A 121,896-nucleotide genomic window follows, 5' to 3' on the forward strand; every position below is an offset into this window, starting at 1 on the left:
GTTGGTTAGGCATTTTCACACAAAGTGAAAGGTCGATGGTTTGATTCCCAGTCAGGGAACATGCCTGGGGCGTGGGTTCAGTCCCCAGTTGTGGAGCATGCAGGAGGCCCGACTGATCGACGTTTCTCTCACATCAGTGTTTCTTCCCCTCTCTTGCTTCCTCCCTTCCCCTCTCACTAAAAATAAATAAAATCTTTTAAAGAATAATAATTTTATTATTGCAAAAAATTTTAAGTAAATAACTAAGTACGTACACCAAAACTCTAGGAACAAAATTGCAAAATAAACTTAAAGAAATATAATTAATAAAAAGTGGACATATTAGTGAGAAAATAAAACAATCTACAAATCAAAAAATATTGTTTTTTTAAAGTTATTATTTTATTTTGGTCTTCAAAATGGTTGTTTATAAAGATTATAAAATAGGCATAATTTAGCCAAAGAAGCTCTTTCATAGACAAACCAGGCCACATCTACAGCCTTACATAAGGCTACATACTACTATAATTTCTCTCTCAACATTCAACAGTTTCAACTTGATATTTCTTCTTTTATGCACACATACGTTGTTTGAATAATCCACACAATGTCAATGTGCCTGTATTTTCAGACATCTTTAGGGCAGAGGGAAGTTCATAAGCATTTCAACAGCAGAATAAATTAAACACTGTCAGGAAAGAAGAGCTGTTTGAAATAAAAAAGCCTAAACATGTTTCTCACTCTACCCAGGGTTTCTGTGCTTTGGACTCTGTAAGAACTCACTGAACTTCTGGACAAGTAAATCGCCGGAGAATTCAACAAGCTCGACTATAATCACACACCAGTAAAACTGGTGCCTCAAGGAAATTGTTGGAACGAAAAGCACTTAGGACAGTGGTGAGTTGTCTCTGCATTCTTGGACACAGGGATTTATTTATATTGGAACCTGGACCCTCCCTTCTCTTTGTTCTGAGTGTGGCTACTTTGGTGAACTTATAAAATTGTTTTGTTGCAAACAAGTACCTAGCCTTGTTCTTAAGGACACACTGAACTAAGTACAAATGTTTCTAATTAAGGTATTACTTTTCTGTAGAAATCTAAATTGTATGTCTTTCTAGAATGAGGCCACTACAGTGTTAGGAGGATAAAATCTTTCTGCAAATTCTAAAAGAATTGTTTTTGAGAGATGAGAGTGCCTTTTTATTTAGTTATTTCCTCACAGGAAATCATGAGACTGGGATCATGCCAGGGGTGGGGGGTGGGGAGGAGTGGGGGCACATAGGTCTAATTTCACCCTTTCTGCATGCTGACAGACTGTGAACTGAAACTGCGCTGGAGTGTCACAGTCCACTATGTACTGAAGTTAATGACTCTCTTCTCATGCCACTTGTAACTGAATGAGCCAGAGGTTGGGAAATATACTGCTGGGTTGGGCAAAAAGTCCCTTACATTTTTTCCGTATGATGGCTCTATTATCACTTAGTTGTCTTTAGCTTCACTGGGAACAATTCTGTTGGATTATATTGTGACAGCTGTCATATCAGTGTACATTTTAAAAGATACTTATCAAAATTGGTGAATATTTGCATGCCATTTTAATAATGAAAATGGAAGATAATAAGCAATACTTTCATCTTATTATGCCATATTATTTCAAGAAAGGTAAAAATGCAACTGAAACACACAAAAAAGATTTGTGCAGTGTATAGGGAAATTGCTATGACTGATTGGACATGTCAAAAGTGGTTTACAAAGTTTCTCATACTATTGACATTTTGGCCAAATAATTCTTTGCTTGGGCCTGTCTCATGCATTGGAAGGTGCATTGGAAGTGCCCATGGCCTATACCCTGTAGAAGCCAATAGCAGGAGATAGCCACCATACTCAACATATCCAAATCAGTAGTTACTGGTTGAAAATTAAAAAACATCTTTTATTTTATTAAAAAAATGTAACGGACTTTTTGGCCAACCCAATACTTGTCACTTTGCATAGGTGAAAGAGGCCAAAGGATCTCTGAGGGCAAGGAGGGAAATTCTCTGTTGAAGACAATGGTAGTTCCACCATCAGTTTCTTGGAGAAAGAATAAAGGTGGCCTTAGATTAGAGGAAGGGACGACTTTATCCTTTCTCTCGATTGGTGGCAGTGGCACCAGACTCTGGTTAAGGAGGACATGACAGAGATACATAGCCACGGACGATAAGATGACACTGGCTACTCGAGACGTACTAAGGCTAAAGAGGGCGATGAAGCAGAGGCTCCATGGTGCAAGGCAATGGTGGCTTGACTCTCGGCCCAATATCTAAATTTCCATTTTGTTTATTTTTTGTATGTTCCATATATCCTTTAATATTTTTAAGCCTTCACTAAAATTCCGAGTGCTCCAGTCTGATGTTCTTCATGTCGTGGGGAATTAGGAATGGTCCTGTGTCTACAGCTGAAACAGTAGTGCAGGAATGTGAATTTTGCCCTGCTCTGCCCTCTCCCCTGAAGTCATCTTGGTGGTGGTTGTCAGAAAATTGAATGGGTGTCCTGGCTGAGTGGTGTGTTTGTCACATGCCAGGCAATAAGCTGAGTGCAAAGTGAACACTTGCCAGTGGGAGACAGTTTCTGGACCAATATGCAAAGGGAAGAAACTGTTTAGGGGATAGGACATATTCTGATATAATATAGATGGGACTGACTACCTAGCCAGTAGATATTTTAGTTAGAGTATGTCAGTCATCTAGAAAGTGTCATTCATACCAGCTAGGCTATCTTGGCAATTAAATTGTAGCAGCTTGTGGTACATTATGAATACCACAGAAAATTCAATTGAAAAAATAAATTATCCATAATAATAGTTAAATATAAAATAGTGAGATTATTACCATCCCCCAAATACCTAATATTGAGCAGAATATGATAACAACATAAAATTGAGTTTCTACCAAATGAAAACCAGATTTTAAATGAATGCAGCCTGCTTCCCATATGATTTTCTCCTACAAGCTCATTGACAAGATTAAAGGGACATGTTGGCCATCAAGACATGAAAAAAATATTTTATGTTAAAAACAAGTGTGATTTGGCATCTCTTTGTTTATGGAGCAAAGGTACAAATTCTTCCTGTTTTTTTGCGAAAATTCTAGAGTTTTCAAGATTGTTAATAACCCTGTGTTTTCTGTGATTTTTTGGTCATGTGTCAAAAAGAAAAAAGCGACCGCAGCCACCCCCTCGCGAGAACCGACCCCTGACCACATGTCATGATTCTTATTATGCTTAGCAGTCTTAGACACATGCTGAGGGGGTTATTTGCTCACCACAAAAGCACAATGGGACACAGGTTGATTTGCAAACTACGGTAGTTCTTCACCGGCACAGATATTTTTTAAAACTCTAATTGAAGATGGGCAGCAAGGAGGGAAGTGCATATACAATAAAATATCTTTTTGTTGTTTTCATCATCAATTTTGTTACAAATATGTTGCAGTTCGGTTATTCTGTATAGGAAAATTCTGCAAATTTCGACAATTGAAGATTCTATTTTGATTTGTAAAAATATATAGCTTGTTTAGGCACAGTTGTAAATTTTACATTTATTACAGCAAATTATATGTACACTTACATGTCACTTAATGAACAAGAAGAGGGATTAACAAAATACGACCTGAGGGCCATATTTACCCATCATTTTTTACATGTTATTTACAGGCCTGGTGCTAGTCAGACTACCAATCTGAGGGCACACTCCCTAAGACTGCTGTCACTCTGACACCACAAGCAAGTGTGGGAGATTACCAAGACCACCCTCAGGTTTAGTAACTCACTAGAATGATTCATAGAACTTGCTGAACTTTACTATACTTACAGTTATGATTTATTACGGGGAAATGATACACACCAAAATCAGCCACAGGAAGAGAAACATTGGACACAGTTTTGGAGGGCTGCTAATGCAAAGCTTTCGTTGCCCTCTCCCAATGAGTAATGACCCGTTAACTTCCCAGGGTTGATGTTTGAGAATATACATGAATTGGCATTCACAGTTTTACTGGAGCTTCATTCCGTAAGCATGATTGATTGATTGATTGATCACCCAAATGGTTGAACTCAGTCTCCAGGTCAACTGATACAACATATGACTCACAGCCCTACCCTCCATCGCATGGCTGTCCTTTCCACTGTGGCCAGCTAGAATCCTAAACAAAGACACTTGTATTAGTTATGACACAGATCATCTAGAAACATTTCTATATCTGTTGATCAAGAGTAAATTAATTACACATTTAACATATAATTAATGCCAAAATCAATGTTTAGTCCTAAGACATTCATGGGCAAATCATACCTGTAAGATAAAGGATGGTAAGTAGGACATCTCTTTGCTAAGGCTGGATTTAAACCCCTGAACCTTGTCTTGCACTGCATAGGGTCATTAAATTTTGGGAAAGATCTAGTAACAAGGGCCTTGTCATACCGTCAGTAAACTTTTATGAAGGGCCTCCTTTCAGCAAGATCACTGCCAAGAGCATAATTCTCCAGTCTTTCACACATGTGTTCCAGATCATGTGGGAGGGAAAAAATGGTGATTTATGAGCTAAGGCACAGAATTATTTAATTCAATGAAGTTTTTTCCAGATCTGTAAAGTCAATTTTTTAAATTTTAAGTCCTGTGAGGATTTGAACTTATTACACATATTATTAAAGTAAAAATTAAGCTATATTCTTTCTTCTGAACTTATTTTTAACTTGTTAAAGTAACAGATGATCATTAAATAAATAAGGAACAAGGTAGAAAAGGAAGATAATCTATTGTTTCATCTATTTTCTTTTCTAATTTTAGGCCTTAAAAATGAAATTGTACCTTTACTCTTTATATTCTATATATCTTTCCTTTTTCTATTTATTATTATACTTCTTACAAATTATTACACATTTTTAAAAATATCATTTTAATGTTTATATAATAATCCTTGCAGATTTAGAATTGTTGATTTAACCATTTGACTTTAGTTTTCTATATTTTTCATCAAATGATGTTTTTGTTTCTTTGTTTACTGGAGTAATATACCAGAATGTCATTCCAAAATTGTTTTTTAAATTTAGGCAAGCTGATGGGGTAATTCAGAACCTTTCTTCTAGTGGATATTAACTGCTTACATAATAAAACACATGCATTTACATGCATCAGTTAAATTTCATAATCAAATCAAAAGTTTCTTATTTATAATTTTCTTTACCTTGGCAAATACTAAGACATATTTAATACTATGTCTCATTTGCATGTTTAATCAATTGAGTTTTCAGAAAATTTGCACATGAGGAAGAACAAAGATCAGTGTTGTCTAGTAAATGCCAGTGAGACTTCTCTTGGTCAGTGTGGTTTGGCCTGAAATGGACAGTCACAGGGTTAGAGGATCGGAGGACGCCTTTTCTGATTGTGCCACCCAGAAGGCATGAAGTGTGGTATTAATCTCAGCTCTGCCTCCGAGCTGGCGGCCAGGATGCCTCCACCCTCTCCTCTTGATGTCACTGCTCTTCTCTTCAGGTTATTTTGTCTGACCTCCGCCTTCTTCCACCTGGAAGTGCATGGTGTTGCCCCTTGTTGCCCTTCCTGGTCCCTCTCTCTGGTCTCTGAATATTGGCAAGCTTCTCAGTTGTGAAGTGAGGTATTTTTTTTCTTCATGCAAGGCAAAGCTGTCTGTTGTCAGTTCCTTGCTGTGCCTCTTATGGTAATAGTTCTTTATTTAGCTTCCTCTCTATTATAGCTTTTTTCTCCCTAGGAATTTGGCATGAGTTTCTGAGGGATGGACCAGAAGGCAATCAAAGGATGCATCTCACACTGCATTCAGAATTGTCCCTCCTCTTGGACCTTAGCCTTTGTCCACAGAACAAGCCTGGCTCTCCTATTTCCTTTCCTGGGATTGAATTCTTCCACCACTGATCATATTGCCTGTGAGAATATAAGGGAAGAGTTTCTCTTCCCCGTTGGCTTCAGGGCCTCAGACTTAGAGGCTGGCCGTCAGCATCTCCTCTGTCCCTCCCATGATGCTCCTGGGTCCTCTTAAAGTTATTCTCTGCTGAGCCTGTCTACAGTCTACCCTGACATGGTTAGACCTGTCTGAGTTCTCAACTTCTCAACTTCTCAACTTGAGCTAATGCTCTGGAGCCCTGACTCATTGATTAAGAAATTGTTGGACTTGATTATTTTTGTGTTAACATTAATTTTTAAAATATCACATTGCTAAATCTCCACTATTTTATAAATTCACTTGTGTACCAAACCACAGTTTTATCAGGAAACTGGTCTAATACTCTCATGAAAATGTGATTAATTTATTCAGAACTTTGCCTGACAAAGTAGATATTTCCTGTTCTTATTTTATCATCACTGATCTTCCTTTGCCCTTTATGATGAAAAGTGGGTGACAAAGCAGGCAATGGAAAGGCAAATGATATTTTTAGTTTTTTTAGAACAGAAATTTTATTGTTTTTTGAAAATCTTTTTAGAAACTTTTTCTACTGCTTAATGTACTATGATAAAATATAGCATTATATGGCAAAAATTCAGAACACATGGTAAAAACCACTATTAACAAAACAAGTAACAAAATGAGGTTAGATGGGGGAATGGTAGAAGGAAAATGGAGACAATTGTACTTGAACAAGAACAACAAAAACAAAAACAAAATGTGATTATAAAAGCCATTAGGTAAGTACAAATCTGATATGAAAGAATTTCTTTGGCTTTATGTCCATCTATCTATCCATCATTCCTTCCATTTGTAAAGCCATTCATTCTCCATCCATCCATGACCTATCCATCCACACAGTCATCTAGTTTCCACCTACGCCACATGTTGTGCCGAGCATCAGAGATGTGAAAAATGATCAAGGTGTGCTGTGTGCCCCAGAGTAATATATAATATAGAGGGGTACAGAGGTGTGCCAAGAGGTATGATAGATGTCATCAATACCCCAAGGGACATTCCTTTGGCCCCTTCTGACTTGATGTGGTAGAGAGTAACCATGCATGTTGATGGCCTCTCACTACTACTAGTGTCCATTGAATATTTCAGATTTACTGAGGCAGGGAGTTCCCTAAAGCTATTCTACTGCCTCCGTGTGTGTGTATAATTAACACTGTAAGGAAAATCCCCAACAGAGGGGTATAGGAGTTGGTAGATAAATGCCTCTGGCTTTTCATCCTTCAAAGGACAATTATAGGGAATGTCCTACATAGTTCCTCAGAGATCTCCACTGGGATTTGAGCCCCAATCACCCGCAGTTGTCAACTGCTTAATAATTCCTTCTCTGTTGGTTTTCCCTATCTACCTGTCGTGTTTTTCCCTCTTCCTAACTCTGGCTTCCTGGGAAACACCACCTGAATACACTACTTGTATCCAAGTCCCTTGTCACTTTCACCCAAGGTCCTGCTTTGGCAGAACCCAATTTTCCTATTTCTAATACATAATAATAATTTCTATAGATAATAAAGTTATAAATAGAGCTCTCTTAGTCTACAAAGGATGGAGCAACTAATTTCTTGGGTAGGAGTTTCCAGGAAAGACTATAGGTCAATTCCAGGAGCCAAAGAAAGGGAGAAATTTTAAAGTTGTAGTTGAAAAACAAGGTTCTCCCATTTCTTTATTTTCTTTATTTATATTTTTACAGTCCTCACCTGAGCATATATATTAATTGATTCTAGAGACAGAGGAAGAGAGAGAGAGAGAGAGAAGTGAAAGAGGTGAGAAAAACACCAATCAGTTACCTCCCGTGTGTTCCTGAGGATGAAGCTCCAACCAACTGAGCCACACTGGCCAGGGGTCCAGTTTCTTTCACTAGACTCCCATATGGGACATGTGGTTTGGGCGTGATATAATGAAGGCTAATTTGCATATGCCCTGTTATTTGAGTGAGTTTTATATGCCCGATCCCTTATGGGCTCTTGGGAGGAGTCAATGATGAAATAATTTGGAACTAATGTGCAGTCCTTGGACTAAGCAGCTTGAAGAACAAATATGAACAGGTCTACATTTTGACCTTTGAAACCATTCCCTGGACCAGGCAGGACACTTTGAGGTAGGAGAAGGTCAAGAAACTCAGGTTTGGTCCAGGGATAATGGGTGTGGTATGGTAATCAAAGGACAGTTTGCCTGCAGTGCCGCATGGTGGCTTTCTACTGTCTCGTAACTGAGCTCCCAGGGCAATGCGTGCCAAGCCAGGTTCCATGAAAGAGGAGCTGTGACAATATAAAGACTGTGTCAAAAGGAAAAGTTGTGATTTACAAAGCATGTGAGAAATTAAAATCGTGAGAACTCCCCTACGGAAACCTATTCAACAGAACCCAGTGCTTTGGCTAGGACCTCTGGAAAGTATGAAGTTTGAGCAGGTCCATACTGGTGTTAATGGGATGAACCCTGCCCTCCCTCTGCCCCAGAGCCTAAACTTATACCAAGAGGCAGGCTGAACCATCGAAGTTCCAAACGGAGGGGAGCCAACTGTGGCAGCTGCCCCACAGACTGGTTAGGTAAAAGGAGTTATGCAGTGGAGATGGGTAAGAGGTCCGGCTCTCAGACCCAGAGACTAGGAATACAGTCACCCATGTCCCTGTCACTATTTCTCCCCAGTTATCTGATTCAGATATTGGGTTGTAATGGCAGACTTAACCAATAAGATTACAGCACCTGCCTAACAAAGTTCCAACAATCTGGAATTCTCTCCTTGGGCAATATGACCAATCTTAATGTAGAATGCAATGACAAACACTACAAAATCCCAGATATGAGGCATCTGTTGTTCATAATAATTCTTAAAATAACTTTTAGGTTCACTGTGCCTCTATGAGTTTGCCTTTTCTCATTTGTAAAATGAAGATAATAATACTTATCATCCAAGGGTGTGTCACATCTTAGAAAATGTCTGCTGAGTCCCCAGCGTCTCAGTGCCTGACACGTGCGTGACACTCAAGACATTTTAGGGGCCTCTACTCTCCCCTCCTGTGAAGGAAGGAAGAGAATAGTCATTTTAAACAAATCTGATTTTTTTAAACTTCTCAGCATTAAAGCAAACAGGGAGCATCTGAAAGTAACCTTTCTTTTTTTAAAAGACCTAATAAAATCAGGTTTGGGACATTTCTTTTGAGAGATAAGAGAATGAGTTAGATTCCTGTGATTATTTCCTCTAAGAGTCCCCTGAAGATTTATGCATAAATTGCAATTTAAGAATTGTAAATTGTCCTGGCTGTTGTAGCTTAGTGGATTGAGCAGAGGCTTGCGAACCAAAGCATTGCCAGTTTGATTCCCAGTCAGGGCACGTGCCTGGGTCGCAGGCCATATCCCCAGGATGGGGTGTGCTAGAGGCAACCACACATTGATGTTTCACTCCCTCTCATTCTCCCTCCCTTCCCCATCTCTCTAAAATAAATAAATAAAATCTTTAAAAAAAGAATTGTAAATTGTTCTCACCTTAAAGACTTTTGTGCAATTTCATATACATAGGTAATATCAAGTATAATTATATAATTTATTGTCCTTGAAACACACAAAGTCCAGTTTCTAAAATTGTATCTAGACAAAAATGACACAGTCCATTTTCTGTTTCTTTACATAAAGTATCCAAAGTACTTACAGGACTGTAATACTTATTTTATTCATTTGTATATTACTATATATGTCGCTGTATTTATATTTTACTATTACTATTTACTTTATGTACTATATTATATATTACATACATACACACAATATAGTTTGTTATATACTATGTAATTTATACATTATACTATATACTATTTTACTTTTTCTTGTGGTTAAAGTCATTTTTTAATTTATTGGTCTTCAAGAGAGAAGAAGTGGGGGAGAGAGAGGGGGAAACATCAAAGTGAGAGAGAAACATCGATCAGTTGCCTCTGTACACATCCCAACCCATGTATGGGATGGAACCCACAACCTTTTGGCATATGGGAAGATGATCCAACCAACTGAGCCACTTAGCCAGGGCCTATTTCTTATTTTTTTATAGCAGTTTAAATATGATCACTGATAAATGCCTCCTTAATATTTAGGTATACATATATGTGTATGAGTGTATAATGTACATGTATGTACAAGAATATATTTCTTTCTTGCAAAATAAGGACAATTCCACCATAATGTTCATATGCAGACTGTTCTAGGAAATAAAATGAGCTTTATAGTTCTTGCATCTCACTGGTCCATACTATTTGAAATTCTTCCATGGTCTTTCTATGAAGTCAACATTTAGAATTCAGAATTTCAGTCCAGAAGAATTTACTATAGCAGCTGCACAATTCTGTTTGTATTGACTAATAAATTGGTTGCTCTTAATTGTATATTTGGGCTTACTCTGAACAAAGATGTTATGTGGCAATCTCTTTTATAAACTAAGAAATCTTAACAGTAAACACAATTATTTCTTGAGTACCTTCTTTGAGCAGAATGCAGTGCTAAGCTCTGTGAATAAATAAAAATAAAATTTCTCCCTGTCTTCAGCAGAGAGACAGATACATTTATTCATTCACCCCAAATATTGTGAACTACCATATATGCTGAGCATGTACTAATAAATTTATAACCATAGGAAATGGTATGTTATGAATTTTATAACAAAGATTCAAATTGTTTTAGATACTATGGGAAAGGAGAGACAAATGTGGACTAGGGATAGCCAGTATGGATTTATTCAGAACATGTTATTTGAAATCGCCCACGAAGGACTGATTAAACGGTGACAAGTGGAAACTGAAAGGGAGAAGGACATTCTTGGTAGAAGGGACTCTATGTGCATTTATAGTCTTAGGTGAGCTGAGACTCAAAATATACATTTATTTTGTTTTATTTATTGTGTTCCTGTGCTACAGAATACATTTTAAAATATCCTCATCTGAGAATATGCTTATTGATTTTAGAGAGAGAGGAAGGGAGAGAAAGAGATAGAGAAGCATCAAAACATAGATATGATAGAGAAACTTTCATTCGTTGCTTTCCACACACATCTTGACTGACTGGGGATCAAACCCACAACCTAGGCATGTGCCATGACTGGGAGTCGAACCCTCAACAGGCTGAGACACCGGGCCGGGTCCTGCACTACAGAATGCTCTTATCTAATGACATAAACAAATACCACTCTGATGTAATTATCTGAAGGATACTCAAACCATTCAGCCTTAATCACGTGGGAAAGGGAAAGTAATCACATTACTTTAGATACAGCTGGTTGGGCTGGAGTCGGCTTATGTGGTGAGCTTGGAAGGCAGTGAGCTGGATAATGGGTGGTGTGTGACTATTTTACAGTCCTGGATGTTGGAAGGCCAGCTTGGGTCTCATTAGGTTAAAATATTGGTGCTAGCAGGGCCTGGTTTCTTTTGAAGGCTCTAGGGGAAAATTATGTTCTTGCTCATTTAGGTTGTTAGCAGAATTTAGTTCTTCATGTTTGTAGAACTGATGTCTCCATTTTCTTGCTGGCCATCAGCTAAGGGCTATTCCCAGCTTCTAGAAACCACTTACACACCTTGGCTCCTGAACCCCTTCCTCCATCTTAAAAGTCAATTACTCTTCTGCCTTCCACTATTAAGCACTCATCTGATTCCACTGGGCCCACCTGGATAATCCAGGCTAATCTCCCCATCTCAAAGTCCTCAACTTTAATCACATCTGCAAAACCCCTTTTGTCAGGTAAAGTAACCTGTCTGAAGGTTCCAGGATTAGAGTGTGGACATTTTGGGGAGGGACCCTAACGCGGCCTCTCACAAAGTGTGTTTATCTCCTCTGATACTTTCTGGAAGTGTAGCAAGTGGCAGAGTAGAGAGCTGTCTACGCTCCGGTTAGGGTGTCTGTAGGCATCAGGGACAGCAGCCACAACAGCAAACCTGGAGACTGAGTCTTCTGAGAGATGATAGATTTTAGTTCTAAGTCATTAGTGAACCCAGAGTCTAATGAACTTTTTGAGGTAAGAATTGTACATTTCTAAGTAGACATTTTCTCAACATCTTCTAGCTGTATGCTAGACAGTATAGAAAACATGAGATTCAGACTATAGCCTCTGCCCAGTGGATTCACAGATAGAATTTGTCAGACTGAGAGAGAACCAGCATGAAAACAGTGTGAGGCATGCCCTGAGGAAAACACAAAAACATAAACAAAAACCAAAACAGAGTTAAGCAGGGGTGAGCCACTGTCCCAGATGAAAAGAATCTTAGATCTGTCCAGAGAGCCCCAGGTGTCATGTAGTCAAGTCCTAGACTTTTTAGGAAGTTTCTTGGGAATGGACCCTACCCTTGTATCTAGTTCTGTTTTATTCCCCACATGTAAAACATTGTTTACTGCCTAGTGGGTGTTTAGTAAATGCTTGTTGACTCACTAGCTAGGTTGAAACTCAGGTCAGAAAGGCAAATTGGTATGATTAAGGTCACATGGTTTATAGTAGAGCTGGATCTAGGAACTAGTTCTGATTTTTCATTCTTTGTTCTATAAAATTTAGGAGGCAGCTCTTGGAAAATGAACTACTTCAACAAATGAAGCCTCCTGTATGCTGATTTTTTTCTACCTTGCACATAGCATATTTTCTTCCTATGTGAAACATTGCTAACAAAGTCTATCAAATTGATGTCTGAAACATGACAAGAGATGACTTCTGTTCTCAATTCCTCTATTCACTTTCTTCATGACTGAGGCAAATTACTTCAACTGTCCAAACTCGGTTCTTCATTTGTCATGAGAAAGGCTAAGATTTGTCTCAGGTCTATGTTCCGTGATTCTACATTTCATGAAAGTTAATGAATTCATAAGCTTACCCATGGACTATATGACTGAATATCTTTATATCAGTGTTCTTTTTTTAAAGTGTGGTCAGAGCATCACCTTTATCAGAATCACCTGTGGTAATTTTGCAACTGTCAATTGCTGATTTTGCAATTGTTTAAAAAATTAATTTGATTAATATTTGTTGGTTTGGAGGGATTTCTCCCTCCAACCCATGCTTTCCAACCCCTTCCACCTCTATAGCAATGGTACCCCTACAAAGTAATTATATTTAGGTGGTTTACTGGGGTAAGAAAACTTAGGCTGTCTCTGCCAATGCACATCTCACAGAAAACTCTGCCATAAGCATCACCGAAGGAGAAATACATGTTGCAGAAAAATACAGTATGACTTCAGTTTTTCAAGACAATGCCAAAACTTTGTACAAGTGCATAAACATGCCTTCATGAATATGTATAATATATTGCATATGATTATGTGTTGCATTATGTGAGTGTAGATATACAATATTATAAGAATATTGAAAGGGACATACCAGGTTGTTAATGTAGGGGGAAAGAAGTAAAGACAAAGGATAAAAACGATTTTTTTATTTAATATTCATTGTACTTTTTAAAAAAGTGAAAACACCATATATATGCATGAATCTATTTATGCATTTATCTAAAAGAATGTATTTGTATATATAAACACATTTAAAAATAGAAGAAAAAAATGCAGACCCAGGGCTGCATCTACCTTAGATCCCTTACAGCAGAATCTCAGGGATAGGAGCTTTGGAGAGGTGGGTACCTGCATCATTGACAAGTATTTCAAGTGATTCTTGTTCCAGAATCACTTGAGGTGATTCTTTTCATTGGGTGCTAATGTCACTAGCTGTAAACACAGCGTATTTGGAAATATCCATCCTGCCTGCAATGTCCTCATCTGATTCTCATTGTCTCGGAACATAGTAGATGAGTAATAAATAACTAATTATTTGGGTCATTTGAAGGACAAGCACGGGCCACAGTAGTGAAAAAAGCAGATCAGCTGGGCAAGATCAAGCTCAGAAGAGATGAGGGAAAGCACCTGAGAACAGTGGGCTGGGCCCCCTTGTCATTTTCAGACATCAAACACATACTATTTGTTAGACACTAAATACATGAGGGCATTTTTCTATGTTTCATTTCGTTTACTTCTTAAATAACCCTTTACAGACCTACAGAGGTGGAGTAGCACATGTAGTATCACAATTGGGATTTGAGCACATAATTGGGGTTTGGAAGCTAAACGATTAACCAGACACGAGTCTGCTGCTGACAATTGGATGGTGAGCACAACAGATTGTTTGCTCTTTTTCCTATCTAAATTCCTGCAGTTCTGCCATGATCACCCCCGTCTATTGTCACTTATTAGTTGACACCCCTAGCTGGCTGCGTGCAAGCAGCTTCTCATATACCCCAACTTGGATCCCGCCAAAGCCATATTTAAAAAATGTGATTTTTGTCCATCATCTCCAGCTAGTATTTTCACAGCAGGGGTAAAATAGGAATCAGCTGACTTTGCATAGAATAGTGCATGCTTCCAAAAGGCCACAGCAACTTCCAATTGTTAGGCATCTGCCAAATGAAGATAACTCTGGCTCTTTGTAGCTTCGTTCGCTGGGTATGTTTCTGTTAGTGCAGAAGGAAGACGCAAGTGAGGGAAAGAGATACGCTCAGTTCAGAGGTAGGGTAACGCATTATTTAAATAAATTCCTTACACGTACTTAATTTTCAGTAAAATTCTCATCCCTGTTTTTGGAGAGTGAATAGACAAAAACCAGAGATGTATATTTTGCGCCCAAATGTTTGAAAGTAAACAAAAACGGCTTGTCCTCCACTAATACTAACTTGATCTTTCCACTTCTGTCCCCTTTTGCCCCAAATCATTTCCGGAGAAGTGGCCATTTTGCAGATTCCAAGGATGGGAGCAGGGACTGGACCCTGGTACTAAACCTTGTTTCCCAAACCTCCGCGGAGCCAATCCGGAACGGTAGCTTCTAGGTTGGTCTCCGTGATTTGGCAGAAACCTAGAGTCAGAGGAGCCGGAAGAATGAAGGCTAAGATTCACAGGTGGGGTCCAGGGTGTGCAAAATCGTTAACTAGGTTTGGGCCCCTCGGGACCCTGTCTTTGGTGACTGCTGCAGGGGTTCTCCGTTTCCCACCCCGAAGCGTAGTTAAATAGCCACTCCCTCCCCAGGTGGGTAGCCTGAGACCCAGGCTGCCTTCCCATTTGGGGCAGAGGTAGCAGTGCGCATTCTTTTTGCCCACAAAATACTACCTCTTTCCCAAATCACGGTCGGCCATAAGGGCCGATTTTAAATTGATGACAATACAATCAGTCCACCTAAATGCGTCGCTGGTCAAGATGGGACGTACAATCTCAGTCCAGTCGGGCCCAAAGATCCAAGGACCAACAGAGCTAGTTTCTGCTCCCGCCTCCCTCCGCCCTTAGTCCCTATTCCGTCGTAGCCAAAGTCCGGAGCGCGGAATCTAGATCCAGAGGAACGGGACGGCGAAAGGGAGCCGCGCTGCCGGCCTGGAGCCCAGCGCACCGGGCATGCTCAGTGGCGCGGCCGGCTGGGTGGCCCTGCGAGCTGTACCCGGATCTGCTCAGCGGCAGCGGCTGCGACGTGAGCGCGCAGGGGGGCGGCGGCCTTCCCTCCTCTATCTCTCTGCGCCTGGGTCCGGTGGGTGACGCCGAGCGCGAGAGAAATGTCGGATTTCGACAGTAACCCGTTTGCCGACCCGGATCTCAACAACCCCTTCAAGGTGAGCGTTGTCCCCTGCATCTTCCCGCCGCCGCAACGCGCCGTTGTTTGGGAAAATAGACAAGTTCCTTCGCGCCTGCTGCTCCTGCTCCTCTGCACCTCTCAGCCGCCTAGACTTGGGGCTCGGGGCCGCCGTAACGGTTTTGGAGGTCGCGCCCGGGCCCCTTCGTGTGGGGGTCTGAGCGGAACCTCCTTAGCTCCGCGCCAGGCCGCCCTTCCCCAGGTCCCTGACTGAAAAGCCTCGCGCCCTCGTTCCTGAGTGGGCCCGTGCGCCAGGATGTTTCCTGGCCAGCCTCTCGGGAGCGGCTGAGCGAGAGCCCTGGGCAGGTGGAGTTGTCACCTGCCAGGCAAGTGTGGCTGGCCTGGCCGGACCCGGAGGCGGAGAGGGGGCTCGCTCTCCGGTTGGGTTGTCATGGAGACTCAAGGCGGCGGCGAAGAACTGCGTGGGGTGGTGGCAGAGGTGTGGGGAAGAGGTGAGGGCACCGAGTATGCTGTAGTTAATTTTTTTAAAAGGTTGTGTTTTTATTTTTTAAAACTTGTGAGGCGCCCAGATACTACCAGCGGCGCTGCCACCCCCTCCCTACATTTAGGCTGAGGTTGGGGGTCTGATATGAAAGTTAAAAATAAACGCACCTGGAAAAGAATAGTGCACGTGGACTATCATCTTCCTACCTAACTGCTCTTAGGAAGGTAAGAACGACGGGATATTTTCCAAGCTTCTGGTGCGTCACCGCTTCTCTGGGCTGTATGAGGATACCATTTCCCACTTGAGCTTCTTTCCTTCTTGGAGTCTTATCAATCGCACCTTGGGGAGGGCTTGGCCCAGACAGGAAGGCAAAGGAAGGAGACTAATAAGTTCATCATCTGTGCTTAATTTATATTCATGCAATATCTAAAGAAATATCTCTTTAAAATACTCCAGGTTACTTAATGAAGTCTGTTGCTTAGCACGTGAAAGTAGTTTCCAAATGTTGGTTGAAATTTCTTAATTTCCCCTGGATATATGCAGTAGTAATCTTATTTCGTAGTCACACAAAATGAAATAGTAACTTTAATTTGTGGTCACATAAGTGTCACTTCTGGCTTGTTGAGTTTACATCTCTTTTTATCCCTGGCTTTATCAGGAATTCTGGAAGAGGAAAAATATCCCCATTCTGATTATTGGCCTGATAACTGGATGGAGGATTATGTTAATTAGATGACCCTGGTTATAATTGACAACTTGACTCTGTATAAATGTAGAATAGACCCAGTCACTATACCTTTGCCTCTAATGTCACTTAAGAAAATTCTGTACAGCTGGCCTGGAACTTTGAGGTTTTTGCAGGTAATATGGTTGCACTTCAAGGAGATTTTTCCCCCCAGAATTTTAATATTTAAGTATTCCATCATTCCATTTTGTAGAAAATTGCATTATTGAATCATAGACATTCTAAAGAGAAATTTCATAACTTGCCAAATGGGTTTTATTTTAAAATATTTTTTAAAGACATAACGTTAAGAACCTGTTAGCTTTTCTTAATTCAGATAATTCATTGATGCTGTTTATTCAGCATCTGACAGCATGGCTGGCTGTTTTCTGTTTGGTCATTCCATTTCATAGCTCATTTACATAGCTGGTTCTCTCCTTCGTGCTTAACATTGTCTTCCTCCGAACCCAGACTGCTCTTATGTGACATCGAATGTTGCCATCTTTCTCCTCTGCCGCACATAAAGTTGCTATAGTAATTTTAAACCCCAGAGTAGTTTTAAATACTCATTCATTGTGGCATAAATTTATGAACTTTTTTTGTCCTTTGTAAGCGGACACATTCAGGATAATTTTTATTCAAGTTCATAAAATATTTCAAGGGCTGCATAATTTAGGCCTAAAGAAGACTTAGTTGTACACATGTTACTGTGCATGGTCTTTCTCTGTTTTTGCTAACAGTCACAGCACAGAGTATCTGACTCTGTACCATTCCATTTGTGCCAGCTGCTCTTCGTCTGCTCAGAGTAAAGCTCTACCTTTATAGCACATTCGTTCCTTCTACTTTTGCCTTCATTCTGTGTCCTCTCTACTTAAATGTAAAGAGTTTCTACATTCATCTTTGTTTACCTTATGATCATCTTTCTTTTCAAATATGTTCTTTCCTTCAATATTATAAAATAAAAGTTCATATTTTGAAAATATATAGTATTTCATATTTGGCAACCACCAGATTTCTTCTTGATTAAAAGCTACTTGATTTCCATTGCTTTTTCAGTTTTTAGACACTTCTTTCATTTTTACGTTAGGAAGACTTTTGTTGGCATCTTCACTTGAGCCATGTCATGAAAATAATTTCTGAGGATACTGGCTTTAGATAATGTGACTTCAGTGGTTTACTTGATTTTATTAGCTGTTGTAAAGTTATTTGCTGGATTCAGTTCATTTTTTGAGTGCCTGTTTTATTCTAGTGGTTGTGATAGGCTCAGTTAATGAGTTTATGGCAACTGAATGTTTTCATTGTGCATCAAGAAACTTGGAGTAACTGGAAATGTGTAGTAATATGAAAGAAAATAGATGATCAATTATAGGGCTGGTTTCTGATAATACAATCTTGAGCTGTAATAATGTTCTGAAGCTAGAGAGGAAAAACATTATCTGTATGGCCACTGTATTTATTGAATAATTGCTGTATGTCCCTCAATCTTTTCAGTTATTTATTCTTTCATTTATAAAAAAAGATTTTATTTATTTTTAGAGGGAAAGGGAGGGAGAAAGAGAGGGAAAGAAATATCGCTGTGTGGTTGCCTCTCGCATGCCCCCTATTAGAGACCTGGCCTGCAGCCCAGGCATGTGCTCTGATTGGGAATCGATTGGCTCCCTTTGGTTTGTAGGCCTGCACAGAGTCCTCTGAGCCACACCAGCCAGGGCAATTATTTATTCTTTCATTCAAAAGATATTGAAGAAATATCTCTGTCTTTAAGGACATTAGCCTAACATGGAGACAAGTATGCTTGGAAAAGTGAAATAAAAGAAGAGAGTTCCATAACCAGCAGAGAGATCAGCAGTACAGCCTCTTCTAAGTCCATGTAAGAGTGTATAAGTTAAGTGCTAGAAGGAGTACAACTTGTTCAAAGAAGGGAACAGTAAGTGGTCAGGAAATCTTCATGCCTCTTAATACTTCAGTATATTAATATGGTAATTGATTGTTAGAAAATTGATTTTGGTAATAACAGTGTAATTTTTTAAAATATCAAAATTTCAAAGTTGGGAAAGGGAAGTCTTAAGATGCATTTAGTCATATCTCATTCTGTGGTTGAAAAAGGCTTAGAGATATGATATTTACATTTGGCAACCATCCTGTTTTGTTCTTGATTAAAAACTATTTGACTTCCATTGCTAACCTACTTTACTCATTGTCTTATGTCCAGGTGAAGGTAGTGCAAAATTGGTATTAGAACTTAGGTCTCCTGATTTCAAGTCCACTGCTGATGATGGCACCTTATTTAATTGCATTTTGTACACCAAAATTCTTGTTTTCTATTATTGGGGTATTTGATTTTGGTTTTCTCCCTAACCCTCTGTGAGACTTTGGAAAGTTACTTAGCCTCTCTACACCTCAGTTTACTGTTCCCTAAAATAGGATAATGGTACCGTCTCCACAGGATTGTTGATAGGATTAGATGAACAAACATTTATCATGTAATAAGTGCTCAGTGAGTGATGGCCTTAATTTGGTAATAATAAGTACTATTAATAGTAATTCAAGAAATTATATTTAGTTATATATAACCATATTATTTTTAGCTTATTAATTTGGTGAAATTCATGTTCCTTTTGAATCTTCTAGAGGGCTACTAGTAGTTTTTTGGTAGGTCAGAGTCATGAGGAATTTTTTTTCATGATTTTTTTTCTTTTTTTTTTTTAATTTATTGAGTTATTTTTCAAGTACAGTTTTCTTTTGTCAATTTCTCCCATCCCAACCCTCCCCTCCACCCGTCTCCCCACCTCCCTCCCATCCTCTCCCTCCCCACAGACCTCATCCCTGTGTCTTTCATACTTGTTCTTCAAAATCCCTCCTCATTTTTCCCCTTAAATTCCCTTCCCTCTCCCCTCTGGTGGCTGCCCACTTGTTCTCTATTTTAGTGTCTTTGTTTTTATTCTATTTGCTTGTTTATTTTGTTATTTAGCTTCCTGTTAAAGGTGAGATCATATGGTATTTGTCCTTCAATGCCTGGCCTATTTCACTCAGCATAATGCTTTCCAGTTCCATCCATGTTGTTGCAAAGGGTAGTAGCTCCTTCTTTCTCTCTGCTGCATAGAATTCCATTGTGTATATGTACCACAATTTTTTGATCCATTCATTTACTGACGGGCACCTAGGTTGCTTCCAACTCTTGGCTATTGTAAATTGTGTTGCTATGAACATTGTGGTGCATAGGTTCTTTGAAATTGATGTTTTAGGATTCTTGGGATATAATCCTAGCAGTGGGATTGCTGGGTCAAAAGGCAGGTCGATTTTTATTTTTCTGAGAAAATCCCATACTGTTCTCCATAATGGTTGTACCAGTCTGCAATCCCACCAACAGTGAACTAAGGACCCCTTTTCCCCACAACCTCTCCAACATTTGTTGTTTATTGCTTTGTTTATGATAGCCATCCTGACTGGTGTAAAGTGGTATCTCATTGTGGTTTTAATTTGCATCTCTCTGATAGCTAACGATATTGAGCACCTCTTCATGTGTCTCTGGATATTCTGTATGTCCTCTTTGGAGAAGTGTCTGTTCAAGTCCTTTTCCCATTTTTTAATTGGGTTCGATGTCTTCCTAGAGTGGAGTCTTGTAAGTTCTTTGTATATTTTGGAGATTAAACCTTTGTCTGAGGTATCATTGGCAAATATGTTTTCCCATACAGTTGGTTGTCTTGCTAATTTAATACTGTTTTCTTTGGCCATGCAGAAGCTTTTTATTTTGATGAGGTCCCATTTGTTTATTCTTTCCTGTATATCCCTTGCTCTAGGGGACATATCGGTAAAAATGTTGCTGCGTGGAATATCTGAGATTTTCTTGCCAATGTTCTCCTCTAGGACTTTAATGGTGTCACGGCTTATATTTAAGTCTTTTATCCACCTTGAATTTATTTTGGTGTATGGTGTAAGTTGGTGCTCAAGTTTCATTTTTTTGCATGTAGCTGTCCAGTTCTCCCAACACCATTTGTTGAAGAGGTTATCTTTACTCCATTTGATGTTACTGCCCCCTTTGTCAAATATTAATTGACTGTAGAGAGTTGGGTTGATTTCTGGGCTCTCTGTTCTGTTCCATTGGTCTATATGCCTGTTTTTATGCCAGTACCAGGCTGTTTTGATTACCGTGGCTTTGTAATACAGTTTGATATCAGGTATTGTGATCCCTCCTACTTTCTTCTTCTTTCTCAAAAGAGCAGTTGCTATTCGGGCTCGTTTATGGCTCCATATAAATTTTTGAAGTGTTTGTTCTATGTCTGTGAAATATGCCATTGGTACTTTAATAGGTATTGCATTAAATCTGTATATTGCTTTGGGTAGTATGGACATTTTGATGATGTTAATTCTTCCAATCCATGAACAAGGTATATGTTTCCATTTGTTTGTGTCTTCCTTGATTTCTTTCTTCAGTGCTGTGTAGTTTTCTGCATACAGGTCTTTTACCTCCTTGGTTAGGTTTATTCCCAGATATTTTATTTTTCTTTTTGCTATATCAAATGGGATTTTTTCCTTGATTTCTGCTTCTGCTGATTCATTGTTCGTATATAAAAATGCCTTTGATTTCTGGATATTGACTTTGTATCCTGCTGTTTTGCCAAATTCATTAATTAGTTTGAGCAGTTTTTGGGTAGAGTCTATAGGATTTTCCATGTACACTATCATGTCATCTGCAAACAGTGACAGTTTTGTTTCCTCCTTTCCTATTTGGATGCCTTTTATTTCCTTTTCCTGCCTGATTGCTGTGGCCAAAACTTCTAATACTATATTGAATAGAAGTGGTGAAAGTAGATTTCCTTGTCTTGTTCCTGATCTTAGTGGAAAAGCTTTTAGTTTTTGCCCATTGAGTATGATATTGGCTGTAGGTCTCTCATAAATGGCCTTTATTATATCGAGGAATGCTCCCTCTATTCCCACTTTGCTGAGTGTTTTTATCGTAAATGGGTGGTGGACCTTATCAAAAGCTTTTTCCGCATCTATTGATATGATCATGTGGTTTTTGTCTTTGCTTTTGTTTATGCGATGAATTACATTTACTGATTTGCGAATGTTGAACCATCCTTGCATCCCTGGGATGAATCCCACTTGATCGTGGTGTATAATCTTTTGGATATATTGTTGGATGCGATTTGCCAATATTTTGTTGAGGATTTTAGCATCTATGTTCATCAGTGATATTGGCCTGAAGTTTTCTTTCTTTGTTGTGTCTCTATCTGGTTTTGGGATTAGGATGATGCTGGCTTCATAAAAGGAGTTTGGGAGTTTTCCATCCTTTTGGATTTTTTGGAATAGTCTGTGAAGAATGGGGGTTAGCTCTTCTTTAAATGCTTTGTAGAATTCTCCCGTGAATCCATCTGGTCCGGGGCTTTTGTGTGATGGGAGTTTTTTTATTACTGCTTCAATTTCTTTTGCTGTTATTGGTCTATTCAGGTTTTCTACTTCTTTTTCATTGAGTTTTGGGAGATTATATTTTTCTAGAAATGTGTCCATTTCCCCTAGGTTCTCAAATTTCTTGGCATATAGTTCTTCATAGTAATTTCTTACAATCCTTTCTATTTCTGTGGTATCAGTTGTAATCTCTCCTCTTTCATTTCTGATTGTGTTTATTTGTGTCCTCTCTCTTCTTTTCTTGATGAGCCTACTTAAAGGCTTGTCTATTTTGTTTATCTTCTCAAAGAACCAACTCCTGGATTCATTAATCCTTAGGATTGTGCTTTTAGTCTCTATGTCATTTAGTTCTGCTCTGATCTTGGTTATTTCCTTCCTTCTACTTGCTTTGGGCTGTTTTTGTTGTTGTTCCTCGAGTTCTTGCAGGCGTAGAGTAAGGTTGTTTGTTTGAAATGTTTCTGTCTTCTTTAGGTAGGCCTGTATTGCTATAAACTTCCTTCTCAGGACTGCCTTCGCTGTGTCCCATAAGTTTTGGGTTGTTGTGAGATCGTTTTCATTTGTTTCCAGAAACTTTTTGATTTCTTCCCTAATTTCATTCTTGACTCATTCATTGTTTAGTAGCATACCATTCAGTCTCCAGGATTTGGGGTGTTTAGGGTTTTTTCCTCTAGGGTTGGTTTCCAATTTCAGTCCCTTGTGGTCAGAGAAAATGCTTGGTATGATTTCAATTTTCTTGACTTTGTTGAGACTCATTTTGTGACCTATCATGTGGTCGATTTTTGAGAATGTTCCATGTGCATTTGAAGAGAATGTGTATTTAGCTTCTTTGGGATGAAGGGCTCTATATATGTCAGTTAAGTCCATTTCCTCTAGGGTGTTGTTTAATGACACAATATCTTTATTGATATTTTGTTTGGAAGATCTGTCCATTTTTGATAGTGGGGTGTTAAAGTCCCCTACTATAATTGTGTTGCTGTCAATATCATTCTTGAAGTCCTCTAAGATTTTCTTGATATATTTTGGTGTTCCTATGTTGGGTGCATATATATTTACGATGTTAATGTCTTCTTGGTGGATTCTTCCCTTGAGTATTATGAAGTGACCTTCTGGGTCTCTCTTTATGGTCCTCTTTTTGAAGTCTATTTTGTCTGATATGAGAATTGCTACCCCAGCTTTTTTTTCTTGTCCGTTTGCTTGGTAAATTTGTTTCCAGCCTTTCACTTTTAGTCTGTGATGGTCCTTTGTCCTGAGGACCATCCTTTCTTTCCTTCCTTTGTTCCTTCCTTTCCTTAAAGTAGTCCTTTAGTATTTCTTGTAGGACTGGTTTGGTGGAGACATATTCTTTTAGACTTCTTTTGTCTTGGAAGCTCTTTATTTGGCCTTCTATCTTGATTGATAGCCTTGCTGGGTAAAGTAGCCTTGGTTGTAGGCCTCTGGTTCTCATTACTTGGAATATTTGTTGCCATTCTCTTCTTGCTTGGAGTGTTTCCATTGAGAAGTCAGTAGCTAGCCTTATTGGGGCTCCCTTGTATGTTACTTCTTTTTTCTCCCTTGCTGCCTTTAAGATTCTCTGTTTGTCTTGGAATTTTGCCATTTTGATGATGATGTGTCTTGAAGTGGGCCTCATTGGGTTCCTCTTGATTGGGACTCTCTGTGATTCCTGGATTTGTGTGACTTTTTCTGTCATCAAATTAGGAAAATTTTCTCTCATTACTCTTTCAAATATGTTTTCTATTCCTTGTTCTTCTTCTTCTCCTTCTGGTATCCCTATTATTCGGATATTATTACGTTTCATATTGTCTTGTATTTCTCTTAATCCCTCTTCATTCTTTCTAAGTTTCTTTTCATTTTCCTGCTCTTTCTGTGAGATGCTTTCTACTTTGTCCTCCAGCTCACTCATCCTATCCTCCGCCTCATCTATCCTACTTTTGAAACTATCTACTGTGTTCTTCAATTCAGAGATTGTATTTTTCATTTCCTCCTGTCCCTTGCTGATAGTTTCTATTTCCTTTTTCATGTTGATATAGTTTGTGGTGAGGTCATTGTAGCTCCCCTGTAGTTTTTGGAAGCTCATCGTGAGCTCTTTGAATTTCGTGACTACCAGTGCTTTGAATTCACTATCTGTTAGTTGATTAGCTTCTATTTCATCTAATATTCTTTCTGAAGCCTCTGCTTTTTCTTTTATTTGGGGATTGTTTCTTTGTCTTCCCATTGTTTGTGCGACTCTTCTTGTTGGCCTCAGCTTCTAAAATTGATCTGTTCTGACTCCCTGGGTTTATGCTGTGAACTTCTGTGGTATAATACCTCTGAATTTCAGTGGTGCAGGCTCCTTCAGGTATCTTGATATTCTCCGTTTCCACCTACTCCTGCCGCTTTCTGGTGTTTCAGCGTCCAACAGAGTCTCTGTTCTTTCAATTTCACAAATGCTGGATAACTGATGGATTAGTGCGCTGCTTTTCTATAGATCTGCCAGGATTTTCACCCACGAGTGCGGGAGCTAGAATCCGCTCCCTCTTACTCCGACGCCATCTTCCCCGGTCCTCCTTCATGATTTTATTTATTTATTTTTAGAAGAGGGGGAGGGATGGAAAAAGGGAGAGAAACACTGATGATCAGTTGCCTTTCCCATACCCCCAACCAGGTCAGGCCGGTAACCCAGGCATGTGCCCGACCAGGAATCCAACCAGTGACCCTGTGGTTTGCGAGAGGACACCCAACCCACTGAGCCACAGTCAGGACATACTCTTGAGGAATTAAGGCCAAAAATAATCAAGAGGTTTGCCCTAAGTCACTGTGCTACACGCACTAGGTTCCGGTTGTCTGAATTCGAATGCTTTGTCACTACGTGTGCTTCCTCTCTAATTAAAGAACTCTAATAAAACTGAGCACAGTGTCCATTTTATTTTGGCCTCAAAAATTAATTCTCTAATTTAAACTCACTCTGTCTCTTAAAAATGTCTTACCACTCAGCATCCTTATTTGTGTTATCTTTTAAGTTATAATTTTTAATGGTATCCTAAAGCTTAGTTGAAGTTAAAAATTGAAAACTTTGTCATTAAAAAGTGACTCATAATTCAAAGATGTTAGCCATATTGTTTTCATTTACCTTAAGTTTATGTCACTCCTCCTTTATCCATTTACAATTTAAGATTGGAGATTGGTTATTACTAAGTAGGAAAGGATTTTGAGGATTTCTTCTGTGATGTCTTAACTTTGCAAATTTGTCTTTAAACATTATTTTGGACACAGTGATAGTAGTCTATGGTCTGTGGTATTTTACATTTGGGTCAACTGTGTGAGTAAGTTCCCACTCTCTTTTTTTCAGGTTATTTTTAAAAAGCATTTGTTGAGCTGCTGATTTTATTTCATCAAATTAAGATGCATCCTTATTCACCACTGTCTCAGTTAACTGTTGCTATATAACAAATAATCCCAAAATGCCGTGGCTTAAAACAGTTTGTTCACTGTGCTGTTGTTTGAGCTAGATTTAGCTGGATGGTTTATTTTTTAATGCAATTGCCTGGAGTCACACATGTGGCTTTAATCATCTAGCCTGGCAATTTACTGGTGTGCTGCAAGAATTTTCAAGAACATATATTTGCAGTCATATACCTGACTATTTAGTCAGGGGCACTGACCTCTTTTCCCTTAGATTGTCAAATTAAGAAATGGCAACAACTAACACAACAGTAGCTGTCTTGAATCATAAATATACTGGTTCTGGCACAAATAACGCCCCTTTTTTATTACAAAATCTTTTATTACAAAGTCAATCATGTAATTCTGTAACATAACAATATCTTGTTCAAGCATACCATATAACACTTTAGGTGAAATGTTCAAATTAAAACTCTAAATTACTACATCCATATTAGTACTCTACTAACCAGAGTCAAAGTAGGCCTTACTTTTGCTGTACCTTGTAGAGGTTGCATAATAGAGTTGCATCTTATTGGTCACATCACATAATAAAGTTGCATCTGACTAATTAATTCTCGATACCAGAAATTTTTACATACAAGTGTAGGCCCCTGAATTTTTAAAAAGTCACTTTGGAGCAGAAAGGGAAGGTAATTATTACTACTACTACTACTACTAGTATTATTTTTGGTAAATCAACATTATACCTGTTTTTGCCCGATTTGCAAAATTTAATTTTTGGTATGCTGTAGAATTTTAGTAACTAGTTTATTGTGCCATGAGATGAAAAAGATTGAAAATTGCTAATCTAGCGCCTTGACTGAGACTGAATGGTTTAGGGGTGTCCAACCTTTTGGTGTCTATGGGCCGCACATTGAATACATTGTGACAGGTAATCATAAAAAAATCTCAGTGTTTCAAGTAAATCTGTAATTTTTGCGTTGGGCCACATTCATAGCCATCCTGGGTAGTGAGTTGGACACCCCTCACTAAAGTTACCTGGGACTGTCAGTGGGGGCAGCAATTGGTTCTCTTTCATGTAGCCTCTGTACTAGGAATAGCATAGGCGGTTTACGTAGTGGCAGCAGTGTTCCAAGAGGGAAAGAGCTGAAGCTGCAAGGCTTCTTGAGTCATTTCACTTCTGCTCTGTTCTGTTAGTCAAAACAAGCCACAAATCCAGCCTGGCTTCAGAAAAGGAGTGGGAAGGATTAGATTGTACTTCTTGATGGGAGCAGCTGTGTCTCTGTTGATATAGATGTAGGAACTGAAAAAAGACACCCAGCATCAAATGGTGAGATAGGTACAGGATAACCTCAGTACACACTTTTATTCATATAGGGGAGGGGTGGGGGGCATGATTGCTGGTCCATAGAAGTCCGAAATCCAGCCAGCCTGCCTCATGTTGTCATGGCCTCCTACTTTGGGGACATTGGGTGTTCCTTGAATAGGTTCCAGTTTTACTGCCTGAAAATCTTTCCTTAGTCTGTTACTTTCTTCTCCTTTTGGCTCCACCCTCTGGGAGGTCATTTTCCTCTGTTAATAAATAACCCCTTTTTGTAGCTGAGTAGCACTCTCAGTTGGCTTTTTACCCATTGAAAATTGGGAACCCAGAAGTCTCTTTAATTTTGAAATGTGTGTATTCCTTTTAGTTCAGATGGGACAGCTCTTAACAATTTCTTGTTATCTTATTGGGGTTCAAACTGTACCTTAAAACATATCTATAATTCTTTTAGAGACAGTCTTTTTATGTAGAATAGAGTGTCAGGATGCTTTGGGTCAACACTCTTAAGATGTTTAGAAAACCTTCTAGATTGAGCATCTCCTATGGCTGGTGGAAGCTCTTAGGCAGGTACAAGGGGAGGCTTCTAGTGTGGGTGGGGTATACCTCTTATAAGTGCTACATTGGCAAACTAGTATGTGAACAGTTTTTTTTGTAAATTATATTTTATTGATTATCTGTTACAGTTGACCTGATTTTTCCCCCTTTGCCCAACTCCGCCCAGGGCCCTCTACTCCCTCAGGCAATCCTCCCACCATTGTTCATGTCCATGGGTCATGCATATAAGTTCTTTGGCTACTCCATTTCCTCTACTGTCCTTTATATCCCCATGGCTATTCTGTAACTACCTGTTTATACTTCTTAATCCCCTCACCTCTTCACCCATTCTTCCCCATCTGGCAACCTTCTGGTAACTTCTTTTCTCTTGCTTTTAAGAGTCTCTCTTTATCTTTAACCTTTGACCTTTTGATAATAATGTGTTGGAGGGAGCCTCTTTGCATCCATATTTGGGACTCTCTGCACTTCCTGGCCTTGCATGTCTATTTCCTTCACCAAATTATGGAGGTTTTCTTTCATTTTTTCAGATAGATTTTCAAGTTCTTGCTGTTTCTCTTACCCTTCTGGCACCCCTATGAGGCAAATGTTGGACCTGTTAAAGTTGTCCCATAGGCTGTTTATTATCCTCATTTTTTTTGGATTCTTTTTTTTGTTCTGCGTGGTTGTCTTTTTGCTTCCTCATGTTCCAAATTATTGATTTGATTCTTGGCTTCATGCACTCTTTTGTTTCCTTGTAAATTGTTCTTTATTTCAACGTGTGTATCCTTCATTTCTGACTGGGTGCTTTTAATCCTGCCGAGGTTCTCACTAAGTTCCTTGAGCATCCTTATAAACATTTAGTTTAGCTCTTTTTCTGGAGTTTTGATCTGTTCTTTCATTTGGGCTGTGTTTCTTTGTCTCCTCATTTTGGCAGCCTCTCTGTGTTTGTTTGTCTGTATTATGTAGAGCTGCTCTGCTTCCATGTCTTGTTAGTATGGCTTAATGTAGTAGGTGTCCTGTAGGGTCCAGTGGCACAGCCTCCCCTATCACCCAAACTGTGTACTTGAGGTGAGCCCTTCATGTGGGCTGAGTACACCCTCCTCTTGTAGTTGTCTTGATTGTTGTTGACAGACCAATGGGAGGGCTTCACTTAGGCCAGTCAGCTACAAGGACTGGGTGTGACTACTGACCACGAACCTCGACCCTCTGTGGATGATCAGCTCTGCAGGGGCAGGGTGGTAGTGGTCTGACATGGTCTGTAGCTGTCCACTGGCTGAGTTGCCCCTGGGGTTTCCCAGGTGGTGCAGGCCAAGGTCAACCCCCACCTGTGTTTTTTCATGGGCACCCTTCCTGAACTGTAAAGCAATCTGAGATGGCTGTTACTGGTGCTGGGCTTGGAGATTTTCAGATGAAGCCAAGTTTTGACTCTAATCTGGCTGCTGCTAGGGCTCACTGAAGCCAGCTGTTACTTGTTTGATAGGATTTAGGAGTGAAGACCAGCCATTTTTATGGAAAAGCAGCTTGGGTTGGCCTGTATATTGGCCTGTATATTGGGGCAGAGATTCTGGTGATCTCCAAGCTGGGTCACACTGTGTTACCCAGGTCGATGGAGTCTCAGATAAGGCACCAGCCTACTGGCTCTGTTGGGGGGAGGGCTCAGCAAAGGGACAGATGCCTCTGCTCGCTGAATGCCACACACTTCAGTTTTTCCCCATGTGCCACTGGTGCCTTTCAAGCTGCTGCCCTGGTGCTGGACCTCAGAGGGAGTGAGTCTCAGTAGGTGAGTCCGTGTGTGGGTTCCCCAAGAGGAACTGCTTAGGGCTCCAGCAGCCTCCTCCACTGACTCCGTCTCTGCTGGTTTTCACAGCCATAAGTTGTGGGGGCATATCTTCTTGGCACTGGAATCCTGGACTGGGGGTTCTGATGGGGGTCTGGGACTCCTCGCTCCTGAGATATCCCTCCTGAATTTATATCCATGTGTCTGTGGGGCCAGCCCTTCCTACCAGTCTGGATGGATGTAGTTCCTTCAGTTCTGTAGTTGTTGGACTTCCATTCAACTTGATTTCTGACGTGCCTGAAGGATGGTTGTTCTATATTTCAGATGTAATTTTCATGTGGTTGTGTGGAGAGACAAGCCATGTCTGCCTATGTCATCATCTTGACCAGTAGCCCTGAACACAGCTTTATTTTGGTCACATGAGTCTAACAATAATCATAATTGAGATGATGGTGATGGTGAAAAATTTTGAAAATAAACTCTTCTCTTGATGATATTACCAAAACAAAGTTTTTTGGGGAGTACAATTAATATTTAGTAGTGCTGAATATAGATTCAGGAAATTTATTGGATATTTTCTTTATATGAATCACTAGTGTGATGTTCCTGAAATACATGAATGTATGCGTATATAGGATTAATTAAACTAGTAATCATTTTCTAAAAGTGAATGTACAATATTCTGTTCTGGCCTGTCTGTTGGGTATTGTCTTCAGTTCCAAGTGCATATTTAAAGAGAGGTTTGGAAAAAGTAGGATGTGCCCAAATAAGAAGTCAGAGTGCTTGACAGATTCTTGGTTGGTTGAGTGAATAGACCCTTTCTTGCTTCAGAGAAAACAAAAGATCTAAGGCAAGATTTACGTGAAGATAGATTTTGTCCTAACATAAACAATTTAAAGCATCTAGTAGAATAACCTGACTGCTTTTTTTTGGTATGGAGTTCCCCAGCACTTGAAGGAATTAAAGCAGAATTTGGATGACCTTCAGAGATGTTGAGGTAGAGATAGATCTTTGTGTCTCAAGGTTTTTATTACTTGAAAATCTGTAATGGTTACATTTTTTAATCAGTATGCACCATTGTGTGAATGCATAAACTCTTATCTTTAAATCTCTTGGATGTTAGGATTCAGTCCATAATTTCAGCAGGCTTCCTGTTCTAGGGGCTTGCTGTGTTCCGTGCCTCAACTTTTGCTGAGAGAACAGCCCTAAGTGGTTGCTTACACAAAGGTGATCGTGCCCTCTATTGTATGACTCTTGCCACACTCCCTCAGCTGATCTTACTAAAGGTGCCTGGCCCAGAGAAGCCAGTCTCTCAGCTGATCAGGAGCAGATAAATTGCTTAGTCCAAAAATTTCACCCCAGTAAGAACAAAGATGTATATCATAGGGCTGGCCAAAAAGTATATTTAGTTTTTTTCTGTAAAATAAAAGACATATTTTTCCTTTTTACCAATAACTATTGATTTGTATATTTTGAGTATATCTGCTATCATCTCCCGCATGGTACAACGTTGATTTTCTCAATTAATGTCTTAGTTTGATTGCTGTCCACTTTAAGTAGTCTATCTGACCGTGGAGCATCGTCCAGTGAGAAATCTCCAGCACAAAACTTTGCAGACCACACTTGACGTATTTGATCAGTCAGAGCACCTTCTCCACGCACTGCACAAATCTTTTTTTTCTTTTTGCATTTCAGTTGCATTTTGATCTTTCTTGACATAATAAAACATAGTATGCAGAAAATGTGTATTTTCTTCCATCTTCAATATTAAAATGGCTACACAAAAATTCATCAATCTTGATTCATTTTTTAAAAATGCACTCTGATAGGACAACTGTCACAACACAGTCAAACAAAATTGTTTCAAATGGAGTTAAAGACAACCAATTGCTACTAGACAAACTCTTTGGCCAACCCAGTAGTTAACTGTGCTGTCTTTCTCAGAACTGAAAGCACAGAGAAGTCAGGTAGTTGTAGTGGGAATAACCATGGAAAGAGACCAGGAAAGAGCCTAATTATCTTAATCATAAAACACTGGAGTAGAAAACATCTTGGGGCTTCTGAGGGTCATTTTCTAGAATTCCTTTCCCTTATTAGAAGCTTTTGAACTACAAGAGATGTTTCCATGTCTCAAAGAATTCCAGCCCCTGTGAAACCTGGTATCTTTCTTTAAAATATCCTCCCTTTCTTCAGCATTTGTTTCATTCAACCAGAATTGCCAAAAGGTAAATGCAAGGTAACATTTTCTTGCAAAAACCACAATAGAATTAAATCTGTATTTACACTTAATTGATAGAATATTTATATGATAGAAAGTTTATATGATAGAATTAAACCTGTATTTAGTTTTCTGTGGTAGAGATGTTTTTAAACCTCACTGGGGAAATCTCCCCACTTTCAATAGGTATGGGAAGTAAAATATGTGGAGGATGATTGCATTTGACTTTGTAGCAAGTGTTACCACTTGTATTTTGTTTCTTTAGTTCCTACTGAGGCAGCCAGTACTGTCCTATACCTTCTGACTTCACATGGTAGACCAGTGTGGAGCCCCTGCTCCCCTAACCCGAGCAAGAACTGCCACAAGAAATCTCTGTAGACCTGTACACTCCTTCCTGCTATTTAATTTTGGATGCTTTTATAACAATTAGTAATGCTAATTCTTCAGTTGCTAGATGTTTGAGGTTGTTTCTGCCTTTTGACTTTTATGAATAATGCTGTCAAAAATTATGAATATATATTTGTGTAGAAGTTTTTGTTTGAACACTTGTTTTACAATCTCTTGCATATATACCTAGGAGTGGAATTGCTAGGTCATGGTAGCTATGTTGAACTGCCAGACTTTTTCAAAATGGCTGCACCATTTTACATTCTTGCCAGAGATGTATGAGGGTTCTGATTTCTCTGTATCCTTTGTCAACACTTGTTATTATCTGCTTTTATTTTAGTGGGTTTGAAGTATCCCATTGTGGTTTTGGTTTTCATTTCCTTGATGGCTGTATGATATTGAGCATATTTTAATGTGCTTATTGGCTGTTGTATGTCTTTGGAGAAATGTCTGTTCAGATCCTTTGCCTATTTTAAAATTGGGTTGTCTTTTTTAATGAGTTGTAAGAGATTTTTATGTATTCAAGGTACAGGCTTTTTATCCAGGTATTTGATTTACAGATAATTTCTTCCACTTGTTGATTGTCTTTTTACTTTCTTCTTAATGTCCTTTGAAGTGCAATAGTTTTAATTTGGATTAAATCCAAATTATCTGTATTTTGTGGCCTGTATTTTGATATTTTGTTGAATAATTCTTTGCTGAATCTGAGGTAATAAAAATTTAATCCTATGTTTTCTTCTAAGAGTTATATAGTTTTAGCTCTTACAGTTAGGTTTATGATTAATTTTGAGTAAATTTTGTTTGTGGAATGAAGTAAGGTTGATTAAACATTGAGTATCAGTGGGATCAAACTAGAAAGAAGGAATTTATAGTAGTTGTACACTGATAATTTTAACTTGATTGATTTAACTAAATAAGAAAATAAATTTGGCATTTGAATGCAAGAGACTTAATATATGTAGCTATTAAAGATTTTTGCTTCTCAAACACAGTCAGAACAGTGCATGTTGTAGACGCATTGTGCATACAACAAATACTGGCAGTTTCCGCTTCCTCTAAGAGAAATAAATGGTGGCTGAGTTTACACATGCTGTTGGCAGTCCTTTTACCTTTTTGAATCCTCTAATGGTGGTTAGACTCTTCCTATGGTGATTTGGAATATATGGTGAGAAACAAAAGTGATAGGTAATGGGAAAAGAGCATCAAGAGTATCACCAGTCATGGCCAGGGGCTGGTGTACTAGTATAATTTTACTAGCATTGAGCAAGTCTCCTAGAGCTGTTGGTGCTTGTGTTAGGTTGATTTATTCAGTCTTGTGGTTTTATGTATGGCCTAGTCCTAATTTTTGGCATCTCAGTCATACATTTTAGTGATTTTCTTGCAAGTGAGTGGCATATTATAAATATTATAATAAATATTATAAAAATTAATATATTCCCAAAACTAAAAAGTGTTTTACATGCTTATTCTATTTGGTTAAAATAACTTTTTATGAGAATATCTATTTTGAATTTTAGGGGAACTTAACCACCAGGTAGAGTTGAGTTCATGGGAAAATGTTCTATCAGGTATATATGGTAAAGACAAACATTTTGTGTGTTCTTAGACTGGTGTTAGGGGGAATAGAGGAAGGAGTCGATAATGTTTGCAGACATTTGTCTTCCACTAATAGAGGGGAATAGCTAGAAGGGTGACTCTGGAACCAGACCAACTAAGTTTGGTTCTCTGCCTCCTAGCTAGGTGACATTAGGTTTATGTATTAAGTTTGTTGTTGTTTTTGCATTTCTCATAGTTTTAGGAGTTTTTTTTCCCCTTGACCCAAAACAAAGATGGGAAGCTCTTAAAATAATAAATGAAGGAAATATGGTGCAAGATTATTTTTGGTTGCAACATGTGATTGTTTTTTCTACTCATTTATTTCATCCCTAAATGGCCTATATTTTCTAAGGCAGACTCTAATTTTTATTAACTTTTAAACTTTTGGGTATTAACAGAGATAGTAACAAAAACAAAACATACAAATTACTGGTTGTCTTACAAAGCTTAGGGCTTTTAGAAGCTATTATATGTCACAACTTGACTTAGGGTAATAATGAAAGCTCATTTTATTTTTAGGACAAATCACCTTGTGATGTAAGTTTTGTTTAAATTTTGGAAAGTTGTGTACTTGGTTGTTTTTTAGTATTGGTGATTTTTGAAGAGGACGTGTAGTGGGGTTTTTTGGTTATATTTGAGTGTAATAGTTTCTGAAGTTATGATTACTCTTCAGAGTCATGGGAAGCTAGCAGAAGATGAATTCCTGGTCTCATAACTGGAATTCTGAACATTTCCCTTCATGGAATGTGTTGCTGTAGAGAATGCTTGGATTTATTGGTGCCATGATTTTAAGTACTGGCCTGGGATGCTTTACTACCAGGTTATCAAGAGTAGATTACTTATTTATCCAGAATTCATTTAATAAGAAAGTCTTCTATGAACTATACCTTTGCCCTCAGGTGGAAAAAACTACATTGAAAAGTTAAGTGCCTATAATATGACCAAATTACTAAGACCTTTTAAAATTTGTTCATGTGTCCTTACTTGGCACAGTTGTCATTTTTCTGATATTTTAGTATTTAATGTAATAAAGGAGCAGATGACTTGATTCTGTATATAGAAAACCCTAAAGATTCCACCCAAGCACTACTAGAACAGATCAATGAACTTAGTAAAGTAGCAGGACATAAACTAAAAACCCCAAAATCAGTTGCATTTATATATACCAATAATGAACTATCAAAAAAGGCAACTAAGAAAACAATCCAATTTACAATTGCTTTAAAAAGAGATACTTAGGAATAAATTTAACCAGGGATGTAAAAGTCTTGTACTCAGAAAATTACAAGACACTGAAGAAAAAAATTGAAGAAGATACAAATAAGTGGAAACATATACCATGTTCATGGATAGGAAGAATTAACATCATCAGAATGTCCCTATTACCCAAAGCAATCTAAAGAGTCAACACAATTCCTAACGCAATACCAGTAGTGTATTTCACAGACCTAGAACAAATATTCCAAAAATGTATGTGGAACCACAAAAGGCTCCAAATAACATCAGCAATCTTGAGAAAGAAGAACAAAGTTGGAGGTATCACACTACCTGACACCAAACTACACTACAAGGCCATCATAATCAGAACAGCATGGTACTGGCATAAAAACAGACACACAACTCAATGTAACAATAGAGAGCCCAGACATAAACCCACACATCTTTATGGTCAATTAATATTTGACAAAGGAGGCAAAAACATATAGAGGGTAAAGAGAGTGTATTCACTAAATTGTGTTGGGAAAATTGAACGGATAATGTGCAAAAAGATGAAACTAAATCACTTTCTTACACCATACACAAGAATAAACTTCAACTGGATTAAAGACTTAAATGTTAGTCTTGAAACCATAAAAATCCTAGAAGAAAACATAGGCAGTAAAGTCTCAGACATTTCTTGGAGCAATACTTTTTCTGATATATCTCCTCAGGCAAGGGAAGCAAGAAAAAATAAACCAATGAGATTACATAAAACTAAAAAGTTTTTGCATAATAAAGGAAACCATCAACAAAATGAAAATTCAACCCACTGGGAGAAAATACTTGCTAATGATATATCTGATAAGGGGTTAATATCCCAAATTTATAAAGAACTTATAAAACTCAACACACACAAAAAAGTCCAATTAAAAAATGGGCAGAGGACCTGAATAGACACTTCTCCAAAGAGGATGTGTAGCTGACCAAAAAAATGGAGGGTTGGCAGCCTCCTGCCACAAAAGCCAAACTTGTGAGATGGATGCTGGTACAAAAGAGGCTTTATTCAGCTGTTGCATGATCTGGGAGAATGGCAGACACCTGTCTCAAAGTCCATAGCCTCAGTAAGACCAAGACAAAAGTCAGTGTGCAGAGTTCCTGCTCCAATTTAAAGTACAGTCCTTTAGAGCCAGCAGGCAACTGCTAAGAGGTCATAATCCCCATCCAGGTAGTTTATTTTTTTCCTGGCTGTTTATTTTAGACTCCCATGTGGAGCTGCATGTCCATGGGCCATGTGGCTGCTAGAGCTGCAAGGTCATGTGCTTCTGGGAGAGTGTGTGAATGAAATGATCAGTTGCATCACCAAGAGCGCAAGAGAGAAAGAGACTCCCTCCTGGAAGTCATGGACCATGTGGCTACTAAGGCCCCGTGGCCCATGGTGATAACAGGTGATTGCACTGCATGAGTTCAGATCACAGGCAAGCAAGGGAGTGTGAGAAAGCAACTTCTTTGTTCCCCTGGGATTATATATATTACTTTGGACCTGGGACAGACCAGGTGTTTTCTCAAAATGACCAATCAATTTCTTAAACTTTCACGGGCCTCAGGTGGGTCTACCTTCCAACCAATCCGTTCTTTCTCCAGGCTAGACTGACAAAGGGAAAGCACCTCCCCTTGTGACATTTTAATTTCTGTGTTGTACGTGCTGGCCTTCCCCTACCGCCAATCTGGTACTGGAAAGAGTGGGGAAAAGGCTTTTTCCTGTCCAGTTATCTTTGTAGCTTTTCGTGCTTGGGTCCTATCCGTTGATATTTCTAGCTTTCCTCACACTCGGTGTAGGAACCTCCCTCTGCTGCCATCTGCTGCCATCTTGGGCAATGGGAGAGACTCCATGGCTTTCCAGACAGTCTACTGGTAAAAGACATAAGGAGGGCCCATAGGCATACAAAACATGCTCAATGTCACTAATCATCAGAGAGCTGCAAATTAAAACCACAGCGAGGTATTACCTCACATCTGCTCCTGTGTTACATAAAAACAGTGGGAAGCTTCTGTACTCTTGTCATCTTTTGTAATTTTAAAAAACTTAGAGGAAATTTAGCTTTGTCTGAGTTTGTAATTTTATTTTTTGGTAACAACGGAATTTGCCCAAATGGATAAAAGTGAAATTATAGTAAAAGCCAGTCTTGGAAAAATTGTAATGCCTCGATCAGCTGAGTCCAGTGGAAATATCACAACACTAGATGGCTTTTGCACTGTTAAGTTGATAATAGAATGTTATTAGCAGGCTTAAAATTTGTTGTCTTCTTTAGCAGTCAGTTATGTAGATGGTTAGAATTTACCCATCTTTGCAATTCCTGTCCCATAAGTGATATCTCTAGTTATTCATTGTTCAGTCCCAAGGTTTTATAAAATTTAAAGGACCTAAAATGTGCTCTTTGATTGTTGAGAGCATAAACCAAGCTTAATATACATTTGTTCTCACATTAATCAAATCTGTAGGTATGACACGAGCAGGTCAATATTTTTCAAAACTCATTCTGGTTTCTAATAGATGGGGGAGTTGGTCAGAAGTAAGGCGGCTATTGGAATTTACATATGAGAAATGCTAGCAGCTTGATCTGGGGCAGGTAGTGAAGGAGATGGAAAGAAAGCTGAGGGCTGAGGCTGATAGTAGCCTGAGGATGATGTATGGTCGAAGGAATGTTTTTGTTTTTCTTGTGTGTGTTTTAAAGATGACTGAGACCTGCAGTGTGGGTGTGAGGCATGCTGCTGAGAGAATGCAGTTGCACCTAGAGAAAAGGATAACTGCTCCTGAGAAAATATGGGAAAAAGTGAAGTTTAGTTATGGAGAGAGTCTCCCACACTACCTCTCAGCTAGGTTTTACCAAGTTGGCTTAAACTTTTGGACTAAGAAACGAAAGGATAAATTAAAGACTAGAGTTATGTTTATATGGTCCGCCCTCATTTTTTGAAGGGGAAGAGAAAGGAGGTGAAATGAGTTAAATAGTGACCCAACAGCACTTTTGGGATCAGTATGCACAGTAGGGAGCAGTCATTGTTCATACTCACTAAAATCTTTCACAGCAGATTTTATTCAACTATAGTTAACAGCTGCAAGATCTTTACATAGAGTTTTAATAGAATACAAAGTGATAACGAATATTGGTTTCACCTCTTCTGGTTTTCCGGCATGAAGGTGTATGTGCTCAGGTTACCTGGTTAGGGGATGGAGGTTTATCTTGTTGGGAGGGAAGGAAGCCCAGCAGTCAGTCTCTGCAGCCCCACTGAACTGCCTCTGGGAGCTAACAAGCTGTCTCCTCAGTCCACACCTGTTTGCCCCTCAACACCCTTCTAGCAAGTAGTAGAAGCCATTTTCTTGTGAAATCACTGTAAATTGTTTTCGGACTATAAGATGCACCCCCAAATTTGGGAGGAAAGGGGAGTGCATCTTATTGTCCGAATGTAGCTTACCTGGCTCGCTGGGGGGTGGGGGGTGCGGTGGCCTATGTTATTTATGTTATTAAATATTTTACCACATTTTTTGCTTCAAAAATTTTTTTCCTATTTTCCTTTTCTAAATCAGTGTCTTACGTTCTGGTGTGTCTTACAGTCCGAAAAATTCAGTAACTTGGGCTGCACTGATTCAGTGAAGGTTAGAGGGCTGGTCTCTGTCACCCTCTTTTCTCACTTCTTCCCTGCTCACACTGCTTCCTCCTTTTTGCTCCACTCTGAGGCCCTTCTGAGGATCCAGAGGACAAGGTGAAAACTCCTGTAACACCAGTCATTCCTAACTAGAATAGCAGTAACTCTGTGTGCCCTGCTTTTGCTTTGGTGACTCATTGGCAACTCCAGTAATTGCCATTCCTCTCAGGTGCTATATCTACTGCTCTTTCTTTTGATCACTTTCTTTTGACTTAGCATCTATTTGCCTTTCTACTGTGACTAGTGTCATGTTCTGCTGCTGCTACTAAATCTTCGTCTCATATTTAAGCACTTCAAAAAAATGGGATTTAGTTGGATTGGTTAGTCACTATCCAACATAGAGTTGCTTCTTCTGTTAGGTTCTGCCAGACTGTCTTATGTCCATCTAAAAATGGCTGTCCTTGACACAGATGCCAGTTCCTCATTCTTTACCATTTGGTTAAGGTAAGAGGGTCACATGACACAAAGATTGGGCAAACAACTGCTCCTGCTTGCTTTCCTTGGAAAGTGACTGTGGGTGTTTTGTGGCCTATTCATTACATGAGATGTGCTATACTTTCTTGATACTTTAGTTAATCATAAATGGGGAGCTTTTTTGTTTTATCCTTAGCTTGGTATTTGCGGTAATGATGTAAACAGTGTCAGGTATTGCCATTTTCCATGTGCAGGGACTGTATTAAGCATTTTACATGTAGTAGCATATGAGCAATATAATACATTTTGCTGATGGAGAAACTGAGTCACATAGAAATATGAAGTGCCTTGTTCAGTTTACAGTTTTCCAATAGTGGAACAGGGATTTGAATAGGGGCAGTCAGCTTTCCAAACAATAAAGACTGACAATCTATAGCATAACATTTCAGAGCTGCAACTGACCAGGGAGATCATCTATCAAATTTCCCCTGTTTTATTAGAGGGTCTGCAGAATAGCCTTGGATTAACTGAATTAATCCCATTGAAATATTAAGGTAGAACTTTAATGTTTTTACATAGTCAGATCCAAGCAGGATATTTAAACTCTAAAGAATGTCTTTACTTGCTTCATGAATGTTAACAAAATACAGAAGCCTAGTATATTCCTCTGAGTCAGTGCAATCAGACCACCTCAGAATGTTTTCCTTGTTAGGAGTGCAAAGTCTCAGGCTCAATCTCAGACATTCAAGTATGTTGAGAGTAGGGCTCAGCATTGGGTGTTAACAGGTGTTTCCACTGCCTACTGAGTTGGAGAACCACTGCCTTAGAATCGTCCAAGTTATCAGTTAAAACAGTTTCGTTTTGATTGTGTGGAAGAGGAAGCACAAATTTTCCTGTCAGAGTTTTGGGATCACTGATAAACAATCAGCTCAACCACCGTCTTTTCTTGATAAAGTTGTGATTGTGGTAAATTCTATTTTTAGTATATCTGATGGAAACAGTATATATAGACATTGGAAAGTCATGACTTCATATTTTGTCTCGGACATAAAGCAATTGACCTTGAGGAACTTTTTTGACCTTCTTAAGGTCATAGCTTCTTTCTCAAAAAAAAAAAAAAATGAGACAATACCCTTCACCAGGAGAGCTATATCAAAGATTGGAAATAATATAAGTAAGTGCTGATTACTTAATTGGCATTAGAAGATCATTGTTACTTAAACATGCAGCTTTGTTGTTTTCTCTCAGTTTAGAGGCTATAGCTTATTCAACATTATTTATACTTAATTAAAATCCATTTGAAAGGTTAGTTACGTTTTATTAAATTTTCTCTTTTTTTTGGAGAGGGAGGGAGCAATGGAGGTGGGGGGAGGGGGAGGGAGATAGACAGGCAGGCACTGATTTGTTCTTTGTCTTATTTATGCATTCATTGGTTGATTCTTGTGTGTGTCCTGACTGGAGATCAAACCTGCAACCTCGGCATGTATCGGGGCAACTCTCTAACCAACTGAGTAACCTGGCCAGGGCAGGTTATTTATGTTTTAATTCCTAAATCATTTTTGTTGTGTCTTGTACATACTCTACTGCTTTGTCACATAATACTACATTAGGAGAAATTCTGATCAACTAGAAGTGAACTTACTTCATTTGAGGCAACGATTTTTTTTTTAACTTTTAGCCTGAATTAAACTTTTCTAGAATCTAGAAGGAAAGTGGGTTGTAGTTATTGTAGTCAAAAGTAGAAAGTTAGAAGAATGATTTCATTTGGGCTTAATCTAGAACTGAGTTCTGGAGGATTAAAAAGAGAAATAATTTCATCTGAATTTTAGGATGCTTGATAATTGGATATGTGTATTAGTAAAATGAGAGTCGGGATTCATTGGACTCAATGTACTCTTGAGGCTGGATTCATCTTTCTGACCCCACATTTTGTCTCCTCCCTTTTTTCTTTTTGAATTAATCTTCTTCTATAATTACGGAAAACATTTTCATGGTTCCAAAGTAAAAAACTATAAAACAAGTTATACTCAAACAAGTGTAGCTTCCAAATCTATGCTGTGTCCTCACTGTTTTCTTCCTCCCCCTATAGGTAATAATTTTTATTAGTTTTTGGTTTATCTTTACTTTTATTCCTTTTTTAAAATTTATTTACTTTATTTATTGAATTTTGGGGGGTAACATTGGTTAATAAAATTATAGGTTTCAGGTATACAGTTCTACAGTACTCATCTGTATATTCTATTGTGTTCACCACCCCAAGTCAAGTCTCCTTCCATCACCATTTATCCCCCCTTTACCTTGCCACCCCCCTCCTCGGCCCCCTGCCAGTTCCCCCTGGCAATCACCATACTGTTGTCTCTGTCCCTGAGTCTTTCTTTTTTTTTTTTCTGATTAATCCCTTCAGTCTTTTCACCCCTCCCCCAGTCCCTCTCTTCTGACAATTGTCAGTCTGATCTCTGTATTGAATCCATCTCCATTTTGTTGGTTTATTTTGTTCATTAGGTTCCAATGTAAGTGAAATCATATGTATTGTGTCTTTCTATGACTGATTGATTTCACTTAGCATAATACTTCCATGCCCATCTATGCTGTTGAAAAAGGTAAGACTTTCTTCCTTTTTTATAGCTGAATAGTATTCCACTGTGTAAATTTTCCACAGCTTTTTTAACCACTCATCTACTGATGGACACTTGGGCTGCTTCCAAATCGTAGCTATTGTAAATAATGCTGCAATGAACACAAAGGTGCATATATTCTTTCAAATAAGTGTTTCTGGTTTATTCAAATATATCCTCAGAAATGAAGTCACTGGATCAAAAGGGAGTTTCATTTTAAATTTTTTGAGGAGGCTCCATACTGTTTTTCACCATGACCATGCCAATCTGCATTCCCATCAAGAAGCAGTAGGGTTCCCCTTTCCACATCCTTGTTAGCACATGAGATCACAACTCATTATGGTTTTATTTTGCATTTCTTTCATGTTTAGCGATGTTGAGCATCTTTTCATATGTCTTTTGGCCCTCTGGATGTCCTCTTTGGAGAAGTGTCTATTTAGGTTCTTTACCCATTTTTTAATTGGATTGTTTGTTTTTTGGTGTTCAGTTTTATAAGTTCTATATAAATTTTGGATATTAACCCCTTATCAGATGTATTGCTGGTGAATTCGGTGGGTTGTTTTTATTCACTTAGTTGATGGTTTCCTGTTGTGTACAAAAACTTTTTAGTTTGATATAGTCCCATTTATTTTTTTCTTTTGTTTCCCTTGCCCAAAGTCATATATCAAAAAATATGTTGCTCTAAGAAATATCTGAGATTTTATTGCCTATGTTTTTTTCTAGGATTTTTATGGTTTCAAGACTAACATTTAAGTCTTTAATCCAGTTGAAGTTTATTCTTGTGTATGGTGTAAGAAAGTGATTTAGTTTCATCTTTTTGCACATTATCCGTTCAATTTTCCCAACACAATTTAGTGAATACACTCTCTTTACCCTCTATATGTTTTTGCCTCCTTTGTCAAATATTAATTGACCATAAAGATGTGTGGGTTTATGTCTGGGCTCTCTATTGTTACATTGAGTTGTGTGTCTGTTTTTATGCCAGTACCATGCTGTTTTGATTATGATGGCCTTGTAGTGTAGTTTGGTGTCAGGTAGTGTGATACCTCCAACTTTGTTCTTCTTTCTCAAGATTGCTGATGTTATTTGGAGCCTTTTGTGGTTCCACATACATTTTTGGAATATTTGTTCTAGGTCTGTGAAATACACTACTGGTATTGCGTTAGGAATTGTGTTGACTCTTTAGATTGCTTTGGGTAATAGGGACATTCTGATGATGTTAATTCTTCCTATCCATGAACATGGTATATGTTTCCACTTATTTGTATCTTCTTCAATTTTTTTCTTCAGTGTCTTGTAATTTTCTGAGTACAAGACTTTTACATCCCTGGTTAAATTTATTCCTAAGTATCTCTTTTTAAAGCAATTGTAAATTGGATTGTTTTCTTAGTTGCCTTTTTTGATAGTTCATTATTGGTATATATAAATGCAACTGATTTTGGGGTTTTTAGTTTATGTCCTGCTACTTTACTAAGTTCATTGATCTGTTCTAGTAGTGCTTGGGTGGAATCTTTAGGGTTCTCTATGTACAGTACCATGCCATCTGCAAATAATGACTGTTTTACTTCTTTGTTTCCAATTTGAATGCCATTTATTACTTCTTGTCTGATTGCTGTGGCTAAATGGACATCCCTCTCTGGTCCACAATCTTAAGAGAAATACTTGTATTTTTTTTTTGCCCATTGAGATGAGGTTAACTGTGGGTTTGTCATATACAGCCATTATTATGTTGAGGAATGTTCCCTTAATTCCCACTTTGCTGAGAGTTTTAATCATAAATGAGTGCTATATTTTACCAAATGCTTATTGTGCATCTATTAATATGATCATGTGGTTTTTATCCTTCATCTCATTTACGTGGTCTGTCACATTTGTTGATTTGCAGATATTATACCCACCTTGCACTCCCAGAATAAATCCCTCTTCATCACAGTATGTGATGTTTTTAATGTTTGGTACTATCCAGTTTGCTAATATTTTATTGAGGGTATTAGTATCTATGTCCATCAGGGATATTGGCCTATAATTTTCTTTATAGTGTGTTTCTCTGGTTTTGGAATTAGGATAATGCTGGCCTCATAAATTGAGTTGGAAATCTTTCTTCCTCTTGAATTTTCTGGTGTAGTTTAAGAAGGATAGATATTAGTTCTTCCTTGAATGTTAGGTAAAATTTACCTGTGAGTACATGCAGTCCAGGACTTTTGTTTGTTGGGAAGTTTTTGATTACTCCTTCCATATCACTAGTTGTTTCTTTGTCTCCTTGTTTTGGCAGCCTCTTTGTGTTTATTTCTATGTATTAGTTAGATCTGCTATGACTCCTAGTCTTCATGGGGTGGCCTTATATAGTAGATGTCCTGTGGGATCCAGTGGCACAGTCTCCTTCATTGCTTGTACTGGGTGCTCCAGGAATGTCTCTGTGCAGGTTATGTGGGCCCCCCTGATGTCATTGAGTCTTGATTTCTATTGGCCCATTCATGCTCATGCTGGCCGACTGAGGCTCAACCCTGACCACAATAGCATGGGAGCTGCTGTGCAGGTGCTGCCCACAGGAGGTGGAATTCACCTCAGCTGGGGTTTGGGCTGGCTGAGATCTCTCTTTGGGTATGTTGTTTGTGAAGCTTTCGAATCCTGCTCTGATGTTGTCTGAAGCTGGTCACTGAGTGTGTTGGTTCTGGGCCTCTTGGGAAGGACACTGTTGTATACTAATGCCAGACAGTGTCTGTCTGGCTCTCAGCCATCTGTTTGGAGCTACAAGCAATCCACAGTTCGTGGCTGCTTTCCTGGGCTTGGCTGCACACAGGACGAACAGTGCTGCACACCAAATCTGTATTTTACTAGCACCAGCTGGGCACTGGAGCAGGTCAGCAAATATCCACCACACCCTGACAAGATCCCCCTCTGTCTGCCCTGCCTGTTATGCTCAGTCACTGAAAGAGCTTCTGGTGGAGTCAGGATGATGGGCCTAATGGATCTTCCCTGAGGGAGAGGAGCCATTCAGGCTTCAAAGAATGTAGTGGTTGTACTCCCTGCCTCAGAGCCAGGAGACTCAGTCTGCCCTGGCTTTTGCTCTGACCTGGGAAGGTCAGAGCCACTAGGAATAAGGAGGATGGGGCCTCTGGAACCTGGTGGTTGGGTTACACTCAAAGTTAAAGTTACACTCAGAGGAGTCTAGCTTCCAAGCCTAAGCTGTGTCCTCAGTATTCTCTTCTGCACCCAGTAGAAAATTATTTTTATTAGTTTTTGGTTTAATTTTACTTTTAAAAAATAAGTAAACACAAACAAATTTATTTTTATCTTCTTTTTGGATAAAAGGTAACGTGCTATTTACAGTTATTTTCTGCACCTTTTTCATGCACCCCACGGTAGTATATGTGTCTCCTTATATTGTTTTACAACTACGTGATACTCAGCAGCATTGTATTTTATCAGGTAAAGACACCGTGGTTTATTCAACCATCTTCTCTTGCTAGACATTTAGTTTGCTTCCATTTATTGCCAGTATATATTTGGAATAAATTTCTGGAAGTGAAATTATGGGTAAATTATAAATGCAGATGCGGTTTTGCTAGCTATTGCCAACGTTCCCTTCATACAGATTGTAACAGTTCCTATTAGTAATCTATGAGAATCCTTTTTTCCTTATAGCTTTGTCAACAAAGTGTATCAGACTTATGAATTTTTGCTAATTTGGTAGTTGAAAAATGATTACATCAGTGTAGTTTTTTTGACTGGTGGTTCTCTTATGAGTGAGCTTAAACATCTTTTCACTTACATTTTTGAAGTATCACCATATCTTCTTTTTTGATATTGAGGTATTTTTGAGGTATTCTTGAGGTGTTTTTGGTTATTAATGCTTCTAATACAGGGTCTGGCACAAATAATGCTTTTTTCATTACAAAATCGTAAGTGCGTAATTCTGTACATAATGCATATCACAGTCAAGCACACCATATGCTATTTTTGGTGAAATGTTCAAATTAAAACAATAAGTTATTGCACCTCTATTATTACTCTACCAACAACACTCAAGCAGGCCTTACTTCTGCTGGACTCTGTATTTTGAAGAATTAATCTTTAGATCTCCCAGTCAACTTTAATCAGTGAAAAGACGGTATTACCAGTTACGTATGATTAAGTTAAAAGGACCTATGTACCTATTTCTTGTATTTAAATAAGTCACAGTCTAATTTGTGAAAAAAGACTTGCATGAAGATAATTATTGCTCAGTGAAATAAATGTTAATGGAGATAAATACCAAGCTCTGTGGGAGCACTGAGCCTGGGATGGAGTGACTTGGGGATCAGGAAGATACTAAGAAATCATTGACTACCATATTAGGTTGATTTTGGATTGAGTTTTTTTAACCAGAAGGTTTACTTTTTTTTTTTTTTTTAAGATTTTATTTATTTATTTTTAGAGGGGAAGAGAAGGAGAGAAATATCAATGTATGGTTGCCTCTCGTGCATCCCTTGCTGGGAATTAAACTGTGATCCTTTGGTTCCCAGGCCCGAGCTCAATCCACTGAGCTACACCAGCCAGGGCTGGATTGAGTTTTTAAGAAAGAGGAGGAAATTGCTAAGATGACTTTGCTCAGAAGAATATTTCTGCTAGAGAAAATAATGCCAGACATGGTGTCTGAGGACTCGCAGGTCATCTGGTCTTGTGGGTTGTGGAGGGTTGGGCATTGAGACTGCATCTGGATCATCCGGTCCTGCTAAGTCTCCACTCACTGACTGTAAACCCAGTTCTGAATAAGTTGTGGTAATACCAGCTCTAAGAATTTGATTGCATTGGCCAGGTTGCTCAGTTGGTTGGAGTGTTGTCCCATATATCGAAAGGTTGCAGGTTCACTTTGCAGTCAGGACACATAACCTAGTTTGCAGGTTTGATCCCCCTATTGGGCCACCTACAGGAGGCAACCAGTCAATGTTTCTCTTTTTCTCTTTGTCTAAAATCAATAAAAACATATTCTCATATGAGGATCAAAACATTTTTTATTAAAACATTTATTTGTTTTTTACATTTTTCTCCTGAGATGCACATCCCCTCTTGACAATCTTCCTGCTCCTCATTTTTAGTAAATGTGTGAGGGGAACCCTGTGAAGTAAAGTGACTTTATTCCCTCCTTCCATTATTGTAGATCAAGCCTAAAGCCTTTATTTTTGTCTGTGCTGTACTCTTAATTTATCTTACTTTTTCCTTTTTGCTAAGCTTGAGGTTTCTTTTTCAGTGGCTGGTTTCATTTGGTTAAGGCAGGAGGATATGGCAACATGAGAGTGGTTATGAGAACATTAATGAGGCCGGAAAGGAAGGCAGGTGCTGGCTTATATGTAGATCAGAGCCTTGTGTCTCATTTTGAGGAATTTGCATTTTATAGTTAGTGGAGAGCCCCTAAAATTTTTTTCTTTTTAATATTTTTTATTTTATTGATTATGCCATTACATTTGTTCTATTTCTTCCCTCCATTCCCCTCCACCCTGCACACCCCTCCCCCACCATTCCCCCCTTTAGTTCATGAACACATGTCTCAAGTTCCTTAGATTCTATATTTCCCCTACTATTCTTACCCCCCCCTATTTTCTATCTATTGTCTATGCTACTAATCTGTATTTTCTCACCCCTTCTCCCACTCCTCTGTTGCTAACCCTCCATGTGATCTTCATTTCTATGGTTCGCTCCTGATCTAGCTGTCCTCTTAATTTGCTTTTGTTTTAGGTGTGGTTCTTAATAACTGTGAGTTTGCTGTCCTTTACTGTTCATGTTTTTTATCTCCTTTTTCTTAGGTGAGTCCCTTTAGCATTTCATATAATAAGGGCTTGGTGATGATGAACTCCTTGAATTTGATCTTATCTGAGAAGCACTTTATCTGGCCTTCCATTCTAAATGAAAGCTTTGCTGGATAGAGCAATCTTGGTTGTAGGTCTTTGGTTTTCATGACTTGGAATACTTCTTTCCAGCCCCTTCTTGCCTGTAAGGTCTCTTTTGAGAAATCCGCTGATGGGAACTCCTTTGTAGGTGACTGTCTCCTTATCTCTTGCTGTGTCTAGAATTCTCTCCTTCATTTTAATCTTGGGCAATGTAATGATGATGTGCCTTGGTGTGTTTCTTCTTGGGTCCAACTTCTTTGGGACTCTCTGAGCTTCCTGGATTTCCTGGAAGTCTATTTCCTTTGCCAGATTGGAGAAGTTCTCCTTTATTATTTGTTCAAATAAGTTTTCCACTGGTGGCTGTTCCTCTTCCCCTTCTGGTACCCCTATAGTTCGGATGTTGGAACGTTTAAAGATGTCCTGGAGGTTCCTAAGCCTCTCCTCATTTTGTTGAATTCTTGTTTCTTCATCCTTTTCTGTTTGGTCATTTTTTCCTTCCTTCTGATCTGCTCCCTTGATTTGAGTACCAGTTTCCTTCTCATCACTATTGTTTCCCTGCGCATTTTGCTTCATTTCACTTAGTGAAGCCTTCACTTCTTCATCTACTTTGTGACTAAAATCAACCAGTTCTGTGAGCATCCTGATCACCATTGTTTTGAACTGTGCATCTGAAAGTTTGGCTATTTCTTCATCACTTAAATTTATTGGCTCTGGGGCTCTGAGTTGTTCTTGAGCCATGGTTTGGTCTGTTTGTGCCTGTTACCTATGAGGAGAGGTGCCTTTGGTGTTCACCAGGGTGGGGTCACCCAGGTGGCTGGTTTGTGATGCTGTATGTGGGGGCGGGGTCAGAGAGGGAGCAGTGGCGCTCCCACCGGGTCCTGGGCGATCTGTCTCAATGCTCACCTCTTCACTGGTTTATCACGCAGCAAATGCTCCACTGACTGCAGATAGCCAGCCGCGCCTCTTCCCTGGGTCTGCTGTAGCTAGCCCTCACCTGGGATCTGGGCCCTTGGCTGTGTGTGCACCGCCTGGGCTGGGGATCTTTTTTGCCTGACCCACTCTGCTCACCGGTTTAGCTGAGTGGTTTGGTGTTTCAGACTCCGTATTTGATTTTCTGTGGTTTGGTTGCGTTTATTGTTGTTAAAACTTTGTTATTTTTAGATTTGGTTGTGCGAGGACGCAAAGTGTTCTCACCTACACTTCCATCTTGGCAGAAGTCTTAAAATTTTTTAAATAGATGAGGGAGAGGAGAGGGGTTGAAGGAGAGGAAGGACTATTTTAGCCATGCATTTTTGAAAGGTGACTTTGACCATTGCAGAAGATGGATAGGAGAAGGTACATATAATTGAGAGTAATGGTCCCCAGACTAGCAGCCACAATCACCTGAGAAAAACAATGTTAGAAATATAGATATTTAGGTGTTACCCCAGACCTATTGAATCAGGAGCTCTTGGGATGGAGTACAGCAACCTGTGTTTTATTGGATTTTGATGCATGCCAAAGTTTGAGACTAGGAGGCCAGTGAGGCTACATTACAGTTTGTGAATGCTTTTCACATTAATTATGTTGTTGATTTTGTTGAGATGTTCATTATGTTTGTGTTTTACATTCACTGTCAAGAGAAATAGAATATTTAGGATTTTGTGACTTAGATATTTACTTGAAGGTCTAACATTAAAAGATTTGAAAAGCTGGGAGAGAGTGGTAATACATTGTATTTGGGAAGGGAAGACAGTCTAGGATCATGTGGGGAAAAACAATTACAGTCAGTGAAAATATTGGAGTAGAATAAAACTAAGTGAGAGGTACTTAATCTTGAATGTTTGATGTTCCCTATGCATGACATTGGTTTGTAATGTAGTACTTGAAATCTGTAGTAGGGGAAACTGATTGAAAATACAAAATGGGGGAACATGAACTCATTGTGGAGCCCAAAGGAAAGGATGGTGGGTTTTCCCAAAATTTGCCAAGATGCTCTTGTGCAATGAACTCCACAGCTGTTAAGAGGCAGTCTACTTTCGGTCTTTATATAATAGGTAGTAGCTGATTTGCATCTAACCCAGTTTTCATTTGGTTTTCTTTGAGGATGCCAGGGATGTGGGTTTAAATTTCAACTTTGTTGGAATGGGACTCAGTAAATCTGATAATCATCTTTTTTTCGTCTTGTTTCCTTTGCCGAGTGACCAAAAGTACAGATAAAGTAAATGCTTTGTAAATATCAAAATTGTATCTTAAAGGATAAGTAATCTTTTTTCTCCTTAAAATTTTATTCCAGGACCCATCAGTTACACAGGTGACAAGAAATGTCCCACCAGGACTTGATGAATACAATCCATTCTCGGATTCTAGAACAGTAAGACTATTCTTAATTGAACTACTTTTAAATGTTAAAAGTGAAATTAAATAACAATTTTATTAGTATGATTTCTTTTTTTAGTTGAATGGTTAAATTTATGTAAAAGAAGCTTTTAGTATTTTATTTAGAATTTAGCAACTTAATTTTAAATTTTATTATTAATTACTTTTAAAAGACTTAATTTATTTATTTTTAGAGAGGGGAAAGAAGGGAGAGAAACATCAGTGTGAAGAGAGAAACACTGATCGGTTGCCTCTCATATGTCCCCTGCCTGGAGAGAGAACCCACAAGCCAGGCTTTGGCCCTGACTGGGAATTCAACTGGTGACCTGGATGATGCCCCACCAACCAAGCCACACCCATCAAGGCTTATTATTTGTTTTAAACCTCACCCAGGGATATGTGTATTGATTTTAGAGAGGAAGGGAAAGAGGGAGAGAAAAACATCAATGTGAGAGAGAAGTGATATGAGAGAGAAACACCCGTCAGTTGCCTCTTGTACGTGCCCTGATGGGGGTGGGGGAGGGTCAAACCTGCAGTCTAGGTATGTGCCCTGTCAGGGAATCAAACCCGCCAACTCTTGGTATTTGGGACCATGCTCCAATGAACTGAGCCACCTGGCCAGGGCAATTTTTATTTTTTGAACAGGAAGGAATATTAGTGGTAATTGAAAATTGCTTTTGCCCTGGCCAGGTGGTTTGGTTGGAGTGTTGTCCTGTACACTGAAAGGTTGCGGGTTTGATCCCCAGTTGGGGTACAGGCCTGGGTTGCAGGTTTAATTTTCAGTTGGGGTGCGGGTAGGAGGCAGCTGCTTGATGTTTCTCTCTCACATTGATGTTACCCTTTTTCTCTCTGAAAACCAAATTAAAAAAATACCCTCAGGTGAGGATACAAAAAACTTACTTTGATCTTAGTGAAATACTACTGCACGTTTTTCTACAAATTAAATTGCTGATAATTCCTCTAATATATAAATCTTACTGCAATACTTTAAATAGGAGAGGAAGGTTTATCGTTTTTGTTTGTTTTGTTTTTTGTTTTTGGTATACAGGTTGTCTTCATGGTAATGTGGGGTAATGTTTTTTTTACAATGAGAGAGACCTATATATGGAACTGTACCATGAATGAATATGTGTATGATTGCCATTTGAATTATGTTATTCTGAATAATACTAGCTCTGCTAGACTAGAACCTCTGGAACTTTGGCCATATTCTTATCTTCAGAGTTTAGTCTTGATTTATAAAATGCAGGAGAATGGGGAACAAGCCCTTAGAACAGAGGTTCTCTCCCCTGGAGGGATGTTAGAACAGCAGGGGAGCTTTAGTACACTATCCACTAGGGCCCTAGTCTCTACGGTGAGGGCAGTTTTTTGTTTGTGTCTTAGCTCTCTTATCGTGAACCAGTTTTGAGAACTAGTGAGATAGGTGCTGTTGAGAATTCTTCCTGAAAAATTCTCTGGTAAATAATTTTGTCTTAAGTGTTTGAGTCTTAGCCTAAATATCCTGCTCGTGAGATTCCTGATTTTAACAGTTGCTGGCTCTTGAAATGTCAGTCGTCCCCTGAACGGTATTGGAGTTTTTCAGTTGCGTGCTTGGATGTTATCTCAGTATGATGATTGCTACCTGATCACCTTTTTCTCATGTACGTTTTTCATAGTCTAGAAAATAATTCAAAGAGATTATGTAGGGTTTCACTTGGAAATTTTTTCAATCTTATTGTATTAACTTTTTATTTTTTGGAAGAAGTTTGTGCATAGTGAAAGCATTACAGTAAGAATGAAATTTTAAATTTCACTTTGTTATTTCAAAGCCCCCATTTAATACCTTTTGATTATGTGTAGCAACCGCGACCCAGGCAGGGCTCACTAAACTGGTAACTGAACAAATAAATTTCAGATTGAACCATGTGAAATGGCAATAAGTAGACCAGTTTTAACAAGTAAATATGGCAACTTCACCTGGGATTCGTGAAGATGGGATCAGGACTTTCCAAAGCTTGCTGATAAAGAATAAAAACAGGTTTTCATATAATTTTGAGGGAAGATTTTACTAGCAAGAAATATGTTTAATGTTGACAGGAGCAGTTTTAGATGATTTTAATCAGTGATAGCAGTATTCTTTGTTGAGTTGTCTACTTTGTGCCATGTGCTTTATCTGTATTATCTTACTGAATTCTTACAACATTCACAATGGATATTTTTAAAGGTCATCCAGTTTGTAAGAGGCAGAACTGGTTTACTGACTCATCTGTTTTCTGTAAAGCTTTGCCTTCTCCATTTTCCTATTACTGATGCCTAAGAAATAGAAGATACAGTCCTTGCACATGAAAAATTACTCACCTAGTTGAGATTTTAAAATTACATAAATGATATACATCCAGGAAAAATAAAATGTAGAAATGTAAATTATGGCCCTAAGTGTTGAGACCTTACAGTCAGGGAAGGGTCTCAGTGGAGAGCTGGACCACGTGGCAGTGAGACTCTGACACGGTGTCAGGACCAGGCAGGTTGTGCGAGAGCACCCCTGTGCTCAGCTCCCAAAGAGCTGAGCTTTTACACCGTGAAAAGGACAGTTGAAGTAATAAAAAAAAATAAAATTCTTTTGTTTATGATAAGCATGGTTTGAGAAATGTTTTTTTTTTAATGACTGTGACTATTTTCCAAAACAGATTAGATGTACTTGGATAGTTGACTTAAGTGTTATGTTAGAACTTGTTCCAAATATTATTTTAGTTTATTGCTGGTATTCATATTCAAAATGAAGCTTCTGGATTGTTGCATAAAGGTGGGGTGAGCTGTTTGAAGTTAACTAACTAGGAAGATCCTTTAGCAGAATGAATGTATAACATTGCTAAGATAAAGTTTCTGCCTAGTTTTCTTCTTCTTTTTTTAAAATTAGATTTCCTTTGACATTTAATTTTCTGTTTGGCACTTTAAGGTATTTAAGGAAGGCACCCAAATAAGTATTTGAATAATTTAAATAATTTATATATTTTTAAAAGATTCATTTATTTATTTTTAGAGATGGGGAAAGCAGGGAGAAAGAGAGGGGGAGAAACATCAATGTGTGGTTGCCTCTTGTATGCCCCCCACAGGGGACCTGGCTGGCACCCCAGGCATGTGCCCTGACTGGGAACTGAACCATCAACCCTTTGGTTCACAGGTCGGTACTCAGTCTGCTGAGCCATACCAGCCAGGGAAGTAATTTATATATTGATTCAGTCTATATTATAAATTCAGAGAAAGGAGTTGTCACAGTATATACTAAGTCAGTCTGTTGGCAGTATAATGAAAGACTATTGAACATTTGAAATGTGGCTAGTTTGAATTGAGATATGCTATAAAAATGGGTGGTAGTCTTGAGTTATGAGATTATTGTTTTTTGTTTGAACTAAAGTGCATTTCCCACTGAACTTTTTTTGGGCCTGGTGGGTAGATTTTTTGGCCTATCCTCTAAAATTTAATACATAAATTACTAGAAGAATTAGTTTGTTCTTTAGAATTGGTATATATTTGTGGAGAATGTTTCCCTTTTAAATTAGATAGTTGAAAATGTCTACTGCAGTTTGATTTTCACTAATTTTGGCCACGGGTGGTGGCATTCATGGCTTGGGACAAGATATCTCCTGGTGGGTGTTAAAGTATAGGAATAGGGACACCTCTGTGTGTGGGGAAGCATGGCACTGCTGATATAAATCTTTAGTGACATTTCTGAGGGCCTTCGTTTACTGTCATATTGATTTTCTGCAGGGATAGGCTACCTTCAGGGATGGGCCTTTTCTGCTCTGCTAGTTGTTGCCATGTATGATTTCTGTCATCTATCCAGCGAGATCTGTACTTTGTGGCAGAAAGAAGAATGAAAAGAAGAAAATGCAAGACCACAAGAAGTATGGTCTTGTGGTCTTGTGGCACGGTATGCCCATGTGGTCATTTCTGACCATAAGGGGGGGGGGGGACATAGCTAATTGATTTACGTATGTAAGAGCTGCCCTAACTAAGATAATCCAGGATGTAAAGTAGACTGAGATAAGACCTGGATTCTAATCTAGGCCGTGCCACTAATTAGTTGGTAACTTTAGGCGAACATTCTAACCTCTTTGAACATCTGTTGTTTTTTTTTAATGTGTAAAAATGGAAGCAGGATGGAAAATGTTGAGGGGAATAATTTCTAATATCAGTTTTTCTTGGATAAAAATTTTAACTCCAGGGACCAACTGAATGTAAGAGTGTTTAGTAGTTTACCTGTCTCTAACACTGTTAAAAACATCTTCTGTACTGTATTACCTGCCTTTATTTCTTCTTGTTCATTTCTTTATCTTTTCCTTTCTCCTTCTTACTGTCTTATCTTTCTTGGAATTTATCATCTGTCCTAAATTTGTTATCTGGTTCTGAAACCAATCTTCTTTGTTTCTAATCTCAATTAATGGTAGTTGTTGCCTTCCATCCTCTTAGTGTCATTGGCTAGAAATGCCTGAGTCCTCTGGCACAAACAGCTTTTTTCCCACCTAACCAGTCACCACATCCTGTCACTTACACCTCCAGGAGATATGACCTGTCTGTTCTTTTCATTCCTACTAAATTGTCCTAATTCAGGTACTCCTCTGTGGAATAACACAGTGGCCTATCTGTTTACCTTGTTTTTGCCCTGTGACTAGAATTATTTTCTTAAAGCAGAGGGCAAGTGTTAGGTCTCTTCTCCTTGGAAATGTGTACATTAATTAAGCATTGCCTATTTAGTAATGTGGCAATGTGCGGCTCTACATGACTTGACCTCAGATTGCCTTTAAATTTTTTTAGTAGAGCAGTTTTAGGCTTATAGAAAAATTGAGCCAAAAGTATAGAATCCTCGTGTATTGTACTTATCCCCTAGATTGACTATTTAGTGTTATCCTCTGTTGTACCATTTGCTGCCGTGAAGTCATCTGCTAGCACCCACTCTCATTGGGACCACCACCCTTACACCTTTTATCAGTCGTTGCATATGTGTGTGGGCATAATGGCTTCCCTAGGTTATCCTCACCTCTTTGAAGGTTAAGATGAAGCTCTCATACTAGGTATATTTTCTGCTGCTGGGTAACAAATCACTACAAACACACATTTCTTATTTTATAGTTTCTGTGGAACGGGAGTCTGGGCACAGGTTAACTGGGATATTTATTCAGGGTTTCACAAGGCTGGGATCAAGGTATCATCTGGGCTATAGTCTCATCTAGAGGCTTAATTGGGGAAGAATCTTCCAAGCTCATTCAGGTTGTTGACAGAGTTAATATCCTTGAGATTGTATGGGTGAGGGCCTTGGCTATTTGCTGGCTCTCAGCTGGAGACTGCCATCACTTCATAGATGCCATCCATAGTTCCTTGCCACATGGTTTTCTTCAACATGGTCACTTAGTTCATCAAGTCTGCAGAGGGTCTCACTCTAGATGAAGTCTTATCCACTGTAACATAAGAGAATGACATCCTGTCACTTACACCATATTTTGTTAGTTGGAAACCAGTCATGGGCTACATGCACTCAAGGGGAGGGTATTCTATAAGGATTTGGCACCAGGAAGGGAGAATCACTGAGGTTCACCCTAGGGTCTGTACACTACATTGAAATAAGAGTATGTTACTCCATTACTCTTTACAACCACTTAAAAGGGGCCAAGTGGGCCCTGGCTGGGTAGCTCAGTTGGTTAGAGCATTATCCCAATATGCCAAGGTTGTGGGTTTGATCCCTGGTCAGGGTACATACAGGAATCAACCAGTGAATGCATAAGTAAGTGAAACAGCAAAACGATATTTCTCTCTCTTGGTCTGGTCTAAGTTTATTAGTGCTTATCTCATCATGCTCTTTATTTCTGTTTATTTCAGTCTCTATAAGAAGCCCCACAACTCAGTGGCGCGTGCACTGGCCTGCAGTGCCTGTGGCGTCATGGATGAGATATGAGACAAATTCACATGGACTACTGAGTCCTGTGGAGGAAAAGGGACGGCATGGCTACCCCCTTAAGGGGGAAGTGCCTCAGAACAGCCTGGCTACTCTCTCAAGGGGAGAACAAGCGGACCCTTGCCTAGGCAGTCTTTTATTGGGTTTAATTTGTGCAGGAATAAAGGTACAGCTCATTAATCATTGTCAGGCAGTAAGGATCAAACGATAGTTAGCATACAAAGAACTATTAGGGCTTCTTCTGAGTCAGGGTCTGTCAGCTAAGAGGCCATAAAACTTTGGGAAACAAACTCATTTCCTGCTCGGGCCTTTATCATTTAACTAAGAGCATTCATAGCAAAGCAGCCTTCACAGAATTTTACACATTCTTTCTCAGGCCTGATCACCTGGGGAGCCCCGCCCTTTCCAGCACAAGGCTACACCACCCTCTGTCATTGTTTCAGGCTTAAATCAGGCAGAGGAGGCAAGATAGCCAAGGAATTAGGAGAAATGAGGACTCAGGCTTCATTAAAGCTGAAGGGTGACAGTCCATCACCCCTTTTCTCCATAGCCCCCCAAATCCTCCCCTGGGGCCTCCACGTGATCATGCCTGTCTTAGGTCATTCCCCCCTTAGGGAATCTTACCTGTCATTGGCTAACTGATCAAGCATTGGGGACCAGTTATGAAAAAAGGAGCAGAAGCGGCACCTCTGCCAGGGAGATAAGCTTTGTCTCCTTAGTGGCTTATGGTCCAAAGATCGCTCACTCAGCCTTAGTCATGGGGGGGGGGGCGGTTACAGCTCCTGAAACCTGGCAGGGTGGCTCCTGTTATACCCAGCTAGGAAAATTACAGCTAGGGCATTACCCAACCCAAATCTGCAATTCCTGGAACAGGGTAATGAACAAACATCCGGGAACAATTGGGTTTAAAATTCTAGCCAAATAAGGTAACTAACCCAGGCCCGCCAGAAAGTGCCCGCCAGCAGCAGCACCCACCAATCAGGGACCCTCGCCGTTTTTAAATAAGCCAATAGCTAACCGCCACCTCTGCTTCTCTATGCCTTTGCTTGCTTGCTAGAAAATATAAATACCCAGTAGTCTGTAAGCCAGGCGCGACTTCCATTTTGTAGCTCTGAGTAGCTACGTGACTCCGGTCACAGTTGGGGAAGTTCGCCCCTGCACAGGAAAATCTTTGGCCATTAAAATTTTTATCAATTCGGTTCCGGACTTCGAGAGTGTGTATTTACCCGCCAATCGTCTACAACAGCTCCCACTACCCCAGGGTACTTTGTATCCCCTGAGTTTAATCCTCATGATGCTCTGTACATCCCTTATTTTGTACTCTTTTTATTTCCTTAATTTCTGAATCTTTTCATCATGCTCTCTGGGAGTCACAGTCAATTTTCATCTAAATTCCATATTTTCTTAACCTTGTCTATGCATATTTTGTGTTTTGCTCTGTGGAAACTGGCCTGTTTATGAGGACACTTTTCCCTTGCAACCTTCTCAGAAAGTAGCTGCTTTTTCCCTGGCCAGATGGCCCAGTTTGTTGGAGTGTTGCCCCGAAATCAAAAGGTTGCTGGTTTGATTTTCTGTCAGGGCTTATCCCTAGGTTGCAGTTCAATCCCCAGTCAGGGAAACATGGAGGAGGGAAGCGATCAATGTTTTCTCTCTCTCTAAAATCAAAGAGCATATCCTTGGGTGAGGATTACCTCCCCCCCTCATTCCCCCCCACCAAAAAAAAAAAGACCTAGCTGCTTTTTCTCTCACAGTTCTCAGACAACTGGGCATAAAGGTAGGGTAGATAACTTTTTTTTTATTACGGTATTACAGTTTTCCCAGTTTTTTCTTCCTTTATCCCCTGCTCTCTTAGTTCATGTCCATGGGTTGTACATACAAGTTTTTGGAGTCCTCTGTTTCCTGTACCATTTTTTATCTTTTCCTGTCTATTTTATGCCTACTAATTATGCTTCTTCCCTGTACCTCTCCCCTGCTATTCCTCCGTTTTGCCTCCCCTCTGAAATTCCTCCATTTGTTGTCCATTTCTCTGATTCTGTTCTTGTTCTAGTTGTTTGCTTAGTTTTTGTTTTCATTGTTTTTCTTTTCTTGTAGGTTCATTTGTTGATCGTTGTGAGTTTCTTCTTCATGTTACTGTTCATATTTTTTATCTTCTTTTTCTTAGATAAGTCCCTTTAACATTTTATATAATAAGGCCTTGGTGATGATGAACTCCTTTACCTTGGCCTTATCAGGTAAGCACTTTATCTGCCCTTCCATTCTAAATGAAAACTTTGCTGGATAGAGCAATCTTGGATGTAGGTCCTTGCCTTTCATGACTTTAAATACTTCTTTCCAGTCCCTTCTTGCCTGTAAGATTTCTTTTGAGAAATCAGCTGATAGCCTTATGGAAACTCCTTTGTTGGTGACTGCCTCTTTTTCTCTTGCTGCTTTTAGGATTTTCTCGTCTTTAATCTTGGGTAACTTAATGATGATGTGCCTTGGTGTGTTCCTCCTTGGGTCCACCTTCTTTGGGACTCTCTGAGCTTCCTGGACTTCCTGGAAATCTATTTCCTTCGCCAGATTGGGGAAGTTGTCCTTCATTATTTGTTCAAATAAGTTTTCAGTTTCTTGCTGTTCTTCTCCTTCTGGCACCCCTATAATTTGGATATTGGATTGTTTCGGGTTGTCTCAAAGGTTCCTCAGCCTGTCTTCATTTTTGGGGATTCTTATTTCTTCATTCTGATGCAGTTGGATGTTTATTTCTTCCTTTTGGTCCAAATCATTGCTTTGAGTCCTGGTTTCCTTCCTGTCTCTATTGGTTCCCTGAATATTTTGCTTTATTTCACTTTGGGTATCTTTCATTTGTTTTTTCATTTTCCTACCAAACTCAGTCAGATCTGTGAGCATTTTGATTACCAGGGCTTTAAATTCTCCATCAGACAGGTTGACTACGTCCTCATTGTTTAGTTCTTTTTCTGAGGTTATGCTCTGTTCTTTCATTTGGGCCATATTTCTTTGTCTTGGCACAGCTGGTAAGTTGTGAGGCGGCAGGGCCTTAGGTATTCACTTCAGCAGCACTACGCTCTTTGCTGCACTGCAGTGCGGCCTGTGGAGGAGGGGCCAGAGAGAGAATAGCACAGCTGGCCCGCTCGACTCTAGCGCATTTTCCAGTGGACTCTCTGTGCGACTGGGAGTTTCTCCCACCTCAACAACCGTATCAACTGAGTCTCAGTTTTTCCGTCAGTCAGCCCCGCCTGTGCAGACCGCTGCCTTGCTGTGATTTTTCTGAGTTGGCCTGCATGATCTGTCACTTACTGGTTTGGTTGTTCTGATTGATTTTTTTCTTTAATTTCTTGGTTGTTAGAACTCCATGCAGTTTGATTTTCTGGCACTTCTGGTTGTTTATTGTTTTTAGATTGGTTGTTATCCTCCTTTTGGTTGTGTGAGGAAGCAAAGGGTTTCTACCCATGCCTCCATCTTGGCGGGAACCAGTAAGATAGGTATCTTATTTTCCATTGCTGCTTCTGGACATTCTTCCTTTTTTCCTGTAAAAATTTTCACCTTTGAATCTCATGCCATCAGATTATATTTGGGTACCACCACTCTTTGTGGCTGTCATGTATCTATTGATCCCTGAATTTTATTACCCCTTATTTTATTACCCCTTCTTAATTTTAGTTCTTGATTCACCATTACTCTTTTTGACACTGTTCTTATTTTGAATACATGGTAGTGGTCTTCCCAGTGTTCTGGCTCTCACTGCCTTGACTTTATTTATTCCATGGCCTTCCATGTTATTTCAAGTCACTCACTCTCTGGTCATATCCTAGACTCATCGTGGTCCCTTACTCTTCTGTAATTTTAAGTTAATGTATCTCTTTAGTCATTCCTCTAGCTCCTCAATTTCCATACATCTTTAAGCTTCACCAGGACCTCTAGTTTGTTGATCCTACTATGTCACTCCCTTTATTCACCTCTTGTCTTCTCTCAGCATAAATTCCACATTCAGTCATTGTAATCACTCCTTTGCATGCACCTTCAACTTCCTTGCCTTTCCCTCTCCCTCTTACTTTGACATAATCCCTTGGCTAAAACCAAGTGCAGGTTAAATACAACTCTTTCTGTTCCCTGCCCATGCCGTAGCAACTAAATATGGTCGGAGAAACCATGCTGAAGAGTCTTGCTTTCAGTTCATGACCAGCTCTGAAGTGTGTTGAATATTCTAGTAATTTAATTGTCCACTCTCTTCTTCCTTTCTTCTCATCTTCATTATTAAAAAAAAAAAACTTTAACCCTCACCTGAGAGCATGTTTTCATTGCTTTTTGGAGAGAGAAACATTGATGTGAGAAAGAAGCATCTATTAGTTGCCTCCTATACATGCCTGGACTGGGGATCAAACCCATAACCTAGTCACCTGTCCTAACCAGGAATTGAACCCACTCCCTTTTGCTTATGGGTCAACATTCCTACCACTTGAGCCATACCAGCCAGGTTCTCCTCATCTTTAAAATTTCTTCCCCATCCTTACTCTTAGCTGATGATCCTGCTTATTTTACTGAGAAAATTAAAGCATTCAGTAGAGAAAATCCATAGACTTCCAGTGCCACATCTACGTACTAGTATTTATATCATATACTCTGCTTTCTTGACTGTTATTTATAGGTGAACTCTCTGTGCTTCTGTCTAAAGCCGTTCCCTATATCGTACTCTAGATTCTGCACCCTGTCACCTTAAGAACTTTGCTAAATTGCTCCCTTACATCATTAGTTTTTTCACCTTCTACTGGATTATTTCTGTCATAAAAACATGTTTTCTTCCCTCTCAGATAAAAATCACAAAAATTTGTTCATGTATTTTAACAGTTTTTTGAGCTATAATTAATATACCATACACTCATTTAAAGTGTACAATTCAATGTTTTTAGTGTAGTCAGAGTTGTGCAAGTGTTACCAAATTCTAATTTTATAATATTTTTGTTCCTCCCACTCCCCCCAAAAACTCTGCACCCTTTAGCACTCACTTCACATTCCCACCTCCTCTTCAGCTCTAGGCAACTACTATTTACTTTCTGTCTATAGATTTGCCTATTCTGAACATTTCATATAAATGGAATCCCTACAATATGTGGTCTTTTGTGTCTGCTTTTTTCACTCAGCATGTTTTCAAGATTCTATTATGTTGTCATATGTATCGGTAGGCACTTCATTTGTCTTCAGTAATTTTTAAAAAGATTTTATTTATTTATTTTTAGAGAGAGAGGAGAAGGGAAGGAGAAAGAGAGGGAGAGAAACATCAATGTGTGGTTGCCTCTCATGTGTGCCCCATAATGGGGACCTGGCCTGCAACCCAGGCATTCCCAACCCTAACTGGGAATCAAACTGGTGACCCTTTTTTGGTTCACAGGCTGACACTCCATCCACTGAGCCACACCAGCCAGGGCTCTTTTTAATGATTTTTATACATCTTATTTATTCATTGGTTGATGGGCATTTAGGTAGTTCCCAGTTTTGGGCTGCTGTGAACACTTGTGCACTATTTTTTGTGTAGACATATGTTTGTATTTCTCTTAGATATGTGTCAAAGAGTAGATACTTCTGGCCAAGATGTAGGCATAGGTAGATATACTTTGCTTCCTCCCACAACCAAAAGGACAACAACACATTTAAAAACAAAAAATAACCAGAACTGTTAGAAAATCAGACTGTGTGGAAGTCAACAACCAAGAGTTAAAGAAACAATTCAGTCACGCTGGTGGAAGGGGTGGAGACGGGCAGCTTGGTCGGAGAGGACGTGTGGCAAGGCCACTGCTGGAGGACTTTCGGTCTTATGTCTAAAAGCCATTGCCCAACTCAAGGCCATAAAAACTTCTAAGAGTTGTATAGTTCTAGTGTTTACATTTAGGTTTATGAGCTATTTTTAGTTAATTTTTATGTGTGGTATTATATAGGTGCCAAAATTCATTCTTTTGCATATGGATAGTCTACTTGTTCTAGCACCATTTACTGAAAAAAATATTTTTTCCCCATTGGATTATCTTGGTGAAAATCAATTGCTGATAAATGTAAGGATGTATTTTTGGACTCTCAATTTTATTGTGTTGATATATATGTCTCTCCTTATACCAGTACCATACTGTCTTGATTACTGTAACTCTGTGACAAGACTGTCTTAATCCAGTTTTCCTTTCGATCAATTTCTGCCATCCCTTTACCAGAAAAACTTTCTCTTTTCCCCATTTGCTGCAGAACTCCTCTGAAGAATTGTCTGCTTGTTTTTTTCTCAGTCCTTTCTTATAAAAGATACTTAATTAAATAAGCATTTTGCTCCCAACAGTCTACCAAAATGCACTTGTCAAGTTAGCCAATGACTTCCCCATGGCCTAATCTGATGGTAAATTTTCCGTCTTAATCTATCACCAGCACTGACACTCAATCAGTATCTCATTTGTGGAACACTTTCTTCATTTGGCTTTCAGAACACTTGAGAATCTCCTTTTCAGGCTCCTTTGCTGATATCTTTCCTATTTCTTCCCTTTTTTTACCCCCGGTACTGGAGTGTATCAGGAGTTAGGCTTTGCTGCTCTTCTCTGTCTATGCTCACTCAAATGGTGATTTCATTCATCTCACAGCTTTAAGTACCATCTACAAGCTGATGACTCCTAACTTGACATCTTCGTTATGGACCACTGCTCTGAACACCAGACTCATATATTTAACTGCCTACTAGACATGTCTATCTGGATGTCTTAGAAATTGCAAATTCCACTTGTCAAAACTGAGCTGAATCCTCTGCTCATAAACCAGCTCAATTTCAGTCTTCCTTACTTCTGTCCTACAGGTTGCATATGCCAAAACCCAAGTGGTGTTTTACTATTTCCACTTCCTTATGTCTCACACCATTTTATCAGGAAATCTTATTGGCTCTCCCTTAAAAATACATCCAGAACTGACCTCTTATCTCCATGGACATGACTTGGCTTAGCTGTGATCATCCCTTGCCTGATTTCCTAATTCTCTCTTCATTTACCTTTGGCCCATTTCCATTTATTTTTAACTTGGCAGCCAGAGTGATAAAACAAAACAAAACAAAACAAAACAAAACAAAACAAAAACAAATCAATCATTTCAGTCTCCTACTTAGAACTCTTCACTAGCTTTTGTTCTTCATAGTAAAACCAAGAGTCTTTAAAATAACCTATAGTTTGGTCCTTAAAATTTCTGTTATTTATCTTCTTGTACTTTTCCCCTCATGTATTTCTATCCCTCACACTGGTCTTCATCGTATACGTCTGGCATTTCTGACTTTGCACTGACTCTTCTGTCTGCCTGAGGTGATGTTCCCCCCAAATGTCTGCAAGATTGACTTCTTCACTTTCTAAACACCTTTGTAAAATTATCCCCACACCGCCTTTACTCACAACCCCTTTGACCTGTTCTTTTGTTGTTGTTGTTCCATGAAATTTATTGTTTTCTTAAGATAATCTGCAGTATATTTGTTTATTATATGTATTGTTTATTTTTTATTACTAGAATGTAAGCTCAGTGAAGTTAGGAATGTTTATTTGTTTTGTTCCTTAATGTCTTCCAAGTGTTTATAACTGTTTGTGGTACATTGCAGTTGATCAATAAATGTTTGATGAATTTATGAATGAGTATGCATGGTCATGCTTCCATTCCTTTATGAAACTTTCTGTAATTGGAAACTCCCATCCTTGTATATCCCTTCACTCCTATTATGCATCTCCACCCCAATTATTCTTGTCTTTAAAAGCCTTATTTGAAAATGGTTATCTATTCTGATAAAATTATTTCTGTTTATCTCAATTGTAACATTAGTGTGTATCATTTTCGCCACCCTTAATAACAAGAGAATCTGTGTTAAACACAACACAGCCAGTTCTTGTCTGCTCAATCAGAGACCGAAAGTTGCAGAAAGTTTTAGGTTTCTTTTGGCAGTCTCTCCACTAGGTGAAAGGATAGGACAGTGGTTTACAGAAGCTGTAAACTTTGTTGCCTTAGAGGAGAGCGCTCAAATTTCAAGGTGTCTAAAAATCACCCTGGGGAGCTTACTAAACATGCAAGCTTGTTAAAAATGCAGATCCCTTCTTCTCAACACTTGAGCTTTTGAATCAGTATATCCACCATGGGGCCCACAGTCTGCATTTTCAATAAGCACCAGCAATTTCTGATTCAGGAGATCCATGAACACATTAAGAAACATTGCTTTAGACTCTCAGTGTACTTAGAAATGTTACTAATAGATTCACATGTGGAAGAGAAAGTGCAGGAAAAAAGCAAGGAGAAATTTTCTTGAATAGGTGTTTATATGGAAGGAAACCAAGAAGGAGAACATATATTTATTTATACACGAGGAAGACAGCTGTGAGCATTCCATGCCTTAAAGGGATCTTGAATGTTCAGTCATTTATTTAATAATGAAGCACCTTTGGAATCTCTAGTGCAAAGAGTTCACTATATTATAGAACAGTTCACCCACTGTTGTATTACTGTGATTGTTATAATGTTCTTAATTCTACTGAGCTAAATAAAATATGTATCTTCCTTTAACTTTTATTTATTGGTCCTGGTTGAATTCTCCAGAGCCACACAAGCAGGCAAACATAGTAAGGTAGTTTGTATTATAATATAAAACAATTGGAAACAACTAAGTGTCCATCAGTCCACTTTCTTTATCTAGATGACTAGATAAAGAAAATTGTGTCTCTGTATTTATGCACACATATATATGCATATACACACAATGGAATGTTATTCAACCATAAAAAAGAAGGAAATCTTGCCATTTGTGACAACAGGGATGGACCTGGAGGGCATACCTTTTATTCTCACTTGTATGTGGAATCTTGAAAAAACAAACTGACAGACCATTGACCTCATAGCTATAGAGAACAGATGGGTGGTTGCCAGAGGATGGGCAGAATGGGTAAAGGGTCAAGTTATAAGTCATGAGTATACAATATGTGGCATGGTGACTATAGTTAATAATACTTTATTGTATATTTGAAAGTTCTTGAGAGAGGATCTTAAAAGTTTTCATCACAGAAAATAAAATTTGTAACTAGATGGGAACAGATGTTAACTAGACTTACTGTAGTAATCATGTTGCCATATATACAAATACCAAATCATTGTATGGTACACCTGAAACTACTGTAATGTTATATGTCAATTACACTTCAATACAAAATAAATAAAAGTATAGCCCTTAACTTTCACAGAGGTATTTTAAAATAAAGACTATTCTTAACTAGTGAATTTCATCTACCAAGGGAGAAGGATTTACAGCTTTGCTCTGCCAGACTTTGTTTTTTATTCTGCCTCAAGGTTGTTGTCCTATTCTCTAGACCCGTCCGTTTTTTTTCTCTTCCCATCTCTGCACCTTCTGCTTTTCTCAATACTTAAGGTTTTCCCTAGGGTCTGCCAGAGCAGACATAGTTTCAGAGTTGTTAGGGAAAGACTTTGTCTTACTCTGGTACACTCAGCTGTACTAGAGTGTCCTCTTTTTTCTATAGGTAGGTTGACTTTCCTTTCATGTCTCCAGTTTTGATGAGTGTAAAATGAAGATGATAGACACAGAAGTGTCCAGTGAGGCAGAAAGATATTCCTTCTTGCATCTCAGATTTTCCTTCTGGTATCATTTTTCCTATTTCTAAGTAGAATTTTTTTGTGGGGGGTCTGTTGGTAGTAACTCTTTCAGTATCATTATTTATCACCTTAGTTCTCAAATGTAATCTTACGGGATTTAGAAATCTACATTGACACTTTGTCTCATCAGTTTGGCACACCTATGTGGGCTTCTGTTATTGCCGTTGAGGGGTTAGCTGTCAGTCTTAATTGACATTGCTCTACATAGATTTATGTCTTTTTTTCTCGTGCTGTTTTTAAGATCTCTTATTCTCAGGATTTGCTTTTTTACTCTGAGGTATCTAGTGTTAGTATATTTTTCATTTGATTTGGGTTTTGGAGTTTTCAATTTGAAAATTAGTGTCCTGACATTCTGTTTGAATATTGACTCCCCCATTCTCTCTGTTCTCTTCCTGTGAAAGTCTTCAGTTCTTAGACCTTTCACTCAGCTGGCATCTCTCTTAACCTTTCATGTTTTCCTTCCCTCCACCCTTTCTGCCACATTCTGTGCAGTTTCTTTAGATCCACTTCCATTTTTCTGATTAATCTCATCATCTTTGTCTAATCTGCTATTTAATTTATTAAATTTATAATTTCAATTACAGTTTTTATTTTTAGAAGTTCCATTTGTACCTTTTTAAGATGATACTTGGTCAGTTCTGATAGTCTTTTGTTGGTGAATCATGCATCAATGAAATGAATCATCCTTTCTTTTCTTTATTAATCATATCTATTTTATATCTGATAATTCCAGTATCACATATCTTATTTTGTAGTTTGTAAGCCTGTGGGCCTGTGCTCATCATGGCGGCTTGTTTCCTTCTGTATTTATGTCATGACTCAGAGTTTCTTGGAGCTTTTTATCTGTGAAGATTTTTGAAGCCCAGTTTGAAGTGTGTTCCTCTACTTTTGCCAGGTGCCCAAGGTCACTGTCCACCTGGGATTCCTGGGATGGAATTTTCCACTTTACTCATTTTGTCTGTGTGGGTAGATGTGAAAGTCTGAAGGTTTGGTAGGTTTATGAGTACATATTCTCAGGGAAGGTTTCTTTTTCTCCCCCTTTATCCAGAATCAAGGGCAAGACAAGTGGATATTCCTACTGCCTCTTTCTGTGAATTTGCTATTTTTCTTATATCCACTGAGAGTGTTGCTTTGTAAGGAGACCTGGCTTTGTGGAGTGATTGCAGATTGATTGTAGCCTGCATGCTTTTCCCAAGCTTTCTCCAGTTTATTGAAAACCAGTGGTTTTGTGAATGGCATGGTATGAAGGCTCTTCTTTGTTTGCATTTGCAGGGGTTTTTCTTGTTGTGTAGGTGTTGTGTGTGTGTGCACTCATGTGTGTGTGTTATTTTATGCTGTCCCAGGATTTTCTGTCAGCTTAGTTATACTTAAAATATTTTAAATAAAATTTGATCTAACATTTTTAGGTATTATGTATGGGGGGGCTTCACTACAATCTGTAGTCTTCTGTGTTGCCAGAAATAGAAATCTTGGGTGGATTGTTTTATTAGTTTCCCTTTTACTCATATGTGCAGAAGCGAACAGTTGGAATACATCTAGGGGGTATCATCAGAATAGCTCTTTAATAATTATGGCAACAGCTGTACTAGGCTTTAGGTGGCTAATCAAGTGTGTTATAGCTGAAGAAAACACTGCATCCCAGAGCTGAACAGAGATCTAGCTGATGTGTACAAATTTGAAGAAATTCTCAGGATAACAATCATCTCATTAATGTCAGTGCTCACTTGTGGAGCTTGGTACTTCTCCAGTGTTTCTCATCGTCGCCATTTCATAAGCAGTTGTGACTTTAGATCTGTTAAATTACTAGCTCTGACCCAGCCTTCATCCTTACCTACTAATTTATTGTGACTTAATTCTTCATTTATTACTTAAAAGAGTGAAGAATTTGTAGTAAGGTTTCAACTGGGTGAATTCTTCTGTGCTTTTTCTAAAGTACGTTCCAACTGACTTTGTCAGGCATCTTATTTGGTCATTGTTTTGTTGTCACTACATATTAAACCAAGACAGTGAGACTTTCAGACATGTTTTTCTAGCTTTTCTAGTTGGAGAACATTTAGGACTAACTAGTTTCAGTGTTCTACCCCTATCAATATGAGATATTGGGGTAGATAATGCTATAGTGGGCCTTCTTAGCACACACATATTTGTGCTCATTGTAGATTATTGCCTTACAATTTTTTAAAAAATATTTTATTTATTTATTTTTAGAGAGAGGGGAAGGGAAGGAGAAAGAGTGGGAGAGAAACATCAATGTGTGGTTGCCTCTCATGTGTCCCCTGCTGGGGACCTGGCCTGCAACCCAGGCATGTGCCCTGACTAGGAGTCGAACCAGCGACCCTTGGCTTCACAGGCCTGTGCTCAATCCACTGAGCTGTACCAGCTAGGGCTTCCTTATGATGTTTTTTAAGACCAGTTATTTATTGATCATAGGTTATAAATACTTCTGTGGCCCTTACACATAATGCTGAATTATACTACAGGATTATTGTATGAACTGGTGTATGCTTCCACTATCAGTGTGTGAGAATACCCATTTACTGCATCTTTTCCAAGTGGTAATCTTACAGTAATAATCATTTAAAAATAATTAGGTGAAACTTGCATTTCTTTGATTATGAATGAGGTTGACATTTTTTCCTTTTGTATGTCTTTTATAAGTTGCCTGTGAAGAGTTTTTTAAAATGCACTTTCTCTGTTAATATATTCATCTATTTCTTATTGATTTGTACATATGAAAGGTAGTAAAGAATTGACTGGTATGTATTGCTTATTATTTAACTTTTATCCTTTAATGTTGCTTATGAAGCACTTTCATCAACGTTCTAAATTTTAATGTAGTCAGATATATTACCTTTTCATTATGATGTCTCTCTCATTATCCCATCTTAATGTTTAGAGTGGCTTTTCTTCAACCCAAGGTCAGATATTCATCTCTATTCTGTGTACTATATTTCTTGGTGTCTTCATAGTTTCGTTTCTTCTATTTCTTTTCTTCTTCCTTTCTATTTTTTTTTTTTACAATGGACTTTAATCCATTTGGAATTTATTCTGGCTGCATACAGGATCTTATTCCCCTCCCCCACCAAATATTTAAATAATTGTTGTAGCATTGTTTATTTATTTTTTTGTTCCTGTTAATTTAAAATGCTATTTTGGTCATATGCTTTAATTTTTATATATAAAAATTGGTATTTCAGGCTTTATATTTTTCTCTCATGGTTGTGAAAATATGTCACTTTTTTTCACTTCTTGATTTTAGTGAGGTCGAGTTCACATTTTTATTGGCCATTTCTGTTTTCTTTGTAGTCCCTGTACAGGTCTTTTGGCCATTTTTCTGTTAGTATTTGCATTTTTATGGATTTGGAACAATTTTTTATGTGTTCTGGGTACCAGTATTTTGTTTATATTCATTATAACAAATTTCCCCTAGTCCATGATGTTACTAAATTTCAATGTAATCGAATCTGTCAGTCTTAACTTTATGGTTTGTTAATTAAGTTAAGATTAATTAATTAATACTTATTGAGCATGTATTATGTTCCTGTCACTGTTTTAGGCACTTGAGATATATCATAGGCAAAATAATGATGATTTCTAGAGCTTACATTTGAGAAGCTCTTATGTACTTTGAGTTCATAAAAATATCCACTTATATTTTTTTCCTAAAAGTATTTAATAATGATTTTTCCCTTTTTGGTCATTAATTCACCTGGAAGTTATTTTTGTGTATGGTGTGAAGTAGGAAATCTAGTTTAATTGTTCCATGCGGGTAATCAATTATTCTGGGATTATTTATTGACTAATACGTTACTGCTCCACTGTTTTGTAGTGTCACCTCCATTGTCAAGTTTCTGTATTTGTGTGGGTTTGCTTCTGTGCCCTTTCTGTTTATTGGTATATTTCTGGATCTTTGGCATCTGTACCATGCTCTTAATTACTATATCCTTAAAATAAGCCTTGATAGCATAGGCCTGACTTTTAATTTTTCTTCAAAATTGTTTGACCTATTCTTAGCTGTTGGTTTTTTCATATGTGTGTAAGAATCAGCTGTATTGCATTTTGTCTTTGGTTGTGCCCAACTTCTTTTTCAGACCTGCCATTTGCTGTTTCAGGATGTAATTCTGCTATATTGGTAGTGTCTTCCAGTTTGCATCTTTGAACTTCCCTTTGCAGCTGCTGCTTCACGTTTTTTTCCTCTTCCCTTCTCCTTCTGTCTTCCTTTTCTTAGTGTCATTTTAAAAAGTGCTTTAAACATGTATTTTTAAACTTAAGACAGTATATTGGGGAGGGAAAGGCAAATAATAGAAAAGTGTATAAAACAAAAGGTGCAAATCCCTCTGATAGCAATTTGCTGAGACCTTCCAGATATTTTCCTAAACATGTACAAATGTGTGTTTATAAAAGTAAAAATTGTTCATATGTGTACTGTTTTACAGTATCTTTATTTCATTTAGTATTTTAAAAGGCATTCTCCTTAGCTCTAACACGTTTCTTTTAATGACTGAATCATACGTTTACACAGTAATTTAACCAGTCCCCCTTTGATGGGCTTGTAGATGTCTACCAACTTTTATGTCTTGCAGCTTTCAAATACTACTGACCCTCATTGTTAAAGTGGAGGTTGTGCAGTTTATTTTACATCTACCTAAGGTCCCCCCTCTAAACTCTTTTCAAGGGGTATCAGTTCCGTCAAGAGACAGCCTGTTAGGTCACTGGCACATAGCTTTCTTAAAAGGTAAGAGATGATAGTTAATCTTGGTATAAATCCTTTAGTTGGTGCTGTTTTACTAATCTTGGTATAAATCCTTTAGTTGGTGCTATTTTAGTTGGTGTATATTTTACTAAAGAGAAACACTCAAGAGTTTTTTTTTTTTTAATTTACATGTGGCATCCTAGAGGAAAGTGTTTGTGATGAAGTGTTAGAGGTAGATCCAAAGTGAAAAGTGCAGAAATGAATGAGAACAGAGATGGAGAGCTTAAGCAGGTCTTTGCCACACGCTTGCCTAGTGTAAATGTGTAAGTAGGGGAGGAAGAGAGGCAGTTCTTGGTATTTACTTTTTGTGGTTATTATATTTTTTGAAAGAAGTTAAAATCGGATCTCTGTTATGTAATTTGCCCTTTTCTTAATCTTTCTAGCCTCCGCCAGGCAATGTGAAAATGCCTAATGTACCTAGTACACAACCAGCAATAATGAAACCAACAGAGGAACATCCAGCTTATACACAGATTGCAAAGGTTAGTTCATGCTACATGTGTAAATTCATAATTGAATTTACAGTATCAGTATCATTTACTTCCATTGCAGATGAAATTATAAGTCAGAATTTCTTAGCCATATCCTTCTTTAATAAGATATTATAAATTTTTGCATTGGGAACCTTACACACCATTTCACTCAGTTTATAAGAGCCAGTTCAGTTGCTCTTTTCTCCTCAAGTCTGTTTTCCTCAATTCTTCTCTTTGTTTCTCCTACTTACTCTTACAGGTACAGAGGTCACCTGAATTCCATTCTCCCAATTACCTTAGGGCTCTGACTGCTCTTAGAATTTTTTTCTGTCCTAATGTGCCCAACATTCCCATGAAGGTTTTCATAACCAAAAGACCAAAATTGGTCAAATATCTATCTAATATTTTCTGAAACTGTTGTCTTCAGTGAATTCCTATATTTTGGAAGAGCACTTTGTATTAGCTTTGTAACATAGTAGAGGGAGAATTAGAAGATAGCATGTCAATGTTACAATATTTTATACTTATGACAGCCTATTCACTTACATTTTTTTGTTTAGGAACATGCCTTGGCCCAAGCTGAACTTCTTAAGCGCCAGGAAGAACTAGAAAGAAAAGCAGCAGAATTAGATCGTCGGGAACGCGAAATGCAAAACCTCAGTCAACATGGTAGTATCCAAGATATTTGAAATAAAAGTAACCTTTAAACACTTTAAATCATGCCTGTACTGGCTCTAAGTGATTTGGTTTGTGAATAAAACTCTGCCCTGTTTTTCTATTCTAGCAAGGAGATCAGACACAATAAATTTTCTACTTGACTCTGTGTAGCTCTTTAATCTTGGCTGTTTTGCATAGTCTTTTGATAAATTAGAACAGTGTGAGCCTTATCACACAGAAAGTGAATTTGAATATGACAATTTTGGTTAATTCTAAGACCAGGAGCCTTTGATTATGCACTTGGGCTGTCTTTGTGGCTAATGAAACGTTATGCATACATGGGAGTGTGCCCTACATTTGACTCTTCTGGTTTAGTTAGCCTAGTTTCAAATTCTTTGTCCTTGTCCTCATAAGTATGTCGTATTTGTCAAGTCATGTAGTGACTCTAGAAAGCTTAGGGTATTTTGATGGTGCCAAAGAAAGAAGGAAATGCTTAATTATAAGCCATGAAATCTATTCAGGCTGTGATAACCACAGACCTCTTCAGCGGAGTGTTTTAGGGAAAGCTATCAGTCTCTGGGTACGAAGGGATAAGAGAGATGGACAAATCATTGTGAGTGTGTCTGGGATAGCGATGGGATGACAAGGCAAGGAAAACAGTAACAAATGATCTGCTTCTTATTGTGAATGTGTAAATCCAGGGGTTCCCAAGGATACAGTTATCCTGGGCCTTTTTCTTGTTTGCAGCATTGGAGACAGCATCTCTAAAAGGAGAAACTAAATGTGTAATTGAAATCAGTGTTTCTGAAGTACCTGTAACTAAAATCTATCCTTATTTCCTTAGTGTTGACTAATGCAAGTTATTTCTATGATAGAGATTTTAGTAAAAGTTGTAATGAAGAGTGGGAAATTGTTAGATTTCTAGTGTACTATATGTTTAACCCTCAGTACAGTTCTGTGAAGGGTGGTTGTAATTCTCATTTTTCAGATGTAGAAACAAAGTCTTCAGGAGGTTAGGTTGCCCAAGGCCTCTTAGTCAGTACCTGGCTTGACATCTCTTGTTTTAGAACCTTTTCCTTTAATTCCATGCTTGGCTTCTTCTCAAATAGTATGTGACTCGTGTGAGAAATGTATGAACTACCTGAAACTTGGAAAGATTATAAACAGTGGAGACATGCTGGGAAGAATCAGAAATAGATCGTGCTTTTTTCTGCTATGAAAATTTTCCTGGTGTATAAAATGTATGTAGAATCTCATTTTAAAAGTTGTAGGGTTATAATATCTAAAATGAGAAAATGGCCTTTAGTTGTTAATTTTGCTATTTGTAATGTTTGACTTCTTGCTTTAATTTTAGTTTGATATTTCCACCACTGGTTCCCTATTTTCAACCTAATTTCTTTATATAGATACATTTTTTCTCTCACAGTTTGAATTTTTTTCTCTAGGTTTTTGAAGGTGTTTTAACTACTTACCTTCAAAATTTTCATGACTGTTTCTTGTTTTCTCATACTTTTTCAATTTTCTTATGTGTCTTTTGGGTATTATTTTTTTGAGACTTCGGGATTTCTGAATTTATTACTTTGGTGTTGTTTAATCTCGTGTTTCTTCATGAAGTTAATGGTAGAAAACTCGAAAGATTCACAAGCTGTGTCTTCCCTCTCCGCATGGGTTAGGAATTACATTTAAAGATTTAAGACACTGAGGAAGAAATTGTAGAAGTTTAAAAACTGAATGGCCTACATGGAGAGCCAGACTCTTGGAACTTGAAAATAAATTTGTGTTTAGGGCAGAGTCACAAGAAATAACTTGGATTAGTCAACACTAAGGAAATAGGATAGATTTTAGTTATAGCTATTTCAGAAACATTGATTTCAATTAATTTTCGGAGTGAATATATGTGTCCTTATGTTCTTTTTTCTTTTCTTGTTTCAACTGTACCTAAATGGTTCCTGATAAATATTATATGATGCTGGAAAATTATTTTACCATCTAATGTTTTCTAAAGTGATTCTGGGGAAATTTTTAAAGATACAAAGATTGGCTTTCAAAGTTGTCTAAGAATGTAGATACATTGTTATATTTGTAAAACAATAGCTAATGTTCTTTATTATGAAAACAAAAATAAGAATAGTTCATATTTATTTGTCCTAATATAAGAAACTTTTTAAACATTTTTTCAGGCAGAAAAAATAATTGGCCACCTCTTCCTAGCAATTTTCCTGTCGGACCTTGTTTCTATCAGGACTTTTCTGTAGACATTCCTGTAGAATTCCAGAAGACAGTCAAGATTATGTACTACTTGTGGATGTGTGAGTACAGACTAAATTATTTATTCAACAAAGTTTATATTTCATTGCCAAAAGCCATGTTTTTTTGCAACTCGTATATTAAGAATAGTGTTATTAATTGGGTTTTTCCTATAGATCTTTTAATCTTCAGAGTGAAATACATATTTGGGTACTTCAAAATTGTGCTGTATGCGACAATCTAAGTCCTTAGCTGAGGGAAACCTGTATAGTGGGGCCTGGCATTCTTTTGAGGAAAAGACTTCTCTGTCATATAGGTAGAATTTTGCAACAATCAATTTTCCTTGAAAAATTTTATCTGGGCAATATTTTCTGTGAAAAAATTATGCATACTATTTTTATGCAAATGAAAGTTATTAAAAATTCTATTATGCACTATGACTTTTTGCATGAAACGAATGCAAAATAGAATGCAAAAAGGGGCATAAACTGTTGTAATATTATGAACTGATTTTTCTTATAGCTTTGAGTATTATTTACACTTCATTTTCAAGTGAGGATGAATACTTTGATTATTTTTTTATATTTTATTTATTTATTTTTAGAGAGGGGGAAGGGAAGGAGAAAGCATGGGAAACATCATTGTGTGGTTGCCTCTCATGTGTCCCCTACTGGGGACCTGGCCTGCAACCCAGGCATGTGCCCTGACTGGGAATCAAACCAGTGACCCTTTGCTTCACAGGCCTGTGCTCAATCCACTGAGCTACACCAGCCAAGGCAGTACTTTGATTATTGAAAGTAGTTAATATAGAGTGTTTTATTGAACAGGACATTCGGATATATATTTCAGATTACAGTACATTCCTTTGAGTATAATTACAACTCATGGAATACTAAAAGTAAAATGGCAAGCTATTAATAATTTACTGTATGTAAACTCAGAATTCCCATTTACTCTGTTTCATTTTCTTTTTCTTTTCTTCTTTTTAAAGATATTTTATCACTGTGAAATCTGTTTTGGTGGGGATCAAGAACTGGTACTTCTAATATTTTTTTAATCTTCACCTGAGGATATGCTAATTGATTTTAGAAGGGAGAGGCAGAGAGAGAGAGAAAAAAAGAGAGAATGAGAAACATTAATTAGTTGCCTCCCCCCAGGTAGGGACGGAACCCACAACTTGGCTGGAAATTGAACCTGCTGCCTATTGGCGCATGAGACAGTACTCCAGCCAATTGAGCCACACTGGCTAGGGCTTCATTTTATTATTATTCCAAACATTTAATATCATTTAGTATCATTTTGTCAGTAGGAGAGGTAGCTGTCACAACTTCTCACCTACACAACCTCTGGCTTAAAGGATAATTCATAGAGTGCATCCTTGATGGGGGAAATTTGTGTGTGTTTCCTATATGATTCGGTAGCCTTTTTTTCCCCCTCCAAATTTATGAAGTAATTTCCTCAAAATCTTTTAGGAGCATTGTTCACATATGCAAAGTTGCTCTGAAATGTGAGAAGTGATTCCTCATGATAATATATCAATCCTTATTTTTAGTTTATTTTTGAGATTTTTGTTGTTGATGTAACATCTTTTCCTGAATCCCCAGTGTCAGTGTCAGGTATTGTTAACATTGAAGGTTTTGATTTCATGTGTATTCATGCAAACCAACTCATGTTTTATTTAATCAATATAATCATATAATATATACAAATATATAAAATAATTATTTTTAATGGGCAGAAATTGGCCTAGCAATTTAGATAAGTTCTTTGGCTTAGTGAAAAACATATTTTGCTGGTGGGAATGGTGGTTGGGAGAAAATTCAATAAGGAATTTAGTAAATAGATTCTAGCCAAGATGGAGAGGTATAGGTAGAAATGTTTCACCTCCTTGCAAAGCCAAAAGATGGATAATAACCAATTAAAAAAAATAAACAAACGACCAGAACTGCCAGAAAATCAAACTGCATGGAACTCCAACAATCAAGATATTAAAGAAACATTCATCCAGACTGGTAGGGGGATGGAGATGGGCAACCAGGCAGAGAGGACCTGGGGGCAAGGCGGTAAACTGAGGCAAGGTGGGGCTGGTGGACTGTGTGGTTGAGGCAGGGCTGGCTGACTGGGAAACTAAATACCCCAAATCTCTAGCTGTAAAGTCCTGTGGGTGTTGTGGCAAAAGAAGTTCCCAGTCTCACAGGAAAGTTCTCTGAAAATGGAGCTAGAATGGGGCAAGTGGTATTGTTCCCTCTCTGAACCCTCTCCCAAAGACAGCACCACAACACAGCCTAGTGGGTTGCCCTGGCCTGGCAAATACCTAAGACTCTGCCCCATTACAACCTAACAGGTACTCTGAGACAAATAAATATGGTCCAAATGAAAGAACAGATGAAAACTTCAAAAATACAACTAAGCAACAAGGAGAAAGACAACCTATCTGATGCAGAGTTCAAAACACTGGTAATCAGGATGCTCACAGAACTGATTGAGCTTGGTTGCAAAATGAAGGAAGAAATGAAGGGTATGCAAAATGAAATAAAGCAAATATACAGGGAAAAAACAATGAAGGGAAGGAAACTGGGGCTCAAATTGATGATTTGCAACAAAAGGAAGACATGAACATCCAATCAGAACAGAATGAAGAAACAAGAATTCAAAAATATGAGTGGCTTAGGAACTTCTGGGACAACTTTAAGTGCTCCAACATCTGAATCATAGGGCTGCCAGAAGGAGAAGAATATGAACAAGTAGTTGGAAACTTATTTGAACAAATAATGAAGGACAACTTCCCCGATCTGGCAAAGGAAATAGACATCCAGGAAGCCCAGAGAGTCCCAAAGAAATTGGACCCAAGGAGGAACAAACCCAGGCACATCATCATTAAGTTACCCAAGATTAAAGATAAAGAGAGAATCTTAAAAGCAGCAAGAGGAAAGGAGAGAGTTATCTGCAAAAGAGTTCCCATAAGAAGATCAGCCGATTTCTCAAAAGAAACCTTGCAGTCAAGAAGGGGCTGGAAAGAAGTCCTGAAAGGCAAGGACCTACATCCAAGATTACTCTATTCAGCAAAGCTATCATTTAGAATGGAAAGGCAGAGTGCTTCCCAGATAAGGTCAAGTTAAAGGAGTTCATCATTACCAAGCCCTTATTTATGAAATGTTAAAGGAATTTAGCTAAGAAGTAGAAGAAGATAAAAAACCGTGAACAGTAAAATGACAACAAACTCATTACTATCAACAACTGAACCTTCAAAAGAAAAAAAATTAACAACTAGAACAAGAATAGAATCAGAGAAATGGAGATCACGTGGACAGTTATCGGTGGGGATGGGGAGGGGGAAAATGGGAGGGGAAGTTCCAGGGAATAAGAAATATAATTAGTAGGCATAAAATAGACAGGGGGAGCTTAAAAACAGAATGGGAAATAGAGAAGCTAAAGAACTTATATGTACAACCCATGGACATGAACTAAGTAGGGGGGGTGGAATGCTGGAGGTTGGGGGTGCAGGGCGAAGGGGAGGGGAGAAAAAAATTGGGACTATTGTAATAGCATAATAAAATATACTTAAAGAGCAACAACAACAAAGAGTTTTAGTACAGGTTTAATGGAGAAGACAATTTTAAATGAGTGATTAACTTTACTAATGCTGATTGTTTCAAAATAGATGTTTTGTCTTAGAAATGTATAACTTTCTGAGGTTCCTAGAAATGATATAGTCAGCTATAGTATTTCCTAATCTTGTTCAGTTGGCAGATCTGTTAACTGTGTTCATAGAGGGCTCAAGATTCCAGTTAAGGTTCTGATTTGAAGAAGAATTATGTGGAACAAAGTAAGATCTAACATCCGAAGTACCAGTTTAGTATTGCCTCTAAATTTCATAGAATAGAAACTCTTTGAGTAAGTTATTTTCAAGAAGTGTCAACCTTTTACTGACTTTGGAATTGACTAGTGCTTTTACACTGTAATTATAATTATAATGAGAGATTAAATTTATTGAGGATTTACTTTGTATAAAGCACAGTGCTGATCACATTTATATACATTGTTACTAAATCGTAATCAGGCTGTGAAGCAGGCACTGTGTTGTCTAGTTTTACAGATAGGGAAACTAAAGCATAGAGAAAATGAGTAACTTGTCCAGGATTATATAGGACGTAAGGCTGGAGTTGGATAGTTTGACTCCAGAGACCAGAGTCTAAATTTACATGTTATACCACCTACAGAGTACCAAAATGAAGGAATAATTGACATCTTAAACCCAAATGCGATGCAAATATGCTTTCAAAGGTACCTTGCTTGAAGCACTGAGAAATATCACTGTGAAGTGAATCTCAGCTTCTTTGCATGTACCCTTGATTTAAAAGAAACAAGAGAAAGAATAAATACAGGCCAGCTACAGTAAATACCATTTAATGAAGAAGATAATATATTATAAAGCTGTTTATGTTAGGTGTCTGTATTATAATGCAGAGCTAATCAAGTAGAATATTGTTATGATAGTTGCAGATTTAAGTCCACTAACACCAGATTTGAGTACTTAATAAAGCAAATTGAAATTTTATATGATGAATCATTGAACTTGCAAATCATATAAATGGCCTAAATATTTTGTTAGTGTTCTACCTACACTTAGAATGCAACAAGTGGATTGAAATTGAATTGAAATTAGCAACACAGAATCATGCATTTCATGTTACCTTGCCTTTCTGTGTGTGTGTGTATTTATTTATTTTTTATCTCTGTAAGTGGACCAGTTGTTTAGTAAGTAGGCCTAAACGTTTTACTCTTCATTTGAGTGCAGATAAATGATTTTTTAATTGTAGCTGTTTGCTCCTATGAAAACATTTACAAAAAACTTTTAATAGATTATGCACACTTAAATTGCTATTTGTTAAAAAAAAACTAAACCTGGAACAATTTTTGTGAACTTTCAAGTACTCATACCCATATATTGTCTTTCTTAAGCAGATTAGTAGATAAACTTGTAAAAATTGTTTCTCTCTGCCCTGGCCAGTGTGGCTCAGTTGATTGGAGCCTCATCTTGTGGACTGAAAGGTTGCATGTTTGATTCCTGGTCAGGGTACATGCCTGGGTTGTGGGTTCAGTCCCCAGTTGGGGTGCATGCAAGAGGCAAATGACTAATGTTTCTCTCCTCTCTCTCTAAACATGTCCTCAGGTGAAGAAAAAATAAGTAAAGATAAAAATTATTTTTCTGAAAGTTGATACTTGAGTTAGAATGTTCTGAACATTTAATACTTTTTTAGGCTGTTAGATGCCAATGTTACAGAATAATAATTTTCTGTCTCTCAGTCTTTTGAATTCTGTTTTTAAGTCCTTGACAGAACTACTTTTGAGGCAGAAGATTTTGATTATATTTGTTAGTAAGCTACATTTCATGAGAGTTAGAAATCTTAATGGGAACAAAATAATTAATAAGAGCCATTCTTGTGTAATAGGATGAAACGGAATTTAAGGCTGCAAGAGTTGCTTTTCTGTAGATGAAAAATTAAAACACAGAGAGATTGATTAGCTCCATAGAACCTAGATTTTTTTCTCTGGAGCTTTTTCTCTTACTCTACAGATTGTGTATTTATCTAGTTGTCAGTTTAGAGCAAATTAGATGAGGCATCCTTGAATGTCTGTTTTTGTCCTGTTTCCTTAATTATTAACTTTATTTGGTTAATAATTGAAAGATTTTAAAGTTTATGTCTGTTGAAATTGTTTTACTATTTAGATTCACTAGGCTTTTCATTTGTTTTTAATTCAAGTAGTTTCTTGATATATTTTTATTGTGTTGATAATTTACATTAAAAATTACTTGAACTTTTCATTTTCTTTTCTACAATAAATTCAGCCAGTGAATACATTTTTGAAAGTGCTAAAGTTATTAATTATAATGCATAAATTTGGTTCTTTAGGATTATAGTGTAGTCAGTCATATGTTACTTAGATTTTTTATTTTTGGTCTGGCAGGGGAAATAATTATTAACCACATAAGAAGAGTTTGCCAAGATCTATTTGTGTTAACTAAAGAAAGGTCTGCCCCCTGAGTTGAAATGCGTCATAGTGTAGTTTTTTCTTCTTTAATAAGTTTAATCCTCCACCAAAACATAGTTTGTACTCCAGGACTTTGGGAAAAATGGGCAACTCAATGAAGATGAATTAATAATTCTTACAGATTGACAGATTGACTATATACTGTATTCTTTTTAGTCCAATGAGTCTAAGTTTATTGCTGAAAAATGTCATGATGAGATTGCACAGGGCACTTCTCTCCTGTGTATAATGTGCTCATGGAGAGGTCTGTAGCCCCATCCTATACAAATATAGTTCTGAGTGTAGGATCTTTTCCCTCCTAAGTCCTCGTTCTTTTCCTGGCAGGCACTGCTTTCTTTTTGGGCATTGGATCAAGAGAATATTCTATGTTTCCTTCTCAGGAAAGAGGCCTTTCAGGTAGTGCTTCTGTGGTTTAGCTGTGTAATTGCCCTTTAGGAAAGGGCCCAAAGAATTTTTGCCAAACAGTGCATGTATTAGGACTACTTTTTCTCTGATTACTGTTTTCAAATCAAACGTGTAAGAAGTGGAAATGTTTTGAAAAATACTAAATGAACACATATGGTAGAGTACATTTACTCTTGGGAAGTATTTTTTTATTTATAATTTTTGTTGAATGAACTCATAAATTGAATGTAAACATTTCTTTTTTTGTTTGTGTTTTGATTCCACAGTCCACGCTGTAACACTGTTTCTGAATATCTTTGGATGCTTGGCTTGGATTTGTGTTGATTCTACAAGAGGAGTTGATTTTGGATTGAGTATCCTGTGGTTCTTGCTTTTTACTCCTTGTTCATTTGTCTGTTGGTACAGACCACTTTACGGAGCTTTCAGGTAAAATGTGTGTATTTTAAGATATGCTCTTTAAAATCTTTGAAGTAAATAATTTGTGGTACACCTTAAAAGGAACATTGACAAATTTCCATTAAAATTTTTTTTAGTATGGTATAAATCTTCATAAAAGTCTGTATAGCACATGCCTGTGTATTCATTGGGTTTTTTCCTTCATGTCAGACAGGTATTATGGCAGTGTTGTGCCAAGGTTTAAGGGAGGCACATCTCACATGACAGTATGAATGCCCAGTCATTACACTTACAAAGTATAGAAGGATCTCATTAGGTTTTTTTTGTTTGTTTGTTTAAATTTTTTTTATTGATTATGCTGTTACAGTTGTTCTATTCCCCCTTTATTCCCCTCCACCCTACCCCTCATCCCCACCATTACCGCCCCTTTAGTTTATGACCATGTGTCTCAAGTCCTTTAGATTCTATATTTCCCATGCTATTCTTGCCCCCCCCATCTATTTTCTATCTACTGTCTATGCTACTTATTTTCTGTACCTTCTCCCCCCTTCTCCTCCTCCCACTCCCCTGTTGCTAACCCTCCTTGAGATCTTCATTTCTATGTCTCCACTCCTGATCTAGCTGTCCTTTTAGTTTGCTTTCATTTTAGGTGTGGTTGTTAATAACTGTGAGTTTGTTGTCCTTTCACTGTTCATGTTTCTTTAACTTCTTTTTCTTAGATAAGTCCCTTTAACATTTCATATGATAAGGGCTTGGTGATGATGAACTCCTTGAATTTGATCTTATCTGAGAAGCACTTTATCTGTCCTTCCATTTTAAATGAAAGAGTTGCTGGATAGAGCAATCTTGGATGTAGGTCTTTAGATTTCATGACTTGGAATACCTCTTTCCAGCCCCTTCTTGCCTGTAAGGTCTCTTTTGAGAAATCTGCTGACAGTCTGATGGGGACTCCTTTATAGGTGACTGTCCCCTTAGCTCTTGCTGCTTCTAGGATTCTCTCCTTCATTTTAATTTTGGCTAATGTAATTATGATGTGCCTTGGTGTGTTCCTTCTTGGGTCCAACTTCTTTGGGACTCTCTGAGCTTCCTGGATTTCCTGGAAGTCTATTTCCTTTGCCAGATTGGGGAAATTCTCCTTTATTATTTGTTCAAATAAGTTTTCCACTGGTGGCTGTGCCTTTCCCCCTTCTGGTACCCCTATAATTCGGATGTTGGAGCGTTTAAAGATGTCCTGGAGGTTCCTAAGACTTTCCTCATTTCTTTGAATTCTTGCTTCTTGACTCTTCTCTGTTTGGCCATTATTTGCTTTCTTCTGGTCCACTCCATTGATTTGAGTCCCAGTTTCCTTTTCATTGCTATTGATTTCCTGTGTAATTCCATTCATTTCAATTAGTTTCGCCTTCATATGTATATCTAATTTGTGGCTATAATCAACCAGTTCTGTGAGGATCCTGATCACCAGTGTTTTAAACTGTGCGTCTGAGAGTTTTGCTATTTCTTCGTCACTTAGATTTACAGACTCTGGGGCTTTGAGATCTTCTTGAGCCATTTTTGGTCTATTCGCGCCTGTTAAGTATGAGGAGCGGAGCCTTGGACTCCCAGGTCGCTGGGTTGTGACTCTGTATGTGGGGGCGTGGTCAGAGCGGGGAAATGGTGGTGCCCTCTGCTGTTTCGTGCCACTGGGTGAGGAGCAGAGCCTCTGGTGGTTCACTGGGGCAGGGCCACTTAGGTCGCTGGGTTATGATGATGTATGTGGAGATGGGGTTAGAGCGGGGAAATGGCGGCGCCCTCCGCTACCACTGGCCGAGGGGGTCCCAGTCCAATTGTCCACTCCCTCGCTTGTCTATCCACGCATGAATGCGCGACCACAGTCAGACCGCAGCCCTTCTCCCTCGCTGTTCCCTTCTCCCTCGCTGTTTCCCCGCGGTCACTCGCTGAGTTGGCCCACCAGGTCCAACCCTGTGCCTGGATTCCGCGCGCCTGCGTCCGTCTGACCGAGTTTTTCTGTGCTTCTGTGCAACCGCGCTCTGCCAGCTGCTGGTTTCGCCCCTCTTACCGGTCAGGCTGAAGAATTTGTTGTTATCAGACTTCCGAAAAGTTCAATTTTCTCTGTTCTGGCTGTGTTTTCTGTTGCTATTATTTTGTTGTCTCTAAACTTGGTTGTGTGAGGAAGCACGGCGTCTTCACCTATGCCTCCATCTTGGCAGAAATCCCTCCTCCTTTCTTTCTGCTGCATAGAACTCACTGTGTAAATGTACCATAGTTTTTGGATCCATTCATTTACCGATGGGCACCTAGGTTGCTTCTAGCACTTGGTTATTGTAAATTGTGCTGCTATGAACATTGGAGTGCGTAGGTTCTTTTGGATTGGTGTTTCAGGGTTCTTAGGATATAATCCTAGCAGTGGCATTGCTGGGTCAAAAGGCAGTTCCATTTTTAGTTTTCTGAGAAAATTCCATACTGTTTTCCATAGTGGTTGTACCAGTCTGCAATCCCACCAACAGTTAACTAGGTTCCCCTTTCCTTCACAACCTCTCCAACATTTGTTGTTTGTTGCTTTGTTTATGATGGCCATTCAGACCGGTGTAAAGTGGTATCTCATTGTGGTTTTATTTTGCATCTCTCTGATAGCTAGTGATATTGAGCATCTTTTCATGTGTCTCTGGATATTCTGTATGTCCTCCTTGGAGAAGTGTCTGTTCAAGTCCTTTGCCTATTTTTTAATTGGGTTAGTTGTCTTCTCAGAGTGCAGTCATGTGAGTTGTTTGTATATTTTGGAGAGACAACCCTTGTCTGAGGTATCATTGGCAAATATTTTTTGCCAAACAGTTGGTTATCTTTTTATTTTAATACTGTTTTCTTTAGCTGTATAGAAGCTTTTAATTTTGATGAGATCCCATTTGTTAATTCTTTCCTTTACGTCCCTTGCTCTAGGAGACATATCAGTAAACATGTTGCTGTGTGAAATATCTGAGATTTTCCTGCCAATGTTCTCCTCTAGGACTTTAATGGTGTCACAGCTTATATTTAAATCTTTTATCCACCTTGAATTTATTTTGGTGTATGGTGTAATTTGGTACTCAAGTTCCATTTTTTTGCATGTAGCTGTCCAGTTCTCCCACCATCATTTGTTGAATAGGCTATTTTTACTCCATTTTATGTTGCTGCTCCCTTTGTTGAATATTAATTGACTGTAGAGACTTGGGTTTATTTCTGGGGTCTTTGTTCTGTTCCATTGGCCCATGTGCCTGTTTTTATGCTAATACCAGGCTGTCTTGATTACAGTGTACAGTTTGGTATCACTTTGTACATTTTGTAATACACTTTGATATCAGCTATTGTGATCTCTCCTACTTTGCTCTTCTTTCTCAAAACTGAAACAGCTATTTGGGATTGTTTATGGTTCCATATACATTTTTGAAGTGTTTGTTCTAGGTCTGTGAAATACGCCATTGGTACTTTAATAGGTATTGCATTGAATCTGTAAATTGCTTTAGGCAGTATGAACATTTTGATGATGTTAATTCTTCCAATCCATGGAACACAATATATGTTTCCATTTGTTTGTGTCTTTCTTGATTTCTTTCTTTAGTGTTATGTAGTTTTCTGCATACAGGTCTTTTACCTCCTTGGTTAGGTTTATTTCCTAGGTATTTTATTTTTCTTTTTGCTATATTGAATAGGATTTTTTCTTGATTTCTGCTTCTGCTATTTCATTGTTGGTATACAAAAATGCCTTTGATTTCTGGATATTAACTTTGTATCCCACTGTTTTGCCAAATTCATTTATTAGGTTGAGCAGTTTTTGGGTGGAGTCTATAGGATTTTCCATGTCCACTATGATGTCATCTGCAAACAATAACAGTTTTGTTTCCTCCTTTCCAATTTGGATGCCTTTTATTTCCTTTTCTTGTCTGATCACTGTGGCTATAAATTCCAATACTATATTGAATAGAAGTGGTGACAGTGGACAACCATGTCTTGTTCCTGATCTTAGTGGAAAAGCTTTTAGTTTTTGCCCATTGAGTATGATGTTGGCTGTAGGTCTCTCATATATGGCCTTTCTTATGTTGAGGAATGCTCCCTCTATTCCCACTTTGCTGAGTGTTTTTTTTATCATAAATGGGTGTTATACCTTATCAATAGCTTTTTCCACATCTGTTGATATAATCATGTGATTTTTGTCTTTGGTTTTGCTTAAGTGATGTATTACATTTACTGATTTGTGAATATTGAACCATCCTTGCATCCCTGGGATGAATCCCACTTGGTCATGGTAAATGATCTTTTTAATTATTGTTGGATGTGGTTATCCAATATTTTGTTGAGGATTTTAGTGTCTATGTTCATCAACGATATTGGCCTGAAGTTTTCTTTCTTTGTAGTGTCTTTATCTGGTTTTGGGACTAGGATGATGCTGGCTTCATAAAAGGAGTTTGGGAGTCTTCCATCATTTTGGATTTTTTGGAATAGTCTGTGAAGGATAGGGATTAGCTCTTCCTTAAATGCTTTGTATAATTCTCCTGTGAAACCATCTGGTCCGGGGCTTTTGTGTGTTGGGAGTTTTTTTATTACTGCTTCAGGTTCATCTGCTGTTATTGGTCTGCTCAGGCTTTCTACTTCTTCTTCATTCAATTTTGGAAGACTATATCTAGAAATTTGTTCATTTCACCTAGGTTTTCAAATTTCTTAGCATATAGTTCTTCGTAGTAATTTCTTACAATCCTTTGTATTTCTGTGGTCTGTATTTCTAGGGCGTCAGTTCTAATCTCTTTCATTTCTGATTGTGTTTATTTGGATCCTCTTTTTTTCTTGACAAGCCTGCTTAAAGGCTTTTTGATTTTGTTCATGGTTTTTAAAAAACCAGCTCCTGGATTCATTGATCTTTAGAATTGTGCTTTTAGTCTCTGTGTCCTTTAGTTCTGCTCTAATCTTGGTTATTTCCTTCCTTCTACTTGCTCTGGGCTGTCTTTGTTGTTGTTCCTCGAGTTCTTGTAGGCATAGGATTAGGTCGTTTGTTTGAAATGCTTCTGTCTTTTGTAGGTAAGCCTGTATTGCTATGAACTTCCCTCTCAGGACTGCCTTCGCTGTGTCCCATAAGTTTTGGATTGTTGTCAGTTCATTTTCGTTTGTTTCTAGAAACTTTTTTATTTCTTCCCTAATTTCATTCTTGCCCCATTTATTGTTTAATAGCATGCTATTCAGTGTCTATGATTTTGAGTGTTTTGGGCTTTTTCCCTTGAGGTTGGTTTCTAGTTTCAGTCCCTTGTGGTCAGAGAAAATGCTTGGTATGATTTCGATTTTCTTGAATTTGTTGAGGCTTGTTTTGTGTCCTATCGTGTGGTCTGTCTTTGAAAGTGTTCCATGTACATTTGAAAAGAATGTGTATTTAGCTTCTTGGGGATGAAGAGCTCTATATATGTCAGTTAAGTCCATTTCATCTAGGGCGTTGTTCAGTTCCACAATATCTTTGTTGATGTTTTATTTGGAATATCCATTTTTGACAGTGGGGTATTAAAATTCCCTACTATAATTGTGTTGCTGTCAATATCTTTCTTGAAATCCTCTAAGATTGTTTTTATGTATTTGGGTTCTCCTACATTGGGTTCATATATATTTGCAATGTTTATGTCTTCTTGATGGATTCTTCCCTTGAGTATTATGAAGTGACCTTTTGGGTCTCTCTTTATGGCCCTTTTTTTGAAGTTATTTTGTGTGATCTGAGTATTACTACCCCAGTTTTTTTTCTTGTCCATTTGCTTGGGAAATTTTTTTTCTAGCCCTTCACTCTTAGTCTGTGTAGATCTTTTGTCCTGATGTGTGTCTCTTGCAGGCAGCATATGTGTGGGTCATGCTTTCTTATCCATTCAGCTATTCTGTGTCTTTTGATTGGAGCATTTAATTCATTTACATTTAAGTTATTATTGATAGATACTTATTCATTGCCATTTTTTTACATGTGTTCCCCTCTCTCTCTTTTCCTTCCTTTTCTTAGAGCAGTCCCTTTAGCATGTCTTGCAAAGCTGGTTTGGTGGAGGTCTATTCTTATAGACTTCTTTTGTCTTGGAAAGTCTTTATTTGGCCTTTTTTATTATAAGAGCTTTTTTTTTTTAAGATTTTATTTATTTATTTTTAGAGGGGAAGGGAAGGAGAGGAGAGAAATATCAATGTATGGTTGCCTCTCATGAGTCCCCTGCTGGGAACTGGCCTGCAACCAAGGCATGTGCCCTGACTGGGAATCAAACCACCATCATGTAGTTTGCAGGCCCGCGCTCAGTCCACTGAGCTACACCAGCCAGGGCTTGGCCTTCTATCTTGATTGAGAGCCTTGCTGGATAAAGTAGCCTTGGTTGCCTCTTATTACTCAGAATATTTCTTGCCATTCTCTTCTTGCTTGGAGGGTTTCCATTGAGAAGTCAGCAGCTAACTAACCTTATTGGGGCTCCCTTGTATGTTACTTCCTGTTTCTCCCTTGTTGCCTTTAAGATTCTCTCTTTGTCTTGGAATTTTTCCATTTTAATAATGATGTGTCTTGAAGTGGGCCTCTTTTGGTTCCTCTTGATTGGGACTCTCTATGTTTCCTGGATTTGTGTGACTTTTTCTCTCATCAAATTAGGGAAGTTTTCCGTCATTACTTTTTCAAATAGGTTTTCTATCCCTGCTCCTCTTCTTTTCCTTCTGGTATTCCTATTATACAGATATTATTACGTTTCATATTTCTCTTAATCCCTCTTCATTCTTTCTGAGCCTCTTTTCCTTTTCTTGCTTTTTCTGGGTGTTTTTATCTACTTTGTTCTCCAACTCACTGATCCAGTCTTCTGTTTTATTGATCCTGCTTTTGATTCCTTCCACTGTGTTCTTCAGTTAAGAAATTATATTCTTCATTTCCCTTTGGCCCTTGTTGATAGTTTCTATTTTCTTTTTCATGGTGATAATAGTTTGCAGTGAGTTCATCGTAGTTTCCCTGTAGTTTCTGGTAGCTCATTGTGAGCTCTTTGAACTTCCTGATAACCAGTGCTTTGAATTCAGTATCTGATAGCTGACTTGCCTATATTTCATCTAACATTCTTTCTGAGGCTTCCTCCTTTCCTTTCATTTGGGGATTGTTTCTTTGTCTTCCCATTGTTTGTGAGACTCTTCTTGTTAGCTTCAGGTTCTTAAATTGATTTTGTCTGGCTCCCTGGGTTTATGGTGTGAACTTCTGTGGTGGAATAAATACCTGTAAGATTCAGCGGTGTAGTCTCCTTGATCTCCCAAGCTCACTGGACTTGGGCTGTCCTTTAAGTTGGCTCTGTATTTGTCTTTGGGTTTTGATTGTTTTGGGGTCTTTCTTTGGTGGGTCCTTCCCACCAGCTGGTTAAACGAGGGTCACTCTGTCCACCACCTCTTGCATTTTGTTGTGCTGGTGATGGCAGGTTGTGTTGAAGCTGGTTCTTCCATGTGTACAAGGTTTTGAGAATTCTGTCTTGCTCTTGTTCAGTTGTTTGTACTGGGTAGTTTCTCCACTATTTTGTTGTATTTCCAGATAGGTCCTGGATTGAGATTTGTGTGGTTTCCACTCCCTCCTTCACCTTCTTATGTTGTTTTCTGTTGGTGGTTTCTTTGTTGTTGGGTTTCTTCTTCCAGTGGGTATCCTGGTGTTTACCACTTCCACCTACTCTTTTTTGTGATCAGTTGGAGGGGAAGGAAAAATGGTTTATGACAGCAGGAGAGTATTCTATGCTATTTACAGTGGCAGCCGATTGAGAAGAGGTAGGAGATCCTTTTATTATGTATAGTGTTAACTGTGATCTTCCAAACTAGTCCCTTTTAAGAAAGGGTGGAAAGAAGACACAAACTCTTGTTGGGGAAAGAAGGCTAGTGAGTTGGCTCTAGAAAGCAGTGAGTTTGTGGGAGGTCAGATTCTGAGGTAAGGTGAGAGTAAAGGATAGTAAATAGGTGTAGTGTGTGAGAGAATAGAGTTAACCACTACAGTAATAGAGTTCAGGAAACTGAAGTGAGCTAAGATCTGGGAGGAGTGTTGTGAAGTATTTACAATTGTATGGAACAGCTATTATTTACAATAATATTAGAACAACAATCATGACACCATATGTGATCTGAATAATAAGAATAGGGGGTATAGGACTTTGAGTAGTGTGCTCTAGGAACACAGTTGACGTGAAGGATGGTAAATTAGTAATACACTGTGAAGGAGAGAACAGGGGAAACCTGTCAAATGATCCAATACGACAAGCCAGGCAAAGACTATACAGAAAGGAGTATGAAAATACTATTAAAGTAAAATATGTAAGAAAATGGAAAAAATGATAATAGAAATATGCAGTAACTTGCAGTTTCTCTGCAGTATTTCTCTGCAAATTTCTCTGAAATTTGTCTCATTGTTTCAGCTGTTGGGATGCTCCCTCTTTGGATCCAACTCTGGTCCTTTCACAGTTCCAGATTTTTTTGTCTCACTTGTGGGTATTTTTTAAAAAAGCAGAAGGGAGGAAGAAGAGATAAAATTGGAAAGAAAGGAAGAAGGAATAAAACAAGAAAGGAAAGAGAGGGAAAAGGTATCGAATGATAAAAGAATGATAAAAATTAAAAAAATAAAAGATTAGTTTAAAAAAACCCTCTTGTTGGTTTCAAACTGGCCAAACCGGTTTTTCTGGTCTTGCAGTCTGCAGCAGGCTGAGGGGTGGTTGGTATGGCTTTTCTCACTTCACAGTGTGTACTCAGTCAGTCTTGCACACATTGTCCCTAGAGCTAGTCTGGAGCCTCTCCCTGGGTCGGGGTGCGTATACACTCTGGCCCAGGCTGCCTTGGTCCCTTCCCAGTGTTATGGGAGTACACAGGACCTTCCCCAAAGCCTTCCGTGTAACCTCCTCGCAACCTCAGGATTGCTGCCCAGCTGGGAGGGGAGTAGGTCCAGCGGCTGTTGCGGGATAATTCCCCAAACAGTTTTTCTTTTTGAGAAATTTCTCCTACTCAAGCCTGCCTCTCAGTACAGCCCAATTCTCCAGCCAGACCGGTGACTATCAGGGTCAGTGTGCATCATTGTACGACTCTCAAATCTCCCAAGCCGGTGACCACAGACTGTGGGTGATCACAGCTCCTGTGTGTTTGCCTCTTTGTCCTTATTCCCCTTCAACTTCAGGCAGCCAGGCCTGTCCTGGTACTGCTTAAACTTTGCTTGGCCAGGGAAGGAGGGAGCAGTTGACCTGGCTCCCTTCCAAGGACTCTGTGGCAAGCCTGCCACTCCCAAGAAGTCTGTGGCAGACCCTGCGCTGGTGCTGGGCACCAGGCCTGGAGCTACAGCTTCCCTGGTCCCCGTGCTGGTCCCTGGGACCTTATTGTCCTGAAGCACTTTCCTTACTGTCTGGTTTTTCAGTGTCTGCTATAATTTTTGGTCTCTTATTTTCATATATGCTGGTGTACTGTTGGCTGTTTGCTCTGTTCCTCTGTAGATCGGCTAGTTTTTTTCCTATGTGTAGGGGGGAGTGGAATCTGCTCCCTCCTACTCCATTGCCATCTTCCTTCCCCTGTACCAGCTTCTTTTAAACAAAATTTTTATTGTTCAATTATAGTTGTCCCCATTTTTCCCCCATTGCTTTCCCCTGCCTTGCCCACCCACCCTATCCCGCATTCAATCTCTGCCCCACCCTCCCCAGGTTGTCCTTGTCCATGGCTACTTTGTATATGTTGCTTGACTTGACTCTTCCACTTCTTTCCTTGGTTATCCCCCTTCCCCCCTCCCCCCTGGTCACTGTCAGCATGTTCTTTATTTCCATGTCCCTGATTCTAGTTTGCTCTTGTTTTGTTGGTTAGGTTCCACTTATACGTGAGATCATACAGTATTTGTGTTTTACCTCCTGGCTTATTTCACTTAGCATAATGCTCTCCAGTTCCATCCATGCTATTGTGAAGGGTAGGAGGTTGTTCTTTTTTCTGCTGCGTAGTATTCCACTGTGTAAGTGAACCACAGTTTTTTGATCCACTGATTTATTAATGGGCATTTAGCACTTGGCTATTGTAAATAACAGTACTATGAACATTGAGGTGCATAGGTTCTTTTGCATTAGTGTTTCAGAATTGTTAGGGTATAATCCCAGCAGTGGAATTGCTGGGTCAAAAGACAGTTCCATTTTTAGTTTTTTGAGGAATTTCCATACTGCTTTCCACAGTGGCTGCACCAGTCTGCATTCCCACCAAGAGTGCACTAGGGTTCCCTTCTCTCCACATCCTCACTGGCACTTGTTTTTGTTGATTTGTTAATGACGGCCATTCTGACCGGTGTGAAGTGGCATCTCACTGTGGTTTTAATTTGCATCACTCTGATGGCTAGTGATGCTGAACATCCTTTTATGTGTCTATGGGCCCTCTGAATGTCCTCCTTGGAGAAGTGTCTGTTCAGGTCTTTTGCCCCTCTTTTAATTGCGTTGTCTTTCTAGAGTGGAGTTGTGTGAGTCCTTTATATATTTTGGAGATCAAACCTTTTTCTGAGGTATCATTGGCAAACATATTTTTCCATATAGTTGGTTCCCTTTTCATTTTGTTGATGTTTTCTTTAGCCGTGCACAGGCTAAATGGGTGGTTCTTTTTTGGGTCCTTCCTCCAGCTGGCTGAGTGAGGATCACTCCACCCGCCATGTCTTATATTCTATTTTATAGGTGCTGCCAGAACAAAACCACTCTGCCCTGGAAATGAACCCACTCCTGCAAAAATAACTCCCACCTACAATCCCACTGTCAATAGCAAATGAACTGGTATTAATAAGGTATCAAGAGATTAAGACTGTTATAAAAAAGGAAAAGTAAATATGAAGTGACCTACTGAAAGAAAAATGATTTTGAGAGGGTAGAGAGAGGAGCCCTAGTAAGAGTAGAGAATGGGAGCAATGCAAAGAGAGAAGGTAAAATTTACATTTTAAGTAAAAAAGGGAATGAAGAAGGTGGAATAGGGAAAGAGGAGGAAAGTGTATAGTATTAGGTTTAAACAGAAAATTTTTAAAAGTGAAAGGGAAAAAATAATAAAAAATAAAAGAATGGGAAACAAATTGGAGTAAATGATCCACCGCAGCAGTATCAATAACAAATGAGCTAAGATTAATTATAGGTGGGATGGGAATAGAAGGGGGAAAAAGAAAGAGAAAAGGTTAAGAGATGTCTAGAGGAAAGGAAAGTGAGTTTTAGAGGGAGTGGGAATACTAAGAGTAAGGAACAAAAACCAGGCTGAGACAGGGAAAAAGTAAAATTGAGACTAAAAAAAGGGCAAGATGAAAGAAAAAAGATTCAAAAGAAAAAAAACAGGCTAATACAGGGAAAGGTTAAAATTTGAGACAGAAAAGAAAATGGGCAGGATGAAGGCAGAATGGAGTAGGAGAATTGTAAAATTAGAGACTTGAAATACAAGAGTAGTGAAGATCTAGAGAAAAATATGAAAAAATGCAATAACAACTACCTTATCTATAACCAAGAAGCAAAGATTGATAAATGCTAAAAATGGAGATAGAATGCAAGTATTCTAAGAGTGGGAAAAAGAATGTGAGATGACCATTGACAAGAAAATTGGTTTTGAGAGGCTGGATGGGGAAAAATAGTAGGAGTGCGGAATGGAAACAAAGTTATACCAAGAGAGAAAACAAAATTTAAAACAAAAATAGTAAGAGGAAAGAAATGAGAGTAAGAGAATGGAGTAAGAGAAGGGAGTAAGTAAAATTTGAGAAATGAAATAAACTGTATTACAAAATCTAGTGACTTAATATGCACAAACTTGAAGGACAAGAAATGAATGTTAAACTGTTCAGGGAAGAATATGTTGCAAATCGCAGGGAAGACCACGTTGGGTTTTGTCTTGGTAGCACCTAGTTTTTACCACTGTTTTTCTTTCTGTATCTGCCTCTAGTGATGTCAGATGTCCCAGTCTGGCCTTAGGCAGCCTATTGGAGACTACCAGGGATCACCTGTCTGTGGCTGTCTCTTTCAGCTGTTAATCTAATCACTCTGTACTCAGCAGTCAGGCTTAAGCACCACAGGTGGGGTATAGTACCTCCTGGGTGTGGGGCTCTTGCTTCCCTGCAGGCTGATGCCACTCAGATTCGCCTGAGCAAGATGGCTCCTGCAGTGTGGGGAATGACTCAGCACCGGGATCCTCCTGGCTGCTCTCTCAGTTCTTTCCCCAAAGCATCCATCCCCAGTCTCTCCTCAATCATCTCCAGTCCACTCTGCCCCACCCACTCTCTTTGCCAGAAACCTGGGTATGTAACTGCATATGAAAAATTTATATGTTAGCCCTTTAAACGCCTCTCTGTGTATCTAGCTGTCCATCTCTGTCAGAGAGAAACCCTGCCACTTTTCACAGCTGGATGTTATCTGTGTACTTTGTGGGCTCTGGTACTGCTAGCTGGGGAGCCCACTTTGGGGTTTAGACCCCTCACTTCTCTGGGAGAAGCCCTGGCCACTGAGATATCCCTCCAGCACTTTAGTCCTCCTGTGGGGGCCCAGCCAGCCCTCTTGCCTCTCCTCCACATTCCCTACCAGTTGCATTGTGTTGAAACTGTTCTTCTGTCTCTCTATGGTTATAAGACTTCTTTCCCACTAGTGTTCAGTTGTTTATTCTGGATGATTTCTCCACAATTTAGTTGTAATTCCAGATTGGTCCTGGGAGGAGCTTAGTATAACTTCCACTCACTCCTCCACCATTGCATGTACCAGATTTCCTTTATTCATACTGCTATCAACATCTGTATGCAAGTTTTTATGTGGACTTAAGTTTTCTACTCTTTTGAGTAAAGAAATCTACAGAACCAGTTGGGACAAACTGACATCTTGACAATATTGGCTCTTCCTATCCACAAACATGGAATATCTCTCCGTTTATTTATTTCTTTGATTTATTTTACTAGAGATTTGTTGTTACATGTTGGCTCCAGCTGCTGGTGACCCTATGAATGAGTTATGTCCACAGTGTCCAGTCCTCAACAACCCTGCTCAGCTCCTGTAGACTCATATCAATGACTTCTTTTATGGAGTGAGTTCACGTATTTGGTCTTCCTCTTCTCCTGCGGCCTTCTATTTTTCCCAGTATTGTTGTCTTCTCTAAAGAACCCTGCTTTTTCACAGTGCCTGGCGTAGAAGAGTTTTTGTAATTTTCTTCATGTAAATCTTCTACATATTTTGTTAGATTTGTGCCTAAGTATTTCATTTCTGGGGTGTTGTATTTTTTTAAATTTTTTATTTATTAATTTGAGGGGGTGGGGGGAAAAGAGGGGGAAGAGGAAGAGATAGATAGAGAGATTTGTCACTCCACTTATTTATGCATTCATTGGTTGTTTCTTATATGTGCCCTGACTTGGGAGCAGACCCTCAGCTTTGGTGTGTGGGGATGATGCCCTAACCAACTGAGCTAACTGAGAATTGTGTTTTGAATTTCAAATTCCACTTGTTCATTACTGCTCTGTAGCAGCTATTTTCAACCTTCGTCATTTCACAGCACACATAAACTAATTACTAAAATTCTGTGGCACACCAAAGCATATTTTTTGCTGATCCAGTAAAAAAAAATAGGTATAGTTTTGATTCATTCACACTGTGCTGCTGTCATTGTGTTGGCCATTGCCATTTTTTATTTGACATTTTAGGGAAAAAAGAGGTCAGTGCCCCTGACTAAGTAGTCAGACATTGCATGTTTTAAAAATCCTTTTGGCACACTAGTTGAAAATTGCAGGTCTATAAGAAAGCAATTGATTTTTTACATTAACTTTGTATCTTGCAACTTTGCTGTAATTACTTATTAGTTCCAGGAAGGCTGGTTTTTTTTGTATATTCTTTTGGATTTTCTTCATAGACAATCATGTCAACTGTGAACAAAGACAGTTTTATTTCTGCCTTCCCAGTCTTAATATCTTTTATTTTTTATGTATTGATTTGAGGGGGAAACCTGTGTTTTCTTGTCTTACTGCATTAGCTGGGACTTAGAAGAGTACAGTGGTGAAAAGCTGTGATATAAAGCAGGTTATACTTGCCTGGTTCCTGAAGTGTATGATATGCATTTACAACTAACCCACATTCACTTTTAACTAACACTGTACCACATCTTAGGTAGTATGAGTACCTTATAATACAAAATAATCCTAATTCCTCCCTCCTTTTATTTTTATAATTGCTGTCCTTCATTTCACTTACATATAAGTATACTCACGCAAGCATGTATAATCAAATATAGTGTTGCTGTTAATTTGAACAGACTGTTAGATTAACTAAGAATGAAAAATTAAAGTTTTCATGTAGCAGGTCTGAGTTACCTGGGCGATTTGATGTTTTGCAGAAAAACTCTGCATGAGACGTGATGCGTGAGTGGGCATGTCATGATGAAGCTGCCAATCACCAGTTGTCCACAGCTGTGGCCTTCTGATTCATCCAAGTAGTTTCCATGGAGGAATGTTCAAGCTTAAAACTTGAATGTTCAAGCAAAATTTGATGCAGATTCATTGCTGTACTTTCTTAGTCATTTTGAGTGCTACAGCCACACAGTACACATGCTCACTCAATGGCATCTACCGCCCCCACTGACTAGTACAGTGAAGTTGTTGTTCACACATGGGCATTTCAGTCCACTCTCCTTGGCTGCCAGGTTACATTGATACTGCGCAAACTGTTCTCATTATATTAATAATGAATGGACTTTTTTTCCCCAAAGAACTTCTCTTAACATTTCTTGTAAGGCAGATCTACTGGCAAAAAATTCCCTCAACTTTTGTTTGCCCGAGGAAGTCTTTTTCTTCTTCACCTTTGAAGAATAATTTTGTAGGATATAGAATTTTAGGTTGGTATATATTTTTTCCTCCAACACTAAGTATTTTAGTGTACTCTCCTCTTGCTTTTATGGTTTCTGAGATGTCAGATTTAATTCTTATCTGTATTCTCTAAAACACAATGTGTAAAAAACACATTTTCTTTATATTTGATTTTGTGTGGTTTGATTACAATTTGCCTAGGCGTAGTCCTGTTTGGTGTTCTCTGACCTTCCTGGATCGGGTGTTTGGTATCTGACATTAATTTGGGGAGATTCTCAGTCATCAGTGTTTGTAATATTTCTTCTGTTCCTTTCCTCCCCCTTCTGCTGTTCTTGTTACATGACTATTACACCTTTTGTAGTTGTCCCCCAGTCCTTGGTATTCTTTAAAAATTTTTTTCTCTGTTTTTCAGTTTTGAAGGGTGATGTTGAGAAACTGTCAAGCTCAAGATTGTTTCCTCCCCATGTCCAGTCTACTGATAAACCCATAATGGCAGTCTTCATGTCTTTTACAATGTTTTTGATCTCTAGCATTTATTTGGTTCTTTCTTAGAATTTCTATCTCTCTACTTATATTTCTAATTTGTTCTTGCTTGCCACTTACTTTATCCATGACAGCCTTTAGCATACTAATCAATGATAGTTGTAAATTTGTAACTTGATTTTTTTCATTTTAATATGCCTTGTAATTTTTATTTGTGCCTGTGCCTGTGGACTGTGAACTTCACCGGTGTTTCTCAGTGGCCCCTCTTCCTTAGATGAGACAGACGGCTAGAGTTGGGAGTTTGGTATTTCCCTTTACCCATGTAGGTATTAACCCAATAATAAAGCCAAAGTGGAAGGCAACAAGCACTTGAGATAAAAAAGAATAGCTATTCTGGGAAGCACTCATTGAGGCAGAAACTCAAATAGTTTCTTTGTCTTTTCTCCAATTAGGAGACAAAGATAAGGGGTGTTTATGAGAAAGGGAAGGGAACAATTATTTCAGTAGAAGGAAGACGTTTCTATTGGTGCAGATAAGCTAACCTAGTGACAGTAATTTTAGACAATGTTAATTTTCAGTCTAGTCGTCAAAATATCTGTTTTCTTGTTATCTTTAGAAACAGTTCTTTGGAGCACAGTGTTGTTGTAGATCCAGTCCAAAGGTGGTTTTACCCTGTTTCAGCATTCCAGAGGTTTGAGGCATAAGATGTGCACGACAGTCTCTTTAGAATGACATCTCTGACTCCATTTCAGAGTGGCTCCGTTTATATTGTTTTTCACATAGGTTAGGATCTAATAAGACCCCAGCACTTTAAGGGCTTTTGCTAACCTCGTGAAGAATTGAGTGATCTGGAGTATTTCCAAATGGTTCCTTTTCCCTTCTTCCTGCAGCTAGCATGAGGGGACTTCCCCCGGATACTCCCTGAGAACCAGGTTGAGCTCTCGTGGTAGAGCTCACAAACACATGGGGCTTCTCCCATGAGTAGGTTGGCCTGCGCTCAGAGCTGTCCACTTGAGCCTCCAGCAATTTCTCCTACTGAGGCACTGGTTTCTGTGAAGGCTTTTTAGCTCATGGGTGTTTGTTCGGTTAAGTTTTGATTTGGTATTCATCTGTCTGTCTCTCCAGTTTTGGAGTAGCAGTTTGCCCTGTGACTTCACTTATCTTTTGGATCTAAGAAGAGTTGTTGATTTTACAGTCTGTTTAAGCTTTTGATTTGTAACAACAAGGATAGGTTGGCTATTTCTAAGCTTTTCTAGGTATACTTTTTAAAAGCTGTCTGTGGACAGTAGACAGTATTTATGTCTTGTTTGTTTATAATATACTTCATATCCATGGGGACATTATACCTTTTATACTGGAATAGTTTGTTAATTGAAATTATAAATTAAATATAATTGAACTGCAAAACTACTTTTAACATCTTGACATAGAGTATAAACCCAAAAGTGAGTTTAATTCTTTCATGTAAAGATACTTGGTTTTAAGTTTAAAATCATATTTAAAGCTCAGGAATTGATGTCATTGTAATAATAGAGCAGGGGGGTCAAACTCATTTTCACCAGGGGTCCACATCAGCCTGGTGGTTACCTTCAGAGAGTCGAATGTAGTTTCAGCTCCTTAACAGTTAAGTAGTTACATTGATACAGTCCTAAAATTATTTTGGCCCTTCGAAGGGCCAAATCATGGACTAGTCATGAGACTAATGTAGCCCCCAGTGAAAATGAGTTTGACACCCTGTAATAGAGTTTGTAAGTGTAATGTAAGGACTCTTGGGGTTCTCCTTTCAGGGATCTTAAGGAAAAATAGGAAAAAAAAAACTTTGTGTCCTTGGTAAAGGACACAAAATCTTTGGCAAAGATTTCTTAGATAATAACAGTAAAATCAAGATCCATAAAAACAAAATGATAAATTAGAGTTATAAAAGGGCAAAACTTCTGTTCTTTAAAAGATAACCTTAGGGGAATGAAAAGACAAGCCACAGACTGAGAGAAAATATATCTGATAAAGGACTTGTATACCCAAACTCATAAAACTCAAGATAAGGCAAATAACCCAAGTAGAACCTCAGAAAAATATTTTAACAGTTTATCAAAGTTGATAGATGGATGGCAAAAAGCACATGAAAATGTGCTCAGAAACATTATTAGGAAAATGCAAGTTGAAATCAAATAAGATACCATAATATACCTGTTAGAATGTCTAAAATTTAAAGGATTGATCATACCAGCATTAGATGTGGAGAAACTAGAACACCTATGCCATTGGAAATATAAAATGGAATAAATCCTTTGGACATCAGTTTGGCAATTTCTTGTTTGTTGTTTTTGTTTTGCTTTGTTTTTTTAAATCCTCACCTGAGGAGAGGAAGATGGGAGTTGGGGGAGGGAACACAAGTGAAACATCAATGTCAAAGAGAAACATCGATTGATAGGTTGCCTCCCTCATGCACCCTTACCAGGAATCAAACCCACAACTTAGGTCTGTGCCCTGACTGGGAACTGAACCTGCAACCTTTTGGTGCATGAGACAGTGCTCTAACCAACTGAGCCACCTGGCCAGGGCTGGCAGCTTCTTAAAAAGTTAAACTTGTGCCCTAGCTGGTGTAGTTCAGTGGATTGAACTCGAGCCTGTGAAGCAAAGGGTCACCGGTTTGATTCCTAGTCAGGGTACATGCCTGGGTTGCAGGCCAGGTCCCCAGTAAGGGACACATGAGAGGCAACCACACAATGATGTTTCTCTCCCACTCTTTCTCCTTCCCTTCCCCTCTCTCTAAAAAGAAATAAATAAAATATATATTTTTAAAAGTTAAACTTGTATCTACCATGTGTTTTAGCTATTCCACTTCTAGGTAGTTACCCAAGAGAAAAGAAAATATATGTTCACATGAAAATTTATACATGAATGGTTATAGCAACTTTACTTAAAATAGTAAAAAGCTAGAAGCATCCTAAATGTCTGTCAACAGGTGAATGAATAAAACTGTGGTATATCTGTACAGTGCAATACTACTTAGCAATGAAAAGGAATGAACTTTTTGACATGTGCAACATGAGTGAATCGCAGAATAATTGGGCTGAGGGAAAGAGGCAGATGAGAAAAAAGTGTATAGTGTATGATCCCATTTACATACAACGAGAATATGAAAGCTGTAGTGACAGAAAATGGTGGGTGGGGAGGATGAGGTTACTCACGTGCACAAGGAAACTTTGGGATATGTTTACTGTTTTTATTGGAGAAGGTTCACGGGTCTATACATATGTCAAACCATCCAATTTGTACAATTTAAATATTTGAAGTTTATTGTATGTTAGTTATAATTCCGTGAATTTCTTTTGTATGAAAAACAAGAGGAAAACAAATTTTTGCCAAGATATTTTGTGGTACGGTTGGAAATTGAAAGGACAAATTGAGGTTGCAATAATAAAAATATCATCTAGTATTTGAACAAAGGATTCACATGAATTATTGTTATTATAGTCTCAAGTCTCAGGTAGTTGCCATAGGGACTTTTAAAAATATGTGTTTTTTAATGTTGAGTGTCAATCTGCATGTGAATGTATCTGCGTGCGAATGTAAGGGTGTTGAGAAAAATGACATTTACCTTCTTCCCTCCCCCCCTTTTTTTTTTTTTTACAAAAAGGAGCGACAGTTCTTTCAGATTCTTTGTATTCTTCTTCGTCTATATTTGTCAGTTCGCTGTACACGTTCTACAGGCTGCAGGATTTCACAACTGGGGCAACTGGTAAGTCAATTACTCAGGTTAATCTGTTCATCTAGTATCTTTATGTAATTTTTGGCTTCCTAAAAATAGGTAACAGAGTGACCCTGATCGGTTAGCTAAATTAGTGAGGGTGTTCCCCATACGCCAAGGTTGCAGGTTCCTTCCCTGGTCAGGGCACATACAAGAGTCATCCAGTGGATGCATCAATAAATGAAACAACAAATGGACATTTCTTTCTCTCTCTCTATTTCTCTCTCTTCCTTTCTTTCTCTAAAATCAATTTTAAAAAATTTTAAGTAGTTAGCAGAGAAAAGGCAGATTAGCAAAAGTAAACAGAAGTAAAAATTACATTTTTTTAGTATTTAAAACTTGTCTAAGGCGTAACCTTTGGACAAACCATTTTATTGAAAAATTTGATGGAAAAATGTTAATTACAACACATTATATCTAGTTTAAATCAAATGTATATGTAACAAGCACTAAGAGGAAGAGTGAAAAGGAGACTAAGGAGTGATTAGATGGATAGGAGAACCAAAAATAGTGGAAGGGAAAGAAAAGAAATTCAAGGATTTCAAGGAAAAGGGGACCTAATGTGTGTAAAGTACTATTTTAGGTATACAAACATGTTCTCATGTACATGTGCATATGGGCACCTGTCGTGAAAAGTGGAATCACTGCATATGCTTATACACTTTTTTTCATTTTTATTGAATTTATTGGGTTGACATTGGTTAATAAAATTATATAGGTTTCAAGTGTACAATTTTATAACACATCATTGGTGTATTGTATTGTATGTTCACCATCCCATCTCAAGTCTCCTTCTGTCACCATCTGTTCCCCACCTTACCCTCTTCTGCCTCCACTGCTCTTTCCCTCTGGAAATCACCATACTGTTGTTTGTATCTATGAGGGTTTTTCCCTTAATCTCTTCACCTTTTTCACCCAGCCCTGCAATCCACCTTGTTTCTGACAACTTAGGCTGTTCTCTGTTTCTGAGTCTGTTTCTCTTTTGTTTGTTAGTTCATTACATTCCACATATGAGTGAAATCATATGGTACTTGTCTTTTTCTGACTGGCTTATTTCACATAGCATAATGTTCTCCAGGTCTATCCATGCTGTTGCAAAGGGTAAGTTTTCCTTCTTTTTTATGGCCAAGTAGTATTCCATTCTGTAAATGAACCACAGCTTTTTTATCCACTCATCTACTGATGGACACTTAGGCTGCTTCCAAATCTATACATATTTTAAACAACATTACCATTCTCAGCATGGCAAAATACTCTGTGGGGGATCCTCAGAAATGGATACTTTTGGACCCAGGCTAGGAAGTAATAGCATATTTATATCTCTGTTCACGTACTTTAGAGCAAACATTCCTTGAATGAGATGGCAGGTAGAAGAGTACACATCTCTAAAATTATTCTTTAATCTCTTCTGTCTTTAATAACCGAGGTGCATGCAGATGCGTTCTTGTAAGCTGAAAGCATGTATGAGGCAAATTTACTGCACTGTGAACATAAACTGAAATGGGCATGGAACTATAGAGTTTATTGAGGACTTACATTTAGTGTGCTACTACTGAATTGGAGTAGTGACTGGCAATCAGATCTCCCAATGGGCATATATATACATGCAGAAAATTTATATAGGTATTTTAAATCAGTTCTAGGAAAAAGCAGTATTCATTATCATTCTAAAAGTTTTTAGACTTTGACATTTGAGGGAACAGAAATATTTTAGATGCTTAATTAAAAATACTGTATATGTTACTAGCACAAATTTTTTAAATTATGAAATTAATGTCTTGCTTTTTAGCACAGACTTAGAAAAAGTGGTAAAATTGAGCATAGTAGCATGAATAGTAATGAAATAGCACAGAGATCTGCTAATGAGGGTGCATACAAGATGACTGGTTTTAAAACAGACCTCATGTAATTCAGCAAGTTTTTAAAAAGTTAAATTCTATTTTGAGTTAATTGTAGATTCACAAACAGTGATAAATAATGCAAAGAGATTACAGGTACCCAGTTTTCTCCAATTGTAATGTCTGGGTATAATATCTTGGTAAAACTGGTGTAATGTCAAAACCAGGATCTTAACATTGGTATTAGTCAAGGTAGAGACCATTTCCAGGACCAAAGGATCCCTCATGTTGCCCTTTTATAGTCACATTCACTTCTCCTCCTGCCCCCATTTCCTCCTTAACTGCAGCAATCACTGATCTGTTTGTCATCTCTGTTATTTTGTCTTTTCAAGAATGTGATGTAAGTGGAATTGTACAGTGGAGATTCATCCAGGTTTTTGTGTGTATTTGTAGTTCATTCCTTTTTATTTCTGAATGGTATTTGATGGTGTGGATATACCAGTTTGTTTAATCAGAGTCAAAGGACTCTAGAGTTTCCAGTTTTGGGGCTATTATGAATAAAGCCACTATAAAGATTTGTGAACAGGTTTTTTGTGTGAATATAAGTTTTCATTTCTCTGTGATAAATACTCAAGATCGTGATTGTTCATTCATGTGGAAGTTGCATGCTTAGTGTTTTTTAAGAAACTGATAGACTGTTTTCTAGAATGGCTGTATCATTTTACATTCCCACCAACAATGTATGAGTGATTCAGCCTCCACATCCTAACCAGCGTTTGGTGTTGTCACTGTTTTTATTTTAGCCATTCTGATCGGTGTGTAGTGATTTCTAACTGAGGTTTTTAATCTATTTCCCTAATGACTCATGATGTTGAACATCTTTTCATTTGCTTATTTGACATCTTTGTATTCTCTTATTGAAATAATCTCTTCATATCTTTTGCTCATTTTCCTATTGATTTTTTTCTTTCTTTTTTTCCTTTCACTCTTGAGCTTCGAAAGTTCTTTATATATTCTGGATGCTAACCTTTGTTGGATATATGGTTGAAAATATCTTTTTTATAATTAAGCAGAACTTAAAATGAACTTTAAAAAAGTAATAATGAATGCCTAGGCCTAAAAATATACAAAATCTGATGGTACACACTTAGGGCTAGAGTTTGATGTCTGGGTTTGAATTCAGACTATGCCATTTATTAGCTCCGTGACCTTGGGCAGGTACTGAATATCTCTGTGACTCATTTTCTCACTTGTAAAATAGGAGTTAAAACACACTTTCTTACAGGATTGTTGTGAGAATTAAATGAGTTAACATGTATAAAGAACATGAACGTTGCTTGGCTCATAAGAGCTGAATATGTGTTAGTTGTTATATTACTTTTTAAAAAGTATACATTGATTTATTTGCCTAATTATCCTTTCCTTTTAATTACTTCTTAGTGGTTGGATTTCATCCCTTACTGGTCTCAACCGAAGTATTCCTGTTGGAATCATGATGATATTCATAGCAGCACTTTTCACAGCATCAGCAGTCATCTCACTAGTTATGTTTAAAAAGGTGAGTGAAATTTCACATCTGCAGATCTTTATGGTAAAATTGTGCTTTCACTGTAGTGTGGCCTCAAGCCATTTTTTGTTCTTCTTGTGCAAGTTGGTTCCCTGAGCATTACTTTGTATAATTAAAAGTTATGCATAGATATATTTTAGAAAATTATGTCACATATCACAAATTTAACTTCCTTTAAAAGGAGACTATTTTAAACTCCTCTCAACTGAAGTTTTTTTTCAATTGAAGAGTTAAACTTATTTTTAAAATTTAAAGACACTAAATTATTTAAGAGTATAAAGTGAGCTGTTGACAGGTTCAGGCTCCGTTATGACATGAGTTTCGTTTTTAGCGGCTGCCCAATTATCTATACTTCTTCCTGTAGAATTCCCATGACTGGTCTCACAGCCTTAAACAACATCATTATATAGGGTAGGAGAGAAATCAGTGTTTTTATTTGTTTATATAAAGTTTAATTGTGAGATACATATACATATATATTTGATATTCTACATGTGTTAAAACATGGTATAGTAACCCTGGGAATAATGTCTACTTTTTAAAAATTTGTTTTATTGATTATGCCATTACAGTTGTCCCATTTCCCCCTCTTCATTCCCCTCTACGCTGCACACCCACTCCCCCCATTCCCCCCTTTCAGTTCATATCTATGTGTCACAAGTTCTTTAGATTCTATATTTCCCATACTATTCTTGCCCCTCCCCCATGTCTGTTTTCTACCTACTGTCTATGCCACTTAGTCTCTGCACCTTCCCCCCTTCTCCTCCCACTCCCCTGTTGCTAACCCTCCATGTGATTTCCATTTCTATGATTCTGCTCCTGATCTGTTTACTTAGTTTGCTTTTGTTTTAGATGTGGTTGTTAATAACTGTGAGTTTGTTGTCCTTTCACTGTTCATCTTTTTTATCTTCTTTTTCTTAGATAAGTCCCTTTAACATTTCATATAATAAGGGCTTGGTGATGATGAACTCCTTGAACTTGACTTTATCTGCCCTTGCATTCTAAATGAAAGCTTTGCTGGATAGATCAATCTTGGATGTAGGTCTTTGGTTTTCATGACTTGGAATACTTCTTTCCAGCCCCTTCTTGCCTGTAAGGTCTCTTTTGAGAAATCCGCTGATGGGAACTCCTTTGTAGGTGACTGTCTCCTTATCTCTTGCTGTTTCTAGAATTCTCTCCTTCATTTTAATCTTGGCTAACATAATGATGATGTGCCTTGGTGTATTCCTTCTTGGGTCCACCTTCTTTGGGAATGTCTGAGCTTCCTGGATTTCCTGGAAGTCTATTTCCTTTGCCAGATTGGGGAAGTTGTCCTTTATTATTTGTTCAACTAAGTTTTCCACTCGTGGCTGTTCCTCTTCCCCTTCTGGTACTCCTATAATTTGGATGTTGGAATGTTTACAGATGTCCTGGAGGTTCCTAAGCCTCTCCTCATTTTTTTGAATTCTTGTTTCTTCATTCTTTTCTGTTTGGTTGTTTTTTTCTTTCTTCTGGTCCACTCGATTGAGTTAAGTCCCAGTTTCCTTCCCATCACTATTGTTTCCCTGTGCATTTTCCTTCATTTCACTTAGTGTAGCCTTCATTTTTTCATCAAATTTGTGACTAAAATTAACCAGTTCTCTCAGCATCCTGATCACCAGTGTTTTGAACTATGCATCCGATAGGTTGGCTATCTCTTGGTCGCTTAGAAGTATTGGCTCTGGGGCTTTGAGCCGTTCTTCTTCTTGAGCCATAATGTTTTGGTCTATTTTCGCTTTTTACATATGAGGGGTGGGTGGACCCTTAGGTGTTCACCAGGGCAGGGTGATCCAGGTTGCTGGGTTGTGACGCTATATATGGGGGCAGGGTCAGAGAGGGGCAATGGTGGTTTTTGTTTTTTCTGCTCTCTCTCGGAATTTGGTCCCTTCTGCTGCTTCCCACAAGCAAATTGGGCCCTTCTGATGCTAGTTCCCAGATGTGTAGGTTTGTGCACCCTCCAGATCCTTGTGGGTCTCTCCAATGAACTCTGTGAGCCTGGAAGCCTCTCCTGGCACCTCAGCCCCCAAAAGTTTTTCCAATTGGTGCTTTTAGGCTTTATTTCCCGGCACTGGGGCCCTGGGTTGTACAGTCTGTCTCACTGCTCACTCCTTTGCCTGGTTTATCTGCGCACAAATGTGTGACCGCAGTTAGCCAGCCGCCTTGTGCCCTCAATGGGTCTGACTATTGGTACCCCACGCCTGGGATCTGCCAATCGCTGCCTGCGCACCCCTTGGTTTGGTCTGGCTGCTTTTTCCTGCGCGACCCCACTCCACCAGCTGTTGACTCCGCCCCTCTTACCAGTCTGGATGAATGATTCATTGTTGTCGGACTTCGGTACAGTGTAATTTTCTCTGTTTTGGTTGCATTCTGGTTTTTAAATATTTGTTGTTCATAAACTTGGTTGTGCGAGGAGGTACAGTGTTTCCACCTACGCCTCCATCTTGGCTGGAAGTCTATGTTTTAAAATAATAAAAGGCTTTTGGTGGAACTCACTGTAAAGAAAATAAGTCTATACAATTTAAAAAAATTTTAATGCCCAGTAACTTGAGAATATGTCCAAAAATGCACAGAAATAATTGTACATTATATTTAAGAATATTGCACTCTTGAAATATTTTACTTATGCATTTGCCTTTGTCCTTCTCAAAACTCCATGATGGCTGGATAGTGTTTATTTCTGTCCAAATTTTGTTACTCACTTCTCTCATAAAACCTTTCATTTCTTTTTTAACTGTACACACATACTATTGAAACTCAGCTTTCTAAAGTTACAAAATCCGAAAGTTTTTTTTTCAGTCTTCTCCTGGAATTCTGCTCACTTCTATACTACAGGCAGCTTCTCTTCCTCCGTTTTCCTAATTGTGTTATAATTCTCTTGCCTCTGAGGTTGGTTTTTCTCTTTTATTTATTTCTTTGCCCAGCACATTAGTAAGTCTTCTTAAATGCAGTCAGTTCTCCCTTTTGTGTTCTGCAATCTTTTTTTGTATGGAATTTTAACCTCCGTAATTGTTTCAGTGTTTTTTTTTATCTGGGTGACCTAGAATCTCGGTGTTGGAAGATATAATGCTTTGCATAAACACTCAGTTGCATCATCAGGTGACTCATTGCATCATCAGTAGATTGGTATCATTGTCTCACAGTAATGCATCATAAACTCACTATTTTCTTCTCAGAACTAGCTCTTCTTCCAGAGGTTCTGATTCATATTCAAGAAACATTTATTAAGACTACATATTGTAGTTCTATTTATATGAAATATTCAAAATAGGCAAACCTGTAGAAATAGAAAGTAAATTAGTGGTTGTCTGGCTGGGAGTGGGGTGGAGAGTGACTACTAATGGCTATGGAATTTCTTTTTGGAGTGATGAAAATGTTCTAAAATTAAATTGTGTAGAGGACACAATCACAACACTATCAGTATGTTAAAAACCATTGAATTATACACTTTAAAAGGCTAAATTGTGTAGTATACAGATTTTATCTCAGTGAAACTATTTTTTTAAAGAAACATTTATTAAATACCTACTAAATACCTACTAAATGAGGTGGTGCTAAGTACTTTCTCAGATGACTGTATTCAACATTTGGGTCAGCACCTTGACTACTTCAGTCAGTGCTTCCATTACTTTCTTAGTGACTTTCCTAGATACTTTTATACCTTTTTTTTTAAACTATCTTTGTGCCTTTTCATTCCCAACCTCAGTGAATCCAGAATTTTTTTTTACTGGTCAGTCATACCCTGCCCCCACTTTCTTCAGTCCAATTGATATTTTTTTTAAAAAAGCCTCAGACAAACCCAGTGCCATGAGGATTTTTGAAGTCGACGTGGGGAGGGGAGTGGAATTGAGGTGACTGTGGGAAGTACGGCTAGTCCCTTTCACAGCTTCCGGATCGAGACTTCCTGCTCTTCTCAAACTTTACTAGTCAGTTTCTTTAAATGCCTCGTGTATGTTTCCAGTTCTTGTTCATGCTGTACTGCTTAACTTTTAGGGTGCTTCAGTGTTCAACTAGTGTTTTTTCAAGAAGGTGCTCAAATCTTCCTGCCTCTTCTACAGAATCTTCCTCTTACCCCATGTCTTAGGGATTGTGTCGTCCTCTTTTCCTGGGGAACTTGCTGTCTGGACTGTACACGGCGGGATCTGGGCACATGCCACTTTTGTCCCTTGTCGTGCACATTTTCTCAGTACACAGCTTGTTAAGCTCTCCCAGGGTGAACATGTCTTGTAACCATTGGAATTAAATGAAAAGAGCAATAGCTTTCGAGCCACTCAACACAGGTTGAAATCTGGCACCTTCCTATACAGCTGTGTGAACAGAGGCATGCTCTGTGACCACTCATGCTCTAAGCTCCCCTAGTCTGTGTGCTTTCAGGTGCTAGAACAGTGACTGTCAGTGATTGGCATGTGATAGATACTCAAATATATGTTGAATGAAGAATGAGAATAACTGCAACTTTTATTGGTGTGATGATTAAACAATGACTGTAAATTGCATAGCACAGGCTCTCAATTAAAATTAATTTTCACCCTGGCTGGGTGCCTAAGTTCATTGGAGCATTGTCCCATACACCGAAAGGTTGCAGGTTCAATTCCCAGTCAAAGCACTCACCTAGATTGTGGGTTTGATCTTTGGTCGTGGTACATATAGGTGGATATTTCTCTCACTATTCCTCTCCTCCCTTTCTCCCTCTCTCTCTGTTCAAAATCAGCAAACATATCCTTGGGTGAGGATTAAAAAAATAATTTTCTTCACTAGTCTTTTTGACCTCTTTATCATTTTATATTTAGGCTCTGGTTTGATGTGTACTTTTGTTTAGTAGGTGCCTATTCAATCAGAGAAACAATATAATGAAGATGTTTATGGAAAGGAATAGGCTTATATGGTTGTGGGGACATGTAAGGCTAGGTTAGCCTGAAATCTGCAGCGTAGGCAGTTAGAAAGGATCAGAAACTGTCAAATAGAAGCTGAAGCTGCAGTCCACAGGTGGGATTTCTTCTTCCTCAGACAAACCTCAGTTCTGTTCATAAGGCCTTTAACTAATTGGATTAGGCCTACCCAGATCACTCAGGATATTCTCTGTTTCTCAGAATGAGCTGATTATGCATGGTAATCACATACGTAAAATACCTTCACTATAAGCTGATCATTGCAGCATCTCTGTGCAATTTCTTTATTATTCTGGTTATACCTTTGGGGAGAGCTTTATAAAACTAGAAATGTAGTAAGTTTAGAGTATAGCAGAGGGTTTTGTGGTATGTTGCAGGTTTTATTCATTTGTTAAAACAACCACTAAAGAGTATGTGTTACGTACCAGGGAACTGCACTATAAGCTCAAGGAGCTCACATTTTGGTGTAGAAGAGAAACGAATGGATACCACAATCCAGTGATTTAGTGGCTTTGATAAGGCCAAGTATAGGGAGCACACAGGAGGGAAACCTAACCAAGTTTTGGAGATTTATTTTGGTAGGGAGGTCTTTTTGTTTTGCCTCGGGTGAGGTATCATAATGAACAGGAGTTATCTAAGTAAAGGAATAAGGGAGAAGGGAGAAAATAAGAAGGTACCAGGTAGCAGGGAAACCATTTTTATATCTAGTTGCAGGGAATAGCATAACATGTTCAGATAATTGAAAGTAGCTGAGAATGGATGGGAAGTAAGCTTAGTGCGGAGAGAAAAGCTCGGTTGGTGGTGGGGACAGGTAGAGATGAGACTGAACACACAAGTGTAGTTATATTCTGTAGAGTCTTGTGACTTAGGAAACTTTGTTAAGAAGTCTGGATCTCCTCCAAAGAGGGGTGGTGAGCCATAGAAGAGGTACAAAGAGGAGTGTGATTTAATTGATCTCATTTGAGCTTTAGAAACACGATTCAGGAATACATTTGGGATTTGTGGGGCACAGATGTAGTACTTGGAGAGATTAATAAGACTGGTAGACAAGCTAGGAAGCGGGCTAGTAATGATGGTGGCCTAAATTAAGAAAGTGCCAATGTAAGTAACTGTAGTAAGGGAAAATCAGCAGGTAGTGAGTGATTCGACTTGGGCCTGGAAGTGGAGGACGAGAGGAAGACTCAAGGATGACACCCGGGTTTTTAGGTGGATCATTCAGGAAGAGAGTACAGGAAGAAGAACAGATTTGAGCATCCAAATGTTTTTAACTTTATATGTGGAGAGTTTAAAATTCTGGTGGGGGCATTAAAGTATAATCACTTTGTAGACTTTTAGACCTATAAGTTGAGAGCAAAGGAAAAAGCTTTAGGCTGGATTTCTAAACTTGGGAAGTATTGACTTCTTGCCGTAAATGAAGCCTGGTAAGTGTCTGTGCAGCGAGAAGAGAGCATAGGGTAGAATATCCCTACCGTTCAAGAATCTACTCAGGGAAGAATGTGGAGGGGCTTTAACCAGTCTGGTGGGGGGGGGGTGTGTGGCACAGATGATTGACAGTCAGAATGCGGAGGAAGTGTTTATTTTGCGGCTGTTGAGTACCTGGCTGCTATGTGGCAGCACTCTAAAATCTTTGACCTGCGGTGTTTCCCAGCAAGTAACACAATTCTCCAGGGCCCAGTGCAGGAAAGGAAAAGTTTGTGCTTGTTGTATGTCAGGCATTCAAAAGAAATATAACTACTTCTCAAATAAATATATTGCTATGCAAATTGTGCGGCATACTCTATTTTGGTTGACCATTTTTTCTTTTACCTCATGGTTAAAGAGGTTCCTAGTTACCTCTTTTTTTTTTTTTTAAGATTTTATTTATTATTTTTAAAGGGGAAGGGAAGGAGAGAGGGAGAGAAATATCAATGTATGGTTGCTTCTCATGTGTTCCCTGATGGGAACTGGCCTGCAACCCAGGCATGTGCCCTGACTGGGAATCAAACAGCGATCCTCTGATTTGCAGGCCCGTGCTCAATCCACTGAGCTACACCAGCCAGGGCCCTGGTTACTTCCTTTTTAAAAAATATTTGTTTACTTTCTTTCATTCTATATAAGTTCTTAAAATTCTCTAAATCTCATATTCTTTATCTGTGAAATAAGGAATTTAGATGAGATTGCTTATTTCACTGTATGAAATATAAGCAATGGGGATACTATAAGCTAAAATATAATTTGAGGCAGCTTTCATATTTGTAATGGTGTATATTTCTGCTCCTTTGATAGAAATTTGATCCAATAAAAACATCTGGTATTCTTTTCCTTTTTATTTCATTTTCCACACTTAACTCAAAATGGCTGTTAAAAAAAAAATCCTTTGGAGTTATGGAGCCATCCTTTATAACCACTAGAGGTCAGGCTCTTCATAGACAGTTAATGCCCTCCAAAAGTTATCTGTGCACACAACATTTTTACTCTCAAATCATTGCATTTCATTAGGTTGTTCTGTGTTTCCATCTCCAGTCAAATGTGTTCTGTGGTACGTATCTATTTCAGTTACAGTGACTCCATCTTTGAGTACATGGTTGGCATTCTGATGTGCTGTTGGAGCAGGTGATCAGTGGTGCATGGAGTTCCCAGTATGAGCACTGTGGTAGCTTAACATTGTTTCCCTCTCAGTGTCATCTTATAATTCACATTTTTAAAAACTGAAATGCAAGTATATCTGTCTTTTGTGCCTCTTCTATAAGTAAGGGTATAGTTCAGTCCTTAACTTTCTTAAATTTTTCCTTAGATTATTTCTAAATGGTGTTTTTTTAAAAGATCTTTCTATAGTAAACTATTAAAATTGAATAATAGTTTTGGGATAAGGCAGAGATATTATAAGCAGGTCAATTAACAATAAATGAGTGAGTCACAGGAGACTATATATGAGGTGAATCCAAAATTTTCTCTTTTAATTGTTGTAAGAGCTGGAATTACTTGGTAATAGAAGAGAGAAATAGATAATACACAGCTCATATGCCTTTTGGCACCTCGTTTTGAATGATTATTTGTTTTTTAAGGTTATATTCTATCGATTATGCTATTACAGTTGTCCCAGTTTTCCCCCTTATCCCCCTCCACCCTGCTCCCCCACCCATGACCATGGGTCAGGCGTATCTGTTCTTTGACTACACTATTCTCTATGCTGTACTTTACATCCCCATAATCGTTCTGTAACTTGTACTTCTTAATCTCTTCTTTTTCGTCCATACCCCAGATACCTTCCCTTCTGGCAACCATCAAAATATTCTCTGTATCTATGATTCTCTTTCTGTTCTGCTTATTTATTTTGTTTTTGGATTCAATTGTTGATAGAAGTGTACTATTTTTTTCAATGGGGCTTTAAAAATTGTTCATAGACTCTTTTGCCCACATAATAATATAATTATTAATAGAGATATTTTTGGCAGTTTGAAAGTATTTTAGAAAAAAGTTACTTCTTTAAAAAACAAGTTTCCCTAAGTACATAAAACATTTTTATATACCAAAATATTCTGCAAACACTCTTTTGTTTGAGGGTATAGAATTTGGCTATACTATCCAGAATAATAACAAGTATCATTTATTAGTTAGATTGGTTTTTACAGTAAATGTTTTGTGGTAGTAATCTGTTATATGCAAAGAGATAATCTTAGAATAAATGTGACTTTCACTTTCTTTGAAAACATTGTCGTTGTCCGCCCCTTTGGGGGGCCTCATTTTGGCTCTAGTACGGAAGGCTGATCACTTTACTGTGCGGGTGTTCTGTAAGCACAGAGAAGCTCTCCTGCTTTCCTCCCTTGCCCCACTGTCTGCAATGACTGCATTGTTCTACACTCCCCCCAGCAAGGGTTCCAGTTTCTGTATGTCTTTGCCAGCACTTACTTTCCATTTTTCTGATTATAGCCATTCTAGTTGCTGTGAAGTAGTTACATTCACTTTAAAAAAAAAATTACCTCTGTGATCATTACAAAGTAATCATTTTACTTTGTAACAGATGTAGTCTGTTAGAACGGTATTGTACTTCTTTGATAACACTTTAATAATGAAGATAATTCTAGGCCGTTTATAATTCCTAGCAGATAAACAAATAATTATTCAGTGGTTTCTACCACAAGTATTATGTCTTTTAGAGGGCATGACAGTGAGTGAATATGAGCTCTTCCCCTCAAGGAACTAAAAGCATGTGCTGTAGAAGACATGTAGATAAACCCCGCAAAAGAAGCGGCATAATCTGCATGCCTGAAAGATGCACAGAGCATAGGAGGTGCTCACTATAGGGAGAGCCATAGCTAGTACACACAGAAAGAAGACAGCACTATTTGAGACAGGCCTCCAGGCATGAGTGGGATTTCAACAGCATGGATCCAGAGTGGTTTTCAAGAGGTTACGGAAGGGGTGTCTGACCCAGATCTGTGGGTGAGAGGGTTTATAGAGGATTTCTAGGAAATGGTTAATTGAAAAAATTGGGCTAAGGGATCCATAAATTTTTTAAAAACTCAAAACAAGAATAACAATATTTCAGAAACTCACTTGTTTATATTTTCCCAGCTTTTAAAAAAGGTAAAATAATTTTAGTATGGCAGGGATCTTCCATTAATAGTAACATGAATTTCTTAACATGGTGTTCTATAATCTTATAGGAAACATGTTTGGATTATTTTGATTAAATAAAGTGCCATGGTTCTTTATTTTCCATACATATATATATTTGTCATCATATACGTGCTCGGTGTTACACTAAAATATTTTGAAGATACATTAAGGAAACAGGATAATTTTAATTTTTATTAGCGCAGCACATTTACACAATTATTTCATATTCTGAGGAAAACTCACAGGGCAACAAATGCTGCTTTATGGAAGGTGAATTCGAGGTCCTGCGTGGTGACTGTACTGGAGCAGGGTCCACTGAATACTTACGTGGTTGTTTCCCTCTAGGTGGCGCTCTGGGTCTGTGTAGACGCAGCCTACTGAGAAGTGTGTGCTCTTGCTATCTTTGTTTTGCCTCTGTGCTCTATGGGGCTATAAATTTCATTTTAAGTAATTAAACTAAGAATCCCATAATATATCACATCAGCTACTCAATACACATTTGAAAAAGGAAATAACAAAGCAAATTAGAACAAATATTTATTTATTACATGCCTGTAAGCTTGGGGAAAGGGAAGAGAGAGGCAAGTGAACCTGTAATTACTGGACTGACTGGGTCTAATAAGTAAAGGTTTATTAGATTTCTATATTGTACTTCATTGTGTAGAATCTAGTCATATGTGAGATAGTTTCTTGGATACAGGATTAGTAATTTATCCCTATTTTTAATGTTCCATAAAAAATGTGGTTTTGAAAGGAGTAAAAATATTGCTTCTATACTGAGGATGGTGCTGTGGTTACTAGAAGAAAAGGCCTTTAGGGTTTACCAGTATGTGTACTTGTCAGTCCTCTTTTTCTCCCTCATCTTTTCATACTTTGATCCATGGTACTGTGGATCTGTGGCAAAGCGATGCATGTGCCGTGCCACTATATCAGAAGGATTCAGGACAATGTGGGTATTTTTATTTTTAACATGCTTTCTTCCCTTGACATCTGCAGAAGGGTCCCTGGTTTTCCCCCTTCCTTTCCTAATCATTCCTTTTTGTTATGGGTACTTCTTAAATATTGGTGTCTGTATTGTGTGTGTGTTTCAGTTCTGCATAATAGTCTTTAATATTTTTCTTAAGAAATTGAAAAGATAAATGCAGGGCATTTCAATGTGTTGACTGCATTATATAGCCTGAAAAATTTTTTGAAAAAGACTGTGTGGCTATAGAGAAAACAGTGGTAAAGAAAATGCAAAGGAAGGAAAATTTTCATAAAATACACAAAGTATCAGCGTGATAACTTGCTTTCCAGTGTTTCTCAGGAGATAGAATGCAAACCAGAAGGCTGTTTTATTTAGATTGGTTGTAAAACCAGACAAAAGAAATCTGCCACTTCAGAATATATATCGTAAAATCAAATATGAAAAATGAAAACTTGAAAATTAAATTTAAGTTTCCAGATATATAGAGTCCCTATGTTTTGACATGTGTAACAGGTTTTATGTTAGTGAAGTTGGTTATTTTTTCTAAGCTGCTTTACTACTGTACAAACTGACTAACCGTTCCAGTGGTTCTCTAAGGGAAGAAGTTAGGAACAACAATTTGCAACAGTTGTAAACAGTACTCTGCTAGGCCCTAATATTATCTAGTAACTCATGTCTTTGGAATTAAAAGTAGGTTTAAATGCTTAGTTTAAAATAATTTTTAAAAGACGAGCAGTAATTATCAACATAAAGTTGATAGAGTAATTGTTTCAGGAACAAGAATTACTGCAGCTTTCTTTATGTCCAAGAATATCTTGATCAACAGAGGCATATTTTTGAAAGTACTAATTTATTATGTTTATAGATTTTCTGACAAAAGGGTAAATTTTTTCACTTAGGGAACTTTCTTTTTAATGTCTTGACCACCCTTTAAATAGGCATATAATAAATATTTGTTCTAGTTTGTGTTATTATTTTCTCTCAAATTTGTACTGAGTGGCTGTTATATGTATTGATATGATTCATAGTTTATGCATCTTAATAACATGTTATTTAGCTTCCATGTCTTTGTATGTTTTTCAGTGTTCTTCTTGTGATTGACTTCTAGTTTCATAGCATTGTAGTCAGAGAAGATGCTTGATATGATTTCAATCTTCTTAAATTTATTGAGACTTTTTTGTGTCCTAACATGTGGTCTGTCCTAGGAAATGTTCCATGTGCACTTGAAAAGTATATATATTCTGCTTTGGGGTGAAAGACTCTGAGAATATCAATTAAATCCATTTGATGCAGTGTGCCATTTAAGGCAGGGGTGTCAAACTTACTTTCATCGGGGGCCATATTAGCCTCGCAGTTGCCTTCAAAGGGCCGAATATAATTTTAGGACTGTATAAATGTAACTACTCCTTAATAGTTAAATGAGAGCTTGGCACTGCCACTGGATAGAAACAAGGTGCTGGGCCAGATAAAACAAGGTGGAGGAGGGCTGGATTCAGCCCACAGGCCTTGTGTTTACCACCTGTGGTTTAAGGCCACTGCCTCCTAGTTGATTTTTCTGTCTAGAAGATCTATCCATTAAAGTCAAGTGGGTGTTAACCACGTCCCCTGCTATGACTGTCTGTCTATTGATCTGTCCCTTTATATTTATCAAGATTTGCTTTACATATTTAGGTTCTCCTATGTTGAGTATGTAAATGTTTACTAGGATTATGTCCTCTTGTTGGATCGTTCACTTTATCATTATGTAGTGTTCTTTGTCTCTTACTATAGCTTTGGTTTTGATGTCTGTTTTGTTGGATATAATGATTGCTACCCCAGCTTCTTTTCCTTTCCATTTGCATGACATACCTTTTTCTATCTCTTTACTTTCAGTTTGTGTGTATCTTTTGATCCGAGGTGGGGCTCTTGTAGATAGCATATATATGGTTCTGTTTTCTTACCTATTCAGCTTACCTATGTCTTTTGGTTGGAGCATTTAAGCCATTTACATTTAAGGTGATTATTGAAAGATATGTATTTCGTGCCATTTTATTGTTAGATTATTTTACTCTGTTTCTTCTCCTCCTCCTTTCTTCTTCCTTCTAGCAAGCCCTTTAACATTGGTTGCATCACTGGTTTGGTGTTAACAGCTTTTTCTTGTCTGGGAAGCTCCTTATTTCTGCTTTGATTCTAAATGATAGCCTTGCTATCATTAAAGTAGCCTTGGTTGTAGGTTCTTGCTTTTCATCACCTTGAATATTTCATGCCACTCCCTTCTGGCCTGAAATGTCTCTGTTAAGAAATCAGATGATAGTCTAGTTGGTGCCTCCTTGTATGTAACTACCTGCTTTTCTCTTGCAGCCTTTAGGACTCTCTTTTTGTCTTTAAGCCTTGCCATTTTAATTATGATGAGTCTTACTGTAGGCCTCTTTGGGTCCTACTTGTTTGGGACTCTCTCAGCTTCCTGGACTTGTGTCTTTTTCCTTCACCAGATTAGGGAAGTTTTCAGTCATTATTTCTTCCAAGTAGGTTCACTATTCCTTGCTCACTCTTCTCCTTTTGGTATTCCCATGATGCGGATGTTGGTACACTTCAGGTTGTCCCAGAAGTTTCTTAAGGTCTCCTCATTTTTTTAAAATTCTTTTTTCTTTTTGTTGCTCAGCTTGGGTGTTTTTTTCTACCTTGTTGTCCAAGACAGTGATTGATCTGCTTCATCTAATCTACTCTTTATTCCTTCCAGGGTATTATTTATTTCAGATACTACATTTTTTATTTCTGAGTGATCCTTTTTTTATGGTTTCTCTGCGTTTTTTTTCATGCTATTTAATATTCTTATAATCATTATTCTAAACTCTCTGATAAATTGCTTGCCTCCATTTCATCTAGTTTGTCTTCTGGGGAATTCTCTTGTTCTTTCATTTGGGGTCTCTTTGTCTTTTCATTTTGGCTGCTTCTTTGTATTTGTTTCTATTTATTAGGTAGATCTGCAAAGACTGGTTTAGACCTATGTCTGATGCTGCCTGTGACTCGCCCCAGACAACCTGTTTGGAGCTATACGCAATCCACAGCTCGTGGCTCCCTCTGCTGTGCTTGTTTATGTGCAGAAAGAACCAGGCTGCTCAACAAGTCTGGCTTTTACTGGCACTGGGACTGTGGGAGTGTCAGCTGAAGTCTCAGGTCTGCCTCTGCCTGCAGGCTATCTGTTAGGCTTTTATCAGTGAACATCTTCCAGCTACACTTCTGACTGGCAAGGCCTAAGCACCACCTGGTGGGACAAGAATGATTCCTGTGGGCAGCACTGTTGCTTCCCACAGGCTAATGACACTTGGAGAGGAGTGCTTGCCTGAGAAAGATGGTTCCTGCAGTGTGGGGAATAACTCAGCACAGGGATTCTGGTGGCTGTTCCTTCAGTTCTCTTCCCAGAGCCACCAGCCCCAGACTCTGATCGTATGTCTCCAGTCCACTCTGTCTTCCTCCTGCTGGAGCCCAGGGTAGATGGCTGCAAACAGAGTTTTGTGCATTGGCCCTTGGAGAGGCTCTCTGCATTTCCAGCTGTCTCTTGCTGGTGCATGGAAACCCTGCTGCTTTTCAAAGCCAGAATTTATTTGGGTTCTTTTCCCAGTTCTGGTACTGCAGGCTGGGGAGGCCAGCTTGGGGCTTAGACCCCACACTTCTCAGGGTGAACCACCCTGGCCACTGAAATATCCCTCCTGTGCCCAGGGTGCCTGTGGAAGCCCAGCCAACCCTCTGACACCTCCTCTGCATTTTCTGCTAGTCATGTTGCGTTGATGTGGTTTCTGCTTTCTGTCGTGGTTATAAGGCTTCTTTCCAGCTACTGTTCAGTTGGTTATTCAGGATGAGTTTTCTATAATTTAATTCCAATTTGGTTCTGGGAGGAGGTTTGTGAAGCTTCCACCTACTCCTCCACCATCTTGGGTCCCTCTCCAAGGGGCCCTCTCCAGATTTGGGTTTGTGCATCTTAAAAAACATATGCTAATAGAGCAGTTTTGAACTTCACTAAAGAAAATAAATCCCAAGATTTGAGTGATGAATAAGTATAGACAGATAATTCACAGAAGTGGTTTTTTTTAATCCTTTAAAACTTGACCATACACAAAAAGTTAAATGGTTTACAGAGTGGATAGCAGAAGTATCTTTAAGGACATAAATAGTTCTTGGTACATTAAATGATAAAATGATACCATACATGATTATAATGTGGTCAGTTGTATATGTGTAGCCAATACAGAAATAGGGAAGGCATCATTTTCTTTGATTTGTTGAGGGAGTCATTAATGTTTTAAAATCAGAATGTCTCTTGTTAAACCATTTTCTTATAATGCTATAATATCTTCATTAGAAACAGCAGAAAACAAAGCTTTTTTCTTTTCTTTTTTAAGAAGTTTTTATTTATTGTAGATAAAGGAAAGGGGAGAGAAAGAGAAAAAATCACCAGTTTGTCGTTCCACTTATTTATGGATTCATTGGTTACTTCTTGTATGTGCCCTACCCGAGGACTGAACCCATAACCTTGGCAATTGGGACAATGCTCTAACTACCTGAGCTCCCCAGCCAGAGTCAAAGCCTTTTTATTTGGTCAATTCCTTCAAATTATTTTGTTTTCACATAGGATAATTATTTTTTCTGCACTGGAGTTTTAAAAGGGGAAACCTGTGTTAAGGTATTTAAATACAGTATTATGTGCCAGTGTGGTGGCTGATGTTCTGGATCTTAGGTATCATGCTGGGAATCTACTCCTTTTTTCTGAGTAATGCTGAGATTGACTGAAGAGCTGTTGAAAATGAATGTGTAGATGACCACTTATCTTCCTCTGCTTTTTTGTGCCTTCGTAGGTACACGGACTATATCGCACGACGGGTGCTAGTTTTGAGAAGGCCCAACAGGAGTTCGCAACAGGCGTGATGTCCAACAAAACTGTCCAGACTGCAGCTGCAAACGCAGCTTCCACTGCAGCAACTAGTGCAGCTCAGAATGCCTTCAAGGGTAACCAGATTTAGAGAATCTGCAAACAACACACTGTTACCTTTTGGTGGTACTTTTTTCTCCAGTTACTGTATTCTATAAATATTTTTATGTTTAAAACACACAATACACACAGCATGTATATCTCTTATTCACTTGTGCATGGGTAAAAACCAGAAAAACGTCTTCATCTTATTATTTACCTAACAGTTTCTTAAGATTTTAGTGCCCCTTGCATAAAAAAAATATTACCTGCTAAATAAATATTCTCCATATTTTTTGGAGGATGAATGTTCAGCAATTGTTTCAGTGGTGAGACACTGAAATTAACATGGTAGTTATTATTAAAAATGCATTTAGTACTAGCTGCAGTCATTCTTTCAGGAATCTTATACTTAAGGGTTACACATTGGAGCAGAAAGTTATTGCTTCATTTCTCTTATTTATATTGAAAGAAATAGGCCATCAGAGACTTATGGATTTTTAAATTGGCTTGCTTTTTATCAGTTTCAGTCACCAGTGAAGAGCCTATGAGCATTCGTTGTAGATAATGTAAATTTTATCTTTTTCTTTTCTTTTTTAGAGTAGTTGATACTTTGATATCAATCTCTGATCTTGCATGGGCACCATGTTTCTTAAATTAAAAGAATTAGTATTTTGGGTTCTGCACTGCTTATGGTGGTAGGATTGGGAAGTTGTTTATAGAATTATAGAAACAATTTTCTATAATAATTTCTTTTAAATAAAAGTATATTGGGGTGCAACAAGAATATAATAGGCAGTGTATTACCCAAAAGAAAAGGTAGAAAATTGATGGAATAGAATGTAATGATGAGAATTCCTTTTTTTAAAAAATTTTTCAGTATTCATATTATAGTAAAATAGTACTGTATGGAAACTTTGGTATATTCTTGTGGCTACCCTTTTTCATTGAACTGAGATTGTATTTGGCAGCTCTTTTCTGGGGTGTGTGTATAATTTTTAACAGAGGTGTTAAAGTCTAGCCTAACTCCTTGTCCCTAAAGAACATACAGTATTTAAGGGGTTTTGTTTTAGCCTCTCATATCTAGTGACATTAAAAATAAAAAGACCCTGGCATACACATACTTGAATCCCTAACGCATCTCAGTCTTTCAATTTTTGAGGCTGACTATATCAAAAAAATTTAGTAGTAGAAAAAATAAAACATTTAACTTTCACCAAGCAAGAAAATATACAGTTGAATGCATTAATTATGAATATAATCATTTTAAAGTTGTTATTGTGCAGCACAGGAGTTCATTCTTACAGTATGCTTTTGGGTTGAAAGTTTGAATCATGTTTAATACTGATTAAGAGACCCAAGACATTTGTAAAGTAGTGATACTGTGTTTTTGAAGTCATTAGCTAATTTAAGATTACAGAGTAATAGGCAGTGATTTATTCAGTTTGATTTTAAGTAAGGATCATTTATTGGATCATATTATTTGAGACTGCACATCTATTATAAAAAAATCAGATGGGCACAAATGGTTAAATCCCTTTTTCTCTCCTCCCTAAGTCTGGAATGGGCTGGAAGGTGGTTCTCACTGTTTATGAAAGGGCTTTGCGTGGCGGTGCTGCTGGGTGACTCAGATCCATGCAGGTGGTGTTTACATTGGATTTATTTAGGACTTGACTGAAGTAATAAACTTGGAATATGTTTCTTTTATTTTGATGAACTCTTTGATAGGGTTCAGAGTATGAATTTAAAGCTGTTTATGAATATTTCTCATCAGCGATAATTTCCACCTACTTTCAACCAAATAAGTCAGTTCAAGTTTTTCAGAATCTATAATCTTATTGAAAATGTTTCATTTGTGTCCTTTAATTAAGTGTGGATTTTACAGGCATTCAAAACATTAACCACAAAATACAGCAAGAACGCTATGTCCATTATTTATATCTCAAGTCCATTTTTGTTTTCCTTTGAAGTACAACTAAAAGATGTAGCATAGAGACTTTTGGAAAATGTTGAGATACTTTCCTTCAGCAACAGAAGTGTCCATACCTATTCTGTAGAAATCCCCATTGTTAAATAGCTAAGAGTGATTACAACCAACAGTAGCTTTTTTGTGTGGATGGGGAACATGTCGTTATAAATTCAATTGTTTGGATTAATAAAAGCTTTTAAGAGAATTGTTTTTAAAAACATAAAGGTTCATTAAAATGATGGCAATGCTCACAGTTTGATAAGGTGTAGGGGGGTTAAATTCTTATGTTTTCTATTCCCTTAACAATAATTAGTAAAACAGTCATGTTTTCACTCAGCAAAAGACAGGCATTTGTTGAAGTGTTTTATATTTATCATCAACATTACCCAGAATCAGAGTCATGAAATGGTCTTCACAGGGTAACCAAGCACCCAGGTCATTTTTTAGTTTGCAATATTTAGTTGTGGCTGTTGTACTTAGAACTGAAGTTTGAACACTGGAAAATCATGTCTCAGTGATGTGTGATTTGGGACTTGGGTTATTTATCTAGGGATGTGTGTGTGTCTTGTTAGGGATGCGCTGCCATCCTGGTGACTGTCGCGAGTCGGTCCAAATGCCTCCATCTGTCCCTCTACTGTTGCATGTTTTCGGTGGTTTGGAAGTTTTGTATATTTATTGTATTAACACAGAGTGTTATAAAATAAAATGCTGTTTAGTGGATATTTGTATAATTTTAAATACTTTATTAGCACTTCAGAGGCAGAAATTATGCCGATGATTTAGTGTGTATAGAAATTCCACATTTGAATTTAAAAAAATAAGCTGTATAATTCTATCGTGCTAATCAAAATAAACATATAAAAGATTAGGTAAAATTCTCAGCAACATAAAATGACAGTGTTTCTGTTGCATTAGACCTTTGTAGGTAGTGGAACACGAGCTTCACTCATATTAAATATTTTGACCACTTTAAGGTCAAAATCAGACTGCCTAGAGATTCAGAGTGAGAGTGTGTTTTGTGGCCGAGATTCCCCAGTGGGTTCTGATGTACGCCTTTGCACCCGTGCTGCGTTGATGCACGTGTTCACGAGCTGCGTTGATCCGAGTGAGCCCGTGCTCTGTTTCCTGACCTCGCTGCCTGTTGCTGTTTTATGTGCTGATGGTAGTACCTGTTTGCTTTCTTACTTGGTTATTTAAAGAGGATGTTAAAATGTAATATAACATTACATTAATGGTGAATCTTAATTTGAGAAATATGTGCTCAGTTAAAATAGGAACAGCATTTTCAGTTCTCTGGGTGTTAGCTAAAAAACAAGTGAGTTTGGATTGTCGTTGGATATATATCTCCCTCGTGTGGAGAAGATACATGGTTTGCATTTTAGAGAGAATTTATGTTAAATTTTTTAGTTGTTTCTGTAAATTATAGTAGCATAATGCTTTTACAGTTATTGCCATATCTTTTTCTGAAAACACTGACATTATTAGCATTTAATTTTATCCTTATAGGTAAAGTCTGTGTTTGGACTTCTGGAAAATGTTAATATATAGAACTTATCATTTTACGTACATTTTACCTTTGGAATTACCATGACTGTCAAGCACCATTTCACTGTATCTCCTTCCGTTTTTCCCTAAGGAATGTGTTTAGAGGAATTTGTTGATTCCATATGATTAAGACCTTAGGGGTGAAATAAAAGTGGTTAATGTAAAAATAATTGAAGATGGTTAAAAATAAAAAATACCTTATTTGATAGATTTTGAAGTACCATGGTATACATTTATTTAGAGTAGAATAATATGTTGTAAAACATTCAAGTTGTATTAAGTGCTTATTGAACTAACAATTATATCTCAATGGGTAAATATGGAACAAAATGTGAAATATTTCCATTAGTGAGTTAGGGTACATTTTACAAAAACAGCATGCTTTTTGTATTGACTGATATTTTAAACGTTATTTTATGGTTTTATCACAGAGCTAGAAAGAAATCTGTAGAAATTTTCCAAGCCAGGCATTGCCGCTATTCTGTCC

The 121,896-nt window shown here is 38.1% G+C and overlaps 1 protein-coding gene and 1 non-coding gene across 2 annotated transcripts; one reads left to right on the top strand and one right to left on the bottom strand.

Annotated features, from left to right (window-relative positions):
• Positions 1-14,993: 14,993 nt before the first annotated feature.
• On the top strand, positions 14,994-121,619 carry SCAMP1 (secretory carrier membrane protein 1). The gene is made up of 9 exons (XM_037143701.2): positions 14,994-15,541; positions 49,424-49,501; positions 70,217-70,315; positions 70,867-70,975; positions 73,144-73,272; positions 79,936-80,095; positions 98,965-99,066; positions 102,354-102,471; positions 117,783-121,619. The coding sequence occupies exons 1-9, from the start codon at positions 15,485-15,487 to the stop codon at positions 117,945-117,947; spliced, it is 1,017 nt and encodes a 338-aa protein (XP_036999596.1). The 5' UTR covers positions 14,994-15,484; the 3' UTR covers positions 117,948-121,619.
• On the bottom strand, positions 80,270-80,373 carry LOC119048181 (small nucleolar RNA U13). Its single transcript, XR_005082285.2, has one exon. It is a non-coding gene; the product is annotated as a small nucleolar RNA U13 (small nucleolar RNA).
• Positions 121,620-121,896: the final 277 nt, after the last annotated feature.

The sequence above is a fragment of the Artibeus jamaicensis genome, unplaced genomic scaffold (genome assembly GCF_021234435.1).
Source record: "Artibeus jamaicensis isolate MK-2021 breed Jamaican fruit bat unplaced genomic scaffold, CSHL_Jam_final contig_373, whole genome shotgun sequence".
In the NCBI taxonomy this organism is placed as follows: domain Eukaryota; kingdom Metazoa; phylum Chordata; class Mammalia; order Chiroptera; family Phyllostomidae; genus Artibeus; species Artibeus jamaicensis.

What these genes read in the sequence shown, in the direction of transcription:
- SCAMP1 (XM_037143701.2), top strand. Translation starts at nt 15,485, where the DNA reads ATGTCGGATTTCGACAGTAACCCGTTTGCCGACCCGGATCTCAACAAC. An exon ending in ATCTCAACAACCCCTTCAAG is followed by an intron (nt 15,542 to 49,423) that starts GTGAGCGTTGTC and finishes ATTTTATTCCAG; the next exon opens with GACCCATCAGTTACACAGGT. An exon ending in CATTCTCGGATTCTAGAACA is followed by an intron (nt 49,502 to 70,216) that starts GTAAGACTATTC and finishes TAATCTTTCTAG; the next exon opens with CCTCCGCCAGGCAATGTGAA.